The sequence below is a fragment of the Cryptomeria japonica genome, chromosome 6 (assembly GCF_030272615.1).
Source record: "Cryptomeria japonica chromosome 6, Sugi_1.0, whole genome shotgun sequence".
Taxonomy (NCBI): Eukaryota; Viridiplantae; Streptophyta; class Pinopsida; order Cupressales; family Cupressaceae; genus Cryptomeria; species Cryptomeria japonica.
Genome location: NC_081410.1, coordinates 578,019,968 through 578,164,146, shown reverse-complemented (window position 1 = coordinate 578,164,146; position 144,179 = coordinate 578,019,968). Strand labels below are relative to the sequence as shown.

The 144,179-nt window shown below is 35.3% G+C and overlaps 1 protein-coding gene across 1 annotated transcript; it reads right to left on the bottom strand.

Annotated features, from left to right (window-relative positions):
- Positions 1–9,123: 9,123 nt before the first annotated feature.
- On the bottom strand, positions 9,124–10,962 carry LOC131062941 (fasciclin-like arabinogalactan protein 16). The gene has a single exon (XM_057996685.2). It carries the CDS (start codon positions 10,766–10,768, stop codon positions 9,587–9,589), a length of 1,182 nt encoding a protein of 393 aa, XP_057852668.1. The 5' UTR covers positions 10,769–10,962; the 3' UTR covers positions 9,124–9,586.
- Positions 10,963–144,179: the final 133,217 nt, after the last annotated feature.

Sequence of the window (144,179 nt, the reverse complement as noted above, 5' to 3'; positions counted from 1 at the left end):
TCGTTCAACTTTTGGCAATGTTTTAAACCAGCTGCCCCAAAGTACACAAAATCAAACTTATGGTGAGTTATATTATTTGCATCAGCATAACCCATGCTTGTACCATAAGCACCCACAAATGTAGAATGCAAATCTTTATTCTCTTCATGACCAAAGGCTGTCATATCTTGAGGAAGATAAGTTACGTCACTGCTATTATGGACTTCAGAATTATGATCATATCGTGGTGACAAATCTTTGGATTCACTACACACCATTAAATTTTGACTTTCCTCATGGTCTTCCCAATTGAGAAGAGGAAGTAGTGTGACAAATGAATCCAAACTTACATTGTCCATTTCAACCTCATGTTCTTCATCAATTGCTGATTCAAAATCGGTCTTTGGGCAATCTGAAAACTCATCAAACCTCTCATGAATGTCTTGTGTATTGCTTGAAGTTACAAACTCTTCCTTCACATCTTCTACCAAAAATGACGGGACAACATTGTAACCAACCAAAGAGGCACCAATTGGATCTACATGTCTCTCAAAATCTTCAAATGGTTTCCTACCAATCTCACTGGTAAACATCATATCTACTCCTCTTCCTTTGCTTCTCTTTCTCTCAATTGACTCTTGTTTTGTTCTTGGTTGATGACGTGGACTTGAAAACATCAAGTCATCTTTAACTAGTACACCCATGAATTGTGTGAAGGAAAGGTGGTCACGTATCTTTTTAGGAAGAGAGCAATACTTATCATAGTTGTTCATAACTGTATCATTGAATGTCTTGGAAGGAGACCTTCTCCTTGTACTTGTTGAAGGAGTTGTACCCTTAGATTGTCTGGAACTCCTTGAAGGTGTTTGTTCAAATTCTTTCCCTACTTGTTTATTTCTAAACAACCTTGTCATGATGTCCAATTTGATTTTCAACCAAACTAAACTCAAATCTGAATTAGAACTCTTGATCTTCACCCAACAAGTTGGCAAGATCAAAGCTCTGATACCACTGAAAGATCCCTGATGGATCTCTTTTACCAATCTGCTGTAATTTTTATTTATTTAAATTGATTTTTCCTACTTATTAATATTTTCTTTCAAAAATAGACAGAAGTTGGAGAAGGGTTGAATTCTTTTTGTATTTTGATGATTTTTCAACAAGTAAATAATGAAGTACAAGTACATGAACAAAGTACTAAAAATGAAGTTCATATACAGCTAAAACAAATTTGATTCAAGGTAGATTTCTGAATATAAAATCAAATATTTGACCAGATGAAGATTTCCAATAATTTCAGGAAGATTACAATCAGGAATAATTCCAACCTGGATGCTGAAAGAGTAACATAACCAGGAATGAAGCTGTGGCAAGATTCTAGCCCTCCAAGTGCTGCACGTGGGAAGGAAAGTGGTTGCCAGGTACAGCCGTACGGCTGCCAAGTACACCCAACTGGTTAGAAACCCCAAACCCCACGTTGAACTCTGTCAGAATCGCTGAACCTCCAGAAAGAATGTCGTACAATCTCCAAGATGCTAATAGCTGCAAATAAATCCAAACCACTGTATTGGGGGCTACGTCCCAAACAGGCAAGGCATTGGGGTTGGCGTCCCTGATGCTGAAAAGCTCTTCCAGAGCCAAATCTCAAATCCAAGATGTAAAATATGTAAAAGATAATAAGAATTAGGTCTCAACTTCCTTATAACACCTTCCCACTTAGCTCGAACCCTAAAAGTGACTCAATGGGGCGTTTAGGGTTAAAATGTTATATTTCTCATTTTAAGTTGTCAAGTGCATAGAAAATGACCTTTTTTTCAAATATAAAGAAATCCGTTCACCGAAAGGATCTGAGTCAAAAGAGAAATATTTAGAAAAGTCCAAGACCTTTCCAATGAGCTATTACACCAAGGGATATGCATCCAGATGAGGCCCAAAACCCCTTATTACTCCAAAATGGCTATAAACATAGCCTTATTTAAATAATTAAATGCTAACTTAGGAAATATTTAAATATATTAAAAATATATCCCAAATAGCTGTAGAAGGCTCAAATGACTCCAAAAGCCTAAAACGGAACCTGCCACCTGTTTGTGACTGAAGTCGGAAATCATGGATCAAATGGCAGTCTCATCCCCAACATCTAGGGATGCTCCTAGAAACTAGGAAACACACCCAAATCTCCTGAAACTGAAACCATCTAAAAGGTCATGAATAACCTCACGACTAGCAACTGTCACGACCTCCTAAAATTTAGGGATACCCCCTAAAATCTAGGAACTGCTCCAAACTGGCTCCAAACTGTCTGTAAAGCCAAAATCCAACCACTATGTGCACTGAATGAGTCCCAATCAACCTCTACTAGCCTACGAGACTCTAATGATAGGCCAACTCCTCCATCTCTGATGTCCACTCTAGAAAGGGGACATGACAAAAATATAGGGGCTTGCACTTGCCGGAAGGCTTACAACCTAGAGCACATTGCTCAATCACAAAAGGAGCCTCACTGACTACATATAAATCCAGACTACAATCCAGAGAAATGATTGAACTGCAAAGATCTTCTATGCCTGAATACAGTTCCGGTTAAGCTCTGTCTGTTCCAATCTGAAACCCTAAACCCTTTACAATGATATCCTCACATACATGATCTCTCTGATATATTTCGCATTACTTAACATCCATATTTGCGTCCATACTGTTACATCACAAAATGATCTATCCAACTGACCTATATACCCTATACAATTTATCATGCCTTATGTTGGCTTACAAAGATATTTACAATATCAAAATACATTTCGGCTAGATAACATAAACACATGAATATCAAAATCAATTTCCGATGTCGGATCCAAAAGATGTCGGCCTCCAATACCGATAACCTTATTCTAAACCATGTCGGCCTGCATTGCCAGTAATCAAAGAAATCCTTCCATCCTGCGAGTGCTAGTGCTAGTGAAGTGTCTGCCGGTACACAACTGAACCAAAACATGAAGCCAAAACAAGATATCATGTTGCCATCAATGACAACATATTGAAACCAACCAATTGAGTGTCAATTGCCAACAACACTAATTCTAAAAAAATAAATGAATTGGAAATAGACAATCAATAAGAGACGGAGAACCCTACAAACTCCATATATAAGATATAAGAACTTGTGCCCTTGAATATTTGTACATGCTCTCAATTTTTTTTCAATACATGATCTCATATTATATGAAAGGTGGTGTCAAATCTTGTTGAATACAAAATTTCAATGCAATAAAAGATAACATAATTTTTTGTTAAATAGAAGACCCCAACAATATAAAAAATGAAACAAAGCTCCACTATAATAAAGAAATGAGACACCAAATCTTACTACACCCCACTATGCCCTAAACAATCCATTAGAATAAAAATGAAAGTGTGCCATAAACACAATCCTAAATTTTTATACTTCAAATACAAAATAAATTTTATGAATTTTGTTAAAAAACTAAGTGCATATAAAATGTCTATTTTTTGATGATATTGTTTGGATTCAACTCTGTAGTTTTTGAGCCAAACTTATTGACCCATGTTTCATGATAGTTGTTTAGAAGAACCCATTTCTTAGGAGAATGAATGATACACTTAACACTCATTGTGTTTGACCCATGTTTCATGAGTAGTTGTTCAAAAGAACATTTTTTAGGAGAATGAATGGTACACAACACTCATTGCATCTAGGTGATGTTCACAGAGGTGAAACATTGGGTATTCATGGAGGTCACACATTCAACCATGGAGTTCTTCCTAAGATTAAGCCTACAACTTGCTACTTTTTTCTATTTCCTCTAGGTTGGGACCCACCAAATCTCTTTATGGAAAATTTAGCATTCAAAAAGAAGTTTTAAAATCTTGAATTTATATAAAAATGGAAACGAAATTAGTAGCAATAGTAGAGACTAACGCTAGCTTTAAAATGTGGGGCTCTTCTAGTGAATCTATATATATGGATGTCTGATACATTTTCAAAAGGGAAAAAAATTTCTATTTTTTTGTTTGTTCATAAATTTTTATTAAATATCGAGAATTAGGTTTTTTAAAATACATAGACAAATAATTAAAATAAGTAAAGTAGGTTCGTAGATATTTTAAACATGGCACACTAATTCTAAAAAAATTAAACTTATTGAAAATAGAAAATCAACAAGAGACATAGAACCTTACAAGCTCCATAGATAAGATATAAGAACTTATTCCCTTGAAGATTGTTCATGCTCTTAAATTTTCTTCAATACATGATCACATATTGTATGAAAGGTGATGTCAAATCTTGTTGAATATAAAATTTCAATGTAATAAAAGATGTAACATAATTTTTTGTTAAATACAAGACCCCAACAACACAAAAAATGAAACAAAGCTCCACTATAATAAAGAAATGAGACATCAAATCTTACTAAGACCCCATTACAATAAAGTAAAACTATGCCCTAAACAATCCATTAGAATAAAAATGAAAGTGTGCCATAAAAAAAATCCTAAAAGTTTATACTTCAAATACAAAACAAATTTTCTAAATTGTTAAAAACCTAAATGCATATAAAATGTCTATTTTTTTATATTGTTTGGATTCAACTTTGTAGCTTTTGAGCCAAACTTATTGACCCATGTTTCATGAGTACTTCTAAAGAACCCGTCTCTTAGGAGAATGAATGGTACACTTACCACTCATTGCATCGAACACGGCTATACTCCACATAAAATGGCACACAAGTACGCGTTCGTGCGAAACCCAAAATTCACATACCATAACAAATTTTTGCTCAATTTTCCTCTGGTTAGATCCTCATAATCCGTCACAACAATCCTATAAAAATGCAAACAAATCAGTAGAAACATAGTGTATTATGTAGATTTGTGTTTTTGTGGGTCGGTTGCAGGTACACTTTGTGTGGAGAGTAGTTAGAAATCATTACATCTAGGTGATGCTCAAAGAGATGAAACCTTGGATCTTCACCGAAGTGTGTCATTTTGTGTAGGAATAGCCGGAGTGCATTACATCTAGGTGATGCTCGAAAAGATGAAACCTTGAGTCTTCCCCGAGATCACCCATTCTCTTACGACTCCAACTCAAAAACATTTAACCAAAAAAATTCTCCCAAGATTAAACCCAATTAACTTATACTTCTTTCTATTTCGTGAGGTTGGGACCCAGCAGATCTCTTTTAGGGAAAATTTTAAAATCTTGAATTGTATATAAAAATGGAAAAGTAGCAGTAGAGACCGACGCTAGCTTTAAAATGTGGGGCTCCTCCAATGAATCTACAGATATGGATGTCTCATGAATTTTCTAATATTGACAAGCTTAGCATAAGCCAAACAAAATTCACGGAAAAGCAAAAGCTCCATGTACGGCGACTGTTTCACGTGAACCTCCCGCCATGAAAAGCTTCGCGACGAACAGTCATGGATGCCCGTGATTGGCTCTGGATTATTTATATAACAGCTAAAATACACACACCGACTGTAATACACACCTCCAATGAGCTGGTTTCGTAAGTGACACACAGGTAGACAATTCTAACAAGACAAATCTTTCTGTCTTGTCTATGAGCTTTTCTTGTTTTATATTTGGGAAAGATTAATGTGTGCTTTTTTGTTTTTGGATTTTATATCAATTATAAGATCTATATTTTGATATAAGTACCCAAGTACGAAAGGTCTTTCCACTTGAGAGTTAAGGATTGGGGGTATTCAAAGATTCGAGGTATTTGCTCCATCAAAGTCATTTAGGACGTGATCTTCGCTCATCTGTTATGGTGTCGAAGATTGGGGGTATTCAAAGACTTGAGGTATTCGCTACGTCAAAGTCATTTAGTACTTCATGTTGCTCTGTCAAAGTCATTTAGTACTTCATGTTTCTCGCTCATTCATTATGGTGTCGAGGATTGGGGGTATTCAAAGACTCGAGGTATTCACTACGTCGAAGTCATCCATTACTTGATCCTCGCTCATCCATTATGATGTCGAGGAGGCCTTGTATTGAACAAAATTTTGAGCTGAGATGAGCTCATTCTAGAATCTAAACCATTCAACTTCACCAATGTAGTAAAGACTCTTTGACATAATTGTTAGTTTCAATAAAATCAAAGAATTTTTTCTTTTTAATGGAAGATTTTTCATCCACAAAGTTGTTTTAGCTAACCGATACAAGAGCACGAGCCTTAGGCTGAAATCTCTTCAATTAAGAGGCAGGACTAAGAGGTATCCATTCCCCCAAATTTACCGAATGCATGATCCCCACCTCATCCCTTATGATGTACTCAATGTTCATTAAGAACCTTTCAACTTCAAGGAAATTTTTTAATTTATATGTATAATAATAATATAATGTAATAACAATCAACATCAAAAAGATTATGTGTTGTCTCAATACAAAATATACTACGGTTGTAGCAACAGCTGTGGAAAATGCTTGGCAAACCAGGTTATCTGATAGTTTATTGGCTAACAATTCATGAAGTGGTTTGTTGTAAGGCACGATTAAGAGTTTTTTTTGCAGGTATCTGAGATTTCATTTCATTTCATTTAGTCTGAGTTTCTTGATAGCAGAGGAAAGGCATTTTCGAATGAAATGACAGAATGTTGATAGGAGCAGTCCCTCGTAGGCAGACCATTGCTTCAGTATGAGATTAGGAAGAGTAAATCTTCTGGGCTTGGAGGTGAATGATTAGTTCAGGATGACAGTTTGTATTGATCATGCTGTAATCTCAAAACACTGTTAAGATGTAATGATGTAATCATAATTGGTCTTTTTGTATCTGGACTTAATGTCCTGGGCAATGCCTGATGTTTTCTCCTCTCCGCTCTTTCCTACTGGCGCTCACACTGAACGAAGAATGTAATGTAATGTTATGAATTTTTAATCTAATAGAATTTTATGGCTTCGACCTTTTATCGATCAAAATAATAATAATAATAATAATAATATAATGTAATAATATGTTTCAATTGAAAATAATATATTTAATTTCTTTTAGATACTCTTCAAATATCTTTAAAAAATTAAATAAATTTGATTGTTAAGATTAAGAAGCCTATTAATAAAATTACATATAGTATAAAAATTTATCAAAAAAATATGTTTTAATATATTTATTAAAATTAAATAAGTTCTATTTATTTCATTAAATATACATTATAAAAAATATTTTTATAAATTTTGTAAACATTAATTATGTTGTGGAGAATTGTAATTTAAAATGGTAGTAAAGAATGAATTAGAGGTATAACTTAAAAATGTAGGAAACTCTAAAGTGTAATGATGACTAGTTCACAACTTTAATTTATTTTATTTTACTTTGGATTTAATCTATTTTATATTAGAGATATTAAATTAAGAGTTATATTAATTTGTTTTTTAATTTGATTATTTTATTAAAATTATTTATTTGTTAGGATCTTTATATTAAAAATAAATGTTTGCACTAACTAGTTTTTATTTCTACTTTTTATTTCAACCATTCTTTCACATTTGCTTTTGCTTTTTCCTAACATATGGACCTCTCTTAACATAATAATATCCACAAATGGAACTATTAAAAAATTAAATATAAGTATATAATATTTACTATTTGTAAAATCTAAACAAAACAAAAAGTTATATATAAGAATATAATAGTACTTATTTTGTTATGAGAAAGAATGGATAGGAGAGCTTAGCTTAAGACAATAAGTCTTAGCACAATCTTACCAACCTTTGTAAAAAAAAAAAAAGAATTACTAAAATGATGAATGGTGAATGGCAGCTTAACTAAAAGTAATATCAAAATTACATATAAATGCAAAATAAATAATTGAAAAGTATCACTAGTTTTATAGTAGGTATACATTTGAAGTCTAATACTTTGAATAGTAATCTAATAACACTTTGTTGTGAGAGAGGGCCTAATAGCTAACACCCAATATTAATATGTAGGTAAATAAAAAGCATACATTAGATTCAAATAGCAACAAAGCTTGTGATGTTACATTAGGACACTAAAAAAACACATGATTTAATATATAACTATTGGTCTAACATTTTTTGGCATATTATGATACCTAGACAAAAAGCATGTTGATAACATAAATTTGATGGTACCTAATAATAGTGAGACAAAAGATTTAAATTATCCACATTTAAAAATTTCACTATATAATTTTTTAGTGCGTAAATTAAAGTTGAAATGCACCACTATTGAACCCTTTTCCTTATCATTTTGAAAACAAAAATAAAAACAAATTTACTATCAAAATAATTATTTCAATAAAAATATAAATAATATAATATAATAAAATAATCTTAAATTATATAAATAATATAATGTAATAAAATAATCTTAAATTATAGTTAAAATTTATATACATATATACTAAATAAAATAAAATAACTCTTATTTTTTCATCTAAAACAAGAATTTATTTTAATGAACTTTAAATCCATTATTTGAATTTTCTTATTTTGATCTTTAAAAATAGTTTTAAATTTTTTATTTTTTATTAGTAATCTCTTATCTAAAAGATTATATATTTGACAAATTAATATAAGAAAAAAAATAATTAATTTATCTAAAATATTCATATTGCTCTTCAGATATCTATCAAATTTATCAACATAGTACTAATATTCTGATTAAATTAGTTCAATTGTGATGATTAACATTTGCATACAGAACTGAATTCAAAAAAATAAGAATATTAAGATGAAATGTAAAAATTAATAACATTAAACATAATATTAATTTAAATTTATTTTAAAAAATTATTAAAAACATTAATTAGTCCATATATTGGATAGCTAAATATAAAATCCCATTTTCATGTCTAATGCTTTTAACAAATTTAAAACATCGAAGAAAGAATAATTATTTCTGATGCAGCAACATAATCAATAAATCAAAAATCATGAAAATTTTATATATTATATAATTAAATTGTGTTAAATTTTTTTTTATAAATTTAATTGATAAAAATTATGGTATATTAGTACACCATCCACCAAAATAGTTCAATTATCCAGTTGTTCCATTGCAGAGAAGATTTTACAGGTAGCTATTTTTACTAATTTAAAAAACTATAATTTAGTGCTCTTGTGTTTATAAACAAGGGGATTGATGAAAAACAACAGGATTCCTGTTCAAATCTTCCTTTTGCCTGGTAAAATAACTGAAGAAAAATTCAGAACATTTGATCTTTAATCAGAGCCCTGCCGGAATGACTGTAAACTTCACAAGCTAAATCACAGGCAATGTGCAAGTCATTCAAGCGTCATAATCCGCCATTACAGACCTCAGATCTTCACATTAAATTGTACCTCTTCCACGCCAAAATATAATCAAATGCACAGAAAAAGAAAGGTCAAAAAGAAAAATCTACAAAGGCATATGCTTGTGTGTGAGAATTCTACAATTTACAGGAAATTTTCAATATCTAAGATAAAAAGCTCAAATGCAATCTTCATGTTGCTATGAGAAAGAAACTAAGTATTGATTCTGATTCCTATAACTTAGCAACTTTCTGAAACCGTATGATCTCTATTTCACTAAAAAGAAAAAGAAAAAATGCTGAATCCTGAATCCTGACTCTGTATCACTCATTCTCTGTTGTTTCCGGGCCGAGGCACAAGCAATTTGTCAATCCCCTGTACAGAAATGAAACCGTCGGCATAAATATCATTATCATACAAGCGAGCTTTATTCTTTCCTTCCCCAAATTCGACAACTCCATCGGATTCACGCGCGCTCAACTTCATCGGAACTCTGAGAGTCTCATAATAAATCTGGCCAAATCTCCGCGCAGAATGATAAAAACTGGTCTCTGTTTGGTACTCTGCAAGAATATGATAAAGCAGAGTCTGTTCAGGAGCTTTTAGCTGCTCCTCTGTAAGCTCTGCAAAGGCTTCATTACAGGGCGCCAAAATCGTCAGGCGGTACCCTTCCTTCACAAGCCTGGCCAGTTCAGAGGCCAGAGATGTCATATTCACCAGCAGGTCTGCCATTTCACTGTAATCTTTGTACTCAAACAGAGACCCTAGCAGTCCATTAATAATATAATTTTCTGCAGAGCCAGAGGAAGAAGAATAAGAGGGACTCGGAGCAGCAGCAGCAACCGCTAAAGGAGCCGCTTTAGGAATAAGCGGAGCAGATCCAAGAGCACTCATTCGGCGCCTGTCAATAGAACCAGGGGCTTTAGCAAAAGAATAGGATTCTTTATACAGACGCTTCTTCTTCCACTGTGCAAAAGCCTGCTGCACAATCTTTGGAAGCAGAAAGCCGTCGACGCCATGAACAACTCCATCAAATCGAACAATGGCGTCCGGTGCTGTGACTGTAATTAACCCTACCTTCAGGCTGTTGCCGAGCGTCCATAGCTGGAGAAAATCTGAAGAAAGGGTTTTAAAATTGGCCATGGAGAGCGGCCACGTGGCGGCCGTGAGCCTGCGTGGCAACACGTGGAACAGGAGCAACCTCTGCAGAAGCATAATGTTTCCCGGCTCGAGCAGAAATCTCCGAAAGCTTGCCTGAGCGGGGCCTTCGAAGCACGAATTTGGGGGCGCTAAAATGGTGACGTTACGGCGGCTCACCAGCTGCTCCAATTTCTGTAAAAGCGAGGCTTTTTCAATCAGCTCTACAAAATCTGTGTAAGGCGACTCCAGAAGCCCTTCCAGAACAGAGCTGGAGTTCAGCGCAGAGTTTAAATCATCCGCCTGCGAACATTTCAGTCCACTTATCACAACAACAAGTGATAGCAACAAACAATGTATGGCTGCCGCCATTGGTATCTCAGAAATGGCGGACTGGACAAATTGTTCAGCAGACCCGTGAGCAGTACTTGTGAGGGTCTGCAATTTGACGAATGGGATGGAAAAGAGAAAAACGAAAATGGCAGTGTTGAATCGAATTCAGTCGAATACGACGCTATCTGTGCCTGTTCTGGGGATTGTTTCAACATCTTTTAAGGACTCGTGAGCTTGGAGTTACTGCTGCACTTGACTGAGATACTACTGGGACTCCGATTAAATTAACCGCAGTTCAAGTATCTGGAGCAGTTAGGTACGATTTTCTCAATCTCATACTCATATTACTCTTCCTTTCTAGTTTTGAACTGAAGCATTTTAATATGGATAAAATGGCTCATTACATAATATAATAATAATAATAAATAGATTACATTTTTATTAATTATGAAATAAATTGAAATAATTAGAGTAAAAAAAAAAAGAACAAATCAATTGTAGCATAGGGGAAGCATACCAGTAGTCATTATAGCTAACTTTGCGCACCTACATATTCTAAATAATATATGAGATCATAACATTTTTTTTGGGTTGTCTTCATATGCAACTTAATTGTTTATAGCTATTATCCTTTTGGGAATCATTATGCGTGCAAGTGTCAAAAAGTGGTCATTTCAAAGTGTTCCCTGAGACCTACTTAAAGATGCCCCAATAATCGTGCTCTACAACCACCTCAAAAACGACCAATACTTATGCACAAATGCCCTAGGTACTAATAAAGTTGCACAACTCCTCCAATTAAAACCCCAAAATTCTAACTACCAAGGTAAAGTGAGTGGCTATTGGTACATGTGAAATTTATTAATGAGGTTTTAGTTATCATTTTTTGGTTTCATTAAAGTTAGTAATTGGGGGCTTGGGTAAGGAGTGAATTGTAATTGGAACATGAGCGGTAACTGGTGCTCTTCCTCTAGTGAGTAAAGTGTACATCTGAATAAGAAGTAGTGAATATCATTTTTTGAGAATTTGAAACTTGATTAATGATCTAATCCATGAATAGAAGTGTGAAGTTGTTTTTTGAGAATTTGAAACTTGATGGATGAGAAATCCACGAACAAAAGTCGGTTTTTGAGTCATTGTGAACAATATACCATCATCATCACAAATTGTATTCAACCAATCAAACTACAACCATTAAAAGTGGTCATTTCAAAGTGTCGTCCGATACCTACTTAAAGATGCCCCAAATGCACTACAATCACTTCAAAAATGTCCTCGGGGCCAATAAAGTTGCACAACTCCTCCAATTAAAGTCCAAAACTTCTAACTACTAGGGTAAAGTGGGCGGCTATTGGTACATGTGAAATTTGTTAATGGGGTTTTAGTTATCATTTTTTTGGTTTCTTTAAAGTTAGTAATTGGGGGGTTGGGTGAGCAAGGAGTGAACATGGTAATTGGAACATGGGTAGTAGTTGGTGCTCTTCTCCTATTGAGTAAGCATACATCTAAATCGGATGCAGTGAAGTTGTTTTTTGAGAATTTGAAACTTGATGGATGATGTAATCCACGAATAGAAGTCGACTAGGTGAAATCATTTTCTGAAAATTTAAAACTTGATGAATGATATATTCACGAATAAATATTAACAAGGTGAAATTGTTTTTTGAAAATTTAAAACTTGATCCTATTCAACTATTTAAACTACACCCCTAAACATTTTATTTTAATAATTTAACTACCTATATTATCATATTACATCTTAATTAATTTGAAACCAGTATAGGGACAAGGAATATTTCTAGCCTTTTGCTATAAAGGCTTTGCCCAAAAGCAAAGCAATGCAGACTCTCCTTTTAAGCAATCGACAGTCCCACAAACTTTTTGTTTTTTCTCTTTCCATTATCTTTGAGGTTTCAAAAATGTTGTAGCTGTCTCATTATTTGTCCCCATTATCACCCACATGACAAGGGGCATTATTCCACCCATTACTACCTACTGCGAAAGCTCTGATGAATACACACACCTCACCCTATCCTACACATAGCCATTAAAAGCTTGTGTCTATTGTGAAAACTGACTGTCTTATTTCTTGGATGAAGTAGTCTTTGGACTAAATGTAGAATTCTATGATTAATAGGTTTGGACACAAGTAATTTATTGTGGACAGCCTTTCAATGGAAAGAGCCATCAAACACTAATATTTGTTTAGGTGGAAAGAGCTTAAGCAGATAGGAATATTTTAGGCTTATGGGCAAATTTTAAAGCTCGTTTTCACGGGCGCTTATAAGTTGGACTTGTACGTACAAAACGACAGTAGAGATCCCCATGTCTATACCGAGATTGTCTGCCAGTCCAGTCATGAAAAAGCTTGGAAAACGGAACAAAAGATTCAACATTGAAAGGTGGACTCAAGTTGAGGAGTCACGGGTCATTAAAATTGCATTGTAAGGCCATATGCTTCAATATTATGCCACTGTTAAAAGTATTTTCTTGTGCAAGACTCCTCTGTAATCATTTGAATTTTTGTTGCTCGTCCTTGTCTTGATAGAGTCTGTCGCAAAATTATTAGGGTCCGTAGGACAGATTATTTTGGCGAATCTCTCAAAGAATTTTTCGATTTGGGTGGGATTAGACAAAATGATAGCATTCTAGGAAAGTTTCAGTTTCAGAATATTGTATTGCAAAGAAGCCAAAAGCTGGCCAGGAGACAGATTGAATCTCATGGCTGTTTCTTCATGTTAAATGATACCATGATTTCTTTATAGGCAAATTGAGAGATTTCCTCATATGGTCAATTAGAAATTCAAAGGAGTAGAGTATATATATTTGAGTGCACTATTTAAAATTTCAAAAATTGTTTTAAATAATAAATGTATCTAGCTAAATGTTTTGATAAATGATTCATCAACTTATAGAAATATCAATAAAGAATAGATAAATGTTATGGAATCAATTAATGTTATATCTATCAATTTTTAATTCACTTCTATGATTGCAAAATAGATCGTGTGATTTTGAATCTAAACTCTTACTCATGGATTTGATTTGGGCCCATGAATCTAATCTCTAAAGATTGTAAGAATGTTGCTTTAAGATTGCATTGATGGTGTTGCCAGGGGCTCTCATGCAAAAACTAGGTTTAGTATTTGTTGGTTTAAACATGGTAGGGATAATTTTCTCCCTTGTATGAAATCATGCAAGGATACTAATTTAACAACTAGATAAAAGATCAAGAATGACATTCTCAAATATGTAAGATGTCTAAATGATTATGCAATACGAATTCTCTTATAAATGCTCTTGATAATGAGTGTCATTATCAGCTTAGCTTATGTATCAAATAGGTGAGGGTCAATTTATGACACACTTAACATTTATATTTTCATATTCATGACTTAAATGTTTCTTAAGGTTAGCCTAATTAGGATGCATGGATGTGACTCTACCTAATTATTTTTATAAATAAAAAAATGATTTAAGCTCTCTCATATTATCACATTGCAAATTATATTTTTATTATAAAGGTTGTGGAAGTCGCCCCCCCTTCAAGTGACTTGGTTATATACCCAATACTATACTCTACTTTCCATCATATTATGTTTTGTTTTTGTGAATCTCCTTCAAAGATATCATAAAATCATTACAAGTGGTATCAAAGCTCTACTTTAGGAAAAAAAAGGATGAAATCCTATTTTTTAAGGTAAGTTGAATACACATTTTAGAAAGCTACAATCTAATTTGCGACCTTCTATAAAAATATTTGAATGAATTATTATGACTTTTTTCATAAATTCACTCTATTAGCTACAATGTTTCTTCTTTATAATCTTGTAAAGTACTAAAAAAATATAAGGGGCTAGTTCTTTAAATTTTTGGGTTTAAGGCTAACCTTAGTCTAAAATAATCTAATCAAATTTGAAATGTTGCGATTGGCCTCTAAAAAAGGGGCATACTAAGGGGGGATGTCCCAAAGGGGGACATATGGCAAAAATGTCCAAATGCTCTAAAATAATTTAGGGAAGCTCCATGATAGTTTGCAAACAATTTTTTAATGCATGCATATTAAGGTGACATCTACCTTGTAAATTCTATGATATGGTTCCAACATCCTTGGAAAATGACCTAAGGCACTTAGGATGTTTTGGGAAAATATTTTGTAATATTTAGTTTCATTATTGTTTGCAATACATTCATAAGGGGTGATGGGTTCCACTAGTGGCAGTAAAGGTGGGTTGTGAACATAATTATTTAATATTATTTTCCCCACATGTGGATACCTAGAATGAGATCATTAATGATTTAGGAAGTGGACAAATGAGCAATCTTTGGGCTTCTCCAACTAGGGGCTTGGAAGAGGCAACATGTGACTCTTGATATTTTGTCATTGATTACATTTAATGTAATGTTTCTCTTGCAATATTGGGTGCCCAAGTTGTAGGGAAAGCATTGAAGCCAAAATTGGTGTCCTTTCAACTTTGGTGGAGGTAATCCAATAGTTGTGGTCGTTTGGAATGAAGAGCCTTCTTTGGACGCCTTTATTACTGGTTTTAAAGCTCTTACCATTCTATAAATTCAATTCCTTGGATGTAGAATGTATAAAAAGAAGAACAGTTGAATGCAGGAACAAGGGTAGGTGGGAGGCATAAGGAGGTTGTCCATAGGTACACAAGTGTTTCCATGTTGGAGACAAATAGGAGAATGTAAGTGAATGTATTGTAATCACATTCATAATTATTGATATTACATACTTGGCCTCTCTTCTTAGTGGAGTTTGTTTTTGCAAGGGTTTCTCCACAAAAATCCCATGTTATGTGATTTTCTTATGTTGTTGATTTGTGTCTCATTGCTACTATCTTCTGGTGATGTTATTATTTATTTATTGTTGTTATATGTTCACAGAATATATGGTTATTAAGCATGATATGTAGGCTGACTTTTTGGCATAATTAAGAAGGGTCTAAGAATGATTTTTCCACATTAAGGCAACTTAATTTTCAGATTTCCATGTTGTAGTTGTCCAATCCTTTTATCCCATCCTTTGATTGGTTTATTGGATATCTAAATATTGATCTTCAGAATATTTGATATTTAACCTATTTATTTTCCACCAATTATGGTTTTTTCAACATGAATCCACAACACACTACTAACACAATAATAGTATTCAACTTATGGTAATGTAGCAAATGCTACAATCAATAACAAATGTGTAAACAAGAAAAACTTGTAGGAAAATAGGAGGAACAAAAATATTGGAAATAAATAAAGGGATATGTATGAGAACTTAGGAGCTAAAGGATGACAAGAAATGGTGATAATAAGAGATTACACAAATGGATAAGTAATAGGGATTTTTTATGGCTATGGAGATAGAAAATGGGTAGCATAATAGTATGGGGAGAGACAAAGAAAGGTGCAAGAGAGTTGGAACATGCTAAAATAAAGCTCCAAAGAATACTATAAAGAGGTTTCTAGCTCCAAGGTTTAACAAAATATACAAGAAAGCATTAGCATAGAGGATTCCTAAGATTAAAATCATTAAATAATGTAATTATTCTCTTATCCTTTAAATGAGAATATGAATGGGACAATCCAAAGAAACTAAACGTGGATTCCTAAAATTAAAATCATTAAATAATGTAATTATTATCTTATCCTTTAAACTAGACCTTCATCATCATATTCTTCTTCCTCTTGATCTGAATTCGATTCAATAGAATGAATGATAACTTGTGTAGGACTTGATGTCTGTGAAGTGGCAGGGGCATCACTCTCACCTTGATGATTTGGTTCTTCATCTCGCATTTCCTCTTCATGAGGAATTTATCCTTCTTCTTTTTTCTTTTTCTTTATCAACTTCTTCAATAGCTTTCTCAGGCTCTTCTGTTTGTGTCACTTGTGCAGCTGATGAAGATTCTCCTTTCTTCAACCCTTTGATAGTGAATTTGATTTTAGGTCCTTTTCCCTCGGATTGTGTCGAAGGGATTGATGGAGGTGCTTGCACATCTGCTTTGCTTTTGGTTCTCAATTCAATTGTTTTACCAACTGGACCATCACTGTTATCATCATCCCCAGAACTGGCAGGAAGCTGCTTCATTTTGATCTTCTTCTTCAATAACCATGCATTAGTATTGGCCAAAATAGGGGCAATTCTTTGAGTAATGGACTTATTTTCCCTTTTTGACCATTGGATGGGCGACAATGGAGAATCAACAATTTTATTTTCAAAATAGACTGGATCCACTATATCATTAGCATCCTCCATTGTCATCAGGATTTTTGCCAAATCAAAATTTTCAATTTTAACCAGGGTGAGACAACTTAAATCCATTCTCCTCACATCCTCATCATTTATAGAGTCTGCCCAAACATCTTGGAGCTGATATACATGGGTATAGCTCCTCTTAATTTTGTTCTTCATTCCACGAAAATAAAATTTATTATGAGCCTTGAACCTCCTCATGGTGTTCTATTGCATTTCTTCTTCCATATTTTTGGCCTTTGGGTTAGTCATTACTGAATATCGGCCAATCGCTTCTGGAAATTTTAGGCCAATCTTATGATCTTGTGACTGCTTCTCATGCACATGGATCAATTGTCGACATAATTCCATGAAACAATTTTATCCAAAGGATACCTTGGTAGCATGAATGGTCCACCTATATAACATCCTATACAGATGTATGTGAAAGTGGGAAATTGGAGAAATACACAACCAAAGAAAGAAACTTTGTTATAAGTCGCCTCTGAAAGTCTTATTTTCTCCAAATCTTTATCAAACATGCATTTCCAAACATCAAAGAAGGCATCATTGACCCTTCTGAAATGATTTTTCTGATTATTGATTGTGAGCTGATCATAATAATTCCAAACAAGTACTAACCTTCTATCACCCTTTGTAGACAAACCTGGATATTGCCTCATAGAGGCGGCTACACAAGGTGTTAGGTCATATAGAACTTCAATGTTGTTTTGACCTCTTTCAACTATGCACAAAGTGCATCACTAATCTACTCACCCCAATCTATTTTGGTATTTCCTTTCCCGATTATGCTCATGTAGTAGCACATCCAGTTCTGAAAGTAATGAGAATCTCTTAGACCTTTCACTCGTGCCAACATGGTGACCATATCATTGTATTATTCACTAAAGTCACTTATATAGATGTATCTGGGCCATCTTGAAGTGGTAGAACTTTTAGCTGAAGATAGGAAAACTGTATTGATCATTTTCTTACATTTTGTTTCATTCTTCTCGTAATACTCTTGAGCACTTTCTTTGGTTATGTCTTCTACCTCTTCCACTAGCGAACCTTTAAAGACATTGTTGAAGAAAACATTGTCTAATATCATGACGATATTCAGATTGACATCCTTCACTTACCTGGTTTGTGGATTAAAATGATTCACCACTGCAAGTACAAAATCTGGATCATGAGCTGCTACTGGGAAAGAAGCAAACTTGTGCAAATTTGATCTAATTATGCTTGACATATGTGAAGGAGCTTTCTCAACTTGATCAATAAACTCCTGCATGTCCACATGACCGATTTTTGTATCCCTTATCTCCTTAACATTAGAGTCAACTAATCCTTTTGGAAACATGTTAAAGTATTTATCATACTTGTACTTCATCTTTTTCACAGATGGCTTGCTTGGTGAGGACTCTAATTGACTTGCAGAAGGCTCTGACTTGCCTTGAGAAGGATTAGACATTTGCGAAGTACTGCATTCAATACTTCTCATTATTATTTTGAAGATCATCAGCATCAGAAGAGCAAACTTTATGAATTGGAACAAGAATCTGGAGCTAAACTAAACTTTGGAAAAAACTAAACAAAAACTTATAGGTCGGACTTTAAAGTCCGATCTACTAGTTAGAAACCAAAATTCGCACATCGGACTTTAAAGTCCGATGTGTAAGGAAAAGACATCATAGATTACATATCAGACTTTAAAGTCCAATGTGCAAGTGGGAAGAACAATCTTTGTAGGTCAGACTTTAAATTCTGACCTGCAAGTTAAACAAATATCATACGCAGGTCGGACTTTAAAGTCTGACTTGCGAGTTTGAAACTTGCAAGGTAATAATGCACATTGGACTTTAAATTCTCATGTGCTAGCAAAGGAAATTCCATAGATGACATGTCGAGTTTTAAAACCCGACCTCTCAGCTTGAAAAGACACAAAGGCTGACAAGTCGGGTTTTAAAACCTGACATGTCATCTAGGAAGAACATGATATGCTAACATGTTGGACTTTAAAGTCTGATATGTTAGCAGGAGAAGAGCATACACTGCTAACATGTCAAGATTTAAAGCCCGGTGTGTTAGCAAGGGAAAAACAAAAATATCTCTTGTATGTCGGATTTTAAAATCTAACATGTAAGTAGGGAAAAACGACATTCCCTCGCATGTCAGGGTTTGAAACCTGACATGTGAGGATAAAGGGAAAAACAAATCAAGATGATTAAGGCATTCGGATTCTAAAACTTGACATGCCCTAATCCAAAACAAAACACACAAACAAAACCCTAATTGCACAAGAAAAATAGAAACGCAAAAGGAAAAGAAAATGTAGAAAGAGCATATCTGAGAAAAAGATGTGACTCCTTGATGAGAAAATACGAAAATAATCACCAACACGAGCAAAAGATACAAAAGACGGGGAGAGCAGACAAGAGGGGAGCCAAGACGCAAAATAAAATGACTAAAATGAACTTAAAACCTCATTTAAAACCGAAAAACCCTAATTAAAGGTTGCATTAAATGCAACAGCCCGCCACTACAAAGTCCGACCTGCAACTTAAGACCCGTGCAAGTTGGACTTTAAATTTTGACCTGCAGGTTAAAACTCAAGAAGATTGCACATCAGACTTAAAGTTCGATGTGCAGTTAACCCCAAAGCATGACTCTCCTGCAGGTTGAACTTTAAAGTCTGACCTGCATACTTAAACTGCAAATCACTGCACATCGGACTTTAAAGTCTGATGTGCAGTTAAACCCAAAAAATCACCTTCCAGGTCGGACTTTAGGTAAAACTACAAAATCAACTAACTCAAAAAATGATAAAAACAAATGACAAAAAGCAAAAATCAACTAACCAACGAAGTCGATTAACCTTTCTCGGAGAACGTGAGGTACAAAACCGACCAGTTTCATAGGGTTGTCTCATAATTTTGGTCACGCTAAAATCGAGGACAACAAGCATCTTTCAATAAGATCAACTTCAATATTCCAGATGTTTTGTTCTTCACAGTAAAAAAATGACAACATAGCTCTATAAAGTGAAGTAACAATAACATAGCTTAGCCCAAAGTATGATGAGTAGAATATTTATAGCACATAAATACATTGCCATGCCCGATACATAGCCATGAAGCCACTATGAGTAGCATCAAACACAAAATGCAAGGGAAAAACACCATACAACGATATCATATCATTTACAGTATTTTTTCCAAAAAAATGCAAAAATCAATTTGTTTTGTGTAAAGGAAATGCACAATTGAAATGGCTTGCATTGGGGTCAAGAAATTTGCATATCATTTCCAGAATTCGAACCCTAGAAAGGTGGAAATCACCCACGGTGGCTCCCAGCATGCAGAAAATTATCAAACGTGCCCTTCACCTTGCTGTGAACGCCTTCTTTTTTCCAGAAATTTGCCCAAACTCTATCTAATGGCAGCAAGGTATGCATAGTGACAGAGGTTTCCATCAGATAAAAAATGTCGAATGAGGAGGAAATGAATCTTTTAAGGGTTTCTTTTCCCTAAAATATGTATCGAATGCCTAAGGCATTATTTGCTCTTTTTTTCATTTTCCTTTCCCCTCTCTAATTCCCCTTGTGAAAGTTCTAAGGGGTGATCAAATATTTTAAGTTACATCCCCTTTAATGCACTTAATATTTATTAAGTGATATATTAATTATCACTTAATAATTGATGAATGTAAAAAAATAAAATTATTAAGTGAAAATTAATATATCACTTAATAAATATTATATATGGAATTTAAGGCATGGGGTAAATGTAAAAATGAAATAGAAGTTTTTTTTTTTAAAGTGAAATTGTTTATCATTTTATTAAATATATTTCTTAAATAATTAGCATAAATTAAATGTAGAAAAAGTAATAATAAAACTATTTATTAAAGTGGTTTATAATCTATCACCTTATTAAATATTTTGTTATTATAATGTCTTGACTTAAATGTAAAAAGATGAAAATAATGTAAATATTTATTAAAGTGATATTTTATAAATCACTTTATGAGATATTTATTTTATTTGCGTTTTTTGAGAAGTCAAGGATATTTTTTACATTTAGGAGGCTTGTACATGGATATTTTAGGGGTCATAAATGCATAATTAAGAGCTTTAATGGTAAAGGTTTATGAGGCTTGACTTTTGGCTCAAGCCCATCCCCTTCTAGATATGTTTAGACCCCTAAGAAATAGGCTTTTTGAGTCCGTTCGACCAAAAAAGAGGAGGTGGAGTCCTCTTAACTGCCTTTGTAAAAATCTTATACATTGCAAGACTTCATTTTTTCAGGAGTTCTTACCTTTTCTACTTCTAGAGATTGTAATTTCTTGAGTTCTTTGGCAAAAGTAAAGAGTTTTGTAACCCGTTTTGGAGAGAAATACAGATTGGTGACACCTTTTTAGCAGTAATAATAGCTTGTGCCTTCTCAGTTTTCCTGTTACTATGTGTCTTTTGTGTTTTGTAGTTTTCTTGTGGTGGTGTTTCCCCTTTAAAAAATTGTATTTCATGTTGATGCCTTATGCACTGATACACATATTTTTGTAGGTCATAAGTTGTGTTTCAGTAATTATCAGTCTTAGCTTGTGAAAAAGGAGTTTTTCCTCTTAGGATTATGATTAACCAGCCTTTTCATGAATCTTTGATGTAGAGATTATGAGCTATTGGGTTGTGTAGGAGACTTTTATTATTAGTGTCATACCGTGTGTCATTTTGTTTGTTTGAGTTTTCAATATATCATCTGGTGCATCACATGTTAGATTGTAGTTTCAATTTATCTTTTCCTTCTTTTTTCTTAGTAAAATCATTAGAATAGTTAAGTTTAAGTGATAACGAGCTAAGAACCAACTTTCTCTAGAGGCTCACTCCAAATTTTAGGCAACCCACAGGCCTAGGATTGTTCTTATGTGTCACAAGCCTGCTGAGTTGATAGCTTAGAAAATAGGGGTGTAGGTTCAAGTGATAACAAGTCCATGAAGGAGAATAGACATCTAAACATGCACATGAAAGTATCTACAACTTAAAAGGGTATGTTGTAATTCCTCTCTTGAAGGACAAAGGCAAAACCCAAGCTAACAATTTTTATTTTTGAAAATATTACTTTGACATAAAATCTCCTAGAAGATAAAAGAGTAATAATCTTATTCTCAAGGTAGCATTACACAAGAGATTAACACCAAGATAAAGTACCAATCATGATTAGGCTCACTACCCAACCTCACTATTGCATAAATATGGAGGCACCAACGGAAGTTTGTCTCTATACCAGAGCTAGATCAACCTCAAGGAAGCATGAGAGGGCATAAATGGACACTCTAGAACTCTTGGGGTCATCCTAAGAAGGGTCCCTCACCCACACGATGTAAATCAAGAGGGTGAAATTTTCAAGGCATTTTCTATGCTACCAAAAACCATATTTTTGGAGGTCTTCAAGGTGAAATTTGGGGTCTAAACTACCCAATCAGAAGAAAAAATTTCAATGACCAGGCTAGGAGATATGACCTTTTAACGATATATTATAATTTAGTATCCAATTAGATAACATAAGATAACATGTCGAGGTTCGGGGGTTGAGGATATACCTTACCTTGTTCACAATTGAGGGAACTACATTCCCAAAATCTTGAAGCTCAACATGCAAAGGATTATTGGGGGTTAGGGGTTAGCATATCAAAGTCTGACTAGGAACCCCTGGAGGCCCAACACTCAAAGTCTAAAAATGTGTCAACATGCAAAGGATTATTGGGGGTCAGGGGTTAGCATATCAAAGTCTGACTAGGAACCCCTGGAGGCCCAACACTCAAAGTCTAAAAATGTGGGACCTTCAATGTCCAACACTTGAAGACACCCATTAGGAATCGGGGTTCGAGGGTCTGACCTACCAAGTTTGAAACCTAAAGCTTGGAAGCCCAATTCCCGATGCTTGAAAATTTTAGGGTTGTAGGCCTAAAAATTTTTGGGGTTGCAAACCCAAAATTCACTCTTTTGGGGATCGAGGGTTGGGGTTTCTCGAAAAAAATTATGCACACAGGAACCCTGAAGCACAAAGGCCCAATCCTTGAAAATGCGATAGACTACAAAACTAAAGGCAATGACAATGTTTCAAGGGTTGAGGTTGGGGATACACTATGTTCAAAATTTAGACTTATTGAGGCTCATCCTTGAACCTCAAAAGCTTGAAAACATTAAGGCAATTTTTAACTATGACAAGAAAATCTATTAGGGCTCGAGGGTTGGGGGCTGGGGTTGCAATAAGCCTTATTCTCATACTTAGCCATTTTTTGAGGCACAACTCCAACTTTGATGCTTAAAACACTTAGCCAATCTAACTTTTTGGATTCAGAAACAACAAGATAGCAAGTATAATCTAAAAATAGAATTGTTCTTATCTTAAGCCAAAGTAAAGATCCCTACATTCATTTTAACTAGAAAAGCGTGCACAAAGGGATGAAATTACACATGATACTTTGTGATCGATGCCAACATGGAAGCATGCCACTAAAACCAAATACAATATCAATTACATCAGTTTACATATTCCTTTTCAAGAGAGGTCCAATGGTCATAATTACGATTACATTGCATAGGACTTAAATGTCCTAATTTACATGTTCTCAAAATTGAATTGAAAGATAACATGAGAGTATACTAGAAGTTGGTTCTTGGTGCATCATCATGTCCATAGCCTCTGGCCCCCAATAGTGGTTCCACTCCACCTAACCATGTGGAACCTGTAGGTCCACCCCACTATGCTAGGAGATAGTCACATGGCCCATACACTCACAAAGATAAAAACAAGGGGAAAAGGATCACACTGACAAAAAACATGAAGAATACACATTAGCCAATGGAAAAAATAATAACATCACAATATAAGATACATATTTTGGGGTTATACTCACTACTCCATGACTAGATGCTAGAGAGATAGTTAGGGAGTGTCATCATAGAGCACAAGCTTAGCTACCACATGGATCTGAAGACCCTTTCATATGGATGAGGATGTTCAATCATAAAAGTTTCATAAATCCTAGTGTGGACTTGTCTTCCCAATCACATACTTAGCCTTTGCTAGCACTCAAGGCATGTGAAGGGCAACCATTATCTTGATTAGTTAATTACCCATGCAATTTATTAGTTATCACTTGATTAAGAAAATTCTACACATGATAACCATGCACATCCACTTTAGGTTGGGGTTGCATTGGAAGCCACTCCCATAACCCTCTCTAGTAGCTAAGTCTAAGGCTCGTCACAATCCCATATGGATGTGGAATATATTACACACAATGTTATTTTCTCTTTTCTTATACATATTTTCTCAATTTGGGCCACATCATGACAAATGGTCCCAATGGATTTTTTACACTTTTTACAAGATATAGAAATACCTCCACATAATAAATGAATACAAAATGAAACAATTATCTAATTTTCTAACAATTCCTAATTCTCAAAATAATTAGTCATTTTTCAGCTCTGCCACTAAAATGGCTCAAGAAATCATCAAATTTTGAAATTCATGAAAGAAAAATTTTAAGATTACCCTTTTGATCTAAATGCACCCTAGATCCATCGTTTAGCATAAAATAGGCATTTCCCAAACCCTAAGGCAAATTGGGCAGCATGAGGCCACTTTTGGCAAAATTAACGAATCTATTCAACTAAAATAAATAAAATACTTAATGTGTGGTTGCATGGAATATGTCTTCCCTAACCCCCTTAACATTCTTCAAAATTACAACAATAAGAAACAAACAAATTTGGAGAAGGGACATTTTTACCTAAATTGACTGGAGTCTGGATTTTTTGAATGTCAAGTTCTTCAAACACACACAATGACGTCACAAATGGTTGTAGCAATCCAAGCACCTCCAAATTCCTAAAATAATGCAACAAATCTCATGAAAATAATATTTTAGTTGTAGGTTATCTTCTTCTTCTCCAATTTTGCTAGATCCAAAATAACATAATGCCAAATGGACTCCTTTTTCCTCTATTTACCCAAACCTAATTTCAGTTTTGAAAATAAAGCAATTAAAAAGTTTCTTTTAATTTCCAATGCGAATAGACCACTTCTTTAAATTTTACAAAGCATTTAATTCACATTACCTATTTAAAAATCACAATTTTAATTTAAACATTCATTTGCATTAAAAAATTCATGAAATAAATTTCACTTTTAATTTTACTATAATATAATAGTTAACAAGGGACATCTAGATACACTTTACTAGTCTTGCACATAAGGGATGGGTATTTGGTGTACTACTAATTATGGTATCTAGGATTTAATACTAGAAACATACTAGGGAATCATACTCATATTGAGTATGATAGGTAAGCTAAAGTAGAATTTTGGCCAATGTGACATCTCATGTTAACCATTGTTAGGGAGGGTACGCTCAAACCTACGAAGCTAGGTGGAGTCAATACCCAGTACCTGCATCATTCAACAAACACCAAAATTTACCTATACGTGTATAATATATCAAAAGAGCATATATAATCATTCCCTAATAGGGGTCACATAATATCATGGTTAGTAACATATTGCCTCATCAAATCATCATAAATAATTAATAAATCATAATGTGAACACAACATCATCAATGTAAACATATATCACGTAAGAATCATGTCATAACATCATATATGTATTCATCATTGAATCTACATGTATAAGCCACTATAATGATAATCATGTACTATCCACATGATCAAAAGAATATAAATGTTCCAAGGATGCAACATATGGATGCTAATACAAAAGAATAACATTACACACCATCTAGTTATACCATATATAATATCTATAAGAGATCAAAATAATGATAGCAGAATACAAATGCGAGAGGCATCATATACGCAAACAAAGTGTACACACATGGAACAAGAATCATCGAGATTCAATGTTGTCATACAGAGACACTCAGTAGAAAAAGGATGTGTTGGAAAAATAAACGACACTACATAACCCCTCATGACACTTTATAATATAATGTGTGACAAAATAAGGCACAACAAAATGTGAAAAAAGTTCAAATAGTCCATAATGATGGAAATACATGTAGAATAACCCAAGTGAAGTCATCCAACGCAAACATAAAGTTTTCAAGAGCCAAAATGACCAAGTAATCATCCATAATGTGAAAACATGAAAAGTTAATAAAATATATGTGGGGAAAATCTAGAAAAAGTGCATGAATAAATGTGAAGAGCTCCAAGAGACCTTTCCAATGCCACAAGAATCACAAAAAATGGAGGAAAAGGAAAAATGATACCAACTTGGGAGCGAAAATATCACATAGCACTTCAATAGGATATAAAATGTACCAGTAGAAAAATCTCATAAAAAATACCAACACTATCAGACCGATCTCACAACCAACATTTTGATGATATTTTGTTTTTAAAAAATGGACACAGTGTGCAAAAGTAAGAGCAAAAAGAAAAATGGGCTAAATTTAGCCAACCAATAACCAACAAACACACCCCTTCTTATTCGATTTCCACATAACATTCTTATTGCATAAAAAAATCAACAATTACCTTGATTATTTATTAGGGCTATGAACGAAACCCATAAATTATTTTTTCAAAAAAATTGCAAAAAAGAAGTTATGATTGAATCTTGGTTTTTTCTTTGTTTGTGCTATTTTTAGCTTTTTTTGTTTTGTATTTCTCTTGCGAAATTTGACGAATATTAAAAAACTCAAAGTGACCTTGATAGTTTTTCATGTTCATGAACAAACCCCCCCCACCCCCCCTAAAAAAAAAAAACTCCAAGATGAGTTGATTTGGAGGTGCTAAAAAAACACCCACTTTCAGATCCAAAAAAACTAAAAAAGCTAGATCTAGTGATCCTATAACACTCTTGGAAAAATAAATCCTCAAATATTGAAAAGGGTTTGTTTAGTCCATGATTTGATACCATGTTGAAGTTTGCAACAAAAGCCTATCAAATCAAACAACAAATGAAGAACACCTTGCACAAACAAGAGGAAGAGGAAACAATTATTATATTCCTCAAAAGAAAAGACTACATAATGAAGCAAAAATGCATAGTGAAATTCTTTATACAAAGCAAGAGAAACCTTAATCTATAATCAAGAAACCTTAAAAAGCATAAAGAAAATAAATAAAACTCAACTAAGTGTCTTTAAATATATAATTCTCTATAAGGAAAAGTTCAAAGTAGGCATCTCTACATTTTCCCTATATTTTACCATGCATGTGAGCTTTAAAAAAAAAAAAATGTTAAAGTAAAATAAAATCTTCTTTTTATTTGTGCTTGATTAAATGGATTTTGAAACTAGTCTATTTTCATATACTTCTTGAACATTGCCTTCAAATCTATAAAAACACATAATGAAAATTATCAACATACATAATATATGTATATAAAAAATATCATTGAAGCAAAATCTAAGAGGTGTTCTTATTTAAACTTGATAGTAGAAAAGTTAGTGTTGTAAAATTACCACTAACATAAATTTCCAATAATGAAAAGTACCAATAGCATAAAGTACCATATAGATCCTAAGAATAATAGAGATTGGTTGCTATCAAAGGAATAGAAAAGAAAGTAATAATGTGGCATGGATAAACTACATTAGAAAAGACAAGACTAAGAAAAAAACCCAAGCACTAAAGGTATTAAAAAGAATAGTGAGAGAAATAAGAAACATGAGTTTGATAATGAACATTGGAGAGATGAGAGAATGTTAGAAGTAGAAGGATAAGATATATGTTCTCAAAAATAATATGGATAAGAAATGACCTCCCAAAAAATCTTGGTATTATTGAAATGAAGGAGAAGATTAGGTTGTGTGAAAAATGTATTAATAAAGATCAAATAGAGGTAGAAATAGGGAAAGAGGTCTATAGATACCATGGAGATAGAATGGTATTACAAATTAATAGAATCATTTGTCTTTTAAATGTGGAGGAAGATATTTGATATTTTTTTACTAAAATATTTTGGAATTTGAATAGATTAAGTATACCATTCTTGCAAGAATAGTGTTCCTTGAGTGAGGAAAGAGAATAAGAAGGTGTTTTTTCATTTGATTCATTTATCTCAAAATTATTATTGCATTCATAAGAAGTTGGGAGAGGTTTGATAATGGGTTGGGTAGCATGGGGTTTAGGTGGTTGACCAAAGTTGGGATAATCTATCAACAAAGGATGTATGTTGAAATCAACAATGATAATCTTATATTCTCTTGTTTATAATGTTGTGAAAATAAGAGTACCCAATCATCTCCATTAAGGGATAATAAAGAAGGTATATCCTTGGGTGCTATAAAGTTGATTACCAAAATTTCGGACCTGGAAAATGATCATTTTTGGAGGTTCAATTACCTAATCATACTTGAAGAGATATTTGTTAGAATCAATTATATAAATAGTATCACTATACATAAATTTTATGGATTTATCCAAGGGATTGAGCTTAATTGGTTAAAACATTGGGTTTTTATTATGGAGATCCAAGTTCAATTCCCCATAAGGACATATAATGTGGAATTCTAAGTTGTGACTCCTCCAATCTTTCATAATTGGAGAGATGTTTTTTAAATAAAAGTAGATCTATAAGTAGTGACTCTTGGTATTCTATAAGTGATTTCAACTGTGTTTTCTTGTAAAGAGCTTGTATTGGTCTCGTGTTGATGCTTTAATAAGCAAGATATTTGTAATCGATATGCAATTCAAAAAAAATTATGGAGTGATGAATTGTAGAAGGAATTTCTCTTATAGTGTAGATCCATGGATGCCCTAAAATAATTATCCTAACGTCACAAATATTAATTTATCTATTGTGACAAGTCCTAACATGATGGAAGAAGTAATTGTAGCTATAAATTTCCATCCTACATTATGAAATACTTTGATTGTAATGTCATACTCTTATAGATTATATGTTTTGGTTTTGATTTTATGCAAAACTAATGTAATTAACGTATTGAATCCTTCTCCAATATCAATTTGTTAGAACATAATGTTATTAGGGATCATATCCTTATAACATTTATATATAATATTCTAATATAAGGTTCTAAAACCTTGTATATTATATGCTTTATAAGCATATCCCATTAGAAATAATTATAATCTAATAATTATTAGATTATTAATTATTTATGAACAGGGGTTATTGAAAAGGTGTGACTAGTGAAGTCACCCTTCCTCTTATATTTAAAGAGGTTCTCTGTCATTTGAGAGGGTGAGAATTGTGAGAATTGTGTGATTTGTATTGAGTTGTATCACTATGAAAGAAGAGGTATTATTGGCCATTTGGAAGTATTGGAGGAGTATCCCCAAGTTTTAGTCTATTTATGATAGACTACATTTGTAAGTATTTTAATAAAATGAAGATTTATGGGGGTTTTTTTACCTGAAAGGGTTTTCCCCATGTATATCTTGTGTAATGCGTTAATTTATTGTGTATGATTCTTAATGCATTTATTTAATATCTTGTTTATAATGATTAGTATCCTAAGATCCTAATTTCTAACACAATTAAATTATGTTACCTGTGTTTTTTATCCATTTCCAATCATTATATGTAAGGGTAATTTCTCATCAATAATTGAAGGGTTTGGAAGGCCATAAGGCCATTAGATTCAAATGTAACTATGCCTTTATTTATTTGGATGGATTCTATCATTGTAAAAACCAAAAGGATTTCATAAAGAAAGTGATGGTAACATTTCTAGAGCCTTCCATAGGATATTCCTCTACGTAAATGTATGCATTAGGCCCCACAAGGATTTATTAGCTTGAGTATCTTGAAATTGGTTAATAAATTTAGAGTCTTAAGGAATCTTGTGGATAACTAGGGAGGAATAGGTAGGTGAATAATAGTGGTTCATAGTATTAGTTAAGGTGTTGGGTCCTTTTATCTTAAAGCCAATAGGTTTGTCTGACAAAATAAATAACATGACTATGATCAATGGATGAAAAAAAAAGAGGCAATAAATCATCAAACAAACCATCCAAGGTCAAAGGTTTGAAAGATAGAGAAGTAAAATAAATGACACTGAGGTTAGGAGGAATTTTTTTAGAACAAGTGGTTTAGATTCATGGAAAGTAGGTAAAAGTAAATGTCTGATAGGAGGATATTGTGTGGACCCATGTTCACTAGTAAGATCAATAGTGTATCATTAGGGTTGTATACTATACATTGGATAACTTAAAACATGTGGTAAGAACAATAATGGTGTGTGGGATGAGAATTTGTATAGAGATAGAAGGGGGATTCAAGAATGATTACTTGGGAGAACATAAAGAAGCACATGTAGGGAAGGGCCACTAAAGAGAGACAAAATATTATGGTTGCATAAATACACTCCATGGCTAGGAATGAAGAAGCCTATAAAGGAAATTGGAAAGGCAAGTGATGATGTATAATAAGCACGATTTGAAAGGAAACACTACAGTTATTCATTGAACAAACTTTGTTTAATTGTATTTAATGACTTGTCATCATAACTGTATTCATATAATGTAAAGATAAAGAAATTTTAACTTGTTAAATCACATAATATTCTCCACTATATTTTTTGGTTTAGATTCATTTGAAATATTTATGTTAGAAACATTACTCAATCATCATTGGGTGTGGGAGTTATATACATAAACTCAAGTATTAAATCATTGGAAAGAAGAGAAAATTATGAAGACATATCAAAGATATGAGCATATAGGTTTTCCTTGTTAGATATATATTGGAAAGAAGAGAAAATAATCAATGAAAAAATATCATCATTATCAAGAGAATAATCATCAAAAAATAATGCATTAGTTTTTTTAGTATAATAAACATCATTAGAAGTAACACCATCCATGTGAGAATTGATAAGATCAACATATTTAATAATTGCAACAAGAAAATGCAGAAAATGTATCTCACACAACACAAGAGATGTTTGTGTGAAAAGACCCTTTAATATCGAATATTTGTAGAAATAGAATAAACACTCGAGCTAGGGTGACATCGTAAAATACTCCTTATGAAAAAAATTCACTCCATAGTATATATCAAAGAGATCCACAAACACAACACTATATTCAACACACATCCTCAAAAAAATATTCACCTCCTATATATGGACCTCCTCCTAGTAATATAATGGAGTACCATAATCCCAATGAAGGCCTACTCATTCACCTAATATAATTAATTACACAACTTCTACACATGACCCAATATAACTAAAGTAAGTAATGTATGCCACATTTCAATATATTCATCCATTTAAATAAATTATAATATTAATATCCTTGGGTACATAACATGTCATCCCTCTTTGACATGTTTTATCCCTAAAATATGATAAGCCAAATAGTATGATTTTATTAATTCATTACAAATATGATGCCATGACCAATCATCCAACCATATATAGTTGATCTTCATAGTGGTTCTAAATTGATGACATCTAGAGTCCATCATTGATCAATATTTTTCGTGCACCCATGTGACTTCATTCCTTATCTTGGTAAGTCCTCCCTTTTTACCATAAATAACCATTACTTATTTGATGTCATTGACTTTTACAGTTTCTCCTTTGATTCCATGAAGATGCATAGTTTCTTCTTGATGATATATTATCATACACCCATGATGGTTTTTGTGGTGATTCTTACATTTCACAATGATTTATATGTCTATAAATTGTACTATTTTTATCATGAGAAGCTTCTCTCATCTTCACCATTTTGGATATTATTTTCATTAGGTCATGAGGATAATTTCTTATCTCTTTTTTTTCATTACATCTTGATTATTGTGTTTGTCTTATGATTCATCAATGCAATCTTCTATGGATTCTTGGACTTGATCTTCACTGACTCTCCTTTGGACATCATTGTGTGTTATATCCTATAGTGTAAATTCTTTCCTTAGATACCAAATATTCATGAATTCTTTTTCAACATGGTCAATTTTTATTGTTCCTGAAGATTCTAGGTAATATCAATATCCAAAGCATAAAATTTTGAATAAAAAACATATTTATCTTGATAAAGAGCTTTATCTTTAAAAATTGAATAACTTTATCCCCTATTTGACTATTATTATTATTATTTTTTTGTTTGAACCTATAGCTTCTTTGATAGTTAAATGTTGATGAAGTTATTCTTGCTAAGTTAGATTTTATAGAAACAATGTCCTTTGAATTTTCAATAGAACCATGAAATATAAGGATTTAATCTTCCATCTTTTAAAATAAAATGCATGTAATTGTATCCTTTGTCTTCTCTTCATCATCCGCTTATCCTTATTCATCGTCTTCTTTTTCTTTTTCTTCTATTGTTTCTTTTGGTTCCCATCTATCTTATAAAACTTCTTCCTATTCATCCAAAGAATAAAATTCTTATACTATGATGCAAACCATTTTTTAACCATACCTTGTAAGTGCATATAAAAGTATAAATATATAATCCACATTCTCTAAATTGACCACCAACTCTTTTAAATTGAAGCCTCCATTCTAATGCATCTCCTATCCTATCAAAATTATGGTCCCACATTGAAACCGTGTAATATCCCACCACTAATAAAATTGAGAAATATACAAAGATTAAATAATTTTTTAATAAACCCTTTTTCTCAAATTTGAAAATGTTGCACACAAATTTATGGAAACTTAAATTTGATTTATAAAATCTGACCTAAATATAGAATATTATCGTATAGTAGAAAATCATCATCACCACCAACAACAAATAGATTAAATCAAACCCACAAAATATTCCATAAAATTTGTCAATGCATTGCTCACTATGGGCACCCAAAAATTGCAATTTGTATGCCCAATGAAATATATTCTCTCAATTTTACAATCAAACCCCTCAAAATAAAATATACTTTGATATAAGATATTTCAACATAAAAAAAAATAGCAAAAATAATTTGAAACTATCTCTTCAAACTCTTCACAACAACATTGTAGAACTCACACTCTTGCAACACTAAAAGTTTCCAAACTATATGATTAAACCCACAACTTATATATCTGATATAAAATTATATAATGATAAATAACAACATCCAAAATGCTTTTCTACAAAACACTCAAACAATAAAGCAACCCAAATCTACAACCAAACTTCACAATACTTCACTTGCAAATTGAAACAAACAAGCATACACTAAATAATTGAACTATATTTATTTGATACAATTCTTGAGTGAATTTTTTGTTAAATAAAAAGGATTTCATCTTCTAATCCCAACCTCTAATAGATTTTTCCAAAGAAGATTTTGTATGAACAAAAGTGTTCAAACATTTTTTGCTATATTTTTTTGTATCATAAAAAATGGTTGTCTGAAAGTGGATTTTTTAGCAAACAAGAAAAACATGGAGACTCAAACCTCGGCTCACAAATTTAAATGCCATTCTTTAAGGAAAAATATAAACAATAAATAACATTAATTATCACCTCTCCCACTTCCATGGCCATTGGCTAAAAATTATCTTGCAAAATAAGGATTTTAACTAAAGACAAAAATAAATATTAAGTATATTATTTCCCCAATGTGTTCCTATTACCTTTTTACTTACTATTTTTAGTAAGTGCTATTGTGGGGAAAAGGGACATGACTAGTCCTCCCTTTCAAAAAAATATTTTCCTCAAGCTATTGCAAACATAATTTTCATGCATCCTCATGTCCAAATGATTAAACATGTTAAATTGCATATTAATCTACGATCTTGTACCTATGAGATGTTGCACCTTTTGTTGAGGAATACTATGTAAAATTGAAGAATTAAATTATTTTGTACAATGTCATTAACTTTTCTTGATTCAAATGTGATGCAATGGTCAATTTTAGGCTTAGGTTGTTCAATAAGGTTCAAAACATTGTTGTTGGTTTTTATACACATCATCAAGAGTATAGGTTAGTTGCTTAGGTTCAACAACATCAGTAGAATGGGAAGGCAAAGAATTGGTAAATATTTGAAAGTTTTGATTAGGAGGTGTGACATATTTATTTCATTTATCATTCACCACCTCCACGATTATAGTTTTGGAATCAATGAGATTGCATGTTTCAATTTATAACACTTCTTAGTATCATGGGTGGCTTGACGATGGTAATGGAATAAGGCTTTAGGATCAAAGGAAGTTAGCAAAGGATTAGAAGTATCTATGGGTTGATGGGAGGAAGATTCATCACATTACAATAATTAATCTAAGCATAATACTATGCAATGATTCTAAAAGCGAAGTAAAATTATGACATATTAAAATTGATGATAAAGGGGCCACACCTGATGTTGCAGATGCTACTTGTGTATCAATATGATTGGAAGAATTATTATTGATCTTGATGAAATAATTGTTTTATTTTTGAAACTTTAGAAAGGACTCATGAGCTTCTTCATTATTATCAACTAGAGCCATCAATGAAGAAGATTCCAATTAACTCACTTGAAGCTAATAATTATAAAGCATTGTGCATAAATGTATGAAAGAAGCATAATAAAAAAACAAAATCTTATCTCTAATATCATTTTGCAATTTATTAATGAAAATTCTTTGAACATCACCATCACACACATGTTAAGCAATTTGTGAATGAAATGTTTATATCTACAATGAAATCAATCACTTTTTCTTTATCTCTAATAAAGGAGCATCCCCGGTCGATGAGAAATCTTGCATCTATTGGTCCCTATAGGTGACCAAGAGGGGGGGTGAATCAGTTACCTACTAGTTATATAGAATTAAAAACCTTTTACTCAAGTCTGCACTAACTTAATATTCATCAATACAAACATTTATTGCATGAGAATATGCATGCATGAAAAGATACACAATAACACCAATAATTATCTCATGGAAACCCAAATGGGAGAAAACTGCGATGTGAGTTGATGTTCACAAAATTTGTACTCTTTTGGAGCATGCCCTGTAAGGAGCCATCCTTGTTAGGAGATTAAAAAGACACTGTTAGGTGCCACCCTATTAAGGGATTTTCTTTAAGGCCTGTTAGAGCCTTTACTCTATTAGAGGTAGCCTTAATAAAGGACTTAGGATCATTAATTAAGATGTCACCCGATTAAGGGATTTTACAAAAGGACCTATTAAAGTCCACCCAGCTAAGGGATTTTGAGTTGCAATTGTTAGAAAGCAACAAGAAGTTGATCTGTTGGGATAAATACTAATAGCTTGATCATATCACAATGAATCTCATACTCTGTCTATACCGGTTGTGTTTACTCTGCACTACACTAGTTCTCTGCTTATACCCTCGGCTCTGCACTCTGTTGGTTCTCTGCTCACACCCTCGGCTTTGCACTCTTCCATTCTACTTCACACACACTTTGCTTTGCTAAATCACTTAGCATTTCTTCACTCTTCACTCTGCACATTGGATTGTCTCTCATAGGATTTGCACTTTGCAATTTTTATGATCAAAATGTTTTGAATGAAATCAAAAAACTTTATACTCCCTTTGTCGTCACCTTCACCTATGTTTCCTTAATCAATGCAATCACATATCTCGGTAGATTTTGAATTCAAATATTCCTGGTCTTTCTCTGTGTTTCCTGCAGCAATTCCACCAACTACTCATCCAAATCTGCCACTCCATCCCCCCAAAATAGCGACTTCTGGGTCGAGTTCAGTCTTTTAAATGCGAACCAAAAAATCCGCAAGAAATCATGGCTTAACTGCATGATGACTGAGGTTGACTTCACTAACCTTTAATTTGGTGTTATCACAAACTCACCAAATCACCTTTTGCCATCACAACTTTGTAACCGATCACCGCTCTGATATTTAAGGTGACCACTTGTCTTCCTTCTGCTTCACTAGCCTATTGATATACCACTGCGCTCTTCACTACCGGTCCTTCTGCTTCGTCAGCCTACAGGTATACCACTGCGCTCTTCACTACCGGTTCATCTTTTGCTACCGGTTTGCAGTATTCCCATCAAGCCTCTTTTCTTTTTGCCAATGAGGTTCTGGTTTGCATAGGACCTCAAACCTTCTTGCCTAAGTCACCTTATGTGACTACATCATCATCGGAATAGCTAACTTGAAGATCTGACCTTAACACTAATCTTCTTGAATGATAGACTGATTAGTTTATTCTATCTTCCCTTGAACCGATTAAACCTTGATCATCTGTCTCAGATGTTGATTCCATGTTGTTTGCAAGCCATCACCTTTGCTACTGAGATACACTACTCCATTAGTCAGTGTTAGTCATCAATGACAAATCTCAGCTAATATACCAGTTTTGTCAATGCCAACAATCTCCCCCTTTGGCATTGATGAAAACACTTCAAATTATATCTTATCAGTTGCTCTTGCATGTACTTTCTTTATTTCTTTCTTTATTTTTGTATCGGTCATTACTTCTGCTCTGAGTAATGAGTATCTCCCCCTAACACTGGTAATACTATGTTTCCAACAAACCACTCTAAGCACTTCTAGAAACCCCCTGCTTGAACAACTTCTCCTCAACACTACTACACACATTCTGCCCACTACTCAACAATACTCAACACTATAATAATCTCCCCCTTTGACAATAATGCCAAAGATGTATTTCAATACACTGACAAGGCTGCTCCCCCTAACCAGAGTAGTCCATACTTATCAATCTAGTCTTAGAATTTTTTCATATAGAAAGCATACCAGATTGATGTAGAGCCCTTCTTTGCTTACTTTAATGCAGGTAGGGGTATCACCCCTAACTTACCTTTGAGATATTCAAAGGTGTCTTTCGGTAGTGGCTTGGTAAAGATATCAGCCACCTGTTCTTTTGTTGGAGTATACTCCAATCTTACTTCCTTGTCTTGAACCTCTTCCCTGGGGTAGTGGTATTTGATAGCTATATGCTTTGTCTTAGAGTGAATTACTGGGTTTTTTGATATGTTGATGGCACTTGTATTGTCACAGTGTATCCCCATAGGTTCAGTCACCTTTTCTTGGATACTTTCCAATAATTATTTGATGCATACTACTTGTGTAAAGTTGATTGCAGTAGCCACATACTTTGCCTCAGCTATGGATTGAAAGATGCAATTATGTTTCTTGCTTGTCCATGACACAATCATGTATCTAAGAAAGAATGCACCTCCACTAATTCTCTTTCTGTCATCAATATTCCTTGCCCAATCTACATCGATGAAGGCACTTAAGTTGAAATCTCCCTTATGTGGATACCAGAGACCATACTCATCAGTCTCCTTAAGGTATCTAAATATTCTCTTAACCACCACCATATGAGTCTCTTTTGGATTTGCATCAAATCTAGCAACCAAGCCAACTACTTGTGCTATATCCGGTCTATTGTGCACTGCATACTGCAACTTACCAATCATGGATCGGTAAAGTGTCTCATTCACTTCATTAGCCTCATCATCTTTGGAGAGCTTGCAACCTGTAACCATTGGAGTTCCAACAGGTTTGGAATCTTCCATTCCAAAATTCTTCAATTTTTCCCTTATGTACTTGGTTTGGCTAATGAATATGTTATTCTTTAGTTGAGATACTTGAAAACCAATGAAGAATTTTATTTCACCGATCATGGACATTTCAAACTCTTGCTTCATTTCTTCTGTAAAACCTCTACTCATCTCATCATCTCCTCTAAAGATGATGTCATCTACAAAAATTTCTACAATCAGATGGTTTCCTTCTTCTTCGGTCTTCAAATACAAGTTACTGTATATGGTGAAAATGGATAACAATAATAACGATATTGAAAGGCTAAATGAATTCAACCACAAAACCCTAGCCTAACAACAACAAAGATCCACCATAACATATGAAGATTACCTAAGACAATGCAAATCAAATGAAATCACAAAGATTATACCATCACATGTCCAATAGGGTTTGGATCTCCATTCTTCCTATCTCCATTTATCTTGCTTGATATATTTGCTCTCAGATTTTATGTGCACAAGAGCTCAACAAAGAACGAAATGTGGTTGCAAGTAGGATCACCTATGTTCAAAAGCGTAGTGTAGTCAAGTAGTCAATGGGGGGTTTGATAATGAAGGAAGCATCTCCTTATATAGAAGACACTATATGAAATGGAGGGATAAGATTGAGAGGTGTAAAAGGAGGTCGGCTATGATTAGAGGGTAGGTAAAAGAAATAATAAAATAATGAAAGGGGTAGGTAGTGTATGAATTAAGAGATGAATGACATGTGTCATGGGTAGAAAAGGTTAATGAATTAATTAAATAAATAGAGATTTATTTAATTAATAGAAGAAGTGGGATAATTAAATAAATAAGATATTTATTTAATTCAGGAAAAGGATAATTTAAATAAATAAATGTATTTACTTAAATGAGAAATAAAGCTAGAAGAGGATAAATGAATTACTTAAATAAATAAAGATTTATTTAATTAATAAAAGAATTAAGCTTAGATAATTAAATAAATAAAATATTTATTTAATTAGACTGGACAATTTTGGGTGTCTACATTTTGCCCCTCTTTGAGACAATTTGGCCTGTCGCGTTGTTTTAAAGAAGATAATATAAACTAATACAAAGTTGCCCCAAGATGGGAATGATATGCCCCCTTGAGAGATTGGATGAAAAAATGTCTGAAAAGATCGCAGACAATCTCTCGATAAGAAAAACGGGATAGAATGGACTGACCGGATAAAGTGATAGAGTCACGAGATAATGAAGACTAACTCGGGAAACAAGGGCTAGGGTAGTCTATAAGATAGACCACGAGGGAAATACATCCTCATTGTCGTCTACACCTCCAAGAGATTAGAGTGCAGAGAGAGAGAAAAGAGCAGCAGTAGTCAGCAGTGATGGCTTTGGTTCATAGATTCGACCGCGTTCGCCGATTCCAGAGGCCAGCAGAGGCAGGAGAGCCAGTAAGTACCACAAAACCTCCTTGTACTTTGATGCATTTATTGTTGTCATTAATGCATGCTAGGTAATGTAATAAATGCACGTTTATGTCAAGAAAACGTGTTTGTGTCCAAAAATGTGAATTTATGTCTTCTAGGTCAAATCGACAGTTCTGTGATGAACATACGCTATCGATTGGATAAGTTGTTGAGAGGATGCACTCAAGCAGGTCCTCTAGGGAAAACTAGGATAGCAAATAGGGCTAGGATTGACAATTCTGTGATAGAACATACATTGCCAATTAGGAAACTACTCAAGAGGATTCACTCAAGAATAGGCCTTAGGATAAGATAGATCAAGGCACTTTGTGATGAACAGTGAGTACCAAGATATAGTACTTTGTGATGAACATGAGTACTAAAATATGAGAAGCACTTTGTGATGAACAGTGAGTGCAAATGTGAGCAGCACTTTGTGATGAACAGGGAGTGCCAAACACGTAGTACTTTGTGATGAACAGGGAGTACCAATAGGATAGAAGCAACACTTTGTGATGAACAGTGAGTGTCACTAGGACTGAGATGATTGATTTGTGTGACTGCAGGAGTATTTGCCTATGCTGGAGTCACGGGAGAGATTCTCATCAACTCAGAGGTTGCGACCTGAGTTGATAGCCGAGGACTGAGCTGCGATTGAGGCTATGGGATTGAGACATATTTTGTATGTGCCTGAGTTTCGGGCGAACATGGGATTGCTGACTGCACTGGCGGAGAGGTGGCACTCTGCAACTTGCACTTTTCATTTGCCGATGGGGGAGATGACAGTCACCCTGGAGGATGTATACAGGATTCTGCGGATACCGATCGATGGGGAGCTGATTCTGTACGATTGAGATAGAGATAGGGAGGCCCTGAGATGAGTGTTTCAGGATCCAAGACTAGAGATGAGGGCTGGACACGTGGCATGGGACACGATGACACAAACAGGATTAGCACTACCAGTAGTATTGGCAGGAGTGATCAGTGGGTTCCTCTGTCTGGATAGGGCGACACGAGGATTGGCTGCGAGATCGGGGAGGAGGAGGAGAGGAGGAGGATGAGACAACTAGGCTCAAGAGATAGAGGGGACAGGAGAGATGATCATGGGGTGGGTCCTTCCAGGGCTCAGACTCGGTCGAGGCCAGCCGGCTCTAAGGGAGGGAGTTCATCGTAGCTGTAGAGGGCTCCCTATGTATCAACTTTGTACCATTTTGTATGATGATGTAGACACCTTTGGGTGATTGTAGCCATATGATTTTGACATCATTGTATCATGACACTTATGATTATATATATGAGATGATTCATCTTTGTGACAACAATATGCATGCGTACCTATGTGATGTATGTTTTTATGTGATGCTTATGATATGGATGCAAATATGTATATGATGCAATGCAATATTTTTTTTTGTTCTTTTATGTTTTATATGTGTATGCATGATGCAAATGTGAATGTATTTAATGCAGATGAATATGATAATGCAAATGTAAATTGTGCTAACAGGTGGTGTGTGTAGGATGTGATGCAGTTGTGATATCTATATGTATGTATGAAATGCTTATATGTGGTAATGCAGGTGCAACTACATGAAATGCAAATGTTTTTGGTGTGTCATTATACTCAGTCATGTGATAGCAGGCTACACAGACTCGAGAAGGATGATGGAAGTCAATCAAGAAAGGGGGATGAAAGATAGAAGATATGAAAGTGAAAGAGCTTCTTGTGCTTTATCATCATTGAGCTTTATTATGGCAAAATAGGTTATGACAATCAAGGCATATGTTCGACCCAGAAAGTCATTGTACCCGTTTGCATGGAGATAAGACAGTTGCAAACAAGGAATGCCCCAGTTCACACTAGACTCTCAGTGTCCTCATATCCATGGACAAGTCATAGCATTAATAAAAGACAATCCACAGACAACAAATACAAATAGGTGACGATACCCCATCCTCGCCTTTCTAGTCAAAGACATCCTGGAGATAGAATCTCTAGTCAAAGACATCCTGGAAAAGCTAAAAGACATGTCACCAAAAGATAAAATCAAAAGAAAACCAAGACTCGACACCAACATCCACTGTAGTCCTCAAATTTAGTGTCTCTTGTCACTTGTATAAGTCTTATTTGATTGTGGTCACAATGTTTACTTTCACAGAAAGGATAGATAGCACTGAACCATATGTTGTCTGAGTCTGTTGAAAGATTTGATTTGTTGAAGCCCATTGTTACTGTTGTGTCTCATCTGAAACTAACTGAATCCATGAAACTGATACTTTATTGTAGAGAAGATGAAACTTTATTGCGGATCTATGATGCAAATGTTGCTTTATTGCGGATTGTGCGTGGATAGACTGAAGGAAGCTGGAAGAAACTATACTCCTCAAAACATGTGATGTTCTCAGTTCCACACCCATCACTAGACGTAGGATTTGCCTTAGCCACAGATAGGATTTGATTTATTATGGATGGAAAGGGAGGTGAAAAGGGAGGTTTATTATGAATGGCTAACCAATCTTGGGTAGATCAATAACAAGCCATGATGGGAATGGGTAAGTTTATTATGAATGAATAGGTTGTGAGTGTGTGCAAAGTGAGGATGAAAGTGAATCCTGAAGGAGGGAGGAGCAATGTCTCTACGCATGGCACTGGTGACCCAGTTTTCACCATGGTACTTGCCCAGGGCGCCACCAAAGTGGTTTTCACCGTTGGACAAAATGTTTTTCTCTTCACTTTTTTGATTTTTTCAATGTTTTTTTTTTTTTGTCACAAGGTGCCTGTTTGTCAAGTTTTCACCAAGTAACGATTTTTTTGTTTTATAATTTTTTTTGTATTTTTGAAATTTTTGAATTAGGATACTCTGAAGAGCTATGTGTAAAACCTACGAAGGTGCATGCTGTTGATAGGATCCTCCAAAGGTTCACCTTCTGTAGTTGAGAGCTGATATGCCCCAGATCCATATGTTGTTGTAATGATGTAAAGACCAAGCCAATTTGGTTCGAACTTGCCCTTCTTCTCTCTGTCTTGTTGATTTTTAGGATTTTCTCTGAGAACTAAGTCACCTACCTCAAATGTGCAAGGCTTGACTTTATGATTGTAGCTACATTGTTCCTTGACTGAATGATGTATAGCTCAAGTGATTGTCTTCCTTGATGAAGGAACTGAGATAGAATTACTAGTGTGTGGACTACGTAGGCCCATATGCGTGTCACCTAAAGAAGTTTGGGCATCCTTGATAACAAAGTCCCTCAAGGAAGCTCCATTAAAGGTCCATGATATATCACCAAAAGGGGATGGATGTGTGGAACAAGTGGATGAGTTATGAAGGCTTATGATTGTGAAAAGAAGTGAAAGTAGGATAGCATGATGGAGACTTAGGATCAACAAGTATGCTTTTTGACTTGAAATTTTAGAACTTTTGCCCCCAGTTATTTTGATATTAGGGGAGATCATCTCTTGCTCTTTTTGCTTCATAGGATTTTTATCCTTGACTTTGATCTTTGTAGAGTCCAATAACTTTTGATTTTGATATGGACTAAAGGACTTTTCTTTATTTTTGACTTTTAGATTTTTCTTTTCAAAGTTTGATTTTTGATCCCCAATGAGTAAGGGCTTTTTTATTTCTTGTTGATCCAAGTCTGGGAGAGGTCTGGAAATGGAATGAGTGGATGATATGGTAAAGCTATGTGAGTTCTCAAGAGGTTTGGCGATATGCTCAATAGATTCTTCACAGGAACCACTCTTAGGACTATTGATATCAAGAGATGCTTGCACCACTAGAGGAGATTTGCATTCAGACTTAGTAGCCACAACACTAAGTGGTTCACACCCAATTCCTTGGTCTTGCATATTGCTTGTAGATTGTTCCTATCGACAAAATGTGTTAGGAGATAGTGGGAGTTGATCAACATGAAATATATACTCACCACATCCTAGGTCTTTAATCTTGAACTTTTCTTTTAGCTCTGCTTGTTTTGATGTAGAAGCTTTAAAGGATTCTGGATCCACATATGCTGAAGAAGGAATAGCTTGTCGATTGACTGGGATTGTTATTTTTGATCTAGGTCGTAGATTGTTGCAATATATGAATGGATTTGGGTCTGCTTTGACAGTCACTTCAACTCCATTGTGTGGAAACTTGATGCATCGATGATATGTAGATGGTACTGCGCTCATCTCATGAATCCAAGGATGTCCCAAAAGTATGTTGTATGTAAGATCTAAATCAAGGACTTGAAAAACCACATCCTTTGTAACTAGCCCAACTTTGAGAGGTAAGGTGACTGTACCCTTGGATGAACGCTCTTCATCATCATATGCTTTGATAGTAATTTTGTTTGTAGAATTCACAGCTTTGTCGGAATATCCCAATTGTTTAATAGTGCTCAATGCACAAATGTTTAGACCTGCTCCTCCATCTATCAGGACTTGTTTGATTCTATGTTTGTGTATGAAGGCTTCAATGTGTAATGGTGCATTATGTGGCTGACTTACGGAGGCGTCATCAGCTTCTGTGAATGTAAGGGAGTGTGGAATGGAAAGGTATCCCACCATGAATTGAAACTGGTCCCTGTTCAGATCATTAGGAAGAACAGTTTCTCTCAAGATTTTGTCAAGAATGGATTTATGTGCGGGGGATATGCGTAAGAGTTCAAGTATGGAGATGAGCACGGGTGTCTTCCCTAACTATTCTACAAGGTCATACTCAGGTTTGGTTGATGAGGAAGCGGTGTTTTTAGCTAGAGCACCTTGCAAAGTGAATTTACCTCGGTGGGTTGTAACATGACATTCAGAGGTAGGTTTGGAAGAAGATCCAACACCTTTCAGAATGATCTTGGGTCTCTGGGTAGAATTCTCAGGGGTTTTGTCCTTGATGATAATGGTAGAGACATAATTGTCTATCGAGATGTGATTGATGGTTGAATCATAGTTATAAGATGCTCTGGTATAGTTGGTTTGGTCATCTGTGGCTGCAAATTTTCCCTTGTCATGCTTTGGGAATGGTTCCTTAAACATTCATGTTCTTGATTGGATGAGTGTCCTTCAATCTCAATGTCACCTCTATCAATGAGATCTTGTATGATGTTCTTCAGTCGATGACAATTTCCTGTCTTATGACCCTTGCTCTTATGAAATTCACAATATTCATCATCATTCCACCAATTTGGTTTAACCTTTGGTTCATATGGAGGAAAATCTGGAATTGTGATTACGTTGTTTGCCACTAGCTTCTTGAAAACCGACTCAAGTGGTTCTCCCAATGGGGTGTACTTCCTTCGTGATCTAGAAGTTGTTTGAGTATTCACTTGATTGTTTGTAGAGCTTGATCTTGAAAAAATGATTTTTGGTCGTATTGTATTGGCATCAACAACACCATCATTGACTGTGTTCTTGTTTTTATTCCAAAATCTTGGCTTGTCTTTTCCTTTAAAGTCATCTTTGTTTTCCTTGAATATCTTAATGACTCCTTGTTCAATTAGGACCTTTTTTGTCGCTAAGCCTTTTTCAATGACGTCCTTGAAGGTGGACAAACAAGCTTTCCTTAGATCATAGCCAATGTCTTTGTTAACATTCTGGGTGAACATTTCTACCATTTGTTTTTGTGGAATTTCACAAGAGCATCTGCTGGCTAGATTCCTCCATCTTTGTAAAAATGATGCAAAAGACTCTCCCTCTTTTTGCTTGGTGTTGCACAAAGTAGTGACTGATATGTCTGTCTCTATATTGTAGGAGAAATGCTGAATAAATGCCTTTGCTAAGTCACCCCATGACTTAATTCCAGGTGGAAGTTGGGAGAACCATGCTATAGCTTGATCGCCTAGGCTCTATGGGAATAATCTAATCAAATATGTCTCTTTTGCTGCTATCTCAATGCAAGCTGTGAAAAATTGTCTTATGTGTGCCTTAGGATCCCCTTTTCCTCTATACTTATCAAATTTAGGCGTCACAAAGTGTGTAGGAAAAGGAGGCATTGGAATTCTCTTGTCAAATGGATAAGGACATATGTCTCTCATTGTGTATGTTGGCTTCAGTGTATTTATGTCCTCCATTTTCTTTTGCAAGTCCTTGATTTGTTGCTCCAAATTGCTCTTAGGTGGAGATTGACTTGTTGGACCATACCCCATGCTTGAGGCACCAATTGGAGGAGAAGCATGTTGCATATATGGATGATATTGATCATACACATGTTCATATGGAGGAGGTCTATAGTGATGCTGCATATATGGACCACTTGGTATAGATTCATGTTGAGGAACGAAATATCTATTTTGTCCATGTATACCATACTCTATAGGCATGTCATGTTCTAATGTGTTGCCCCCAAATTTGACATGGGGTTTCCTTGTGTCCAAATTTTGAGCATGCCTTTGAATATCCAATTGCTTTGGTGGTTGATCCTTAGCATTGATATGTGATTGAGCATATTTCTCTGCATAAGACTTCTATAATGGTCTGCGAAGGTGAGTATCATATGCTTGACCATGTGTATGTGGGACCTCTAGTTTTTGAAACAAAGATGATGGTGATTCGGGCACAAGATGTGGTCTTCTATTGCCTCCACTATTAGGCCTCCTTTGATCCATGTTGGAGTGAGGTTGTTGCAAAGGTCGATTTTCCATTATTTGAGACATGTCAAAATCATGAGGTATCTTGGCTCCACTTTGTGCCATCATTTGTAAGAAGTATTGTCTATCCCTCCTCATTATTTCCTCAACCAATCGATTGAAACAGGGATCCATAATGGATTCTTCCACATCTGCTAAATGTACTGAAAAGTTGTCCATATCATCATTGTGTGTATCATTGTTGTTTGTAGTGTCCATGTTCTCAACATTTGGAATGTTTCTATAGGAATCCATGTCAGGTAATGTAGTATGATCATAATTGAAAAAGATATCATTGTCATACTCATAAGAACTCATGTTTGCAGACTCTTGAGCCTCTTTAGTTTCTCTCCTAGATTTTTGAAGACGGATTTCAACCATGAACTAGGTATTGAACGAGATGTGTGAGACTAGATGAAAATGGAAAAAGTATGGAAGACCAAGAGTTGGATGGAATGTAAATGAATCTGAGGTGTACTTGCAATGTCCAAAGTGTAAGACCAAGTATGTATGTAGTAGAGTACGTGTGACTTCCAAAGAGAGGATAGTTTCTCTTGATGAGGTAAGTTGACCTTGACTCTAAGTAAGACCAAATGAGACCCAAAGGTGATAGACCTTGATGAGGGACCACTTAGCAAAATGTTGTTGTATGTAGTGTGTTGACAAAGTATGATGAGGACAAGCAAGTGACCTTTTGACTCAAGTTTAGACAAATGCAAATTTAATGCAAGATGTAAAGCAATGATGGACTTTGTGAGACCCAAAGACAACTTGAATGCTAGATGAAAACCTGGAGAAACAACCTAGGAAGCTCAAGAATTCTGAAACTGATTGCTCTTGTTTGCTGGACTGTAAAATTTTTCCAATTTGTGAAGTTGTTGGTTGTGACCAAATCTGAATTTTTGACTATTTTTTCGTGACAAGATGACATAATGTTGATGAGGACTCAATGTTTGCAAGTGTTTAGACTCAAAATGGCTCCAAGAAAAGTGTGTTTGATGTAAAAATGTTTTGCATACACTTGAAGACACAAAAGACACAATGTTTTGTTGTTTGGTCTTGAATGTTTTGAATGTTTAAAATAAGTCAAGCACAATTCTTATGGCTGGCCAAGACAATAGTTGTTGATCCCACATGAGGTTTTACCCCCGAGGCTACGCTATTCAGAGTGGATACTTAGATGCTTGACCTCACTAGCTCCACCCTCGGCACTCACTTCTCAGGTCAGCCAAGAATCAGTCCCCATGAAAACTCTCTGTGGCAAACTTTGTATCTCTACTAAGAACCGTATGTGTGTGGGCCGCTACCAGAGGTCCGACCTCCTGCCTCAACAACTAGAAGGATTTTGGCTTCTAAAACAAAAAGGTGCTAGTAAGGACATCCGCTCATGTGGCCATACATGCGGCACTTTTAGTTCTATAAATACAAAAGGCTCCCAGTCGGTAGGGGTTACGCCCTACAACTGATCAAATAAATTTGATCAAACGGGTTTATGGGGAGACATAGTGTCGGTATGAACTAATCAGCACATGTTATCCATAGTTTTCACCATGAATATAGTTGTTTATAGTAGTTCGGATGAGGTGGGTTTTCCTCGCTACCACTTGGGTCATTCTCTTTTCACTAGTAGTCCTAATGACCACATGGGAAGATAGGCCCTCTAAAGATTAAACAAAAAGAACCTATTGCTCAAGACACAAAAGACAATGATTCAATTTTAGTGCACCAATTGAAGTGTTTGCTAGTCTATGAAAACAAGGCACACAATAAAAATCCAAAAAACCTTTCCAAGGACCTGCAACAAATATTTATTAGTAGTTTGAATTGTTTGAAATAATCACCCCTTCCTGCAAGCACACCAGTTAGGTAAATTTTAGATCCAAAAGACTTTGTGAAATAGGGGCCTTCAACAATGCATTTTGTTGACCAATTCAAAGATATGATTCATCATAAAAAAATCCCACCTGTAAAATTTCAAGAGATTTCCAGAAATGTAAGAAAATCCAAAAAATTTGCTAATTTGCTCCATAAATTAAATTTTTATGAAAAATCATAAAAAAATTCATATAAAATGCAAAATCAATCCAAAAAATCTAAAATTTTTATTGGAGAGTCTCGATGGTCTTCCAAACCTGCATAAAAAAATTTCTGCAACAAATCTAAGCAGTTTGTGAGATATGAGTAAAATAATGCAAAACCCTAATTTTCAAAGATCTAATTTTTAAGGAATGATTTTGAATCAAATTTAAAATCACAAATAATAGATCTGATGTATAATTCTGAGAGATTTCCAAAAATGTAAGAAAATCCAAAAAATTCTCTCATTTGCTCTCAAAATTAATTTTTTATGAAAAATCATAAAAAATTCATAGAAAATGAAAATGTGCTCCAAAAATTCCTAATTTTGGATTGAGAGCTCCTGATACTTTCTTCAACCTACAAAAAACATTTGGTGCAAAATTTCCAATCCTTTTGTGATATATGATCAAATCTCTGCAAGATCTTGATTTTGTGTCCAAAACCCTAGCTGCACAAGATTATTCTCCAAATTGTTTTACAAAAGAACAATATAGGGTTAGAAAAATCTGCAAAAAACATAGATCTAACAAAAATGCATGTCCCATGGGGCATGCCAAAATATATATGGTGAAAATGGATAACAATAATAACGATATTGAAAGGCTAAATGTATTCAACCACAAAACCCTAGCCTAACAACAACAAAGATCCACCATAACATATGAAGATTACCTAAGATAATGCAAATCAAATGAAATCACAAAGATTATACCATCACATGTCCAATAGGGTTTGGATCTCCATTCTTCCTATCTCCATTGATCTTGCTTGATATATTTGCTCTTAGATTTTATGTGCACAAGAGCTCAACAAAGAACGGAATGTGGTTGCAAGTAGGATCGCCTATGTTCAAAAGCGTAGTGTAGTCAAGTAGTCAATGGGGGGGTTTGATAAAGAAGGAAGAATCTCCTTATATAGAAGACACTATATGAAATGGAGGGATAAGATTGAGAGGCGTAAAAGGAGGTTGGCTATGATTAGAGGGTAGGTAAAAGAAATAACAAAATAATGAAAGGGGTAGGTAGTGTATGAATTAAGAGATGAATGACATATGTCATGGGTAGAAAAGGTTAATGAATTAATTAAATAAATAAATATTTATTTATTTAATAGAAGAAGTGGGATAATTAAATAAATAAGATATTTATTTAATTTAGGAAAAGAATAATTTAAATAAATAAATGTATTTATTTTAATGAGAAATAAGGCTAGAAGAGGATAAATGAATTAATTAAATAAATAAAGATTTATTTAATTAATAGAAGAATTAAGCTTAGATAATTAAAAAAATAAATATTTATTTAATTAGACTAGACAATTTTGGGTGTCTACAGTTACTATTGTCACTGGTTCTCATGAACCCTATGCCTAACAGATATGAGTGCATCCTCTCATACCAAGCTCTTGGTGCTTGTTTTATTCCATATAGAGCCTTCTTCAGTTTGCATACCATATCTCTTCCATGTTTTGATACAAACCCTTCTGGTTTCTCTATGCACACTTCTTCCTCTAGAACACCATTCAATAATGTCGATTTGACATCCATTTGATAAACTTTGAACTTCTTGTAAGCAGCATAAGCAAGCAAAATTATGACCCCTTCCAATCTGGCCACCGGTGTAAAGGTCTCTCCATAATCCAAACCTTCTTCATGTGCATACCCTTTGCAGACTAATCTTTCTTTGTTTCTTACTACTTGACCAGTTTCATCCATTTTGTTTCTAAACACCCATTTGGTGCCTATCACATTTTTGTTCTCCGATCTGGGCACAAGAGTCCAAGTTTCATTTTTTTCAGTCTGCTCCAATTTTTCCTCCATGGCTTTAATCCAGTCTTCATCTTTTAGAGCTTCCTTTGTTGTTTTGGGCTCAATTTTGGAGAGAAAACAAGTATTCTCTCTTTCTCTTCTTCTAGTCAAAACTCAAGCATCTTTGTCACCAATGATATTGTCAGCAGAGTGATTGTTTTTGACATACCTTGGTAGTACCAGTTCGTTTCTTGGAGCTTCTTCTACTGGTTGTGCAGGTTCTACTTCATATGCTTCCTCATTTGCCACTACAACATGATTCTCTTCAGCAAGTTCAACCGATATAATGTACTCGAATCTTTTATAATCCTCTGGTTCACTCTTGCTATCCTATTCATTTTTCGTAGAGAACTCATCTACTCTGACTTAGCACCCTCCACAATCTTATCGATTCTTTTGTTCAAACACCGATATGCTTTACTCTTTGTAGTGTAATATAATAGGGTTCCTTCATCACTCTTGGGATCGTACTTTCCAGAGTACTCATCCCTCCTAATATAGCACTTGCTTCCAAATACTTTGAAATAGCTCACATTGGGTGAGTATCCACACCATAATTCATAGGGAGTTTTATTTGTCCCTTTCTTCACTTGTATCCGGTTCAAGGTATACACAACAGTTCTTACTGCTTCTCTCTAGAAGATATGTGGAATATCCTTTTGTATAATTAGAGTCCTTTTACAATCAATCAGAGTTTTGTTTCTTCTTTCAACAACCCCATTCTGTTGAGGTGTTTTGGGAGAAGACATTTGTCTCATAATCCCTTGTTCTTCACAATAATTTATGAACTCTTGAGAGGTGAACTCTCCTCCTCTGTCTGATCTCAAACATTTCAGACTCTTACCGGTTCCTCTCTCCACTTGGGCCTTGAGGACGTTAAACATGTGAAAGGCTTCAAATTTTTCTTTCAAGAATACAACTCACATCATTCTTGAGTAATCATCTACAAACAACATGAAGTATTCGACCCCATAGAAACTCTTAGATCTCATAGGGCCACACAAATCTGTATGCACTAAGTCTAGCACATTCTCAGATGAATAAGGTTTGTTGTTGAAGCTAGATCCGGTCAATTTTCCTAGTTGACATTCTTTACACATAACATTCTCAGGTTTCATAATGTCAGACATACCTTTGACAGACTTCATTTTACTAACCTTTGCTATACTATCAAAATTTACATGACACAATCTTTTGTGCCACATGCAACTATCTTCTACCTTTTCCACTAGGCAACTTCCTATAGTAGAGTCTAGGAAGAATAGATTTCCTCTATTTTGTTTACCGATAGCAATTAGACTTCCTCATTCGTCATTTATTTTGCATATTCTTTCATTGAATTCTAATCGGTAACCCTTATTGTTAAGTTGTGCAACACTTAACAAACTATATTTTATCCCTTCTACCCAATAAACATATTCACAATTTATTTTATCATTTAGGGCTATAGATCCCTTACCTTTTACTACATAAGGAGCATCATTGTCAAATCTCGCCATTCCTCCATTATAGTCCTCCATGCTGAGCAATTTGTTTCTATTACCGGTCATATGGTGAGTGCAACCACTATCAATTACCCAGTCTCCACATCGGTTTGAACTAGAGATCAATTCCATATCACTTTCCTTTGTGTTATCTTCCTTTACCACTACAAATGCAATGCCATCTCCATCAAATCCTTTTGATTCTTCATCGGTAACTCCTTCTTCTGCAAGATAGCACTCCTTCTTTCTCTTGTCTTTGTAGCTTCTAAAATTATCCTTCCTATCATTGTCAAGACATCTGGATGCAATATGACCTATTCTATTGCAAGATAAACACTTCAAGTGGAGTTTACCTTTGTACTTTCCTTTTCCTCTTGGCAGCCTTCTAGCTAATAGAGCTTCAATCTCATCTTGTTCCTATTCTTCAGATAATAGGTTGTCAAATTCATGAGAATGACCGGTTCTTGTAGTAGAAGTGTTTCTGGTTTATTTTATTCTCCTTGTTGGTGCAAGTATCATGGAATTTTTGAAGGTAGCATCAATCTTTGGTACACTGTTATCATAGTTGCTCAGTTCAAAGGCATACAACTTACCGATTAGTGAGTCAAGTGAAACACTAACTGTTCCCAAGGATTTGAGTTCTTGAATTGCAAAAACCCTTATGGCATATTGTGGTAGCAAGGTTCTCAATATTTTACTAACCACATCATCTTCTTCAAGCTTTGCTCCAGTAATTCTGATGGAATTTACTACATCCTTTATTCTTTTGCTATATTGTTCTATATTTTCTCCTTCTTGCATCCTCATCTCATCAAATTTGCCTCTTAACCTGTCCACCTTAGCCTTTTAAACATGAGGATCTCCTCCATAAATAGTCTTCATCTTATTCCACATCTCATAGGCTATTTTTAGATCTTGAACCTCAATATACTCATTATCAAATAGAGTGCTAGCAATCATATCCATAGTTGCAGTGTTGTCTCGCCTTTCTTTGATCTGATCTGCAGTGAGAACCCATGTAGGTTCATTGTACTCTATGATTACATGATTCTAGTATTCATCTCCTAGGGTTCTTAGGTAGATCTTCATTCTACCACACCATAAGGTGTAATTCTCCTTAGAGAACTTAGGACCCTCCTTTCGTATCATCTTGGATCTTTCCTTAAGTTGTTAAGCTCTTCTGAATCTAAGGACAAAAGATCTGATACCAATTGTTGGTCCCTACTAGTGACTGAGAGGGGGGGAGGGGTGAATAATTAACCTACCGGTTATACAAAATTAAAAACCTTTTAATCAAGTCTGCGCTGACTTAATATTCATCAATACAAATAGTTATTGTAGGAGAACAGGCATGCATGAAAAGATACACAATAACACCAAGAATTATCTCATGGAAACTCAAATGGGATAAAACCATAGTGTGAGTTGATGCTCACAAAAATTTTACTCTTCTAGAGCACGCCCTGTAAGGATCCATCCCTGTTAGGAGATTACAAAGACACTGTTAGGTGCCACCCAGTTAAGGGATTTTCTTTAAGGCCTATTAGAGTCTTTACTCTGTTAGAGGTAGCCTTATTAAAGGACTTAGGATCATTAATTAAGATGTCACCCAGTTAAGGGATTTTACAAAGGGACCTATTAAAGTCCACCCGGTTAAGGGATTTTGAGTTGTGATGGTTAGAAATCAATAGGAAGTTGATCTGTTGAGATAGCTACTAATAGCTTGATCAGATCACAATGAATCGCATACTTTGTCTGCAATAGTTGTGTCTGCTCTGCACTACACCAGTTCTCTACTCATACCCTCAGCTCTACACTCTGTAAGTTCTCTGGTCACACCCTCGGCTCTACACTCTGCCATTCTACTTCACACACACTCTGCTTTGCTAAATCACTTAGCATTTCCTCACTCTTCAATCTGCACGTTGGATCGCCTCTCACAGGATTTGCACTTTGCAATTTTTATGATCAAAATGTTTTGACTGAACTCAAAACACTTTATACTCCCTCTATCATCACCTTCACGTGTTTCCTTAATCAATGCAATCATAGATCTCAATAGATTTCAAATTCAAATCTTCTCGCTCTTTCTCTGTGCACCCTGCAATAATTCCACCAACTACTCATCCAAATCTGCCACTGCATCCCCCAAAAAATAGTGACTTCTGGGTAGAGTTCAATCTTTTAAATGTGAACCAAAAAATCCAAAAGAAATCATGTCTTAATAGCATGATGACTAAGGTTGACTTCACTAACCTTTAGTTTTGCGTTATCACAAACTCACCAACTCACCTTTTTCCATCGCAACTTTGTAACCGATCACCACTCCAAGATTTAAGGTGACTAGTTGTCTTCCTTTTGCTTCATCAGACTACCGATATACCACTGTGCTCTTCACTACTAGTCTTTATGCTTTGTCAGCTTACCAGTATACCACTGTGCTCTTCACTATCGGTTCATCCTTTGCTACCAGTTTGTAGTATTCCCATCAAGCCTCTTTTCCTGTTTGCCAATAAGGTTCTGCTTTGCGTAGGACCTCAAACCTTCTTTCCTAAGTAGCCTTTTGTGATTACATCATCATCAGAATAGAAAACTTGAAGATTTGACCTTAACACCGATCTTCTTGAATGTCAGACCGGTTGGTTTATTTTGTCTTCCCTTAAGTTGATTGAACCTTGATCATCAGTCTTAGATGATGCTTCCATGTTATTTGCAAGCCATCACCTTTGCTACTGAGATACACCACTCCACTGATCAATGTTAGTCATCAATGACAAATCTCAGCTAATATACTGGTTCACTGGATTAACTGGTTTTGTCAATGCCAACAACATCAACCAAAAATATTTCCTTTCAGTTTTGTTCTTGTTTAGTTCATTGTGCATTTTTTGTGTTCTTATTGGTTGGTACCAGTAGTTTCTTTCTTTTTTATAGAAGATCTTATTTTCGGTTTCTAGGTGGTTTCATGTGCTTAATTTTATATTTCCAGTTCATTTGGGTTCCTTTCCGGTCAGTTATCACTTCCGGATGACTAATTCTGGGTTCTGAGATAGTTTGTGTACTTACCAATTGATTTTCCTTCATTATCGGCATGATTCTTGGTGTGTGGATCTATTTTAGGTCTTGTCCAATGTTCTTTGGCATGTGGCCAACCTTCCTGCTGAACCACACTTCATGGTTGTTATTTTCCAAAAAGATTTCTTTAATTCTTAGGGCCAACCTAATTACACATTTCATTTTTCAGCATTGGTAAATGTAATCTTATGAGGCCAACCTGGATATGTTCTGGTGGGTATAAATATGTTATTATGTAATCATTTGTAGGGGCAGAGGAAGTAGAATTGAGAATAAGGATTGAGATTCACATTTTGTGACCCGGTTGATTTCTAGAGTCCCGGATTGGATTGTATTTGGTTGATAGCTTGCATGTAACCGGTTAACTACCAGATGTTCTTTGATGATTATATGATGATAACCAGATGGGTTCCAGAAGATCTAAGGCAATAATATGACCTATTTATGCAATCTTGTTATGTTTTCTTGCTGCTTTCGTTGTGTTACTCTTGCTGCATAAGATAGTTGATTCTCTTTTAGGGTTTTACCGGTTATGGTTTCATTAAGTGGTATCAGATCTGGTTATGGACTGGTTGGTGGAAGAATTGTTTGCGAACATTGAGGCATTCCTTTGGGTGGATAGATTGCCAATTGGAGGCAGGTTGCACGTGTGTTCAATAGATTGTCAAGGGGAGGCAATTGAAACCGGTAGTCAGATTGTTGAGTTGAGGCAGTTCACCAGAGTAAAAGAGGAGATGCTGCCTAGAAGGACAAACCCTCGGAGGGTAGAGCAGATGATGGAATACTTCAAGAATGAAGTGAGGAATGAAATCTGAAATGCTTTGGCTAGTTTGCAAAGAAACCCTGAATTTGAGGATGAATATGAAGAATTTGGTGAAGAGCTTGAAGAAGCTAAATGACCGGAAGATGAAAGAGACAAAAAATTCCTGAGAGTCGTGCTGCAAGAGAGTAAATTTCATAAAGTTTAAGTTTCCAACTTTTCTGGAACACTGAACTCAGAGGATCTAATCGATTGGATCAGAGAGTTGGAGGATTACTTCGAGTTTTAGGATGTCAAGGATCCGTAGAGAGTTTGGTTGACACAAACTAAGTTGAAAGGGAATGTTGCCTTATGGTAGAAAGAATTGCAGAAAGATGGAGTAGATAATGGTGAATTGAAGATCACTCGGTGGAGATAGATGGTTGCAAGATTGAAGGCCAAGCTCATATGGGCAGACTATGAACTGGAATTGTTCAAGAAGTTGTAGAACCTAAAATAGAGAAACATGACTGTGAAGGACTATACTGAGGAATTCTACAAGGTGGTGATTAGATCTAGACATAGAGAGATGGACAAAGAAAAGGTGGCGAGGTACATAAATGGACTTTCTTTTAACATTTAGGATGAGATGAGTATGTTGGGGGTTTCCACAGTTGAAGAAGCTTACCAGTATGCTTTGAAGGATGAGGAGAAGATGAGAAGAAGATAATGGAATAGATGGAAGGATAAATTCAAAGGACAGATGAGTGACAGTATGAAGAAACCATTTGAGGAAGATGAATCAAAACCTAAGTGGAGTAAAGAACTGGAGCAGAAAACAAAGAGGAAAGGCACTAGTAGTATTGGTAGAGAATTTCTTGGCAAATGTTTCAAGTGTGGAGAAACTAGACATAGATTCTATGAATGTAAGTAGGGAATGGCAAGAAGTTGTGTGGCTAATAAGGAACCGAAAGGTGAAGGTACCAGATCTGACTGTGCAGTGGTGTAAGGAGAATCCCTTATTTTCAGAAGAAAGGATACCCAATCTACTTAGAGGAAGAGTCTTTTTTGACTGTGTGTAAATCATGTGGTAAGTGTTGCAAGGTTATTGTAGATAGTGGAAGTATTGACAATTTGGTATTTGAGGAGATGGTTGTGAAGCTTGGATCAAAGAGGCTTGAGCATCCTTGTCCTTATGAGGTAAGTTGGTTGCAAGATGATCAAAAGATAGAGATAAAGGAGCGGTGTTTGGTGAATTTCAACATTAGGCCTTTTAGAGATGAAGTTTTGTGTGATGTTGTATCTATGAGTGTTTGTCATATATTTTTGGGAAAAGATTAGCAGTTTGATAGAGAAACTATTTATTACTATAGAAGAAACCTAGTCACTATTGAGAAGGATGGGCAGAAGTTCACATTGATTTCTTTGAAGGAGAAAGAGAAGGAGGTGAAGAATCTGAGTCTTGGGAAAAGTTGCAGTACCAAGAAAGTGGTGACAGAGGTTATACCGAAAGGTGACTTAAAGAAAGATCTGATAGAACCGGTTGCAGAGGTTGTACCAAAGGGTAAAATGAGTTTGCATTAGGATTTGACAAATGAACCCGATGGACAGATAGAATCGGATGATAGAGAGCTTATGGTGACAAACCAAATGAAGTCTTGTGGCAGAACCAAGTCAGAGTTGTAGAAGAAAGATAGCAGTAAATAGAGACAATGTGAAGATCTGAAGCAAAGGAAGAGAAACAAAGAGAGTCAAGGGTTAGAGAAGCCGTTTGAGGTATCGAAGGAGATAAAGCAGAGGTTGGAAGATAAGGAAGATGTTTGGATCAAAAATGGGCATGGGGTCTTTATTCTGAATCCTTTTAGATGTTCATGAGTTGCCTCTCATGGAACATCTTTTTCTACCTAGGTTGTTTGATGCAAGACCATCCCTAGTCGATGAGCAATCTTGCATCAACCACAAATATTTCCTTTCATTTTTGTTCTTGTTTAGTTCATTGTGCAGTTTTTTGTGTTCTTATCGGTTGGTACTGGCAGTTGCTTGTTTTTACGTGGCAGATCTTATTTTCAGTTTCTAGGTGGGTTCATGTACTTAATTTCATATTTCCAATTCATTTGGGTTCTTTTATGGTCATTTATCACTTTAAGTTGACTATTTCTGGGTTCCGAGATAGTTCTTGTGATTACCGATTGGTTTTCCTTCATTACCAGTGTGATTCTTGGCATGTGGATCTATTTCAGGTCTTGTTTGATGTTCTTTGGCATGTGGCCAACCTTCCTGCTGAACCGCACTTCGTGGTTGTGATTTTCTAGAAATATTTATTTAATTCTTAGGGCCAACCTAATTACACGTTTCATTTTCCAGCATTGGTAAATTTAATCTTATGAGGCCGACCCGGATATGTTTCGGTGGGTATTAATATGTTATTATGTAATCATTTGTAGGGGAAGAGGAAGTAGAATAGAGAATAAGGATTGGGATTCACATTTTGTGACCCGGTTGATTCCTAGAGTCTTGGATTGGATTGTATATGGCTAATAGCCTACATGTAACCGGTTAACTACCGAATGTTAATTGATTATTATATGATGTTAAACCGAATGGTTTCTAAAATATCTAAGGCAATAATATGATTTGTTTATGCAGTATTGTTATGTTTTCTTTCTGCTTTCGTTGTGTTACGCTTACTGCATAAGTCGATTGATTCTCTTTGAGGGTTTTACCACTTATGGCTGCATTAAACTCTTTGCTTTCAATGCATCGAATTAGTTGAAGTAATTTGATGGTGTAGGAGCACCTAGTCACTCTTATGTTTCATGAAGGTTTTATTGTAATGGTTTCTTTAAAATTTTGTTGTGGAAGGATAAGAAGGTCCTAAGGACTAATTGGAATACATACAATTTCATTTGCAAGGTCATACAATTCATTTTGTAAGGATTTTAAGCCAATAATCATTTGTAGACCAACATGGGCTAAATGTGGTCAATCATGGTCAAAGTACTCCAAGTGGATGGAATTGATGTAATAAGTCCTTTTAAGTCTATTTTAACATGTTTAGGGTTAATATTGGGTTGGAATGGATCATTGAATCTAAGAATGAGTCATGCCTTGTGATCTTGCACTCAGAGTTTGTTTGTTGAGTTGAGTCATTCAATCCACCCTTGGGTCCTCTACATTAAAGTGGAATCAACACTTAGGGAGTAGATCTCTTGGAGGAGATAGATTGAAGTTTGCATTGAAGAAAGATGGAAGTTGAAAGGACAACATGACAAAAGAGAAGGAGATGTTGCAAAGGAAGGTAATTTTCAAAACCAGATGCAAGTGTAATGGCAAGGTATGTATTATAATGGTAGATTCTGGTAGTTTAGATAATATGGTATCACAAGAGATGGTTGACAAATTGGATTTGGAAAGGTTACCTCGTGAGAATCCTTATTGTGTTTCTTGGTTGAATGGTGAACATTCTCTTTTGGTTAAGGAGCAAGCTTTTGTTGAGTTTCACATTGGTGGCTATAGAGATAGGCTTCTATGTGACGTAGTACCTATGAGGGAATTCCATTTGTTGTTAAGGATACCATGGAAATATGAGAGGTATGATATGTATGATGGAAGACAAAACACATATCGGATTGAGAAGGACGGGGTTTCTTTTACATTGACTCCATTGATGGAAACTGAAAAAAGACAAAGTGAAGTAGCAAGGGTGCTTATGTGTGGTAAGAAAGAATTTTTACAAGTAGAGGATGAAGGGGAGATAGAGTTTGAATCCACTTTAAGGCTTGAAGATGCCAAGACAACAGTGTTGCAGAATGATGAAATGGTAGATGAGAAAGAGGATAAAGAAAGTAAGAGTGAGTTACCTATGGGAAGGCAAGATGGTTTTGTGAAGCAAGTTGAGATCATGGTGGGGGAAGTGTTGTGTCCCTTAGTAAGAAAATATGTGATAGAGAAAGGCCAAGAGAAGGCCCAAGATAGATTATTTAAGAAGACTCCAAGTGAGTCGAAGAAATATAATGAAAGTATGGATGGGAAAATGCTATGTCCTCTAGAGAAAAAAGAGGTTGGTATTGAACCTGTAGAAAGGAATTGTAGGGATCAATTTAATGATAAGATTGTTGATTAAAGAATTCAAATAACTCCATCAGATGGTGTCATGTGACAAGAGGCACCAAGGATATTTGAGAAGCAAACCCAAGATTTCATGAATAGTATTGATACTAATCCTATTGTTTTTGTCAATGAAGTTGTTATTGTTGGTATTTTGGTATGGTTTTGTCATTGATGTCAACACCTACTAAAGCACTAGCACTTTGGAGATCCAACAACATTCACCGGCAAGCAAGTAACTATTGCACAGTTAGTGGTATATGGTTCACCGACAGGATATAATGTTCACTGGCAGGATATAATGATCACCGACACTTGGAATGATATGGAAGACACTTAGTAATGTCGAAGACATCGTGTGGACACTTTGTTTTGAAGAATTAATCATTGGTATATTCATATTCACATATTTTCTTTTACCGACAAATAGGTCCAGGGTTACCTAGAGGGTTACACCGGCATGTTTATCTTTTCCAAATCAGCATGGCATGCTATGAAGGTGATTAATTATTGTTGTAAATGCATTAAGCCGACATGTTCAATCGGTTATTGCATCGGATATTATATTGTTTGTAAAATGTTTTTATTGTAATATCTTGTAGAGCCGACCTACTAAAATTGGTCTTAGGTTATGGTATAAATGTAAGATCTTATTTGTAAGATCGAATGCGAAATGAAAGAAAAAGGATTGTGAGAAGGTATATGTGAGATTAAGCAGAGGTATACACGAAGACATCATTTGAAGGTGAAGCTAGATTTTTGTAGAAGCATATCAACATTACACCGGTACTGAATCCAGCATATGAAGATGCTATTTTGTGCAGTACATTCTTATTGGATTTAACCATCCAATTTAGTCAATGTGACTCCCATTTTGTGATTGAGCAGTGAGCTCTAGGCTATTGGCCTTTTTGCATGTGCAGACCCCATTTATGTACACTTACTATCTGCAGTAGTATCATCTGATTGTGGGTAAGGTTTCCCATCGTGGTTTTTCCCCTTACAGGGTTTCCACGTACAAATATTGGTGTTATTTGTTGTAAATGACTTTATGTTTATGTTTCATGCATTAATCTTTACCGGTATAGCAATTTACTGTTAACACTGTCTACCGACATACTTAACTGGTTTACTGTTATTAAGCATTAAGTTGGTTAAGTGTTTTTTATTTGAATTTATTAGACAATTGATTCCCCCTCCCCCCTCTCAATTGTCTCCGGGACCTAACAATTGGTATCAAAGCCTAGTCCTTTTTTGTAGAAGTTTAACAACTTGAGGAGATCCAATGACTACTAATTATTTCAGGAAGGATAGTCCTAAACTTGATGGAACCAACTATGGGATATGGAAGATCAGGATGGAGACACATCTAAATTGCATTGGTAAAGACATCTGAGAAGTTACAAAGAATGGTTATACTGCTATTGTAGCTGGTCAAACTGCTTCGACTACCTTAGCTAAAGATGAGAAGAATGATTGCAAAGCAAGAGAAGCACTTCTGAGCGCTTTATCAGATCAACAAATTATGGGATTATCAGATAGGTCTACTGCTAAAGATATTTGGGATCATTTGGAACACTAAATGAAGGAGATTCCACAGTCAAGATTGCAAAACTTGAAAGCTTCCGAGTCAAGTATGAACATCTAAAAAATGGAAGAAGATGAAAGGATTTCTTCTTTTATGGAAAGAGTAAATGAAATTGTTTTGGGTATTAAATGTTGTGGAGGAACCTTGATTGAGGATGAAATTGTTTCAAAAATTTTAAGAGGATTGCCACCGACATATAAAATGAAGGTTACTGCTATTAATGAGTTGAGAACAATGCCTAATACATCAGTAACTAGGGATACATTGATTGGAAAACTTTCAGCTTTTGAAATTGAGGAATTTGGTCCTGTTACTACTATAAAGACAAATTTGGCCTTTAGAGCATCAGCATCATCTGCTCCATCATTTGACAAATCAGATTGGAAATCCTTTTATGCAAGAGAACTTGAAGAAACTAGGAAGGAGAATAAAGAACTTGAAGAACTTGAAGCACTATTTGCAAGGAAAATGCCCAAAGGTCCAATTGGAACTAAGTATGAAGGTAAAGCACCCTTTAAATGTTTTGACTGCAATAAGATTGGTCACATGGCTTTGAGATGCCCTAATAGACATGCTAGACTAAGAGAAGAAGCTAGAAGAACATACAAACCTAATCCTGAATATCAGAGATACAGATTTAAGAAGAACAAAGACAAATCTTGTTACATTGCTGATGAAGGTGTGACTGATGATTCTGATGAGGATCCAACAGACAATGGATGGGTTTTTGTTTCTATAACAGAAGATCAACTGACACCTACTGCTCAACCAATAGAACAAGCCCTAGCAGCTAAAGTTGAAGTAAAGGATGAATGGATCATTGACTCAGGATGCTCACATCATATGAGAGGAGACAAAGGTAAATTCTTGAACTTTCAAGAATACAATGGAGGTTTAGTAAGATTTGGAGATGATAAAGACTGTTCAATCAAAGGTAAGGGTACAATATCTCTTGATGGTAAGCATAACACTAACAATGTCTACTATGTTGAAGGATTAAAGCATAATCTTTTAAGTGTTGGTCAATTGGTTGAGAAAGGATTTCAATTACAATTTAAGAATGGAAAATGCAAAATCATGAATAGAACTGGTTTAGAAATTGCAACTGGTAATCTGACTAGAGGTAATATCTTTCATTTGAATAACAGTGAAAAGGCATGCTTGATTGAACATATAGATGAAAGTTGGTTATGGCATAAGAGACTATGTCATGTAAACTTTGATTGCATGGTGAAGATCAGTACTTCTAAGGCAGTTAGAGATCTACCTAAAATTGTGAAACCTCTTAATACAATTTGTAAGGAATGTCAATTTGGAAAACAAATTAGAGCTAGTTTCAAAAGTATTCCAGAAAAATCCAATAATGCTCTTGATTTGATTCACACTGATTTATGTGGTCTCTCTAGAACTAAAAGCTTACAAGGTGATAGATATTTCATGCTAATTATTGATGATTATTCTAGAATGTGTTGGGTTACTTTTCTCAGAGAAAAATCAGAAGCACTTGGAAAGTTCAAACTGTTCAAAGCAATGGTTGAAAATGAAACTGGTAAGAAAATCAAATGTTTAAGATTAGATCAAGGAGGAGAATTCACATCTAAGGACTTTAATACATTCTGTGAAGTAAATGGAATCAGAAGACAACTATCAGCACCTCGAACACCACAACAGAATGGATTTGTTGAAAGGAAAAATAGAACTATCTTGGATGCAGCAAGAAGTATGTTATCTAAAGCAAATTTACCACATGTGTATTGGAGAGAAGCAGTCAGCACAACCATCTATATATTCAATAAAGTTAACATCAAAGGTGAAACTGGTAAGACCCCTCATGAAATATGGTCTGGTAATACTCCTACTCTTAAGTATTTCAGAATTTTTGGAAGTAAATGTTATATTAGAAGAGATGAGTATATTGGCAAATTTGATCCTAGAAGTGATGAAGGAATATTTCTTGGTTATTCATCTAAGAGCAAGGTATATAGATGTTTTAACAAGAGATTGCAGAAAATTGTTGAGAGTACAAATGTAAAGATTGATGAACAATTCAGAGGAACTTCAAGGTATATAGACTCTGAACCGGCAATAGAAGTTGTGACAAATGAACCTACACTAAATCCACGGGTACAGAATGAAGATCCAGTTACCCCAGCACCATCAGAGGATTCCACAGTAATTGAAGAACAACAACAAACTAAGACACCCCGGTATGTAAGATTGAATCATTCTGAAGATCAGATAATTGGAAACAAATTTAAAGGAGTTATGACAAGAGGAAGATTGGCAAATGAAAAGGTATGTCTTATTTCTCAAATTGAACCATCATCTGTTAATGAGGCATGTGAAGATAAATTTTGGATTAAAGCTATATGGAAGAAGAATTAGGACAAATTGAGAAAAATTATACTTGGACATTAGTTCCCTGGCCTAAAGATAAAAATGTAATTGGAACCAAATGGGTATTTAGAAACAAACTTAATGAAGATGGTAAGGTTGTCAAAAATAAAGCAAGACTACTGTGTAAGGGATATTCTCAAAAAGAAGGAGTTCATTACAATGAAACCTTTGCACCGGTAGCTAGAATTGAGGCAGTCAGATTATTCTTGTCCTTTGCAGCTCACAAGGGCTACAAAGTTTATCAAATGGATATTAAATGTGCATTCTTGAATGGAGATCTTGAAGAGGAAGTCTATATTGAACAACCTGATGGATTTTCTTTGACAGATGACAATGATATGGTTTGCAGGTTAAGAAAAGCTCTGTATGGATTGAAACAAGCCCTAAGAGCTTGGTATGCAAGGTTGGATAAGTATCTTTTAAAGATTGGTTTTACTAAAGGAAATGCAGACAACAATTTATATTACAAAATAACTAATGATGACATCTTGATTATAGAAGTATTCATTGATGATATAATCTTTGGAGGTGAAGATGGATTATGTAAAGAATTTTCTATTAAAATGCAACAAGAATTTGAAATGTCTATGATTGGAGAAATAAAATTATTTTTAGGATTGCAGATTTCACAGACTGACAAAGGTATATTTTTGAGTCAATCCAAGTACCTGAAAGAGTTACTAAAGAAATTTGGGATGGAGAACTCTAAACCAGTAAGCACACCTATGACTACAAATGACAAATTTTCTCAAAGGGATGAATCTACATCTGTTAATCCAACTAGATACAAATCTATGATAGGAGGTTTACTGTATTTGACACAAACCAGGTCTGATATTATGAATGCAGTATGTATTGTTTCAAGATTTCAAAGTAATCCTAAGGAAAATCATGAATCAACAGTAAAAAGGATTTTCCAGTACTTACAAGGCATTGCAAATCTTGGATTATGGTATCCTAGAGATGAAAATTTTGATCTATATGCATACACAGATGCAAATTGGGCAGGAGATGTGGATGATAGGAAAAGAACCACTGGAGGAGAATTCTTTCTTGGAAAGAGATTAGTTTCTTGGTTGAGTAAGAAATAGAGTTGTACATCTTTATCAACAACAGAATTAGAATATGTTGCAGCAGCAACTAACTGTACACAGGTACTATGGCTTAAGCAAATGTTGAAAGACATAAAGGTAAAATGCAAGGAACCTATTACTATATATTGTGATAACACTGCATCAATTGATATATCTAAGAATATGGTATTACACTCTAAAACAAAACATGTTTCTATCAAACTGAATTTTCTAAGGGAAAAAGTTGAAGAAAAGGAGATAAAACTAGTTTATGTGAATACTAAAGAACAACTTGTAGATATTTTCACAAAACCTTTGCCTAAGGAGACTTTTGAATATCTCAGAGATCAACTTGGAGTCATACCACCACCGGTAGAGACTTAGACAGTTGATGATCGTCATCAACCGACAGAATTAAAAGACAAATCTTTTACTTCGGTCTTTGATGAGGAAGCTACTTTTCAGGGGGAGTAGTTGGTATATTGAATTGATTGGTATTTTGTATATGAACTTGGTTTTATTATAACTTTGGCATTTGATGTCAAAGGGGGAGAGATATCTATGGAAAAACACATTATCTTTTAAGGAGATATTGGTATTGAAAACCTTTTGATAACACATGTTTCTCCCAGAGGGAGAGATTGTTGTTTAGGAGAGATTGTTGGTTTTTGGTATTTGGCATTTCTGTTTTGGCACTTTGATGGTTTTTCCATCTTGTGTTGTCATCAATGCCAAAGGAGGAGATTGTTGGTATTTTGGTATGGTTTTGTCATTGATGTCAACACCTACTGAAACACTAGCACTTTGGAGATCCAGCAGCATTCACTGGCAAGCAAGTAACTATTGCATAGTTACTGGTATATGGTTTGCCGGCAGGATATAATGTTCACCAACAGGATATAATGATCACCGGCACTTGGAATGATATGGAAGACACTTGGTAATGTCGAAGACATCGTGTGGACACTTTTTTTTGAAGAATTAATCATTGGTATATTCATATTCACATATTTGCTTTTACCGACAAATAGGTCCAGGGTTACCTAGGGTTACACCAGCAGGTTTATCTTTTCCAGATCAGGATGGCACGCTATGAAGATGATTAATTATTGTTGTAAATGCATTAAGCCGACATGTTCAATCGGTTATTGCATCGGATATTATATTGTTTGTAAAATGTTTTTATTGTAATATCTTGTAGAGTTGACCTACTAAAATTGGTCTTAGGTTATGGTATAAATGTAAGATCTTATTTGTAAGATCGAATGCGAAATGAAAGAAAAAGGATTGTGAGAAGGTATATGTGAGATTAAGCAGAGGTATACATGAAGACATCATTTGAAGGTGAAGCTAGGCTTTTGTAGAAGCATGTCATCATTACACTGGTACTGAATCCAACATATGAAGATGCTATTTTGTGCAGTACATTCTTATTGGATTTAACCATCCAATTGTAGTCAGTGTGACTCCCATTTTGTGATTGAGCAGTGAGCTCTAGGTTGTTGGCCTTTCTACATGTGCAGACCCCATTTATGTACACTTACTATCTGCAGTAGTATCATCTGATTGTGGGTAAGGTTTCCCACCGTGGTTTTTCCCCTTACAGGGTTTCCACGTACAAATATTGGTGTTATGTGTTGTGGATGACTTTATGTTTATGTTTCATGCATTAATATTTACCGGTATAGCAATTTACTGTTAACACTGTCTACTGACATACTTAACTGGTTTACCGGTATTAAGCATTAAGTTGCTTAAGTGTTTTTTATTTGAATTTATTAGACAACTGATTCACCCCCCCCCTCTCAGTTGTCTCTGGGACCTAACAGTTATTGTGTTTGTCTCAGTTTAGGTATCAAGAATATCATATTAGAAAGGGCAGTAATTACCCTTTAACAGGTCCAAATACCTCAACAAGATAATGAGCTGACCAAGAGTGAAGATGAGGCATAATGTTGGTACAAGACCAAGAGCTGGTGCATGCTTTCAATACCTAGTTTATTGGAAAGGTACACCAGATGAGAGAAAAATTTGGAGATCAGAGAAGGGAAATATCAAACATGATCTGTTTGCAGGTCCTCACTCAAGGGACTTGAGTTTTAGTTCCATGGGGAGTATGGTGCAGGAGCACCTAGTCACTCTTATGCCTCATGAAGGCTTTACTGTAATGGTTTCTTTAAATTTGTCTTGTGGAAGCATAAAAATGTCCTAAGGACCAATTGGAATACATACAATTTCATTTGCAAGGTCATACAATTCAATTTGTAAGGCTTTTAAGCCAATCATCATATGTAGACCAACATGGGCCAAATGTGGTCAATCATGGTCAAAGTACTCCAAGTGGATGGAATTGATGTAATAAGTCCTTTTAAGTCTATTTTAACATGTGTAGGGTTAATATTGGGTTGCCTAGTGAATGGATCATTGAATCAAAGAATGAGTCATGCCTTGTGATCTTGCACTCTGAGTTTGTTTGTTCAACTATAATTTTTTTGGTGTTAGTACAAGACCTATATATACAATTACACTGACTAAGAGCCGCATCAATCTTTGTTAGTTTCTATGTCATCTTCACCTTGTCTGATATGATCATATTGTCACAAGTGACCTTCCTAGCTGCATTGGATCTCTCTATTAACTACCGGTTTGATATCTATTGAAGATTTTGAAACTCGTTTCCAATGTGTTCAGTCAAACTCTTAAGCTTACGAGAGGGGCTAGCTACCGGACTAGTGTATCCTAGAACTAGTTGCTACAAAACTAGAATGGCCTGCTCAATGACTTTCTTGTCTTATTTTATTTCCTTCCTTAAATTATGAGCTGCAACATACATCAATTCAAAACTACTCAGTTGCTCAATGTTCCTCTGTCCAAAATCAACTTGACTGGATGAGCCAAGTGCAAACAATGAATTACTAGACTCTCCAACCTGCTGACTGGCACCAGTGGCCCAACCACTTGGTGTAGTAACCTACTCAGCCTTAAGCTCTTATTTATGTACATTTGTCATTGGAGGTTCAGTATCCTCAAACTGTTTATTTTTGTATCTACATTAATAACCTCTACATCTGGAATGTTTTGTTATGGTGTATCCTGCTTATCATGCATAGCTTTAGTGTAATCTACCGGTTTTGCTACATTATGTATAGGTGATACTGCCAGAGGAATATCCTTTGTTATTTTCTATTCCAAAATCGGTGAAGCCAATTTTAATATACCTTTCCATTTACCATCAACTAAGATATCTTGAATACCAGACTTAGGAGGGAATATTAGTGGAGTAAAGAAATCAGGTTTATCTATAAAGAATTTTACCAATGCCTAATGGGTCTCCTTAACTACTTCATTTACTGTACCTACCATTAGACTCACATGTCGGTGTCTGCTTTGGAAAATTATTTTATTTGGATATTCCAGACACTGTTGCAACTCCTCATCAGTTATTGCACCACAAACAATCAATAACTCCTACATCTTTATATTTTTATCCTCTTCAACTATAGACAATCTCCTAGCATCTAGCTTATTGTACAATCTCTTGGTATTTGATTTTCAATCTCAAGTAATGTCTTCTTATATATATCTAAGTATAACAAAAATGCTTCCTCAATCTCCATTTGATCATTATCATCAATATGTACATAGTAATGTTGGATATTACTCAAAATTCCATCTTTAGTTATTTGATCTATCAATTCAGCAACTAAGAGAGGAGGAATGACTTCAATACTCTTACCGAATTTGAGAGCCATATCTATATCTGATTTCTTCTTGTCAGGAGTAGAAATAGACTGTTTAACCGGTTTCCTCTTCTCTGTAGGTTTCATCTCCTTCAAAATTTTCTTTGGGGCTGCCAGAGGAGTGACCTTCAATTTCTATTTCTTTCCTTCCTCAGGATTCTTCTTGGTATCCTGATGTAAGTCTTGGGAATCCTTTAGGGCACAACATTAGTATTAGAATTGGATTTGACGGGGGCAATATAAGTTTTTGGTTTCTTCCTCTTCAATACACCCTTGCCATTTGTTTTTGTGGGTAGAGTCTAAACTGCTGTCGGAGCTGACGCTTCTGCTAGTCCAATGATCTGTTTGATTTCAAAGGACATCCTCTCTACAACTTCACCAACCTTCTTGATTTTTCCTTTTCTCTTCTTGCTAAAACCTATCTAAACTTTGGATTCCTTTTGCTTTGTTGTCCTAAAGGTTTTCTCAGCTTCATCAACCAAGGCATCAATAAGAGTCTTGGTATATAAGTCCAAGATCTCAACATCAACCTCATAACCCATCTCAGTGATCCATATCTTTCGTGGTTGCACTACCTCCATCAATGTTTCATCCTTCTTCACCATAAAGGAGATTTCTGTAGAGTACTTATCAACAATATTGTTAGGCACTCTCTCTCTTCTTCATTGTCTTCTAAAAATATTTGAGATAACCCCATAAAATGGAGTCTCTCTCCTCATCCTATCCCAAGCCTCTTATAACATCTTTTATTTGTTTCCCTACTGGCATATCAAATGCCCATTGTGTTTTACTAGATCTTGGTAAGTCATTCAAAAAGAAAAGTATCAAGCAAACAATAAGGTTGCCATACCGGAAAACACCTTCTTCTTACCCTTAATCTTCCCTAGGTTTGAAATAAGTTCTTCGCACATCCATTGACATATTTCATACCTATCATTTTCTTTGACCATCTTATGAGCACAGTAAATGCATGAACTGGAAACAAAGTTGAATTGGTTTGATTGGGTTACCTTGTAACCGATGATCATGCTTGCAAATTGAACAACTTTGTCTCTGATAGTGCTTATCCTCATTGACCAATTATCAAAAGTTGCACCAGTTAACTTATCCACCTCATTGTTAGATATTTTCTTCTTTCTGAGAGTTTGACCAGTTTGGGGTGAACTGGTGATTGCACAAATAGCCTTCTTGGTGATTTTGTAAGGCCAGTCTAGCCACATGAATTCCCCGTGGATACGGCTCGACACATACCAGATCATTTCATCTTCAAATTCCAGCATCTCCAAAATGTCATTGAAACCCTGATCCTTCAAAATTTGGCATTCTGGTTTCATCGATCCCTTCCTATCTAGAAGATTTGTTATGTACATTGTTTTGATTTCAGCAGAACCTAAATCCTCCAGAGTGTAGTGGATATATGTATGAACATCTTCAATATACAAAACTCCATCAGGAACCCTAGAAAACACACTGACTGAATCATCGACCTTCACAATCTAAGGGCATTTCTTGAAAATTGGGTGTGGACAATCCTTGATGCCAACAACAACAGGGGTATGCAAACCTACCAGAGCGGGATCTGATCCAGAAGCCATTGCAAACAAAAGATAGCTCAGAAACTAATAAAATACCTCACAACCTTCACCAATGAAATCTCTTAAAAATCCGCTCTAAATGCACTGAAATCTGCTTGAAAATGCTCTTGATCACCTTGAATCACCTTGAACTCGCTCTGCTTCACTCCGAACGTTGTGTGATTAGAAATGAACTAGCATTTCCCTCTTATTCTGTGAAAACCCTAATTTCATATTGACATAAATGTGTGTTGTCTTATCATACCAGATTCAAAATCCATAAGGTCACTACCAAAAAACCTTTAGACCGACTTCTCCAAGATCTAAAACAAGCTTTCCGGCCATTACCAAGGGTAATGCAAGATCTATCTTTAATTTTCCTCCCCCTAGGGCTAATGCATTAGTTACCAGATGAGTTTCTTGTCAGTATAAGAACATTCTTCTCTGTCGGTTGAGTAATCGGGTTGTTTGTATCTGTTGGTTGATCTTTAGATTTCCTAACCTATTTTCTCTCATGCTCCTTTTAGATATCATAGCCTTTTGTCTTCCCTTCTCATCATTTTCTACCGAATTGTTCTTGCTTCTATAGAATTTAGCAATATGTCATATTTTGTTGCATGCGTAGAAAATGATTATTTTTCTGAATTGCTTTACTGTATCCTTGATCATTCCTTGACCTCCATTGATTGGCTATATGTCCAAACTTTCTACATGCATGACATTTCACATTCATTCTATAATCTTTTATCTTATGACCATATTTCTTACAATTTAAACATTGACCCGGAACTATATTATTGTCCTGATTTTCTCTATTTCTGCAATGTCCATATGACCAAAATTATTACAAACAAAACATCTACCATTGAATTTATGTGCATTGAGTTGCCTTACCAGTGATTTATAGTTTCGGTTGATAGGTGGGTTCTCCTTCTGATTGGTTTCTTCAACTTCATTTGCAATATCAGAGCTTTCTCCATGCTCAAATCCAAGACCTATAGTGTCTCCTTTGCGCCTTTGACCCTTCAATAGCTCATCAAACTTTGCATAACTATCCTTAAACTTGTCTTTGTATTCATTTGCAGCATCCAGATCTCCCCTTAGGACTATTATCAATCTTTCCAACTCTTGCTCATTATTTTGGGTTTGCACCAGCTCAGTTCTCAACATATCATTCTCATGTGCTAGCCTAATGCATTCCTTAGATCTATCTTTCAGAGATTTGCCAATATTTTTTGCATTCTTCTTTCGGTCTTCAATATCCTTGTACATCCTTATGGTTAGGGCTTGCATTTCATTCTTCATGATAGTAATCTCCTGACTCAACTTCTAACATTGTTCTTTAAGGGCATTCTTTTCTTCATCATCCTGATTTTGTAAAAGTTCATTTCTTCTAGCTTGAGTAGATGATAGCCTCTCTTGTAGGATAAGAATGAATTCATTTTCAAAGTTAAACTTATCTTGCAACTTCAAGTTCTTCATCCTTTCAACATCATAATCTTCAAGTGCTACTTCAAGTTGTTTCTCCAAACTCATCTCCATGGATTTTGGATCTTCCTTAATCTCTTCGACTTACTCCAAGGCATGAAGCTCTAATACCAATTGTTATAATCCAAGAACACTAAGAAGGGTGGGAGGGGGGGGGGTGAATCAGTGTTCTACCGATGAATTTAATTTTAATCTTATTAACAAAGTAATCCAATAATCGGTAACCATAAAAGAATATAATAGTAAGTAGAAATGATGCCACCACAAGAACATACACCATAACACAAAGATTTATATGTGGAAAACCTTAAAGAGGAAAAACCACGGTGGGATTGGTAACCCACAATATCTATCCACTAGGCAAATGAATAAATATTGTAGTAGGGGCTTGCACATGCAGGAAGGCCAACAACATAGAGCACATTGCTCATCACAAAGGAGCCTCACTGACTACAAACACCAAATATTGGTTTACAAACAAAATTTTGAACTCGGAGAATGCATCTGCTATGTTGGATGAGTTCTGGTTCAAGCACTATTTGTACCAATTTTCACTTTGTCCTCCTTTACTGGTAACTTACTTCGCATCCCAAACATATAAACCAATAACCAAGATCGACTACAAAATATTATATTTGCATTTAGTCGATCAACATTTCTCGCACAATATCACACCACTATTTATTCCTTCTCTCTGTATGTATATGCAAAACAACCTAATTGGACTGACTTAAATACCCTTCCCAAACACAAACATGGATGCCTTATGTTGGCTTACAATGATATTACAATTTATTTACATGTCAGCCTACACAAAAAAAAATACATTAAAATTTGTGACCAATCCTGCTGATGGTTGCCATGTAGACCTACCGGATCAATCTCCTATGTCAGCCTCATATACTGGTTCCTAATTTGTTGGTTTCCCTTGTTTGTCAGATGACTTGAATGTCGGTTGTCAAATCATGAATACCAGTGAGTACCGATTAAGTGTCCATCCCAAAATGATGTGTGTTTCCATCAATGACAATACAACTAAACCAAATGAGTGCCAATTGCCAACATGGATTTATAATAAGCAGTCTACTATTGCATTATCACCTATAGAGGTTGAGTACTGTGCAATGGTGTTATCTAGTCGGGAGGTTTTATGGATTCGACAGTTTATGACTATGTTAGTCCCAACTAGTGCTAAGAGGGGAGGGTGAATCAACACTTAATAAAAATTTCACAATTTAAATTTTATCTTAAATATTCATTCATCTAAGATCCAACAATATACTTAATCACTGAAGTAAAATATGCAAGCATGAAAAGTTGACTGTGTTGGCATTTTTGTGGTTTATACTATGATTGTCATTGATGGACACACACTTGTATGGAGATCCCCTTTATATGTATGAGTTTATGCTCAACCGGTATTTGTTCCAACCGGTATGTTGTATACTAGTCTCTAGACTAGTGGCAATTTTGCAGAATGTGTTTCCCAATCTAAAGCGGCATGTCAACCCCAAGCGGTTCGCAGATCACAAGTGGTACGAGGGAGAAAAGTGGCACAACACATTCTTACCAGTCTTCATTTTTGTCAAACCGGCAACCGGTATTTTGTATGAACCGGTAAATACTTTGTGATGAGTTACCAACCGACATTTTGTGATGAGTTACCAATCCACCGATTGTTTGACAGTGCCGACCCATTGACGGTGATTCCTATGTTGTGTTACTAAGTATGTCTAGGTTCATTGAACCTAGGAAATCGTAAAGAAATCCTATTGGATGGACATGAAATCAGATTCTTTTAAAAGGACATCATGTCTAGGGTTTTAGGTGGTTGCTGAAAGGGTTAATATTGAGCTAGGGTTTAAGGTGGAAGTGGAGAACAATCTTATCTGAGAAGATCAAGTTGTAACTGTTAGAGAGCGAGAGAGAAGACTAAAGTAATGCTGGAATGCATTAGCTATGAGCAATACTGGATCTAACCAAGCAGTTTGTGCTATTAGATAGATCAAACACTTGTTGATTACTCACATCTTTGACAAGTCTATATCCCTTAACCAGGTAGGCCTCAAAGCCTTTGTAAAATCCTCTAACAAGGTGGTTCACACATGTGAATCTAAAATCCTCTAACAAGGTAGTCTTTAATCGGACTTATCTCCTAACAAAGATTGAGATTCTTAACAGGATCTGTTCTGGTGAAGAACATTGTAAGACCTTAACCGGTCTGACCTTAACTAGTCTGGTTTGTATTCTGCAGATAGTGACTTGTGAGTTCCATCTCACCGTGGTTTTTTCCCAATTGGGTTTCCACGTCAAATATCCTGTGTTATGGTTGTATTGCTTTTGTGGGTGAATGCTTTATTCACATTTTGGTTTGCATGTGTGGCAACCGGTTTGACTGTCAGACTGCTTTACCGATTTATCTTTAGACTGTGTAAGTGTTTTAGTGCAAAGATTTTTGGTATACTAATTCACCCCCCCTCTTAGTATTCATCAATTGGTATCAAAGCCAACCCTTCTATAAGTTTAACCACTTGGAAAGAGATATGGGGGAATACACCTTGAGGGAACTTACTCAATGGCTCACTAAGTCTGAGCAAGCCTATGATGATCTTATGGTCAAATACAAGGCATCTCAAGCAAAAAGAAGAGAACATGCAGAGAGACTGATGGAACTATCTGAAAGTAGTTCTGAAGATGAAGCTAACATGGAGGCCATGATTGCTGAAGTGAATAAGCTAAATGATTCAAACTCCAATCAGAGAAAGGAATTGGAGGGACTAACTATTCGGTTTAGTCAAGAGCTTGAGAACCAGAGAAAAGCTGAAGATCAGATAAAGGAGAGAGATCATGAGATCTCCAAGTTGAAACAAGAGATTAGTGCACCGACTGCTCACCTTCATGAGAGTAGAATGGAAAAGGAAGACATGCAAGGAGAACTGAACATAGCCATCACTGAAAATGCAAGTCTAATGGAGACAAATATTGCTATTTCAAAAGAACTCTTTGAGTCAAAGGAAATACTTGCTAAGTTTGGCAAAAGTACTGTCAAGCTAGAGAAAAAGCTTGAGTCATCTAGATCGACAAAGAATACCAATGGCCTTGGTTTTTCTGGACATGAGGAAGGAGAATCCTCAGGAACAAATGTTGAAGCATCAAAGAAGTAACCGACACTCAAAGGAAAAGGTAAGCAAAAATTCAAACCTATTTGCTTTAACTGTCTTAAAGAAGGACACACTGCCAATGTATGTAGGAGCAAAGCCTACAATAATTTTCCCTATTTTATCAACAATGTACCTAGATTCAATAAGTTCAATGGTCATTGTTATGCATGCAACAAGTCTGGGCATAGAGCATTTGAATGCAGGTCTGTAGTGGATAACACTGGAAGATATCCTCAGAGGACCCAAGGAACTGGTCCTGAATCTTTTATGAACCGGAACCACAATCGGTTTAATGACTTCAATCATCAGTCAAGAAGCGGTGGTCATCAAGCGGCAACTAGATGGAGAGAAAGTTGTATGATCTGTCATGGTCATGGTCACACTACTGCAACATGCAGAAGAAAGAATGGAAATATGTACAATGGACCTTGGAGAGCACCTGGACTTGTTTGCTATCACTGCAACAAACCGGGTCACATTGCAAGATTCTGTAGAAGCAGAAAAAGTATATCTGATGATATACCAGTCACTCAGGAAGGAGAAATAGATGTTGAAAAAGTTCAAGGAGACATGAAGAAAACATGGAAACAAAAACCAATATTGTTAGAGGAGGAACCGGTTTCTACACCTAGTGTGGAAATATCGGAACTGGCAAACTAAGCCTCAAAGGCTTAGGGGGAGCAAACGGCGAAATGCTTTTGAACCCCCGGTTGACACTGGTAAAAGACCTTAACTAGTATGTGATACCTATTGCTTGGCAGAAGACCAGAAATGGTGAAAAGGAAAATTAGGGTTTACGCCCTAATAGAGGAGCATTAATGACGGTAGGTGAGAGACATGTATAAATGCAATTTTTCAAATCATTTCTCACTATCTGTTTTCGAGCGAAGAAAAGTTTTCAAGTGCAAAGCGAAGAAAAGGTGATTTGAGCTTAGATTTCAAGAAATTGGATAACCTTGAAAGAGATTCAAATTTAGTTTGCAAGCGGTAGTGGAGAACTCAAAGCGGTGATTTGGCATCCGACAGAGAGTGAAGTGAAGCAGAATCTGGAAGCCCTAAATTCGCATTTGAAAGGTATTTTTCGTGTTCTTGAAATACTCTACAATGGCTTCCGCATCTCATACCAGTTCGAGTACATCCATAGAGTCAGAAAGTTTTATTCAAAGGAAGGCCAAATATAATGCTTTATCACAAGTTCCAGCTGGAGTCATTGTCGAAGAAGGAATTTCAGATTATATTGATTGCAAAATAGAAGACCTAGGGTCTTTAGCTATTCACACTCAGTTAGGTCTATTTTGTGGCAAGGACAAAAAGATCAAACTAGAGTTCAGTATCTTAGAGAAGAAGAAACTCCATAATGCGGTATATTTTCTGGAAGACTTCATGGAGGATCACATCAGGATCATCTTGAGCAAAGTCCATGGTGACAAGATGTACCTGGAGAGGATGCATGATATCACACCTGAGACAATTCATGAAGTCACTGGTTTCTGCAACATAAGGGAAGTGCCAGCCCTGAGAACGGTAAGCAAAACAGAAATGGCCAAGCTCATTGGTTCGACAAGTGATTCACGAGGTATGACAGTCAATCCTATCAAGGATGATCTGGTGAAATATGCATGCATGGTGATTGGATACAAAACATTCTCGGCCAACAGGATTAATTATGTATCTGCTGCAGCGGTAAATGCCGCTTACTGGATGATTAAAGAGGATAAATCATTTGACATATGCACCGGTATGCAGAGGCAACTCCTGTTAAATCTTAAGGCAATTAAAAAGGACAATTCACTGAGGTTTAAGTTTGGACAACTACTGGTAGGGTTGTTTTTCTATTTCCAAGGCTACTTTCTGGGTGTAGGAGATGTCCAGTGGTCCCCTGACCAACCGGTAACCAAGCAGATAAAGGAAAGTGTGCAAGCCATTGGAACCGGCTACCCTGAGGTACTGAACAAATACTTTGATGAGTTTAGAAGAAAGATGAGTCAAAGGGTAAGAATCTCAGATGACATAGTAAAGAAATACAAAGATGACATCTGTTTCACTATTCAGGTGGACAAATGTCTAATGGAGGCTGCTGAGCCTAGAATGGAGGAAGTGGAGCCTATGGGCTATGAGGTCATGTTTGACATGCTGGAAGGGTATGCTTCAACCCTTATTGCCTCGCCTCTTGATCCAAAGGCTAAGAGGACCAGAACCTACTTGGAGAGGATCACACCGGTTGAAGAACCATCGGTGAAGAAGGGAAAAGAACTAGCAACTAAGAAAGCTAAGGTAGTGCCTACAGCATCAACACTAGCTACCACTGTGACTCCAAGAGTGACCAAGCGGTCACCAGCAAAGAAGAAACCAGAGGTAACACCAGCAAAAGTCTTCAAAAGGAAGAGGAAGACTAAAGTAAATGAACCGGACTTTGAAGAAACCGAGTTTGATGAACAGCCAAAGAAGGCTAGATAGACCAAGAAGATGAAGAAGAATGAACCGGCAACATCCACATCGGTAAATATAGATATCTCCTCTTACAAAACTTTGACACATTGTCAAAGAATAGTAAAGAATATTAGGAGAAAGTTACTTCATGATTTAATAGATTATTATGATGAATTCAATAGTGAGGAAAAAGATGAAGTACTACAGGAAATCATTCTTTATTTATGTAAAAATGATTGGTCACCATCAAAGATTAAATCTCAGACACCGGATTCATTATTTAAAGCATTGGATAAAAAATGGTGCATTTCCATTGAAAAGGAACAAGAGATTAGGGAGAAGGTTTTTGCACAGTACTTCCCCAAACTCTCAAATTCAGAATTGTTTGATGTATTAGATCAAAATAAAGGTCTCTTCTTCACAAGGAGAAGAAGACTCTGGTTGTTGGAAGGGAGAGTTGATGATGTAGAAAAAGATACACATTAGCACATGGCCCATGCTATTAGTTTTCACAAAGAACAAATGGCCAACCTCCAAGTAGAAAAGGAACTGGTTATTTCCAAACCGGATGAGGTTTTTGATGAGGAAGGAAACCTGGTGGAAGAACCAATTGACACCATAGATGTCGATGCCCTGGATGTAGAAGATGTCACTCAAGACATACCTTCTGAGGGTACTGAACAGGGGCAACGGGCCGATCAGGGTGGTGAACAAGCTATGGACACACAACAAGCGGCAAAAGATCAGGAAGAGAAAAAGAAGAAGGATGAAGACGAGAAACAAAAGAAAGAGGAAGAGAAGAGGAAAGAGGAAGAGAAGAGAAAAGAGGAAGAGAAGAGAAAAGAGGAAGAGGAGAAAAGAAAAGATGAAGAAAAGAAGAAGCAAGAAGAAGAAAGGAAGAAGAAAGAAGAAGAGGACCAGGAAGAAAAGAAGAAGAAAGAGGAAGAGAAGAAGAAAGAGGAAGAGGAAGAGAAGAAGAAAAAGGAAGAGGAAGAGAAGAAGAAGAGGGAAGAAGAAGAAAAGGAAGAGCAGAAGAGGAGAGCAGAGGAAAAGAAAAAGGCAAAGGAAGACAAGGAAGAAGAGAAGAGAAGAGAAGAAGAAAAGAAGAAAGCTGAAGAAGCCAAGGAACGAGAAGTGGCAAAAAGCTCTCAGGTGGAGACTCCAAAGGCAACTGGAAGTCAACCCTCACCGGTTGATCTCTCTAGTCCTATCGATCTCCAATCTACAAGTGAGTCGGAGCTTATGTAGAGCATCAAGGTTGCTCAAGAGTGCCTTGAGATCATTCGCAGGAAAAAGGAACAGGACATCATCCAGGTAGCTGTAGATACACTTACCGGTCTAATACCCGGCACTAATCTTCCTAACACTAATTCATCACTAGCACAACTCAAACTTCTGTGTACTGTAATGGATGATCAGGTGTAGATTCTAGAAGAAGCAACAGAGGCCAATGTAAAGAAAGAGCACCAAAAGGCTCTTAATGTTGCTCTAGTGAAGATATTGAATGAGCTTAGGACTGAACTGCTAAAGGATCAAAAGGACATAAGGAGTGCCTTGGATGAGGGAAACTTGCTACTCAGCAAAATCTATCAACCTCATCTATTCTGTGATGATGTGCTAGCCAAGAAGCAACAGCTTCAAATGGACTTATAGTCCTACTTGAGCATATTCAAGACTCCTTACGACTCCTTTGCAGCATATGGGCAAATTGTTCACCGGTTCTAGATCCAGTCAGCCAAGATAGAGCAAGAGATCAGCACAAGGTCTAGGAATTTGCAGGAGCTTCAACTAGTATTACTTCCACGACTGCAAATTCTCTAGAAATGTTATCTGAACCTGGATGCCCTGATAGTCACACAAGAACTGAGCACAATAGATGCCATGGAGGAACAGGTATCATAGATGCAAACAGAGAAGGAAGTGGCAACCTCCCTACTTGAGTCCTGGTCCCTTTCCATGAAACAATTTTTGCAGGACTATAAAGCGGTTTTTGATAAGTATTATTCATTATTGTCATAAACTCTTTTACATATATATGGAAACAGGTTTTTCAGTGGTACCTTGCCATTGTTGGCAAAGGGGGAGAAGTATATCTAGTTTTTGGTTTTAAATTTTGAAATTTTGATATATCAGGGGAGAAGTATATTAGGGGGAGAAGCAACTGTTTTGAAATTTTGATATATGTTGTGATGATTATGCTCTGAATGCAAAATTGCTATACACTTTGTTGATTAAGGGATAGTGTATATGCTTAGGGGGAGCAATTTTGTTAATGGCAAGTCTTTTGTTGTAAAACACTTAGATGTCAAAATTTTATTTTCCTAAGTGTTTCCATCAATGCCAAAGGGCGAGATTGTTGGCATTTTTGTGGTTTATGCCATGATTGTCATTGATGGACACACACTTGTATTGAGATCCCCTTTATATGTATGAGCTTATGCTCAACCGGTATTTGTTCCAACCGGTATGTTTTATACTAGTCTCTAGACTAGTGGCGATTTTGCAGAATGTGTTTCCCGGTCTGAAGCGGCATGCTGACCCCAAGCGGTTCCCAGATCACAAGTGGTACGAGGGAGCAAAGCGGCACAACACATTCTTACTAGTCTTCATTTTTGTCAAACTGGCAACCGGTATTTTGTATGAACCAGTAAATACTCTATGATGAGTTACCAACCGGCATTTTGTGATGAGTTACCAATCCACCGATTATTTGACGGTGCCAACACATTGACGGTGATTCTTGTGTTGTGCTACTAAGTATGTCTAGGTTCATTGAACCTAGGAAATTGTAAAGAAATCCTATTGGACTGACATGAAATCAGATTCCTTTAAAAGGACATCATGTCTAGGGTTTTAGGTGGTTGCTAAAAGGGTTAATGTTGAGCTAGGGTTTAAGGTGGAAGTGGAGAACGATCTTATCTGAGAAGATCAAGTTGTAACTATTAAAGAGAGAGAGAGAGAAGATTGAAGTAATGCTGGAATGCATTAGCTATGAGCAATACTAGATCTAACCAAGAAGTTTGTGCTATTAGATAGATCAAACACTTGTTGATTACTCACATCTTTGACAAGTCTGTAGCCCTTAACCGGGTAGGCCTCAAAGCCTTTGTAAAATCCTCTAACAAGGTGGTTCACACATGTGAATCTAAAATCCTCTAACAAGGTAGTCTTTAATTGGACTTATCTCCTAACAGAGATTGAGGTTCTTAACAAGATCTGTTCTGGGGAAGAACATTGTAAGACCTTAACCAGTCTGACCTTAACCAGTCTGGTTTCTATTCTGCAGATAGTGACTTGTGAGTTCCATCTCACCGTGGTTTTTTCCCAGTTGGGTTTCCACGTCAAATATCCTGTGTTATGGTTTTATTGCTTTTGTGGGTGAATGCTTTATTCACATTTTGGTTTGCATGTGTGGTAACCGGTTTGACTGTCAGACTGCTTTACCGGTTTATCTTTAGACTGTGTAAGTGTTTTAGTGCAAAGATTTTTGGTATACTAATTCACCCCCCCCTCTTAGTATTCATCAAACTATGACACCAAGGAGTTATCTCATGGAAACCCAATAGGGAGAAAACTACAATGTGAGTAGGAACTCATAAAATTTGCACTCTTCTAGAGCATACCCGCTTAAGAGACATCCATGTTAGGAGATTACAAAGACATTGTTAGGTTCCACCTGGTTAAGGGATTTTGATCAAGGTTTGTTAGTGCCTTTACCCTGTTAAAGGTAGCCTAGTTAGAGGACTTAGAACATCAGTTGAGATGTTACTTGGTTAAGGGATTTTACAATAGGGACTTGTTAAAGTCTACCTAGTTAAGTGATTTATGTTGCAATTGTTAGAAAGCAACAGATGGGTGATCTGCTGAATTAGCTACTGATAGCTTGATCAGATCTCAATATGCATTCCACTCAATACACATTGGTTGTGTCTTCTCTACACAACACCATTTTCCTTCTTACACCTTCAACTTTTCACTCAGTCGGTCACCTATCCCTCAACACTGCACTCTGTTGATCCTCTGACCTTTGGCTCTGCACTATGTCGGTCCTCTGACCTTCGGCTTTGCACTCAGTCATTTCACTATCCTTCAGCTCTGCACTTAGCTGGTTCTCTTTCTGTCAACTCTACACTTAGTCGATCTACCTCACACACACACTCAACTGTGCTAACACCTCTTAGCACTTCCTCTCACTCTACTCTTCACCTTGGATCGCCTTTCAACAATATTTCCTTATTTCAAATTTCACAATCAAAACTTTCTGAAAGATCTCAAGAACTCTTTATACATTTTCTATCGACACCTTCAGGCATATCCTTAATCAAATAAATCAAGGATTCTGGAAGATTCCAATTTTAAAATCTCCCACTCTTTCTTTGCATGCCTTACAGTGATTCCACCAAGTGTTCAATCAACTTTGGCACTGCATCTCCCAAAGATAGAAACTTCTGAGTCATGTTCAGCTAGATAAATGTGAACCAAAGAATCCGCATGTAATCATGCTTGACTGCATGATATCTGAAAGTTAACCTTACAAAACAAATGTTTTGGCATAGACACAAGCTTACCAACTCATCCTTTGCCACTACAACTGAATAACCGATCACTACTCCAATATGGTGATCACATGTCTTCCTTCTATCATACCGGTGTATCGGTATGCAACTGTACTTCTTATATTACTGGTTTATCTTTTGATTGTTAGTTTGTTATGCTAGCACCAAGTCTCTTCCCCTATTTACCAATGAGTTGCTAGTTGGTTAGAGCAAACAATTTTTCTTTCCTGAGTCACCTTTTGTGACTTCACCATCACCAAAGTGATTGATCTTCCTAAATGATAGATCAGTTGACTTACTTTATCTTTCCTTGAGCTGAAGTACCCTTTGATCATTCATTATTGCTTACTAAAAAGCAACACGACTTCACCAATTAGTGTTGGACATTAATGAAAAACCTTAACACATATATCGGTTTTCTAGATTGACTAGTTTTGTCAATGCCAACAATCCAACAATCTCCCCCTTTGACATTGATGGCAAATACTTCAAACTTTGGCTAATTAGATGCATGTTTCTTCATCTCTATAATAGTTCAGTCATTTTTCCCTAAGTGAAGAATATCTCCCCCTATCACTGATATCTACCAATGTTCAAACACTCTTAACATATTCTACAAATACTCAAACACACTTAACATATCTCCCCCTTTGACAACAATGCCAAAGAGTCCATTCTAAACACTTACAAGACTGCTCCCCCTAACTGGAGTAGCCCACACTTATCAATCTTTTTGTTTTCATTTGAACAAAATTGAAATTATACCAGATTGATGTAGAACCCTGTTTGCTTACTTTACTGAATGGAGGGGCATAACCCCCAACTTACCTCTTAGATAGTCAAAGGTGTCCTTCTGTAGTGGCTCGGTGAACATATCAACCACCTACTCTTTTGTTGGTATGTACTCCAATATCACTTCCTTTTCTTGAACTTGTTCCCTTAGATAGTGATATTTGATGGCTATATGCTTCATTTTGGAGTGCATCACTGGGTTCTTAGATATGTCAATGGCACTGGTGTTGTCACAAAGAATCACTACCGGTCCAACCACCTTTTCTTGAATTCCTTCTATTAGTTTCTTGATCCAAACTATCTATGTATAGTTAATTGCAATAGCTACATACTCAGCCTCAGTTGTAGATTGAGATATGCAGTTTTGTTCCTTACTTGTCCAAGATACAATCCTTTCTCCAAGAAAGAATACTCTTCCACTGGTGCTCTTCTTGTCATCGATGTTTCCAGCCCAATTTGAATCAGTGAAGACACTTAAACTAAAGTCTCCTTTGTGTGGATAACGGAGACCATACTCATGAATCGCCTTTAGGTATCTGAATATTCTTTTGACTACCATCATGTGAGTTTCTTTCAGATTTGCAGAAAATCTAACAACCAAGCCAACAACTTGTGCTATGTCTGGTCTGCTATGTACTGCATACTATAAATTATCAATCATGGACCGGTAAAGTGTCTCATTCACTTCTTCAACCTCATCATGTTTAGATATCTTGGAACCTGTAACCATTGGAGTTCCAATAGGTTATCAATATTCCATTTCGAAAGTCTTAAGAATTTATCTTATGTACTTAGTCTGATTGATTAAGATGCCATTCTTTAATTGAGAGACTTGTAGGCCAATAAAAAACTCAATCTCACCAATCATGGACATCTCAAATTCTTGTTGCATTTGTCCTGTAAAGCTTCTACTCATCTCATCATCTCCCCCAAAGATGATGTCATCTATAAAGATCTCAACAATTAGGTGTTTTCCTTCAGCTCCACTCATCAAATACAGGTTACTATTATCATTGGTTCTTTTGAACCCAACGCTTAGCAAATATGAGTGTAACCTCTCATACCAAGCTCTCAGTGCTTGTTTCAGCCCATACAGAGCCTTCTGCAACCTACATACCTTATTCCTCCCATCTTCAGATGCAAACCCTTCTGGTTGCTCTATGTATACTTCTTCCTCTAGCAACCCATTTAAGAATGCCGATTTGACATCCATTTGGTATACTTTAAACCTTTTATAGGCAGCATAGGCCAGCATAATTCTGACCCCTTGCAGTCTGGCTACTGGTGCGAAGGTTTCTCCATAGTGCAAACCTTCTTCTTGAGCATAGCCCTTACAAACTAATCTTGCCTTGTTTCTTATTACCTTACTAGTTTCATCCGTCTTATTTCTGAACACCCACTTGGTGCTTATTACATTTTTATTTTCCGACCTAGGTACTAGAGTCCATGTATCATTTTTCTCTATTTGCTCCAGTTGTTCTTCCATGGCTTTGACCCAGTCATCATCTTTCAAAGCCTCCTTTGGTGTTTTGGTCTCAAAGATGGAGAGCATACACTCATTCTTTCTTGCTCTTCTTCTGGTTAGAACTCATGCATCCTTGTCACCGATGATATATTCTTCAAAGTGATTATTTCTAACATATTTAGCCAATGTCGGTTCACTGAGCTTCTTCTACCAGTTGTGCAAGTTCTATTTCATAGGATTCTTCATTAGTCGCTTCAACAAGATCTTCTTTAGTAGGTTCCACTGGTACATTGTACTCGAACCCTTTATAGTCCTCCAATTCACTCTTACTGTCTTGTTCATTTTTCTCAGAGTACTCATCTACTCTGACATTTGCACTTTCCACAATCTTACCAGTCCTTTTGTTTAGACACCAGTATGCCTTGCTCTTTGTTGAGTAACCTAAGAAGGTTTCCTCATCACTCTTGGGATCAAATTTTCCAGTGTACTCATCCCTTTTGATGTAGGACCTACTTCCAAATACTTTGAAATAGCAAAAATTAGGTGAGTAACCACTCCATAATTCACAGGGATTTTTGTTTGTCCCCTTCTTTACCTATATCTGGTTCAGAGTGTATACAACAATACTTATTGCTTCTCTCCAAAAGGTATGTGGGATATCCTTTTGTATCATTAGAGTTCTGGCATAATCAATGAGAGTTCTATATCTTCTTTCAACAACTCCATTCTACTGAGGAGTTTTGGGTGCAGATGTTTGTCTCATGATTCCCTTTTCCTCACAGTAGTTCATGAAATCTTGAGAGGTGAACTCTCCTCCTCTGTATGATCTTAGGCACTTCAGATTCTTATCGGTTTCTCTTTCTACTTGAGCCTTAAACACTTTAAACATGTGAAAAGCCTTCTGATTTTTATTTTAAGAATACAACCCACATCATTCTTGAGAAGTCATCCACAAATAACATAAAATAATGGTCTCAATAGAAACTCTTGGTTCTCATGGGACCAGATAGGTCTATGTGAACTAAGTCCAGCACACTTTCAGATGAGAATTTTTTACTGCTGAAGCTGGACCTGATCAACTTCCCTAGTTAACACTCTTTGCACATAGCATTTTCAGGTTTTACTATGTCAGACATACCTCTTATAGATTTTGACTTACTGACTTTAGTTATGCTATCAAAATTAACATGACACAATCTTTTGTGCCATAACCAGCGGTCTTCTACCTTAGCCACTAAATAATTACCTATGGTGGTGTCTAGATGAAAAAAATTGCCTCTTGACTGCTTACTAGTGGAAATTAAATTTCTAGATTTGTCATTTATTTTACATATCCCTTTATTCAACTCTAATTGGTATCCTTTATTGCTAAGCTATGCAACACTTAACAAGCTATACTTTAATCCCCCTACCCAAAAGACATCATCATAATTTGTCTTATCATTCAAGGCTATAGAACCCTTACCTCTTATTGCACATGGGGCATCATTTTCGAACCTCACTGTTCCTCCATTGCAATCCTCCATGTCGAGGAGTTTGCTTCTGTCACCAGTCATCTGATGAGTGCAGCCACTATCGATCACCCATTCTCCACACCGGTTTATGCTAGAAATCAATGCCATATCTCCTTCCTCTCTATTGTCCTCTTTGAATACAATAAAAGCAATGCCATCTTCATCAGATCTCTATAATTCTTCATCAGTGAATCCTTCTTCTGCAAGATAACATTCCTTCTTGCTATTGTCCCTGTAACTTCTGAAATTGTCCTTATTGTCTCTATCATTGTCAATGCATCTTGAAGCAATATGACCTATCTTATTATAGGAGAAGCACTTTAAGGGTAATTTACCTTTACCTCTTGGAAATCTTCTTGCCAGTAGAGCTTCAATTTCGTCTTGCTCCTGTTCCTCAGAGAGCAGATTATCACTCTCATGGGAATGACGGATTCTAGTAGTAGAGCTACTACCGATTTCTTTTCTTCTCATTGTGGGTGCATGCATCATGGATGCTTTGAAAGAAGCATCAATCTTTGGTATGTTGTTGTCATAATTGCTTAATTCAAAAGCGATCAACTTACCATTTAGTGAGTCAAGAGTTACACTGACTGTTCCCAAGGATCTAAGTTCCTGGATAACAGAAACACTTATGGCATATTGTGGTAGTAGAGTTATTAGGATTTTCCTCACCACATCCTCCTCCTTGATTTTTCCTCATGCACTTTTAATGGAGTTTACTACATCCTTTATCCTCTTACTATACTGCTCTATGTTTTCACTTTCCTGCATTCTCATCTCGTCATATTTTCCTCTCACGCTATCTACTTTGGCCTTTTGAACATGGGGATCTCCCCCATAGACTGTCTTCAGCTTATTCCATATCTGAAAAGTTGTTTTCAAATCTTGTACTTCAGAAAATTCATTATCTGAAAGAGTGCTAACAATCAGATCCCATAGTAGTAGTAGTATCTTGCCTTTCCTTTATCTGGTCCGGAGTAAGAGTTACTGAAGGTTTATTGTATTCTATGATCACATGGTTCTAGTAGTGTTCACCTAGGGATCTTAGATATATTTTCATTCTTCCACACCATAAGGTGTAGTTCTCCTTTGAGAACTTAGGGCCCTTCTTACGCATCATCTTGGATCTCTCCCTATGTCGGTTAAGCTTATTCTGATTCTAGGGACTTGTATGTTCTGATACCAATTGTTAGTCCCAACCGGTGTTGAGAGGGAAGGGGTGAATCAACACTTAATCAAAATTTCACAATTTAACTTTTATCTTAAATCTTCATTCATCTAAGATCCAACAATATACTTAATCATTGTAGTAAAATATGCAAGCATGAAAACTTGACAATGACACCAAGGAGTTATCTCGTGGAAACCCAATAGGGAGAAAACCATGGTGTGAGTAGGAACTCACAAAATTTGCACTCTTCTAGAGTACGCCCGGTTAAGAGCCATCCCTATTAGGAGATTACAAAGACACTATTAGGTGCCACCCGATTAAGGGATTTTGATCAAGGCCAGTTAGTTCCTTTACCCTGTTAAAGGTAGCTTGGTTAGAGGACTTAGAACATAAGTTAAGATGTTACCCAGTTAAGGGATTTTATAATAGGGACCTGTTAAAGTCCACCTAGTTAAGGGATTTATGTTGCAGTTGTTAGAACGCAACATTTGGATGATTTGTTGAATTAACTACTAATAGCTTGATTAGATCTCAATATGCATTCCACTCAATACACGTCGGTTGTGTCTTCTCTGCACAACACTGGTTTCCTTCTTACACCTTCAGCTATTCACTCAATCGGTCACCTATCTCTTGACACTTCACTCTGTCGGTCCTCTTACCTTTGGCTCTGCACTCTGTCGATCCTATGTCCCTCGACTTTGCACTCAACTGGTTATCTGTCCTTCGGCTCTACACTCAGTCAGTTCTCTGTCTGTCGACTCTGCACTTAGTTGATCTACCTCACACACACACTCAGCTGTGCTAACACCTCTTAGAACTTCCTCTCACTCTGCTCTTCACCTTGGATCACCTTCAACAAGATTTACTTGTTTCAAATCTCACGATCAAAACTTTCTGAAAGAACTCAAGAACTCTTTATACATTTTCTGTCGACACCTTTAGGTATATCCTCAATCAAATCAATCAAGAATTCTGGAAGATTCCAATTTCAAAATCTCCCACTCTTTCTCTGTGCGCCTTACATCAATTCCGCCAAGTGTTCAACCAACTCTGCCACCGCATCTCCCAAAGATAGAAACTTCTGAGTCATGTTTAGCCAAATAAATGTGAACCAAAGAATCTCACATGTAATCATGCTTAACTGCATGATAACTGAAAGTTAACCTTACCAAAAAATGTTTTGGTATAGACACAAGCTTACCAACTCATCCTTTGCCACCACAATGGAATAACTGATCACTGCTTCAAGATTTATGGTGATCACATGTCTTCCTTCTATCATATCGGTGTATCGGCATGCAACTGCACTTCTTATATTACCAGTTTATTGTGCTAGCACCAAGTCTCTTCCCCTGTTTACTAGTGAGTTACCGGTTGGTTAGAGAAAACAAGTTTTCTTGCCTGAGTCACCTTTTATGACTTCACCATCACCAAAGCGAACAATCTTCCTGAATGATAGATCAGTTGACTTACTTTATCTTTCCTTGAGCTGAAGTACCCTTTGATCATTCATTATTGCTTACTGAAAAGAAACACCACTTTACCTATACCACTTCACCAGTTAGTGTTGGACATCAATGACAAACCTTAGCACATATACCGGTTTTTAGATTGACCGGTTTTGTCAATGCCAACAGTCTAGCAGACTGAGTTTGGGTTCCCTCCTGATAGTCTCAATATTCTTTGGTGTGACAATTAGAGTGCCATTCACTTTTCCCGTAACCTAGTGAAGCATCAGAGGACTAAACAGATTGAGCTTCACATGCACTTCATCAGATAGTTGATTCAGGATGGCTTTCTCTTTTTAGAGTACATACCTATAGAGGAGCAGGTTGCTGACATCTTCACTAAACCTTTAGCATCTTCGCGCTACCTTTAGTTGTTCTCTATGCTTGGGGTGAAGGAAGTTTTCCTTGGGGGGTCTCATTGAGGCCTTCCTCCCTTCATGTTTTTTTAGCATGCCTTTTCATCTCTTTTTTGGAGTAGATTTTTTCCCACGTGGTTTTCTCTATTTCTCCAGTTTATAGAGATTTGGTTGTGAATGGGTACGTCATTAGGCTTTGTTGTCAGGACCCTAATTTGCTTTCATCATTTAGTTGCATTTTATTTCATGCATTTAGTTTGCAGCTTCTCCCTAAGCTCATCTCAAGGGGTGTTTTAGAGTAACAGGTTAATTTTACTTAATTAGTTTAATTAAGTCACCTTTTATTCCTTCTTAAGATTCTCTTAGTTATGCATTGTATGTATTTAATATTTATTCTAATTATTAAATACATTATCATTTAGGGTTGCACAATCTCCTTTTATAAGGATTGTAATGTATTTCTTTATTATTCCCTCTTTGAATGATGATTTATTTTTTCAAAGACATTGTTGTTTTTTTGTCTCCATTCTTCTCTTGTGACAGGTTTTATTACATACAGGTGATCTTGGTTTGTGAGAAGTTGGATTTCTCAACTTCTTCATGGTATCAAAGCCATTGTTGGTTTTTTGTCACCATTCTTCTCTTGTGACATGTTTTCTTGCATATAGGTGATCTTGGGTTGTGAGAAGTTGTATTTCTCAACTTCTTCACATGTATTGTGGGACAAGAGTACAAACAATATTATTTGAAAGTGGGCAAGCAATATCACATGTAGGAACATTGAATTTGGATTAGGTTAAAGAAGTCAATTATTGTTGCAAAGATGAAACACTTTCAGCTAAATTGTTTATAGTGGCTTTGGTGGATGAGTTGGAATTGGACATATATCAGATTGTGATGGAGGTGTAGCATTGTGATAGGTAGGTGGAGCTTGAGAATAGGAAGGTGAAAGATTATGATATGTGGGAATAGGAGATGGTTAGGAAACAAATGGAAGGCTTGTGGAAGAAGTTATGCAGGAGTATTGATGGATAGGATTCCTCCATAACTAACATGTGTAGCATTAGAATTTTGTGTAGAGGTAGCCATGATGGAAGATGTATATGTAGACACATTAGGAAAAGATGTAGAAATGGAATTATCAACTGGATTTGTAGGATTCGATAAATGAAGCACTTCAGAACAACCTTCTAGTGGCATAATATTAGTATCTATAATATGAGAAATGCCATGCAACACATTCACACCATGTAGATCACTTTGAATCAATCTCCTCAAACCATAAATCAAGGGGACTACCTCTCCACCCAAGTGTTCTTGACTCAAAAATTGTTGAAACCTTTCCAATTTCTTATCAAGCTCCCCAAGTGCTCAATAGTCACTTGGGTTAAGGAGTTATCCTCAACATGAGAACCATGAGGGGAATGAATCTCCACAATGTTAGGTATGTCTTGTGTAGGATAAACAATTCACCCAAGTTCCTATGGAATAGGTTATTCAACTTAGGCTCATTGACATTAGTTTTTAAACTTTGGGAAGCCATAATTCTATAAATTATTTTCACAAGGATGGTGGATTCAGGGAAAAGGGTCATGAAAATCATACACAAAGAGGAACAAGGCTAATGAAATATATTTGTACTCATAATGCCTCTTATACAATTGATAATGAAAGTAAAAGAAATGATTAAACAATGCGATTTCTCAATGATCAATTAACCACTTAATTAAACACGATGTGATATAGAAATGAGTAAATTCTTATAAATCTGAAAATGATATGCAATAAAAATCGGACTTGAGTGTATGAATAGGAAATTATGTGATGCTCAAGTTGAACTCATCAATATATTTAGATATTTTTTTTGTGAATTTAAACTCTAAATTTATGTAATTTAAGTGAATAAACAATATATTTAAGAAATGATTGCAAATACAAGTCAATGAAATACATACAAATCAGATCTAAAATTAAAAATCAAAATTTAATGCATAAGACATCAGGCTCATCAAAACGTAATTATTGGAAATAGGGTTCGCAAGTTTATGCATGCAAACTAGGAATTAAACCTATTTCCAACAATCACATTTGGAAGGAGAATGAACTCTATAGGCTCAACCTCAAACTTATTAGGAATGGGTTGAGCACAAGGTGAATTTGGTACTCCTTGATTGAGTTGAAAATGAGCCATGGGAATTATGTGAATTGAATGCATGAACTACGATAAATGATACAAAATTGACAATGTTTAGCACGAATAGAAAATTTTAGATTAGATATTCAATTATAAAGTATAGATCTAGAAATGACAAGCAAAGAGGAACCTGTGCTTGAAATCTAAGTTAAAAAATGTGGGAATGATAGAAACTGACCTTGACCCAAAAGTATCAATACTACAAATGACAAAAAAAGATTTAGGATTAGGATGTCGCTTTGAGTATCTCCCTAAAATTTTGTTGGAAAAATGTCAAACACTGTTGGTAACTGACCTTGACCCTTATTTTTTTCCTCTACAAAATCGGGTTCTTTGCATCTCAGTCTTCTGTGTTCAGATCTATATTTGTTGTATCTAGATCTTATCACCTCCAAACACAAGAGAGATAAATGTTGTTAGGTTGCTAGGAGTTTTCCTATGTCAAACCCCAGGTTTGGAATTAACCCTATGATGAATTTAAATAAAATGAAAAGTTTTCCTTGAAAGGGCAAAGGCTAAATCTAAAATTGAGATGTTGAATCGAAATGTTATACCTTCATGAATCTCCTTTGTCTTGAAAGCTTCATGGAAAGATAAATGTTTTCATGTATGAATTCATGGATGTATTTATAAAAACTTGATCGTAGATACCATCTTAAATGCTTAAAATTTGAATACTTGATCGATCCTTCAATACCTTGATGATGCTTGATTGCTTGCTCACTTGAATTTGAAAAATTGAACTATTAACTTGTGGTGAGATAATTGAGAGATATTTCAAATGAGGGGGTAAGAATTAATTTTATACCTCAGCCCACGAAACATGTTTGAAATTATGAAGAAGGCCAACATAAGAAATATATTCCCGCCCACAATGTTTTGACCATTGCAGGGTCCAAAATTGGACCCTATTGGTCTGGACAAGGGTGCTAGGTGTCCTAGAATAGGAGGTCAAGAGAACTAGACACCCTTGACCAATCCATCAGGGATAAATAAAGGGGCTAGAGAGTAGAGAAGAGAATGAAGATTGCAAATTTGAAGTTTGTGTAAGCAAAATCAAAGCATAGAAGGCATAAATGTCAGATTTCAAGGACCAAGTGAGTATGAAATAGTATAGGGATACAATTTACAATTCTACAACTACATAATAAAGGTTCATGTACACTTCGTATCATATCCCATTGATCATCATTTGATTATACTAAATAGATCTTAATATTAAGCATGTTCATTTCTTTCATACTCTCTTGTGGAAGATTTGTTGTGTTTTCGTAGGTGGTCTTGGGTGTTGATCTAGTCTTTAGATCCTACGCTCCTCCAATAACTTTGCAACAAGAGGATTGACCATAATAGTATGATATGTTGAAAAATTAATGATATATTCACTTTTATAGAAAGGTTTAAGAATACTAATTATTCACTCTATTGGGAATCTTTCTTGGATTCAATACCACTTAAAACAATTTAGATGTGTTATTTGAGGATCTCTATTCCCCATATTAAATATTTTACAAGTGAAACCCTTCCATATCTTGTATCTTACCCCCTACTAGTCTCTTTATGCTTTGCAAGATATCTTTCATAGAGAAGAGATAAGAGCTTAATTGTTTCGTTGATTAAAGGGGGTATCTTTATCGTGAACTCACTCATAGAGTAACTTTGCATATTTTAACCATTGGGTATCTATGATATTAATTTCTATATTAAAAAAATATTTTTCTATTATTCCCTTCAAAATATTTTGGGGGTGTCTTCCAAGAGAAATCAATTCTTCTTCAATATAAATTTTTCATTATTTTCTTATTTTCTTTGTGCATCCCAATTTCTCTTTGATGTCTTGCACTCTTCATCATAGCATGGGTTTTTCTACAAAGTCTTATATTTCCTCTCTTAGGCCTTGATTTTTACATGCATTTAATTCTTAAATCAAAGGAATCAACATACTTCTATTTACTAGGCCACTTGTGATATAAGATGTACTACTCTCTACTTCATAAAAGTGTTGTTCAAGGGGTACTTTACATATTTCCTAAATATCATGAGTGCTAAGGATTTTAGCTTGAAGAAGTGCCCTCTTTTGATTATGGTGGAATTATTCTCATTTTTAGTTGTTTAAGTGTAATTCAAGATTTACAAGTACTAGATTATGATCTAATTTTAATTCTTCAAACTATCCCTATCATTTGACTCATTATGAATTTATTGTATATCTTTTCTTACATGTCTTCAAGCCTCTTTGTGAAAAGTAGCAAGAAAATAACCTAATTGTCAACTCATTTTGTATTAATTTCAACCATAAGTATTTCTTATTTTTGTCTCCTTTCTCTAGTTTCTCCCATTATTTCTTTCTCTCTTCTTGTTGTACTAAGATTAACTCTTCATATAGGTATAGCTCTACGAAATTTTATATTCCTTAGTATAATGTTCATGTCTTTTATGATTTTCATGTAACTCTTACATCTATGTCCCTTCCTACTATCATTTTTCCAATCATGTTTTCTTGATGGTTATAACTTGAATCCATTGCAATTGGTCTTCAAGGAAGTCTCTTGCTAATTTGTTGGTGTCTCATATCTCACTAGAGTCCTACATTCCTTTAATAATGATATTTGCAACCCTACAATGCTTGTCATTTTATCTTACTTGCATCTTGACATGTTTCTCTATAAGCTCTCTTTATTTGTATGATAGTCCTTTTTCTACTTGTTCCCAAGGCTTGGCCCCTTCAATATGGTTTCTTAACTAAATTTATTTTACCTCCATGTTTACAATTGTGTATTGGATCTCATTTATTTGTAATGTATATATTCATTTTTGGTTTTATCTTCCCTTACTATTTTTAGTTGGTCTAGATCCTGCTTTTTCATGATTACATCTTGGTGTACCCTTTTTCCATGATGTTTTGCAAGTTGTTTACTACTTATTCAATATTTTATTCTCTTACTTGTTTGTAGTTGGATTCAATGATTTATTTCATCTTCTTGTCCTTTTATTTATAGGCTTCAAGACTCATTTTCATTATCATTTGCTCATTCACATATTGTTATGGCAACCACATTAGTAGCATTGACATGGGGCTTTATACTTCTTTGTTTTTTCTATTCTCTCCATTCCTTTTTAATTTTTTTCTATGTTTCATCCTACCTTTTCTTGATATAATATTTACTCATATATCATTTGTCATTATTTTGGTCTACTAAAGATAGCCCAAGCATCTTGTATGTAGAGTCACTTTCTTGGTGTATATGATGGTTCAGTGAGGGATTTATTTTATAGCCTACTTTGGCTTTGCTTTATTTTGAAGCAATGCACTCACTTTTTCCTCTCCTTTATCATGTCATTCTGCTAATTTCCCTACCTAATTTGTTTATTTTTTAGTACTACTTATCGAGGCATTGTGAATTGTTCCTGGTAAATAACTATGAATTGTTCACTCCTTCTTTACTTTATCTTTTTTGGTCTACCTATGCCTTAGAATCCCTTTATATTAGTTTGCATTCACATATAACAACCTTTCTTGGTGCCTAATAAACTAACTTGTGGGTGGCCAAGCATGTGCAAACATGCTAGTTATTGTCCTTGTGCAAGGATTAAGATTGGACAGTAGGTTGACATTAGTGCCCTTTGGACGGCGTAAAGTGTAAACATGTGGGATAAATAGACCCACTTGAGATGCTCTTCTCGTCATTGATCCTTGTATTTGTTTCCCCACTTGAGACAATTTTATTGTTTCAATGTTGATGACTATAGAGTTATTTGGCATCGCGATTTTTTAATGTTAATTTATCTTTAAAGTATCACTTTCATCAATGACATGTCTCTTTTCACTTAGTTCTATATTATCTAAATTCACTTCTTAATACTCTCACCATTTCTCAAATTTGTCTTGACATAGTTGATCTTAACTTGAAATGCATATGACATTTTTTAAAAAATAATTGACAAACATATTTGTGTTATAGACCAAAAATGTAAGACTCGATCTATACCCTAAGACCCACGTGACTCGTGTCAATATCAAATCCACTTGAAACCATTACCCTATTTACTCATAAACTCTCAATACTCCATTCTATCTTTTGATCTTGGTTACTAAAATCTCCACTCTTCCTCTCAAAACCCTCTCCCTATATCTAGACAAGGTATAGACATCTAACATTTGGAACCCTCATCATTATTTCCCCCACCACTCTAGGAATGATTTAGGCACCCTTATTTTGTCCAACCAATCACTGGTGGTTATGAAGCATTCATGATGCATCCCCTCTAGGTGTAACTGAATGGTAGAGATGGCGGTTGGTCACATGATAACAGTCACCATGCCCTTGGTGCTCATTAATTATGAGCAACCCATGCTTAACTTTAAGGTTCCTTCTTGGAATGAAACGTCTTTAGTAAAAGAAAAAGCACATGGCCCCATCAATAATGACCCAAGCCAATAATTTGAGTAGTTTTATTTAGATAAGCTTATTGAGCTGTCATTTAAGAATCCATACAAGATCCGTGAATGACATATAATCATGGGAATTGTCCTTCAAATTTTGTATGGTTCGTATGTTTCCTAGTAAAAATAAAAACTTATAACTCACCCAACCCCATTCAATATGGACTGCTGATCATTTTCAATCATTTCTCTTAGCGGGTAGCACATGACACGATCATTACATTTTATATTTTTATGAGAAAATTACTTATCACATGATGTTACCGCATGCAATTCAAGAGAAGATTGCTCTCCATGTGAGACCCAATACCAAAATATATTTTTAATAAAAAAAATTATTTGAAATAAAATTTAAGATATTAAATTTTACAAAATTCTATTTAAAAATATTAATATGCAATATATGTATTTAAAGTATCTCAAAGATTTCAATTTTGAGGTGATTCTATTGAATTTATGATATGGGTTAGACATATATTTGGTGATTGAAATCTTTTAGTGTCTTTTAGATGGATGGGAGTAAGATATATATGGAAGTTTATATATTTATAGTTGAAAATAATGTATATTTTATATTTAATTGATTGTCAAATTTATGTTAAGGGTTTTTTAATCTATTTAATCCATTGCAATTTTGTGCTATCATTTAGTTATACCTGTCAATGTAATTGTCATTTATTACATTTTTTTAAAATAATTATGTAAAGAAGGGTTGTAACTTTATTTATTCAACAAGCACTACAAATTTAATGTGTGGGCTTCAAACACAAACTCAAGATTCAAATCCAAGTTTGTATGCATTAGTTTATATTCAAGAACCAAGTGGTCAAAGAAATATTATAACTTATTGAATACAAACATGTTGTTAATAGAATAGAGTCATCATGTAGGCATTCACTTGCCTAAATCCTTGATGAACCTCACACACTCACCTAGAGTTTAATAATCTTGTATGCACCATTACACCATAGTGTTTATTGGTCATCCCTATGCACAAATTACTAAGGAGGCACTCTCTTAATGTCTTGGTGCAATGCAATGTTAACTTTATAAATTTTAAGGGATTGTTTGTGACTATTTACTTTCTAACAAAGACCTTCATCAAATTATTTCTCAAATAAATTGTCATAAATCTACCAACTTTTCTTGTGAGTTTCATCAAACCATTCAGTATATTATGAGCCTTAATATTAATAAATTGTACTTGGAATCTATGTGCAATAATTATTTGATATCATTTATTAAGTAGGAGAATATTAAATTCAACCCCAAAAATGTTGGTTTTGAGCTCATCATTAATTGGCAAGTTCCACTCACTTGAATATGTGCTAAGAGATCATTTCTAAAGCCTTAGTTCTTCACATCAATTATTAATTATCATTGGTTGTGAGACCTAAACAAACATATTCACAATCAATTAATCTCGAATAGTATCATTTTGTCTAGGATATGAGAATCTATAAAATAGATGAAAACTCAAAAACTAGTGAAGGAAATAGATACTATAAATCTATAAATACAAATGATTTATGATTCAAAATAATAGTACAAATTTATCTCTAAGACAACAATGTAAATGCTCAAGAAGTAAAACAAAACTATGAATTGGTAGAAGTATGAAGCTAAATGAATGATGAAAGTATATCAAAACAAGCTATAAGAGTGAGTATATATAAGCTAAATGAAGGAGAGGTGGTGGAAAATGTGACCAATGGGAGAAAAATACCACAAAACTCTAAATAGGAAAATGTAACTTCCATGGAAGATGTTGACAACTCACACTACACTAACACTAATAACCACTCTATTAGTCAAAGTAAGCTTAAATAAAAGTGTAGGAAAAACATATGTTGAGAAACAAAAACCTACACTAACACCCCTCCCTTGAGCATGGCTTCTAAAGGTGGGTTAAAATATGGATCCCAACAAATTATTTCTTATGTGATGCCCATATACATAAAATTCCCACCAAAGAGAAGAATGCTGCCAAAAAATACCCTCAAAATAGAGATAGAAGGAAAGATTGAGAAGCCCTAGAAGATTAAGCTTCATGCAACCCTAGTAAATCTTTTAGATGAAGGTATAATTTTCCTTCCATGAAGGGTCTGGATAAAATATTAGCAACCTACTCAAAATCCAAGAAGTAGCAACAATCAATGACCTATCCATGAATAAGATTGAAGATTGTGGACATCAATGAAAACATTCATAGCCCTTTCAAAGTTGGCCTTGGTGGAAGATAGAGAAATAGTAGACTAATTATTTCTTGACCAACAAACAAGAGTAGTACCAAAAGAGAAGTTGTAACCTAAAGTGGAATTGTGATCCTAAAAATATATTTTCTAATATAATTCTATGGATTTCACTGAGTCAATATCAATGTCTAAAATATAGTGGATCCTAAAACTATAAGTACACTAAATATAATGGAGAATCCATCTTGTTTCCTTTTACTACTACTCATGTGGATCCTATATAAACTAAGAGAACCGACCCATAGCATATGAAATATCAGGCCTCATGTGAGTCAAATGAATAAGGCTCCCAATAATCTTTCAAATAAAAGTAACAACAATAAAAGTCATATAACATTGAGCCTCAAGTTTTTTTCCAAAAAGGAAGTGAAAGTGGGCTTGCAAATAGCCATGTGAAATGTGAGAGGAAATCTAGAGCATACCTGGACTATGTAATGGTGATCCAAAACATAAATTGAGATATCTCAGTCCTAAGAAAGTAATGCAACAAGTCAAATTTGGTGATCAAAATTTAATCATGAAAGATGGTTTTCACTACTACAACAAATGAAGAATAAGGATAGTTCATCAACATATAGAACAAAAAAAGAGGACTAAATCATCTTGTTGAAAAATATAAATATTTAGATCTAAATATCAATAGGAGAACCCAACTAGGAGAAGGAAGGGATCCATCTTGGCATATTGATATCAACATCCTTTTTTGAGGTCATAGATAGAATTTCTACATATGTAAAACAAAGAAGAATCCTTAAGAAGTCTCAATGGCTACTTCATGAATATCTAAACCTAAAGGTCTTCTTGAGAAAACCACTCCTTATATCCATCAAATGAACCTCCCATTCAAGTGTTACAACAATAGAAAGTGCAATTCCAATGGAATTAATATTTGCAACAAGTGGAAGGGTCTCAAAATAATCAACACTAAGAACCTAGGAAAAACCCATTGCAGCTAACTATACATTAATAGCATCCACTAACCCATTTATTGTGAATTTGTTTTATAGGTACACGTACATTGAACAATTTTCAGGTCCCATTATTAAAACAATAATGAGAGATGTCAAATAGATACCAAATTTTGAAGAAAACAAATTGAGAATGTTTTTGGTAGTTTTGATTGTCAATTCACTAGTGTGCTCCTACACCAAGTTCCCCATACCAAATTTACTTCTCATTATTAATCATGGTTAAAGGTGTCCCCAATGGGATCTCCTTTCAAAGTGTAAGACCCAACCTTGTGCATGACTAATACAATGCATTGGTGTGTTCATTATTGCTAGTTAGGCAAATCAATTACGTAAGTGTTCAACCATGGTTTAGTGTGGTGGATATCATTCCTCACATGGGCTAATCTATTGTTTTTTCCTCTCTCTTTAAAAATCATGTAGAAAACATGTTTTCTACTATCAAGAAAAATTCCATTGTTAAAGGTATCCCCAGTGGGATCTCATTTCAAAAGTGTAAGACCTAACCTTGTGCATGACTAATACAACGCATTGGTGTGTTCATTATTGCTACTTAGGCAAATCAATTAATGAGGTTTTTAAGCTTGGTTTAGTGTGGCAGATATCATTCCTCACATGGGTTACTCTATTACTTTTTCCTCTCTCTTTAAACTTCATGTAGAAAACATGTTTGCTACTATCAAGAATATTTCCATATGCATTTTATAATTTGTATATTTAGGATACTATTAGCTCTTGTACTCTAATATATAAATCATATTCAATGATGTTATCAAATTCCTATGACCATATCATAGACCTTGTAACTCTCTCTGAAGTTACCTTGAATATTTGATGTGATTTATTATACATTATCAATTTTGGATTGCTAATTATCTGACCTAATTAAGGATTGGATGTGATCTTTGGTGATTGAAAATTAATTACAAGTGACATCATATAATGAGTGAATTTAATTGAACGGGAACCTAACATTAGACTAATGAATTTATTAATGTGTTTTATGTCTCTTGGTGAGGATACTACTTGTAAGTGGACTAAGAACTTGAACGAGTTTTCAAAGTATCTCAAAAGGTTGATAGTCAATCATATACAAATATGGATGAAGACAATTCTAATTGACTAAAGGTGAAACTTAGGTGAGTATGAGTGAATTACATACATTTAATATCTATTTGAATGGTAATCATCAATATTAGGAAATTATTTTAAAATGAATGGCATGGAATAGATAAATCATGTATTCATTTTTATGAATTCACTCTTCTTAGAGGTAAATTCAAATATGTCAATTAACATTATTTAAATTATCAAATTGATCTCAATGAAATTAACTAATAATGTGATTGTTTATTGTTGAACACACCACAGTACTAAGAGGGGGGGGTGAATTAGTTCGGACCTTAAAAAAAACTATTTATAATCATTTAAACTTCAAATCACAATTAACTTATCTCTACAATTATGACACATGAAACCATAAAGCACAATACACACAAGAACATCGGATTTATGTGGAAAACATAAGAAGGGAAAAATCATGGTGAGAATCACACTCACAATATGAATAATTGATTATAATGTTTTAGGATTAAGGCCAAGGTAGCTCACTACACCTAATTGGACTTACAGGACTAAGGTGCACAGCCTTAGGGAAAGATACAAGGGACTTGCATTACTAAGATGCACAATCTCAAGGAAAGATACAAAGGACTTGCATTACTGAAAAGAACTTCTCCAAGGCAAGATACATAGACTACACAAGCCGCCAAAAGGACTCAATGTCTTCTGGTAGGTATAGGGAACTGATGAATTGAAATGAAAAAGATCTCCTAATCATGAAATTTTCCTTGAACCATTGTGCCAAGCAAACAATATCGTGTAAAACATAACTCACTTCATTCATTGTTTGAAAATATTGTCACACTAAAGATATGATCATCAAAGCTCATCACAAACTGAAATTTGCACTTCTGTTTCTTCACATACACTTGCATATCATTCACATCCAATTCAAAAAAATCCACACTTGAATTCACACATCCACACTTTCATTTATACTAGTTTTTTCATTGAAACCCTCAAATAAGTCGGCCATGAACAAAATATACATGAACTACATAAAGTCAGTGTAATGCCCCGCCAATAAATCCTAAAGGATTCAACTAAAACTCTCGAAAAGAGTGCAAATAATTTTTTTTTAAACATTAAATAACTTAAAGATGCATTAAATTAAATATTGAAATAACATTTTCACAAGAGGAAGACTTAACTTAAACACCTAAAGGGTTTCCAATGAATATTACTCAATTAATCCAATAAACAATAAGGTTTATTAATCCAATTAACAATGAGAATCATTAAACCTACTCATGATAAAATGATTACCACAAGGACATAGAAATTAAATTCCATAAGATATTTAACTAGCATGATTGAATATATACATCTGACATTAGCTACATTACATCATTAAGCTACATCCATCATAATCCATATTATTGCATCTAATTGATAACTTCATACATGCAATAAGATTAATATCATCTAAATTACATTGTACATTTTAACCATAATGCCATTCATACATTTGAAATAAAAAGGAACCAAATGAACACATACACCATACAACACCAAAATTGACATCGAAGTTCACCCCTAATGGGCTACATCTCTAGGTCTGCTTCAAATGCAAGATCCTTCTAATAAATAATAGGTGAAAAATACATAAGGTTCAAATCAATTACATCCTACCATCAAGGCATACAAAAACAAATGATACATATGACCACATAGGGTCCAAGAGATACATGAATGATCCAAGAAGAAGAAAGAGGATCCATTTGAAATATGATATGGAGTAAATACAAGAGAACAATTAGAGCACCAGCGAAACTAAATCCTTGCATTCCATCATAAGTGTCACATGATCTAACATGAATATCAGGTACACACAAAAAGCATAAACAACCAGATATGACTCCCACAATAGTGCTCCAAGAAAAAGCAACACAAACTACACACTAGTGAACATAAGGGAAGAGTGTCATCGCATAGCTTGGTATGGTTACCCTGGCAAACCTCCATAGGTCTCGACCCCCATCCACTGGGTTACCTTGGTAACCTCTCCTGAACCTCCGGCCCCATCCAAGTCTCATGTGGACCAAACACATCCTTTCATGAAGACAAGGTTGTTGGTTTGCCATTCCAGGCCTTCTCACTGCATCCTGAGTCTGTACTAGCACTCAACCATGAGCAATGCACAATTATCTTATTTAGTGTTTCCATCTACCAAACCCCCTAATAAATTATTAAGTTATCACTTTCTTAGACAAACTTTTGATGGGTTATCCTGCTTACCACTTTGGGCGCAGCCCCCACTTGAAAGCCACTCTCCCATATAACACTTAACCACAAATCATATGAACTCCCAAAACTAAGGTATACACAAGAAATAGTATACGGAGTTCAAGACAATAGAAAATCACTTGGCCAAACAAGCCCTTGCCCACAGTTGACTAACTGATGATTCTATGACTAGAGACATGACCAAATACGAAAAAAACCACATGAAACAGCTAAAACATATATCCAAGGACGTGCAATTTTTGAAAGCAATTGCAAATACAGTAAATGAAATCACGCATTATCGCTACTTATCGCTACTTAAAATGACGTTATTTTTCCATTTCGTTTAACATACAATTTGGCCACAATTTTCTAATCAATCTAAATTTTCAAAATACTACATTTGAAAAATCACCATTTCTTAATAAATTAAACTCCACAATTACAATTATATAATTTTGCCTATTTTCCAATACATATAAAAAAATAATATAAATTAATCAATATTTCTCTAAGATGAAAATATCATTAAATTTCCAACTATATATATTCATCTCCACATTTCCCCAAATAATATATCATTTAATTCTCAAATTTCCCAAATAAAATATTGCTTAGTTTCCAAAAAAATTCAAATAATATATTATTTAATTTCTGAATTTTCAAATTATATATATATATATATATTTAATAATTTAAAAACTTTTTAAATAAAATAAAATTTAAATTTATTTTTTTTAAATTAAAAAGCCACCCACGTGGGCCTCTCTAGGCTGTTGTGGGGACCATGTCGTGGTCTCCACACAACCTTGGCTATGTGGAGGCCACGACATGGCCTCACAACCATGGCCTCTCCCCATGGCTTGGGGAAGCCACAACTCCCCAACCATGGGTTGAGGGCCATGGTTCCACCAATAACCCCCCCCCTTTTAATATACATTTTTTTAAAATATATTTTTTTTAAAAAGAAACAGTCCCCCTTCTATATACTTACAGATTCGTTAGGAAATTTCTGAGAAATTTAACTTTTCCAAAATACTTTCTAATAATTTTTTTTTTTTGAAACAATAAACTTCAACACAAATAAACTCAGAAAATGACAGTGAAATTGAAAGAGAATGCAAATTTCAATTTTGAAATTAACCAGTCACAGAAAACTAAAATTGGGAAAAAAAATTCACCAGCATAACCCCATACAAGGGTGAATTCAACAATTTCCAAACATTCCCAACTCCAATTTTGCCATTCATAAACTAATTTCTCAGTTTAAAAACAAAATTTGAAAGAATCCATATGAAGATTTTGACAAAAACCCATTGTGAACCACACCCAATTTCAATTTCGAAACCAATTTTGAACAAACAAGAAATTGATTTGGGAATTGGAAATGAAATCAAGGAGGATCTAAATTCAAAATTTAATTACAACTCTTCCTTAATCCACAAATTCAAATGATTTTTTTCAAACAAACACACACACAGATTTCTTCCAAATCAAATAAATTTCTTTTAAAACAAGGGAGTTAAACAAGAAACCAACCTTAATAAGCAAACCAAGATGAAATCTGAGAAGAGACCAACCTGCAATCTAGAAGATTTCTTCAACAAAGATGCCCAAATTTCCTCCAAAACTTTCCCCAAAATTTTTCCATCCCAAAAATAATTTCCCCCCAATTTCATGAAAAATATAGGTTAAAAGGAATTTTTTGACCTAAAAATCCATTTTAGGTTGCAATTATTTTTTACCAATTAAATCATTTCCACAAAGTTAATATTCAAAAATGCTTTTCTCTTCCTTATTCAATTTTGTCAAATAATTTAAAACTTAAAAATTCTATTTCAAAAGTTAATGAGGGTAAGAGATTTTATTATTTTACTTTTTCAATTCTATTTAACCTTTTTACAAAAATGCATATACATAGCTAATTTTCACAATTTCTATTAAAATTGCATATACTTATTTATTTCACCATTTGAAAAATAACCATTTATCAAACTTGCTAGTAATATGAATTAACAATTCGATTTATTGATTGATCACACAAAAGGGGTCCTATTTAAATTAATCCCTTTTATTTATAAATGTGTAATAAATATATTTAACTAATTAATCACTTAAGATTTAATAGTTAATTTCACATATGCATAACACGCAACTCAAGAAAACTAGATAAACTCATGACCCGCATACCAGACATAGGTAACTTACGGACGACTGGCGATGCTCACTATTGAGCTTGGGTAGGGGTAAAATGTAGGGTCTTACGACCATCTCATCCACTTCCATCGGACCAATAAAGCACGCTCAGACCTGTGAAGCCAGGTGGAGATGATACCCGGTACCTTCACGGTACTAGTACCTGCAATCTCCTGCAACAACGAACCACATGTGCACATATATACAACCACAGTAGACACACCGGTGAAGGAGAATCGTGACGTTCCCTGTCTCACCAAAATGAGTGAAGGAAAATCATCTCCTCTCACCCCATACACTCACAAACATGAAACATGCACATAACGCAACTCACGTATACAATAAATGTGTTAGTCCAGGGTCAGTAACACATAAATCAAATTAACATCTAATCGTACATAAGAATTAATGCATAATCAACATTCAACGATACACACATCAAGCATAAAACCTGAATATAACATCGCAACATGGTATATCAACCAACCAAGTAAGCCACTAAAAAGTCAACCAAGGTTAAACTGGGTTTAAAAGAGTCAGATCAAGGGAGGGGTACTATAGTCAGCCACCAAAAGCAACTATACACAGTGGTATCCACTCTAGGAGATAAAGGGGACTTAAATACGTAACAACACATCTTTCTAAGTCAATTCCAACAAACCACACATGTTAGCACATCCTCCAAATTCAACATCCAACGTAACTTGTAGAAAATCAATAAATCTCGTTAAACAATAGGCCCAAAAGAATGCTTTCAAGGCAAATAAACACAATGCAAATCTACACATGCTACGATAAGACCCATATCAACCTTCTAACTCAACCTTTAATGCATATCTAGACCAAAAGAGTATGATCCAAATAATATAAACTAACTGAGGTCAACTAGATACCAACACAACTGAACATGTCAAACCACAAACCACCATAACTTCACTTACTAATCAAACCAACACTTGAGATCTAAACAATAACATTGCACAAACCATATGAATATATCCTCCAATCCAAAACATGCCAAAAAACATAGTAGAGCAGTGCATAGTGTTCCTTGAACTAGTCCTAACAAACAACGTCACTATCAACAAACTACAACAATTAATCTTCACAATTTTAGCAACTGAGGACTTGACAACGTGATAATGCAACATCCATAGAAAGTAGACATTATGTCTATAACTACAATTCATAATATTCAAAAACCAAAGGAATGCAGAGCATTCTTCAATAAGGGCTTTAAATACTCTATCCTGCACATTACAACTTTTACTATTATAATCTTTCGGAAATACCAACTCAAGTTTCCAACAATCTCCCCCCTTTGTCATTGATGGCAACACTTGTACCACCAACCAATGATAAACTCTTTCTACTAAACTCTCTCCCCCTTTGACATCAAGGAAAAATAACACAACACTACAAACAATGATAGGTAAATCTCTCTTTCTCACTTCTAAGTAAAATTCTAATTACTGCAACACTCCTTTGATAGGGATATCTTTCTTTTGCAACCACAAAACCATAGCCCTCACTATTCCCCCTGAGAGAATCCACGACATCAATCTAGGAGACAAAAGATAAACTTTGAATCTCCCCTGGAAAGATACTCCACTTATATGCATCTAGTTTGAAGGAGGGGTGATAACCCATGATTTTTGTCGAAGATACTCAAAAGTATCCTTTGTGGATACCTTGGTAAAGATGTATGCAATCCGATCCTGTGTAGGCACATATTCCAATCCAACTTCCTTCTCTACAACCTTATCTCTTAAGAAATGATACTAGATAAAAATGTGTTGTCCTTGAATGCATTGTCGAATTCTTTGAAATAATAATTGCATTTATATTGTCACACATAATAGGAATTGCCTCATCATACATCACCTTGATATCTTTGAGAGTTTTCTTCATCCACATGACTTGAGTGGAGAAAGATGTTGTTGCAATATATTATGCTTCTATTGTAGATAATGACATTGAATCCAACTTTTTTCTCAACCAAGAGACTAATTGGTCTCACAAGAAAAATACACCACCACTTATACTTCTTCTATCATCAACACATCCATCTAAATCAACATCTATGTAGGCTCTCAAAGAAAAATCATCATTCTTCTTATAACACAAACCAAAATCCAAATTTGATTTCAAATATATGAATTTCCTTCTACTACTTGGTCATCAGATTGCTTTGGATTAGCTTGATATCTTGCAACCAAACAAACATCATGCATAATATCTGATCTTGAAGCAATCAAATACAACAATCCTCCAATCATAGACACATTTTTTTATCAACTTCTAGAGATCCATCATCTTCACTTAACTTGCAACCAAAAACCATAAGAGTTCCAACTAGTTTACAATTCTCCATACCCAACTTCTTTAATATCTCATTAATATACCTAGTCTAAGAAATGAAAATACCATTTTTTGACTATCACTTGAAGACAAAAGAAAAATTATAACTCACCAATCATTGAAATCTCATATTCTTTCTACATTTATTCTGCAAATCTCTTAGAAACACCATCATCTCCTCCAAAAAATGATATCATCAACATACACAACAACTATTAACTATTTATCACTTCTAACTTTAAAATAAAGATTACTATCCGTTGTACCTTTCTTCAAATTCTACGACAACAAATACTTATCTAACCTTGTGTACCAAGATATATGACCTTGCTTGAATCCATAAAGTGCCTTCTTGAGCTTGCAAACCATATATGTATCTTCTGAAAACTTAAACCCACTTGGTTTTTCAATGTACACTTCTTCAAGTTCTACATTCAAGAATTTTGACTTGAAATCCATCTAATATACCTTAAAGTTCTTGTAAACAACAAATGCAAGAAACATCCTTATAGATTCCATCCTAGCTAACGAAGCAAAAGTTTCCTCAAAATCTATACCTTCAACTTGTGAATAGCCTTTACAAGCCAATCTTTCTTTATTTCTTGTGATTTCTCCATCTTCATTAAGCTTATTTTGGAGCACCCAATTTGAACGTATGGCATTCTTGTCCACCATTCTGGGTACCAATTTTCGTGCCTAATTTTTTTGATATTTGATTCAAATCCTCTTCCATTGCTTTCATCCAAACTTCATCTTTGCTAGCTTATGCAAAAAAATTTGGCTCCACCTAAGATAGAAAATATAAATTTTATTGTTCACTAGTCTCAGCAAGTCTTCTTCTTGTCTAAACTCCTTTCTCTTTGTCTCCAATGTGTTAGAATCAATGATAGTCCCAAAGACACTGAGAGGGGGGGGGGGGGGGGGGTGGTGAATCAATGTTTAACCGGTTAGCAGAATACTTTTACTTATTTAAAACTTTGCATCCCAAAATAGTGTACCGATAAATAAGAATTAATACAGCAAATAAGAATAACAGAGACAACATAGAAAACACACCATGACACAAGATATTTAACGAGGAAACTCAATGTGGGAAAAACCTTGGTGGGATTTGTGACCCACAATATTTACTCACTGGCCAATGAATAAATACTACTTACAATGAGGGGCCTGCACATGCAGGGAGGCCAACAACCTAGAGCTCACTGCTCAATAAAGAGTCACACTAACTACAAAATGGATTATCAAAATCCAATACAATGTACTATTTCAAAACAACATCTCTCATGCCAGGTTTAGTACCGGTTTAAGCTCAGTCAATAACCAAAACCTTTGCTGTCAACTATATCACCTTGTACAAAATTGCCTTATGCTTCTTATCCATCTACTTACAAAATGACCTATAAGATCTCATACATATATGAGTCTTTTACAATATACCATGTTGGATTTTACAAAAGATAATTACATTACAAAACAATAAACAAAATTTTATTCCATGTTGGCCTGAGTGTCAGTATGCATTGTTGTCGATGTCGGTGAAATGTCTGCCAATGTACGTAGAAGTCTATTGTCGATGTCGTTATCTGCCGGTTGGTTGCCAGATGATTGCCATTTGGTTGCCATCAATGACAACATCAACTATTATCATAAGAGTGTAGAATGCCAACAATCTCCCCCTTTGGCATTGATGGCAACACTCATGAGAAAAATCTAAAAAACTGTTCCCAAAAAAGGAAGTCCAAAAAGTTTCCAAAATGATGTGCTCCCCTGAGCAAGTGATCTCCTTAGTATAAGCATTTTTCTCTCAACTACTCCCCCTTTGACATCAATGACAAAGGTTTTCAAAAATGATCAACACAAGTGTAAATATTTCACCTCAAAGTCTGTAACCAGTTGGTTACAATCTGAAAAATATCCGCCAAAACTAAATTTAGACTTTGCATAAACCTTTTGCTATCATTCAAAGTTGCCTTAGTCTATTGGATCGTGCTAGTTAGATAATGCATGTGTTCCTTCGGTGATCGCTCTCCTTGAACTAATGCTTAGAGATTTCAATTCTCTGAGTGATAAGACTGTCCAACTTAGGACCAAGTTTATTTTTAAGTTCCCGGGAATTTGACCTTATCCTTGCCTTCTCTTTCTCAAGTTTCTCTATCTTCTCCTCAAAAACTGATATATGTCTAGATGAACCAATTATATTATTTGCTATATCATCAATTTCTTTCTCTGTTTTTCTAATCTCCTCATCTATGTCCTCTATCAAAAGGTGAGGTTTGCATGTTTCCCTATATAACTCCTTGTACTCCAAAATTGTAGAGTTAAGTACTGGTAATAATGTGTTCAAGTGTCCTGTACACTTCTTTATAGTGTCTTCAAAGAATATTTTTTTCTCTTTTTCAACTCTCTCCTTAATTGTGTCCTCATTCACTTTATCAATAGTTATTACATTATCAACAATAAATTTGGACAATGTGTCCAATTTACCTAAAGAATCCTTAATATGATCTATGTTATAATTTGGTGCAACCAACTTAAGAATAGGTAATGTGTTGTCAATTGCCTTGTATGCCAATGCATTGCAATCCGTTATCTTCTTGATTGAATCCAAAAGTACCTCTGTAACATTGGTAGGTCTGAATTCACCTGTAGATGTGCTCGATGTCTGACCAATCATCTTTATTACCTCTTTTCTTCCATCAAATGTATCCATTTTGCTTGCATTTTCCTCCGGTGGATCAGTCTGTGTTTGCATTTCAACCTTTAAAGATTTCTCAGACTATTTCAATGTTTCTGTGATTGTCAGTTTCTCTATCTGCGTGTGTACCTCTGCCTTTGTTTGTTTCTTTGTTGGTTTCTCTGTCTCCATTGGCCCTGTGCAAGTACATTTATCTTCAGTAGGTTTTTCAGTCTGTGTCGGTTGCTCTATTTGTGATGATGTCTCAGTTTCAACAGTTTGTACCAGTTTCTCTGCCATGTTGCTATTGTCAACATTGTCTGCCTTAGCTTAAGAGTTATCCTTATCTACAACAATTTTTACCTCTTGAGTATCTACATCCATTCTAAAAAGTATCTTTAATTCAGGATTAGTATCATCATGTCTTATTCCTTCAATGTCAATAACTGGTGGATCTTCTAAGTGTACCAGTGCAGTATCCAAAGGTGGCGGTGGAAGATTATCAGTAATCTAAATGTTTGGAACTCCACCAATTTTTCCTTTACCCTTTTCCTTTTGATTAACCTTAAATGTCTTCTTAGGTCTATTCATTTCATGTTGTTTTTCTTTTTCCACAAAGAATATATCCCAATTGTCTATTGTTTCTTTTGCAATTTCCTTCACTCTTCCAGCCATCAGGCTTACCTGCCAGTGTCCACTAGCAAATATTGATCAGTTAGCCTCATAAATAAGTTCATCTATTTCTTCTTTGGAGTTAACCGGGTGAACTGCTAAGAGTGCCTCAACTTTTAGTTTCTTGTCTAATTCCATCACTGATAGCCTTTTTGCTTCTAGTCTCATGTAGAGATTGTTGGCAAATGCACACTCCAATGAGATATTGTAGGTGATTGAAGGTTTTGTCATTGATGGCAACCTTGCAATCCTATGACACCGGCAAGACAATTTACTGGCACCAGCAACGATAGACTCTACACCGACACATAGAACACCGGCAGTGAAAGGAAGTATACCAGCACCCAAGCCGACAAGAATTTTGTTTATAATATATTTTGTAATTAATTGTAAAATCATTATAAGCCGACTTGGAAAGTTGTAAAATGACTCATATATGTATGAGACCATTATAAAACATTTTGTAAGAAAGTAGATAGGCGAAATAAGGCAGACCTATTATTCGAATTATAGGTTAAGGGTTTGTGTATAAAGCAGAGCTTAAACCAGTACTAGATCTGGCATAGTAGATGCTATTTTGAAGTAGTACAAGACATTGGATTTCCATAATCCATTTTGTAAGTCAGTGAGGCTTCCCATTTTGTAATTGAGCAGTAAGAGGGTTTATGTATAAAGCAGAGCTTAAACCGGTACTAGATCTGGCATAGTAGATGCTATTTTGAAGCAGTACAAGACATTGGATTTGCATAATCCATTTTGTAAGTCAGTGAGACTTCCCATTTTGTAATCGAGCAGTGAGCTCTAGGCACTTGGCCTTCCTGCATGTGCAGGCCCCTATTGCAGCAGTAATATTCTCTTATTGGCCAGTAAGTGAATATTGTGGGTCAGAAATCCCACCGAAGTTTTTCCCACACCGGGTTTCCTCGTTAAACTATTGTGTTATGGTGTGCTTTTCATGTGGTTGATGTTATCTTTGTTTATTGCATTACTTTTTGTTTACTAGTATACAGTACTGATATGCTTTACATGTTTTAAGTCAAGAAAATTATCAAACTAGGTAGATACTGATTCACCCCCCCTCTCAGTATCTTTGGGAATCCTAACAATTGGTATCGAATCCTGGTCCTCTATTTTCAGAAGCCTAACAACTTGAGGAAGATCTTGACACCGGTAGAGAGGGAAAACTTGATGAAGCAATTAGAAGCAGCTCTCTCAAACTATGATATAGAAAATTTGAAAAAATATCAAACTTGAAGATGATCTAAAAGCTACACGGGATATTATCCAAGCACTTCAAGAAAATCTCACCATTGCAAGGAACAAGAGAAGAGAACTCTGTGAAAAGATGCAAAATGAGAATGATGAAAAGGAAACTCTTAGTGATCTGATGAATAAGCTGAAACAAGAAAACATGACAACAAAGAATGAAATGCAGGATATGACTATGAGACTTTGTAAAGAAATTGAAGATAGAAAGAAGAATGAAGAAGACTTGACTAGAAGGCTGAATGATGTTGCAAATGAAAACACAAGACTTAGTTATGAAAATGATATGTTGAAGACAGATCTGATGTATGCACAAAATAACTCAAATGAACTCATGAGACAGAAAGGTATCTTGGAAAGAGAACTGGATACTGCAAATCAGCACAAAGAAAAATTCAAGAAAAGCTCAGAAGAACTTGGTGACTTGTTGAAGAATCAGAAACCTAATGGTGACACTAATGGCCTTGGCTTTGAAGTTGGTGAAAGCTCTAGTACTACAAACACACATGATCATAGAAAACCGGTAAGACAACCTACTGCTTATAAATTTTATGGCAAATGCTTTAACTATAACAAATATGGTCATAGAGTAAATTAGTGTAGATCTAGAAATTATCAGAGCACTAATACACCCGTCGGTCAATGTTCCAAATGCAACAAAGTTGGTCATAATTCAGAAAATTGCTGAATGAATGTAAGATGTTATGTTTGTGGAAGATTTGGACACTTATCTAATCAGTATAGAACACAAACCGGCATAGGATATGGGAAAGCTATTCAAAAAAATAATGTGACTTGTTATGCCTATAACAAGATTGGACATATTGCAAAATTCTGCAGAAGTAAGGCATCACCGACAAGTAATAATGGTGCTAGTTTGAAAAATAAAGAAAAGGTTGAAGAGGTAAAGAAAGAATTATCAAAACAATGGATCAAAAAGTCAGATCTAAATGTTAATAAGAATTCTCCTCCACTGGCAGAACAGAGTAACACTCCACCGATAGGAGACTCTTCATCTAACTAAAGAAAATTCCTTTGAGGGTTTAGCAACCAAATATGAAACATGATATTATTCCCTCGGTTGATGGTAAGAAGTTGATATTACTTCTATACCGGCAGATAAGTTAAGTCATTACTTAACTGGCAAGAATTAAATGTGGTAGTTGGCGAAATTAACATTATAAAACAAGTGTTTTGGCTCCATTTTCATTTCACTGAGCATTCAAATCTTCGAGAGCGCGAAAATTCTCGAGCGAAGGCATTCCAAGCAAAGAAGTGAAGCAATTCATCAAGCAATCATTCCTTAAGGTAGATAATGGTATTTATAACCATGGCTTCTTCATCTGTTTCTGAATTCATTGCAAACCCTACTGTTGTCGAAGTTATTAAATGCCCTAGACCCGTATTCCAATTAGTTTCTGAAATTGCCAAGAAAGATGATAATATTGGTGCATTTTCTCAAATCCCTAAAGGAGTAGTTTTTGTTGAAGACCCTAGAATGTATATACATTGTCATATAGAGGAATTAGGTGATGAGGAAAATAAGAATATGTATAAATCTGTAATTTGTGATAGTAGTAGAAACCCTAGGTTTCACTGAAATTCTTAGTATCCCAGATTTTCCCAAGGATGTTATAAGGATAGTACTAAGCAGGGTACATGGTGCATTCTTCTGGTTGGACTCGGTTCACAAAATCACAAAAGAAGCAGTAAAGGCTGTGACTGGGTTACCTTCCACCAGTAACAGATCTGATAAAACAAAGAAGGTCTCAAATGACCTAGTGATTAACCTAACTGGTGCAACATCTGATAAGAGATCCTTAAGGGTAAATGATGTAACGGATATCAATGTTAGATTCATCAGTATGATCTTAGGCTACAAAACCACACATGCAAATAGGTTAAACTCAGTCTCTAGCTTATGCATAAAGAGTGCCTATGACATGGCTAATGATAATGCAAAAATAGATGTGTGCGAATGGCTTAAAGATGAACTAATTGACAATTTAGGAAAGATAAAGAAAGACAAAAAGGGAACATTCAGATTTGGAAACCTACTTGTCTGTCTAATGCTATACATAACCAAACAAGTACCCGGTATCGGTAACAGAAATCTTGGTTTTGATATACCGGTAGGCAAACAGTTGTCAGATTTACTAAACAACATGGGAGAGAACAAAGAAAAGAACATAAATGAGTATTTTCAGACACTGAAGGCCCAGATGAAAACCGGAGTCAGATTGTCACAAGAAATTGTGAATAAGTATAAGGATGAAATCTATTTTGATATAAAGAAGGATGAAATTTGGATGGAGGCAATTATCCCAAGAACCATCTGGGTTACTAAAATGGGGTATGAAACTGATGACCACATAATAGAAACATATGCAAAAGCCCTCCTAGAAGTACCTAAGGAACCCAAAGAAGAGGTATTTGGCAGTGCTAAGACTATTGAAAAACAAATTCAATCAAAGAAAAATGTTAAAAAGGTTGAAGCAACAGTTAGAAAAGGATCCAGGCAAGCAAAAGCTATTAAGGAAGATGTACTTAAACAAACTGGTATTACTAAAGATGAGTTAGAAGCACTTCAACTGGAAATTCACCTTTCACCAGTTGGAACTTCTTCAAAAAGTGACATACCAACTGCATTCAAAAGAGTTGTGAGAAAAAGGAAATCTTCACCGGTATCTTCACCTTCTCCTAGAAGAATGAGACAAAAACAACAGGCAGTAAGGCCCCCAGCAAAGAAATTAACTCCGAAGAAGAAAAAGGTGACTCCTAAGAAGAAGTCTATAGCTCCTATTGATAAATTACTAGATGAAATTACTAAGGATGGTAAATTGAAAAATATCAGCAAAATGTATAACACATTATCAGATGATGACAAATATAAAGTAGAGAACAGTGTAATATTGTACTTAGATATTTTTAAGAAATTTTTTATGCAAGTTGTTGATGAAATACCGACAGATCTCTACAACAGACTTGAAGCTAGGAGAGTAGATATTATTGAACTTGATAAGAAAATAAAAATTGAAAAATTACTTGTTGTACATCCTGTCAACTCACCTAATGAGATAGATAAATTGATCTCAGAGGCTAACCAGTCAGTATTTTCAACTGCCCACTGACAGTTAGCACTAATGGAAGGGAGAGTGAATGAGGTAACAGAAGAAACAACTAATGCATGGGACATATTCCTTGTAGAGAAGGAAAAGTAGGAAGAGTATCGAAGCCCTAAACCCATCTTGGTATATCAAAAGGATAAGGGAAAAGGTAAGGTTGGTGGACCACCCAGCATAAAAAATAACAGATAACTTATCCCCACCGCTTCTAAATACTCCACCGGTAGTTACCACTAACAATCAACCGGCTAGTGAGAGTATGGACATACCACATGAGGACACAAATATTGATTCTGAGGTGTTATATACAATGAACATTGACACTCAGAAAGTAAATATTATGGTAGATAAGGATTCAATAGGGAAAACAGATGTGGCAAATGAGCCACCGGCAACAGATAGCACAGAAGGTAAACTGCCAGGTGACAACACTGAGAAATAGGTAGAGCAAAAAGCTCCCCCATAGCAATAGGTTCATGCAGAGACAGTGCCACCGGCAACAGCTGAGCAATCCAACCTTTGTTTAAAGAAATGCAAACACAAACTAACCTACCAGAGCTCACCACAAGTAAAGAAATTGCTCCCACCGGTGGAATATAGATTGTTGGTTCTTCCATTGCAGAAATCATACCAACAAATGTGACAGAAGTTCTTTTGGATTCTATCAAGAAGATAACAGAGTGTAGTTCACAAGCATACAAAGCAATTGATGACACAATTCCAATTTTGAAAATGATAGCACCCAAGTGTAATATAGATAATAAAGATTCTTTGAATCAACTTGACACATTGTCTAAGTATATTACTGACAACACTGTGACAGTTGAACAAATAAATGAGGAAGCATTGAAGGAGAAACTAGAGAAGGAAAAACACAAATTATTTGAAGAGGAAATAAAGAAGTGCATGAGGCAATTTGACACTCTTTTACCAACACTATGTTGTACACTAAAAGAATTTAAAACTTTGTATAGAGATACATGCAAAACAAACATCTTGATATTAGATATAGACAAGAAGGTCAGCAAGGTACATGAAGAAATAAATCAACTAGCTGATAATTTCATTAATTCATCTGAACCATTATCAGTTTTTGAGCAAAAAATAACAGGTTTTGAGGAGGAACTTTTGAAGTTGGAAAGATAAAACGAAAGAATAAAAGGAAAGGCAAAAGATCTAAAATGGAGACTTATTCCAAAATTGGACTACCTCACCTCCTTAAGAAAAGAGATATCTGAGGCTTTAATTCAAGGACAAAAAACACTAGCACAACAAATACAACACCTCACTGGTACAATTTAGAGGACAGAGGCCGCATTAAAAGATAGCAAACGATTCACTGAGAGCCTGAATCTGGTATTGGCGGACCTTTTTCAGATTGTAATCAACTGGTTACAAGGATGATGCTGGAAACCACACTCAGTTGACACTTTGACAACCTTTTTCATTGATGCCAAAGGGGGAGTAGCGGTAATGAGAAAAATAATCAGCAAATGGATCATCAGCTCGGGGGGAGCACATATTTTTTTGGTACACAATTTTGGTAAGACAATTCTGGCAGATTCTTTTTTATGACACTTTTTGGATTTTTCTCATGAGTGTTGCCATCAATGCCGAAGGGGGAGATTGTTGGCAAATGCACACTCCAATGAGATATTGTAGGTGATTGAAGTTTTTTTCATTGATGGCAACCTTGCAATCCTATGACACCGGCAAGACAATTTACCGGCACCAGCAATGACAAACTCTACACCGGCACATAGAACACTGACAATGAAAGGAAGTGTACTAACACCCAGGTCGACAGGAATTTTGTTTATAATATGTTTTGTAATTAATTGTTAAATCATTATAAGCTGACTTGGCAAGTTGTAAAATGACTCATACATATATGAGTCATTTTACAACATTTTGTAAGAAAGTAGATAGGCGAAATAAGGCAGACCTATTATGCGAATTATAGGTTAAGGGTTTATGTATATAGCAGAGCTTAAAATGGTACTGGAAATGGCATAGTAGATGCTATTTTGAAGCAGTACAAGACATTGGATTTGCATAATCCATTTTGTAAGTCAGTGAGACTTCCCATTTTGTAATTGAGCAGTGAGCTCTAGGCACTTGGCCTTCCTACATGTGCAGGCCCCTATTGTAGCAATAATATTCTCTTATTGGCTAGTAAGTGAATATTGTGGGTCACAAATCCCATAGAGGTTTTTCCCACACCAGGTTTCCTCGTTAAACTACTCTGTTATGGTGTGCTTTTCATGTGGTTGATGTTATCTCTGTTTATTGCATTACTTTTTGTTTACCGGTATACAGTACTAATATGCTTTACATGTTTTAAGTCAAGAAAATTATCAAACCGGGTAGATACTGATTCACCCCCCCCCCCCCCCCCCTTTCAGTATCTTTGGGAATCCTAACAGAGATCATTGGGTAGCTCCTCAACAACTTCAATCAAAACTTTCTTATAAATGTTTAAATGAAGAATAATGCTTTCTTCAATAGTGTTTCTGTCAGTATCAATTGAAGAAGTATACCATTTGCTCACATTAGACAAATTACCTTCCTCAATTATCTCATTCAGTAAGTCTTTCAATGTGGGGTTTTCTGATGTCTTTTTCTTCTTAGGTGTGAGTTTCTTCTTTGGTTCCCTAACCGCCTGTTGTTTTTTCCTTAATGTCCTTGTTTTCTTAGGTGAAGGAGAGGGTACCGGTGAGGGTTTTCTCTTCCTTTCTACTCTTTTGAACTCAGTTGCCTTACTATTGTTACTGTCTCAAGATGTGTTAACCGGTGAAATATATGCCTCCGGTTGAAGTCGTTCAAGCTCACTAGCCAATATGCCACTAAGGTTCATGAAATTTTCTTTGATTTCCTTTGCTTTCTTGGATGAATCCCTAATGTATTTTTATCTTCTCTTAGTCCTTTTCTGCATAGACACTTTACTCTCTATGGTTTCTGCATTTCCAAAGAATTCTTCAGATGGTTCTCTTGGTGCATCAAGCAATGCTTTTGCATATGTTTCCTGAACATGTAGATCAACCTCATAACCCATTTCAGTAATCCAAATAGTTCTAGGGCTTACTGCTTCCATCTAGGTTTCATCTCTTTTAATGATAAAACAGATTTCCTTGTCATATTTCTCAACTATACTTTGAGGAATCCTTTCCCTAGCTCTCATCTTAGATTGGAAAGTTTTAAAGTAATCTGTTATGATGTTATCTCTATCAGTTCCCATGCTGGTAAAAGATTCATGTAGTTATTTTCCTACCGGTATATCATAACCAAAGTCTTTGGGTCTTGTACCAGGGATCACTTTGGTGAAATATATCATCAAACATACCAGAAGGTTTCCAAAGCAGAAAGTACCTTTCTTGTCTGCCTTAATATTTTTTAGGTTGTCAATAAGCTCATCTTTCAACTATTCACACACATCTATCTTAGCATTGTTGTTTATCATTTCATGTGCATGGTAAATAAAAAGACTGGAAACATAATTGAGTCTGTTAACAGGTGTGGCTTTGTATCCAAGAACCATACTTACATATCTCACATTAATGTCTTTAATGTCATTTACTCTAAGTGATCTATTGTTAGATGTTGCTCCAGTTAGGCTTGTCACCATTTTGTTGGGAATCTTCTTTGTCTTATCAGGTCTACTATCAGTTGAGGGTAAACCAATAACTACCCTAATTTCTTGTCAGGTTATCTTACAAATAGAATCCAACCATAAGAATTCTCCATGTGCTCTACTCAATACAATCCTTACCACTTCCTCTAGAAATTGAGGGATATTCAGTATCTCCACAAAACCTAAAGTTTCCACAATCTTGTGTTCAGGTTTAACAATTCCATGTTCATCACAAATGACCTTATTAAACATTTTCATTAACTCCTCAGGTCCTAGATCTTCTATATTGCAATGTATGTAAATCCTAGGATCTTCTGCAAATGCTACTCCCTTAGGTATTTTTGAAAAAGCTCCTACAGAGTCGTCTTGCTTCGCAATCTCGGGAATTATTTTGAAAATGGGCCTAGGGCGTTTCACATTCTCCACAATGGTAGGGTTCGGAATAAATTCAGGAACAGAAGATGAAGTAGACATTATGAAAAATACTTCTTAGCTAGATGTTTGTTGAATGCTTGAAAAACACTTCTCAGATTCGCCTTGAATGCCTTTGATTGATTTCACGCTCATGGAAAGTTTGAATGCTCGGTGAGTTTGAAATGAGGGTTTCCCAGTGCTTTATAGCCAAAAAGTTCTTTAAAACATCATTAAATACTCGCCAGCTAAGTGAAAACTTAACACACCTACCAGTAAAGAAGAAATGTATCTTCTCACCATCAACCAAAGGTAGAATGCATGATCTTCAATTCATTGCCATACCCCCAAGGGATTATTCCTTAATTAGATGAAGAATTTCTTGTCGGTGGAGGATTACTCTATTCTACTGGTGAAGATATAGGTTCATCAGTTCTCTGATCTCTTTTCTTAATACATTGTTTAGAAAATTCTTTCTTTACTTCTTCTACCTTCTCTTTTCCCTTCAAGCTAGATCGCATATTGTTTTCCGGTGCATTCTTGCTTCTATAGAATTTTACAATATGTCCAATCTTGTTACAAGCATAACAAGTCACATTATTCCTTTGAATAGCCTTTCCATATCCTTGACCGGTTTGTGATCTGCATTGATTAGATAGGTGCCCAAATCTTCCACAAACATAACATTTCACATTCATTCTGCAATTTTCTAAATCATGATCAACTTTGCTGTATTTGGAACATTGACCGGTGGGTGAGTTTGTATTCTGATGTTTTCTAAATCTACATTGATTTTCTCTATGACCATATTTGTTGCAATTGAAACATTTTCCATTAAATTTATAAGCATTAGGTTGTCTTACCGGTTTGTTCTGATCTTGATTGTTTGCAGTACCAAAACTTTCTCCAACTTCGAATCCAAGTCCATTAGTATCTCTATTAGGTTTCTGACTTTTCAGCATGTCATCAAGCTCCTCTGAACTTTTCTTGAATTTGTCTTTGTGTTTATTTGTAGTAGCCAACTCATTTTCCAGAATTCCAACTTGTCTCATAAGCTCAGTTTTATCATGTTGCATGTGAATTAGATCTGTCTTCAACATGTCATTTTCATGACTGTCTTAGATTTTCATTTCCAGCATCATTAAGTCTCCTAGTCAAGTCTTCTTCATTATTCTTCCTATCTTCAATATGTTTACATAGCCTCATAGCCATATCTTGCATTTCATTCTTCATATTACTGTTTTCTTGTCTCAACTTGTTTGCAATATTTCTAAGAGTTTCTTTTTCATCATCATCTATATACATCTTCTCATGAAGTTCTTTTCTTTTATTTTGTGCTATAGAAAAGTTCTCCTGAAGTCCTTTAATGAATTCCTGTGTAGTCCTTAGATCATCTTCAAGTTTGATATTCTTCAATTTCACTGCATCAAAATCTTCAAGAGATCCTTCCAACTGTTTTCTTAAGTTCTCCATCTGTACCGGTGTTAGAGTCTTCCTCAAGTTGTTAGGCTTTTGAAAATAGAGGACCAAGCTCTAATACCAATTGTTAGAATCAATGGCAGTCCCAAAGACACTGAGAGGGGGGGTGAATTAGTGTCTAACCAGGTAGTAGAATATTTATACTTATTTAAAACTTTGCATCCCAAAATAGTGTACCGATAAATAAGAATTAATGCAGCAAATAAGAATAACAGAGACAACATAGAAAACACACCATAACACAAGATATTTAATGAGGAAACCCGGTGTGGGAAAACCTCAGTGGGATTTGTGACCCACAATATTTACTCATTGGCCAGTGAATCAATACTACTTACAATGATGGGCCTGCACATGCAGGGAGGCCAACAGCCTAGAGCTCACTTCTCAATATAAAGTCACACTGACTACAAAATGGATTATCAAAATCCAATACAATGTACTGCTTCAAAACAACATCTCTCATGGCAAGTTTAGTACCGGTTTAAGTTCAGTCAATTACCAAAACCTTCACTGTCAACTATATCACCTTATACAAAATTGCCTTATGCTTCTTATCCATCTACTTACAAAATGACCTATAAGATCTCATACATATATGAGTCTTTTACAATATACCATGTCAGCTTTTACAAAAGATAATTACATTACAAAATAATAAACAAAAGTTTATTCCATGTCGGCCTGAGTGTCGGTTTGGATTGTTGTCGATGTCGGTGAAGTGTCTGCTGGTGTATGTAGAAGTCTATTGCCGGTGCTAGTATCTGCCAGTTGGTTTCCAGATGATTGCCAGTTGGTTTCCATCAATGACAACATCAACTATTCTCATAAGAGTGTAGAATGCCAACACAATGATGTGATCTTATGAATGGTTCTTTTGCACATACTTCACAGGTGTCTTAGGTTCATGTTTAGGTTTCTTCTCTTTTGAATTTGTCTCTACTTTGTCTTATGGAACATCCTTCTCTTCCATAGCAATAGAGGAATCCTCTACCTCACCTTGGGTTCAGGTACAACATGATTCTATTCTTCACTCACTCTAACATTCATGCTTTCCACAATCTTCTTTAGCCTCTTGTTATAACATCAATATGCTTTGCTCTTTGTAATGTATACCAAGAATATTCCTTGACCTAATCTCACATCAAATTTTCCCAACTCTTCTTCATCTCTTTTGATGTAGCACTTGCTTCCAAAGATTCTGAAATATTTGACTATTCATGATCATCCATGACATAGTTCATAAGGTATATTTGTGTGATTCACTCTTACTTGTACTATGTTAAGAATATGTACAACAATATGCACAACTTGTTTCCTATACACATTATGTAGTTTAGCATCTTTCAAAATAGTTCTTGACATCTCAACAATTGTCCTATTCTTCCTCTCAACAACATTTTTCTACTAAGGAGTTTGTTACAAATGTGAAGTTGATCGATGGTTCAGTATGGTTGTCATTGATGTCAATGTACTAACTCTGTATTTCAGTGTTTGGTTTTTCTCCGGATTCTCTAACTTATTGCAAATATATTCATAATGTGTTGGCATATTATTGGATGTTGATTTGAGATGCTACTCTCATATTTTGGTGGTCCATAAATTATTCTCTAGAAATCTATGCAATAATGATAATGATTGCCTAGTAGAGTTTGCAGAGCTTTGCATTGCTTTTCTTTTTCAATTCTCCTATTGCATTTTTGGACTTATGCTATTCATGCATGTATCTTTGTTATTTTGATTCAACACATGTTGATATGCTCCGGAAATGAGTTTTTGGCTATGTTATTTCTTGGTTCAGTTGATCCTGAATACTCTATCTTTTGGTCCAATGATTGTGGTGCTTGGATAACGTGTTGTTGCATTGTGATGTGGTCCACTTATCATTCCTTTCCACTACAATAATTCTTAGCAAAGATCTATTTTGAATTGTGTTTTATTATCTCTTTGGCCAACTTGGGAAATTCTATTTTGGAGATCAGTATATATAAAGAATGATTGTAATGAAATATATATAGAAGGATGCGTAGAAGGAAGTTAATTGTTAAAGGAAGATCTATCTTATTGATGTGGAGTGGTTGATCAGTATGGTTGTATGCTGATGTTGCTTGGTAACTGTGGCAGTAAGCCTTAAGGTTTCTTTCGAGATTGTAGTTATGTGATAGTTGTGCCCTTGTGGTAGATTCTTTCTTTCTTTCTTCCTCCAGGCAGTGAGCCCCTCTTCTTTTTTTGATAGTTTTAGCTGAGTAGTGAGCCAACCTATAGTGAGCATTCTGGCAATGAACCATCTTTGTAAAATTTACCTTAATTGGTGTCACCATAACAAGTGTTTTCATATTGAGAACTAACATTCTCTGTGGTTTTTCTCTCCTTGGGTTTTCCACATTATATCTGTTGTTTCGTGTGTGTGTTCTTGTATGTTCATATCTATTTATGGTTAATTAATCTGAGTTTAATTAATGTCAAATATGTTACTATGGAAAAGGAATATAATTTTAATATACGACTGATTCACTCACCCCTTCTTAGTTTTCTGGAATATTCAACAATTTGTATCAAAGCTTTGGTTCTTATAAAGTGAGTCTAACCACTCGAGGAGATCTGATGGCACATAAATTGACTATTCGTACCTTTGAAGGATCTGACTATAGTTTCTAGAGAGTTAATATGTGAGGTTATTTGATCTCTCTAAGTTACAAAACCTAGAAATTTGTGGAGACCAATTATTCACTATCGACAAATGAACCTACTACACCGGATGAGATTGAAGCCTATGAAGAAAATGAGCAAGCGAAGTATGCTATCTTAAGTGCTTTATCTAAAACTTAATCGATGAAGTTTGTTGCTTAAGATACTGCTTATGAGGTTTGGGAAGATTGAAAAGTATCTATGAAGGAAATGAAAGAGTCAAGCTATCTAAGATGCAAACTGCTAAAAGGCACATATGAAAACTTGAGAATGGAAGAAGGTGAAGGTGTAACAAGATATTTGTAGAAGGTTTATTGTGCTATAAATAAGATCAAAGATCTTGGTGGTGTTTTGGATGAGAAGGATGTCATACAGAAGATCATCAGGACTTTACCCGAGAGTTACTGTGACAAGATTTCAGCTATTGAGGAAATCTATGATCCATTAAAATTCACTAGAGAATAGTTGTTTGTCACTTTGACTGCATTACAGATAACGAAGTTTGGCAAAGATAAAAAAAAATCAGAAACAACCTTTAAAGTATCAAAAGTTACAGATGGAGATCTAGATGATGAGGAGAGTCTGGATAAGATGGAAGCAAACTTTGTGAGAAAGTTGAAGAGAGAAATTGGCAAATATAAAGGTATGTTACCCCTTAAATGTTGAAAATGTGGAAAGATTGGTCATTATGCATCTAGATGTCTAGAAAGAGCATCAAAGTAGAAGTTTAAGAAAAACAAAGGAAAATTCAATAAGAAATCCTACTATGTTAGAGATGATGTCGGTATTTCATATGATGAGTCAAATTATGAGGATGATGATTGTTTATTCTTAGTAGAAGAAGATGGACATAAACCTAATGATTCTCGGATTGTTGAGACTATTTCTTTAGCATTGCATGTTAGGAGAGATAGAAATGAATGGTTAATTGATAGTGGATGTTCAAATCCTATGACTCGTGATAAAAGTAAGTTTGTAAAGCTTGAAAAATATGATGGTGGTTTTGTTAGATTTGGAGATGATCAAACTGCTCAAATTGTTGGAATTGGTTCTATTACCTTTGATGGAAAGCATAATACTAATAATTGTTACTATGTGAAAGGATTACATCTTTATCTCCGTAGTGTTTGAAATATGTGTGAAAATGGTTACAATGTTGTCTTTAAGGATGGTGTCTATGAGATCCAAAAGAGAGTTGGAAATTTTATTACTACGAGGAAAAAGACAGGTGGAAATATGTATCAATTGGAAGTTGCTACAGGACACTGCTTATTATCATAGATCAATGAGAGTTAGCAATGGCATTGGAGGATGTGTCATATCAATTTTGAGAATTTGGTGAAGATTAGTATGAAAAAAGTTGTGAGAGATTTTCCAAGATTGACTAAACCGAATAACAATATTTGCAAAGAATGTTAAGTGGGAAATCAGACTAAAGGAACATTCAGAGGAAAGGAAATTTTGTCTATCGGATTGTTGGATCTGATACATATAGACATGTGCGGTCCAACCAGAATAAGGAGTTTGCAAGGTGGTAAGTATTTCATGATATTAATTGATGATCATTCTAGAATTACTTGGGTTGCATTTCTAAGAGAGAAGTCAAAAGCATTAGAATTATTCAAGATATTTAAAGCTAGAGTTGAGGATGAAGTAGATAAAATAATTAAGTAATTGAAATATGATAAAGGAAGAGAATTTTTTTTTATGAATTTGATACTTTCTATGAGAAATATGGAATTAGAAAACATTTATCAGCTCCTAGGACACCTCAACAGAATGGCATAGTTGAAAGAATGAACAAGACTATTCAAGAGGCAACAAGAAATATGATCAAAGAAGAAAATTGATTGGAAATTTACTAGAGAGAAGTTATACATACAACTTGTATAACCTTAACAGAGTTCTATTGAGGAAGAAGTTTGGGAAGACATCATATGAGTTATGGTATGGAAGGATCCCATTTGTGAAGCATTTTAAAGTTTTTGGAAGTAGATGATATATCCAAAGAGATGAAGGAAATCTTGGAAAGTTTGATAGCAGAGTAGATGAAGGTATATTTCTTGGTTACTCTACGAAGAGAAAAGATTATTTTATAACAAAAGGTTGAATAAAATTGTTGAAAGTGCAAATGTGAAGATTTAAGAGAATGTTTCAAAAGAAACAAGAAGTTAAGTAGGGTATGAATCTGATGAAGAAGAAGAAAAGAACATGGATGAAGACAAACCGAAATAAACTCGGGTTACTTTGGTAACTGTATCAAAAACCCTGAGGTTTGTGCAGAAAAATCATTCTAAGAATCAAATTATAGGAGACAGAAATAGAGGAGTTATTACAAGAAGCAAATTTGTTGAAGAACAAGTTCTTTTGTGTTTACTTTCTGAGTCTAAACCCAAAACAGTTGAAGAAGCCTACAAAGATCAGACTTGGATGAAAGCAATGAAAGAAGAGCTAGATTAAATTGAGAAAAATCAAACTTGAGAACTAGTACCTAGACCTGCTAATAAGAATGTTATTGGAACAAAGTGGGTAATCTGGAATAAGCTGGATGAAGATGGTCAGGTTATAATAAACAAAGAAATATTGGTAGGCAAAGGTTACACACAAGTTGAAGGCAATGATTTTGAATAGACATACATTCTTGTTGCTATAATGGAGGCTATTAGGATGTTTTTGGCTTTTGCAGCATATAAGGATTTCAAAGTCTATCAAATGGATGTGAAGTCAACATTTTTGAATGCAGAGTTGAAAGAAGTCTACATTGAACAACCATAAGGATTTAAGTTATCAGATGATCTAGATGTTGTTTTTAGATTGAAGAAGGCATTGTATGGATTGAAACAAGCTCCTAGAGATTGGTATGGAAGGTTAGATATGTATCTATTGAATCAAGGTTTTCAGAAAGGGTATGATAACAACAATCTTTACTTCAAAGTTAAATCAAGTAAGATCTTAATCCTTGTTGTATATGTGGATGATTTAATTTTGGAGGCAATTATGACATGTGCAAGAAGTTTTCTAGTGAAATGCAAAAGGAATTTGAAATGTCTATGATCGGTGAGTTAAATTTCTTTAATGGATTGCAAGTGAATCAAAATAGTAAAGGCATTTTCATTTCTCACTCAAAGTATGTTAGAGAGTTGTTGAAGAAGTTTGGATTGGAAAATTCCAAACTAGCATGTACTCCTATGACTACTAGATGCAAGTTTACTAATGATGATAAATTTTCTAAGACTTATGCAAGCAAGTATAGAACTATGATTGGAGGATTGCTATATATGACTGATAAAAGATTGGATATAATGTATGTTTTAAGTCTTGTTGCTAGATTTCAAGAAGAACCGAAAGAGTCACATGTTGTTGCAGTAAAGAGGATATTTACATACTTGAAAGGAACATAAGATTTTGGACTGTGGTATCCTAGAGGATCAAACTTTACTCTGAAATCTTATACCAATGCATATTAGGTAGGAAGTGTTGATGACAAGAAGAGTACAAGTAGTGGAGCATTTTGCCTTGGCTCCTGATTAGTTGTATGGTTAAGTAAGAAGTAGAATTCTATATCTTTATCAACTACAAAAGCTAAGTACATTGCAACTACTTCATGTTGCACTCAGGTACTTTGGATGAAATAGACATTGAACAATATTGGCATATTATTTAATGAACCTATCTCAATCATGTGTGATAATACAAGTGCAACCAATATTTCTAAGAACCCGGTATTGCATTCCAAAACAAAGCATATTTCTATTCAGTATCACTTCTTGAGAGAAAAATTATTAAATAGTGAAGTAAAACTTGAAAATGTACCTACCAATCAGCAAGTTACAGATATCTTTACGAAGCCATTGTGAAAAGATATCTTTGAGTATCTCCAATAGATGTTAGTTTTAATAAAGTGCATTTGGTAGTGCATTAGTCTAGGATATTTCATGCATATTTCAATCTAGGCTAATGTTTGGGGCTTCCTCTTAGGGGGAGCAGTGTGATTTTTGAGTTGAATTGTGGTTCACCTTTGTCTTTTATGTCAAAGGGGGAGAGTTTTTCGAGAGTTATTGGAGAAATTTTTTTTCATTGATAAATGTTGTCATCAATGATAAAGGGGGAGATTGTTGCGAATGTGAAGTTGATTGATGGTTCAGTATGGTTGTCATTGATGTCAATATACTGACTCTGTATTTCAATGTTTTGTTTTTCTTTGGATTCTCTGACTTATTACAAATATATTCATGATGTGTTGGAATATTGTTTAATGTTGCTTTGAGATGCTACTCTCATGTTTTGGTGGTTCGAAAGTTGTGCTCTGGAAGTCTATGCAGTTATGATAATGATTGTCTAGCAGAGTTAGCAGAGCTCTGCATTTTTGGTTATCTTGTTGTGATTTTGGACTTATGCTAGTCATACATGTATCTTTGTTATTTTGACTCGGCACGTGTTGATATGCTCCAGAATTCAATATTTGGCTATGCTCTTCCTTGGTCTGATTGGCCCCAAATACTCTATCTTTTGGTCTAGTGATTGCGGAGTTTGGATAATGTGTTGTTGTATTGTGATGTGGTTCACTTCTTATTTGTTTCCACTGCGGGAATTCTTAGTGAAGACCTCTTTTGAATTGTACTTTATTATCTCGTTGGCCAACTTGGGAAATTCTATTTTGGAGATTGGTATATATAAAGAATGATTGTAATGAAATATATATAGAAGGATATGTAGAAGGAAGTTAATTATAAAAGGAAGATCTATCTTTGTTGATGCGAAGTTGTTGATCAATGTGGTTGTATGTTGATGTCATTTGGTACTGGTGGCAATGAGCCTAAGGTTTCTTTCAAAATTGTAGTTGTGTGGAAGTTGTACCCTTATGATGGATTCTTTCTTTATTCCTTTGGGCAGTGAGCCCTCCTTTTTCTATCAGTTTTAGCTAGGTAGCGAGCCCACCTGCAATGAGCATTCTTGCAATGAGCCATCTTTGTAAAAAAAACCCTAACTAATGTCACCCTAATAGGTGTTTTCATATTGAGAACTAACATTCTCCGTGATTTTTCCCTCCTTGGGTTTTCCACGTCATAACTGGTGTTTCATATATGTGTTCTTTTATGTTCATATCTATTGATGGTTAAGTAATCCAAGTTTAATTAGTACCATATCAGTTTCTATGGAAAAGGAATATAATTTTAATATACAACTTATTCATCCCCCCTCTCACTTGTCCATAATATGCAATAGAGTCTTAGGTGTAAATAGTTGCCTTCTAATACCATGTTATTCACAAAATCTATCAAATTCATTTGATGTAAAATCTCCTCCTCTATTAGACCTCAAACACTTGATTTTAGCATCTATATTTCTCTCAGCCATATATTTGAATGCCTTAAATCTATCTAATGATTTAGACACTTCTTTTTAAAAACCCATGTGATTCTAGAATAATTATCAGTGAGAAATATAAAAAAGCTTTCACAATTTTGTCATCTTGTCCTTGTAGGTCCACATAGATCTATATGAATCAACTCCAAAGGCTTTGTAGTAGAGTACTCCTTGTTCTTGAATTTGTTCCTTGTTTGTTTTCTCATCTGACATTCCTTGCACACTGTATTAGCAGGTTTGATAATTTTTGGTAAATATAACACAACATGAGTAGACATGATCTTCATTGTGTTGTCAAAATTAATGATGCAAAGATGGGGGTAACATCAATCAACATACAATATATACTTAAATAAATTCAAAGTGCATTCCAACTACACCACTTGGATACATTGCTTCTTTGGTCCATCTCACATGTCATATACAATTCAGAAAGGACATACAATATTGGCCTAATCATGGTCTCTCACTATGGATTTTGATGGCATAAAAGTCATCATTACATCAAACAATTCAACAATGTATTATTTTGTTAAACCCTCGTGACAATATTTCCTATGAAAAGACACACAAAAATATCCATATCTTTCCCAAATAATCAAATAATCCAAATTCATTTGTAGGAGCCTTGTGAATAAATGTAAAGAGAACTCTCACCAATTTTGAGCCCTTTGGGATGATTCAATACAAAGCTATAGTTTTCTTAATGCTTGTTGGAAACCCTAGTTTTATCATAGACCTGCTCTCACCAAAAATGTCATAACTCTTTCAAAACTTAATGAAATTGGATCAGATAAAAAGGAAATGAAAATAGACTCATTTATCCATATTTAAAAAAAAAAATTGTGCTGTTATTATATCGTACCAATCCATACCATACGTTTCTTTCAGACTGTTACAGAAAAATCAGCCATTCAAGACAACCTGTACCAAAAATGGCATAACTTTTACAAATCCACATTAAAATTGATGAGACCAATTTAAAATGGAATTAACTTCACATAAATAGCTTCTAAAACTATTTTCAGATAATTAAATTAAATATACAATTCATACAAGCCAAGAGAACATTCTGCAACATGAGAAAATTTCAGAAATATTGCACAAAAATAAGGGTTGCTTATTTGTATTTCATATCCAATCTTAAAAAACCATGGAATGAGATTTGGAGGCCATATTTATTTCTTTTACAACCAAAAATCATCAGTTAAAACTAACTTTCAAATTACTTGAGCCTTCACCTTCCACATACAACCAAAAATGCAAAGTTGCATGACAATATTTGACAAACATGACAACTTTTACAATATTTGCCATATAGCTCACAAATGACCTTCTAAGACTCAAAATCAATATAAATAAGTTAAAAATGGTCTAAAATACCTTATTATATTATAAAAATGCAATACTAAATCATAATTTACAAAATTTCCTCATGGAGGCATAAAGTCCATTAGGTGCTCCTGCACCAATTAACATGTCCCAATATTTTCTTCCATAACCAACATTTACTACTCTATGAAAGCCAAAAACTACTTCCTCTATTTTCCTTCACATCATATACATTGTGATTTGTTCTTATGCCTTCTACAAGTAATCTTCTGGAACCTCCTTTTTATATCGCACATCTAGACATGAAATATGATCTTGTAGCATTTAATACACATTTGACTCACACTCAAAATATTGTCTAAAGCCTTTAGCAAAGTACACAGCATGTATCTTATACTTACCATCAATGGATATGGATCCTTTACCACAAATAGGTGCATCGTCCTCACTAGAAAATTTCATTGATCCACCATCATATTTTTTGAATTCTATGAACTTTTCTCACATGTCATTTGGTTTGAGCATCTAGAATCAATTATCCAAGCTTGGGGTTCCACTTTTGCATGCATTTTAGTCTTCACAATCAATGATATTTCATTGTATTTTCATCATGCGAATTACCAAACTTTTCATCATTATTTTCTCTTATGGTTGAAAACAATGATTCTTCATTTAAGTCATCACCATATTCATCTTCAAATGAGTAGGTCTCCATTGAACAAAAACTCTTCTTAGATGTATCTTTGTCATATATTCTCTTGTCTCTTTTTTGATTATCTTTTCTCTTGTTATCATCATCAAATCTCTTACAATTGTCTTTCTTGTAAGTACATAAAGAAGCCTAGTGACCAATTCTTCCACAATTGAAACATTTAAAGGGAAATTTACCTTTGTATTTCTTGGATCCTTTCTTTAGTCTTCTCACAATGTTTTCTTCAATATCATCCATGTCATTGCTTGTTTCAAGCTCATCTTCAATATTCTTGTTAACTTTGAATGTTGCTTCCTTCTACTCATTGCATAGCTCCTCAAGTTCTAAAATCTCAAAGAGAAAGAGCGATCCATAAAGATGATCCAACGGATATGTATCCATGTTATGAATTTCTTCAATAGAATACAACTTAGATTTGTAAAATCCATCCTCATTACTTTTCTCACAACTTTATTTTATTTAAATTCTCCACCAATGCCTTTGATTGCATTTACTATCTCATTCACTCAGTGTAGGTAACCTTCAATGTTCTCATCTTCAGACATCCTCAGTGTCTCACATCTATACTTTAGATTATGTATCTTGACTTGCTTGGTCTTCTCATCTCCTTCATAGATGTTGCTCAAATGATCCCAAATTTCTTTGTAGTTTTGCATCCATTGGCCTTTAAAAAATTTGAGTCACTCAAACTATAGACAATTATATTACTTTCCTTGGCATTATTTTCATGATTCTTTAACTCATATTGAGTAGTAGGACCATCATTCAAAGCAATATAACTAGACAAGTGATAATGTCTCATATTCCAAGTGACAAAGAATTTAGATGATATTCCATCCATGACTTCCAAGAAGAATAATTTTTGACATCAAACTTTGGTGCTTTGAAATTGATCTCTTGGGCCATCTCGGACCTTCCTAAAGTGGGTAAGGTTACCTTAGAGTAACCTTTCTTTGATACCAACTATTGTAACTTATTTATAATCCTTTAAACTTCAAATCATAATTAACTTATGTCTACAATTATGAAACATAAAACCATAAAGTAGAATAGAAACAAGAACACCAAATTTATACAGAAAACCCAAGAAGGGAAAAAACCACGGTGAAAATCAAACTCACAATATGAATAACTAATTATAATGTTTTAGGCTCAATGCCAAGGTAGCTCATTGCACTTGATTGGACTTGCAGGAGTAAGGTACACAACCTTAGGGAAAGATACAAGGGACTTGCATTACTAAGATGCATAATCTCAGTGCAAGATACAAAGGAATTGCATTACTAAAGTGCATTGCTCTAGGGCAAGATACAAAGACTACACAAGCTTCCAAAAGGACTCACTATCTTTCGACGGGTGTAGCGAAACGGTGAATTGAAATGAACAAGATCCCATAATCATGAAACTATCCTTGAACCACTATGTCAGGCAAACAATATCATGACAAACATATCTCACTTCAATCATTGTCTCAAAACACTGTAACACTGAAGATATTATGATCAAAACTCATCACAAACTAAAATTCTCACTTTTTCTTCTTCACATACACTTGTATATCATTCACATCCAATTCACAACAATCCACACTTCCACTTATACTAGTTTATTCATTGAAACCCTCAACTAGGTCGACCGTAGACAATATATACATGAATTACATAAAGTCGACCACCCCAAGGAACTATACATAATGTGGTCCACTCCAAGAGATAAAGGAGCTAATACATCACAACACATCTTTCTAAGTTGATTCCAACAAAACGCACATGCTAGCACATCCTCCAAAGTTAGCATCCAACATAACATGTAGAAAATCAATAAAGTTCATTAAACAATCAACCCAAAAACAAACTTTCAAGGAAAATTACTCAATATGGATCTACACACGCTATGGTAAGACCCATATCAACCTTCTAAATCAACCTCCAATGCATATCTAGGGTTTTTTTATTATCCGAGAAACTGAGAGGGTGGGGTGAATTAGTTGACAATAAAAAAAAAAATTAACCTTAATACAAAAATCTAGAGTAATTAACAAAATTATCAAAAAGTGAAAACGCATGCAAGAAACAAATTAGACACAAAAAACACCAGAATTTACATGGAAAACCCAAAAAAGGGAAAAAAAACATGGAGAATGCTAATTCTTAATATATAAACACTAGTTAAGGTGATTTTTACAAAGGGTGGCTCACTTCCAAGGTGCTCACCGTAGGTGGGCTCACTGTCGAGGTGCTCACTACCGATGAAGAAAGAAAATATAGAGAATCCACCACAAAACCACATTCTACACTATTGGAACTGCTTTCGGTAACAATCTGCAACACTATACTCACACAACAACTGAATTCCTTCAATCTCGCATGTCTTCAACACAAAAAGCCATGTTTCAACTCATTGAATCATATTCCTATAAATACTATCTCTAAAAATCATAATTCTCAATGTCAGCTGAGATAGAGATCTAAAATAGGTCCCCACTAAACATTCTGGTGGTGGGAAGGAATGAGAAGTGGACCATATCACATTGTTCCACATCAAACATATCAACACGCTACATACATCACCAAAGCCAGACCAAAAATACATCGGCATGTTATACAACCTCAATATCTGGTCCAAGCCTTCGAGCTCTGGACCAATCCAGACCCAAAGATAATTTTGAGAAACATCTTCTGAGATACCAAACTCATCTGATGAAACTGGGAAACCTCCAAGCGCACAAGAAACCTTAATCAAACACTTCATCTCATCATATCACATTTTGACCTAATCCAGACCAAAGGATTTGACATCAATGACAACATAGTGTAATGCTAACAATCTGGTCCAATAGAGTATGATCCAAATAAGATAAACTAAATGAGTCGGCCAGAGACCAACACAATTGAACATGTTGAACCACAAAACAACATAGCTTCACTTATCAATCAAACCAACAATTGATACTTGAACTATAACATTGCATGAACCATATTAACATGCCCTTCAAGATGAAACATATGAAACAACATAGGAGAGAAATCCAAAGCATTCCTTGAACTAGTCCTAATAGATAGTCTCGTTATCAGCAAACTGCATCAACCAATATTCACCATTTGAGCAACTGAGGGCCCAGCAACATGATAGTTCAACATCCACATAACGTAGACATAATGTCTAGAACTGCAAGCCATAATCTTCAAAAACTAGAGGAATGCAAAGAATTCTTCCATAAGGACTTTAAACTATCATATTACAATTTTCACTGCTATTACAGTCTAGAAACACCTCATACTCAACATCACCACTAGGCAACATAAGAAAATCCGAACACTCATTTCCAAACCATATACTACATCCACACAATTGAACAACCCCAAATTCCTCTTCACTTCTTCTCATTTAACACACATTATGACATTAATGACAACACTAGATAAGTTTGACATCAATGACAACACAACTCAAGTTTCCAATATTTATTATGATTTAATTGTACATATATATTGAGCATATTATTATATTAATTAACTTCCAAGAAATTAGTGCCAATATGGGAAAAGGGAGAGTCATCGAAACCCTATTATGATACTTTGTTCATTCAAGTCTTGAGTTGTTCATTCAAGCTTATTTTTATTTTATTATTTCAATAGATTTTAAAATCATAAGTTAAAATGTTTAAATTGAATAAGGGATAAGACTTCCCTTGATTTTATTAAATTATGATGCATATTTTGTTTGGGTTAAAAAGTGTTTTAAAGTGTGTATTTTTGTTTATTTTAGTGATTGTAATGACCTTAGGCATTTACCCAAGGATTAGTCACATTTTAGAGCTCATAAATTAACCTATGGCTGAATTTTGAACCCTTTTTATTCTCTATGATGAAATTTGAGGATTTCTTGGTGGAATGGGTGATGTGTCAACAACCCATTTCATCATCCAAAGTTTTGATAAGATTTGGTTGGGTTTTTGGTAACATCTCATGATAGATAGAAATGGCTAAGGAGATTAAATGTGAAGGTGACAAGTTCCACCTTCATATTAAAGGATTGGGAATTTTAGTTTCTATTTATGTCTTTATGTAGATCTAGAAGGGGTTCGAACTTGACTTCTAATTGTTTTCATTTTTGTTGGAATGGAAGAGGAGAGAAATTTTACGGGCTTAACAAGAGAAGATAGGATGAATGGTAAGAGGATTGGAAATCAAGATGATTTTTCTATGGAGAAGGAAGGAGGCTCATCCCAACAATTCATGTACAGAGATAAGTTCTCGTAATTCCATTTTTATCAATGTATTGTTGTGTCCATACCTTTAATTCAAGTTATCCTTATTGAAAATAGCTTGTAAAAACGGTTCTAAAATATAGTGGTTTCATTCTATTTTGATAGTTTGTGTTTGATGATAAATTTATTCTTGGATTATTAGAGAATTTTGGGACATTCAGAGGTTTCCATGTTTATATGGTATTCTCATTTCATTGTTGAATAAGGGTTATTTTAGCTAGTGTATGTTTGTCTTTTAAATGATTCTCCCTACTTTGGGGATGATTAAAGCCTTGTAATGGCTAGATGATGTTGTAGTGGATGGGTGGGAGAATGTATCCTTCCATTAGCATATCCTAATTTGGTTCTTCTTGTCTACATTTGTGGAAAATATTAACAAATGTTCATCTCATTAGAGCTACTCTTCTTGAAGATAAATTGCTTGTAAAGATGGTATTTTAAATATATATATATATATATATATATATATATATAATAAAAGAAGCAATACAATGGTGTTGACCCTATACAAAGGTGTTACCTCAATTTGGAAAAATTGGGGTAACCCTACAAATTTTTAACCCATTTGTAGCTTATATGCTCTATGCATTCTTTTTGAGGTAATTTGTGTCACTTCCCATGCATGATTTTCCACCTTAGAACCTTCATTTGAAGTATTTTGAGTGTTTTGTGCATCTTGTAAATTCTAGGTGTTCAAGTGCAATTCGGTTTTATAAACCTGGATTACACCATTTAGTCTTCCTAGTGCAAATAGGGTCTGTAAACCCAAATTGCACCTCCTTGCATTTTCTGAGCACCTTTTGGTGTTGTCCGGGTTGGTAGACCCAAAGTACACCATGTAATTGGTGTTGTTCGGGCCTCTAAACCCAAACAACACCATATCTCCCTTGCCAACCTTGTGTGGACGATGCGTGGAGGGGTCGTAGGCCACCATAAACTGAAAACCCTACTTGGTGCATGGCGTGTCTGCGACCCCACCCTGCACTTCACCAACCTTACATGCCATGTACTAAGTGTATGGCGGGTTTGTGAACCCGTCTTACACCATCTTTTGTTGCCATTGTGTATGGAGGTTTTACAAACCCACCTTACACCATGATTTGAGTTCTACCCTTTTCAAGTATATGGCGAGTTTATAAACCCACCATACACTTTGATCATTTCACTTAGGTGTAGATCGGACCTATAGGTCTGACTTTCACTTGGTTTTGATATGCACTCAATTAGGTGTCATTTGGACTTATAGGTCTAATTTACACCAATCATATGTTTCTCCCCAAGGTGCAGTTTGGGTCTATAGGTCCGAACTACACCTAGCCTTTTTCTCAAGTGTAATTTGGTTCTACGAACCCGAAATACACCTTTGAGCCACACTTTATCTTAAGTGTAATTTGGGAATACAAACCCAAATTACACCAAATGCACACATGTAAATTGGGGTTGTAGACCCAATTTAAACTTGTTCTACCATGATACAATGGGGGTTTTGGAAACCCTAATGGCACCAAATTCAGCGCATATGTGATCCTACTCAATCTAAACAATCAAGATGGTTGGTGATTGTTCATCACAAATGTGGATGATTTCCCTATGCTAAAGTGTCACCCTTGTACAAATGTTAGAATTGTCTCCAAGGAAAAGACAATGAAGTTCAAGAAGCAAGACTCTTATCTTCTCTCCCTCTCATTGTCAGTGGTGTCATATATTGCAAACACCAAAATAATCTGAAATACAGGCTACCTGACAACAATATCAAGATTTTCTGAATAAGGATGATCATAATAGAGATGTGTATCTGGACACTTAGTCATTTTCTATGCATCTCTAGTGTAGTGGAATTTTGTAATATCAATTCAATACCTCAAGTATCATTCTATGTGTGCACTAGTACTCTTGTACTGCATGTGTCCTAAGTCAGATAGGACTCTACCTTTAACTAAGTCACAAATTAGTTGTAACTTTCCTAGTTTGATGTTGCACCTCTCCTCTATATATATGAGGATTCTCATTGTAATAAGGATCTTTTTCATCTTTTTATGGATCTTTTTGGATCTTTTGATCTTTGGATCTATCTTTTGAACAATGTAACAAAGCTCTACCAATTTGGGAAGCACTCTAAAACTTTGTTTTAGATGCAAATCAAATTACAATCAATAAAAGAGAAAAGTTTCTTTCAATCTTTATGTTGGAACAAGTTGTAATGTGATGACATTATTTAGAATTGATTGTGAGTAGTGTGGTGTTAGTTGAAAGAGATTTAAATCCAATCTTGTAGTATTTGAGCTTCTTATTGTGTTTATAAATAATGATATATTGTCAAACGTGATCTTGTAGTCTTTGATCTACTTATCATGTTTGACGCTAATCTTTCATGCTCAAGAAAAGTGATAGTTTGCGGTCTTTGTGTCATTTTTATCTTTTGTAGCGTCATAAAATTGTGACCCTTGCAATTTTTTACCACATTTGGGTCTTCACATTGGTGAACAAATCCCTAAGCCTGATTGAAGACCTGAGACATGCACATACCTCCTCAAACATGCATTTCCTTGCACCCCGCACTTCTCTCCTGCACTTCTTGTCCTGAATTAGGGCAAGATAGGGGCATGGCATCCCTATCCCCCCTAGGATAGGGGTGTGGTGCCTAGGACAAGGGCGTGGCACTCTTGTCCCTACCTTATTTTGGGTCCCCTCCACTTAAACACTACATTGGACTTGTCAATCATGAGGGAGAAAAGGTTTTCCTATGTTGGCCTAAGACAGAAAATCAGTTACAAACCCTAATTGGCAAGTATATAAGGAGCAGTTCCCCTCATATTTGCATAAGTTCAATCAAGTCATGAAGCTTGAAAATTTCAATAGGTTCAACAAGACAAATCAATCATTCAATAATTCAAGCATTCTTTTCAAGTATTGAGCATCTCAAGTCTCCTTTCAAGGCTAGGTGTTGCATTCAAGTCAAGGATTGAACCATTGAAAAGGAGATCCCTACCAACATTCAAAGAATTCAACTTCACATATCCTTTCAAACAACTCTATCTACACTTTAATTGCATCGTCTCTTGAGGTTAATTCTACTCCATACATTTCCTTTCATTTACTTGCAAGTACTTTTCATCATTTGGTTAATTCCAAACTGGGGTTTGACCTGAAGGCAAACCACCAATCCAAACAACATTTCCTCTTTTTTGTGTGTAGGTTGTAGGTGTGCATCTATAATTATAGATTTGGACTTCATTTTCAGAAGTGGAAAAACCCTTTTCGGCACGTGGATTTTCCAGAGGACCAAGTACACTTTCAACCTGGTCCCAACAAATTTCACTCAAATTTATAGGGGAGCTTCATCTTGACATTTTATTGCTAATTATAGGTGTACAGATTCATCCCACATCTCTATCTCAAGTTAAAATCATTTCTTTGTCATCTTTACACTTAGTCTCAAATTGCTTAATTCAACATGTCCATTCTAAAAGAGGGGCACTTTGTCAATTCATTCAACATTCAATCTCTTTCCATTGAGGTTGGCTCTAGTGAATTCACCACCCTCTTTTAATGTAATGTGCATGAGAGGTTGAAGAGAATCCTTTGTGAAACTTTGGCTCCCTTCTTGTGGAGGGTAAAGCTTTCCACTTGATCTCCTCATCACCCTTTTCACCACATTACATTTTGGTGAACCCGACGTCTTACATGCTTTACATTCAAAATTGTTGCATATTTTTCATTTACAAGTTTAATTTTCTTGCAAAACTTTGTAGTTAAATCATTCAAAACCCTAGTTGTTAAAATTATAATTGAGCTTGTGTTTTGCAAAAATTGCAATCTATTGTTTTAGATTTGAAAATTGCATTGCTTGTCAAATTCCATTTCTTCATTGTCTTGTTCAATTTGCAAATCAAATTTACAAAATTAAGTGGTTAATTGTCAAAACCCTAATTTTTAAAAATCAACTTGAACTTGTGCAAAAATTGGAGTTACATTTAATTTTCAGATTTAGGACTATTTTTAGATTTGTCCTCTTGCCTAAAATTCAAATTTTCAATTTCCCTCCTTTTTTCCAAAATTCCAAATTTTAAAATTCAGTGGTTAGGTCTTAAAACCCTAATTTTCAAATTTACTTGAATTTTGTGCAAATTTCAATTAATTTCAGTTTTCTAAATATTATTCAAGGTGGCCCTATCCATTAGGTTTGACCTTTTTCAAATTTGCAATTCAGTTTCTTATCTTTTTCAAAACCCTAATAGAGCCCTATTTTGACATTCAAACCTTAATTTCATCTATCTAAAGTTTTTAAAATAATCAATTTTGGGGGATTATCTTTAAAATCATCGTAGCTTTCATCCCTGAAAATTTCCAAAAAAGTTGGGCGGACCAGGTGCACTTTCAACCTGGTCCTTGACTTTTTTCCCGAAATTTCGGGAGACTATTATGAAAGTATTTAATTGCTTAAATCAAGAAAACTGGCTGATTTTGTTGAATTTTGATCCCTCTAAAATAAAAAATACTTCCCAATCTCAACATAACAACTTTCAAGAAAATATTTAAAATTAAGTGGTTAATTATAATCTGCCCTAATTTTAAAATACTAATTTTGTTAATTTTAATTTTAAAATTTCAATTTCTTTTCATTCACCATAAAATTATTTTGGAAATTGTGTCATTTATTCTTTCAACAAAGTTCAAATTGTATAATCAACAATTTTGCATTATTCCTGATATTCCCATCATTCTTGAAGATGAAGTTCTTCCCTTGATGGATAGAACTAATCTTCCTCCTAAAGAAGATTCCCAACCTATTCCTATGGATGAAACCATGCCTTCTCCTAAGAAGAACAATAATATTCTTTATAAGGTTATACCTGTACCTCCTCCTCATGATGAACTTGGTCTCCTTCCTACACCAAACATTCCTCCTTTATATGGTGCAATTCCGCCTCCTTTCTCTTATAGAGAGAAGAGACTTGTCTCTCCTCTTGATCAACTTAAGAGACTTCAACCTTGTTGAACACAAGATTTCACTGAGAGGGGGGTGAATCAGTGGTTTCCAAACTTTAAGCTTTTAATCCTAAGTGTTTGTATACTAGTTAGCATGTCTAACATAAAGCAAACATATCGGTGAGATAGGGGAGAATAACACAAATGTAGCCACACACAAAAGGAACATCATATAACACTGTATGTACGAGGAAAACCCAACATAGGAAAAACTTCGGTGAGAAATGTTTTTGGAGTATACTACTCCAATCCAACCTCATAGTAAAACAATGGTTACAACATTTAGGGCATCGACTCAAGGAGCACCACCCCTGATTTAGGGCACCAACCCAAGGAGCACTAGCATCTGCACTGAGCTCCAACTCAATGATTATAATGTCATATAACAATACAGAAGTAATACCCTTGTTACAAATGAGCTTTGTAACTCTCACACATGTCTCTCCACCGGTTCACCTCTATTCAGTTCTTTGTTGGTTATCTACTCACCTTCTCTCTGGTGCAACCTTATCGGTTCAGCCTCTGCTTCTTCTCTGTCAGTACTCTTCTCTCTGTTCACTATCAGTAATCAGCTGTCCTATTATTCCACTTGCCAGTTTGAACCTTGCTCTGATCTTCTTTGTCTCTTCTCTGCAGGTTCACTATTCTCTAATTCCTTTGCCTTTTCTCTCCTTTTCATAGTACAACTAACCTTTTATTGGTTCAACCACCACTGATTCACACCACTATTAGGCCCAATGACAGTCTTTCGGTTGCCTAAACCTTGTCGGTTTCACTCTTCTTGTTGGTTCTCTCTCAAGCACTCAGTCACCTTGATGTTAAATAAACTCTCTGGCTGGTTGGCTCTCTACTACTCTTTCACTCTCTATCCTTCAACATCCGACCTACAACATCAATCAATCTTGGTCTTTAGTCAACATATTTATATGTGTGTTTTCTCACCACGACTGACATTCAAACCTCTAGCATGCTAGGGTTCCTTCATCGACCTCTAGGTAAACCAAATCTAATAATATCTCCTTCCAAACATTGACCACCTGCAAAGGTTCACTCAACTCTGCCAATCACGTTGCTTCCAAAACACATTTGTTATATTTAGCAAACATAGCCTCTTATTCATTCTACACTTGTCAATCATCATGAAGCAATCACATGGTTATCTTCACCTACCCTAATCAGTACCTAGACACACTACATCGATCATGATGCCAATAATCAAATCTATGTCCTCTAATCAGTTTTTAGCCACATCCTTCTTCTCTCGACCCGTGATATCCGCTACCAACATTAATGTCGACCAGTCACCACCTACCTCACTAACAATACATGGTCCATTGGTTTGACACTTAGACTCCACGTGGCATCTCTGTCGGCATGCACCTCAGTTCATTATATCGGTTAGACTTGATTATCGACCCACACAACTGGGTTCATCTACCAGTTCTCTAACCCTGTTGGTTCTACCCTAACCGATCAACCTTTAAGCCTACACTTGGTGGCTCTACTGCTGGAACACCTTTGCTAGTCACCAAAAAAATCAATCCACCATATGCTTATCTTCATCGGGTAGGAGCACATCACTTAGCCTCTTTGCTCTCTTACCGATTCACATACTTACCGGTAGGCACCTTGATGACACCATGTCATCAACCTTCAACTATTTCCATCTGAGGAAACTGCCTTCCGATTGCATTCTCGATCTGCAGCTACTCAACCTTTCCTTCTTCATCAGCTCGGACATCATCTCAGCCAGTTTGTCAAAATGACAAACCCATCACTTCTTTACTCTTCCTTTTCTATCCCAGTGGCTCAAGTTGCCAACTCTAGCTGATCTGATGCATATCTCTGATTTCATGCACTTGAGGCATCTTTTTATTTCACTGGTTTATCCGGTGTGAGCCTTCAATTACCTGCCTTCTAGTTTTTTGTCTTATCTCAGAAGGTTATGATACATTCCATGCATATTGGGAGATAAGCTCCACTTATGAGTGGGAGTGGATCCTTGTCATTCAATTTGGAACATATGATCCAGTTGGGCACACGCGTTGTCATTCATATCATCGATCTTGTGATATCATCTTCATCCGATGGGAGTCCTACTGATTAACATCCAACTACATACCGGCTTTGCACTTTTGCATTAGCTCACCCTACATTCTAACTGGTCACATGCTTGCTGGTTGGCAACCATACACTACCAACATATCACTTACCAATTGTTATACCATACCGGTCTCTAGTCCTTATGTCTTCAACACAAGTCAACACTAACTTGTGTATCGGTGACTCCAATGATCACAATGTAGGTTGACATCAATGACAGCTATACACTTCAATCTCCCATACCGGTTGCCATGCTATACTGGTTGACATCAATGACAACACAATGCCAACAATCTCCCCCTTTTGTATTGATGTCAACACTTGTAGTATCCAACATACTATAGATTCTCTCTCCCCCTTTGACAATAATGGCAAAGGGCACTAACAGAGTTTCTCTCCCTTTTTTCTATCGGTTGCTTCTCCCTTATTAGACCATTTACCCTACATCCTCTCAAACAACAACACTTGAGATGGAGGGCTCAAAAAACAACTGACACCAATTGCTCCGCTACCAAATGTATATACAAACTGGATACCAATAGTATATACAAGTTTGATACCAATTGTACAAGAAATGTGTCAGTAAATTTCACTTACCTACCAATTAGACTGCATCATCTCCACTTTGCTATATAGAAAGTTATTCTGACCCCAATTTGTTGATACCAAGTGTCGAGGTTGAAACTGATATCAATTTGATATCACTTGTATGTTCTTTGATACCAAATCTATGTTCTCCCCCTATGCAGGTAATTCTCCATCTTTGCAGGCAAATATTCCAGTGGTCCAATTGTGATTTCAATAGTACAAATTGAATAAACATTGAAGTACCTCAGAAACACCCAAACCGATGAGCACATCCCAGAGTCTCAATCATACCAGTATAGCCATAGACACTTGTTCTCCCCCTGTGTCCAGCATGTCTGATACAAATAAAAAAATATGGTCATGAACTCCACTTGAGCTATAGATCTCAGGTCATCTTTGCTTGTCAGGTTCTAAACCGGATATCCAATCTGCACCTTGTACCGGTTGACTTGTGCATATGTGATCAACTGCTAATCTTCCACCTCCATAACATCCATCGCAACATATGACATGATCTTGTATGAACATAATTCCATACCACATCACTATCATACCAAAATATCAAACTGGTTAGCCCAAAAAGATGCATGTATATTAGATCTACTACCGGGCCAACACATGTCATTCAGGTCTTTTCCAATATCACCTGAGACATAATCACCTTAATCCATTCTACCGGAGTTATTGCAATGATCCTGGAACTCATTGACTTACATAACCTGCAATACAGGTCAATATCCATACTGGTAATATATTGTACATACCAGTTTCCTATACTGGACCATCATCTCCACTGAAGCACCTTCCACTAACTCCTGTCTTCTTGTGTCAAATGACTTTGATTCCAATGACACATGCGGCAGTAATCCATTTCTTATTTGTAGATGTGTAGCCTGGGCAACAACTACACACAATGCCATCTCATCTTCTTCCTTTATACCGATAGCAACTTGTCCTTCCATTTGTCCTTTTCACTAAGGGGGTGAATAATATGGTCAATGAGTAACTCCCCCTAAGGTCCTACATCTCCTTTAAGCCTTGGGATATATCAACTATGCATTGAATGCATAGTGTCGGTCCATGGCTATGTTCTCTTCCTTCTTCCTCCATACCTGCTTGATCTCCCTTTTCTTCTCATTTGCAGTCTTGGGAGCAGGTCTTGCCTTCTTCTACTGATTGGTCCTTGCTCTACCGAATTCTGTAGCATGACCGAAAGCATTGCTATAGAAGCAGATTGTGTTCATACCAAACACATGATTGCAGGACCTTCTATAAAACTGATTTGACCATCTTCTTTTGGTCATGTCATTGTAACCAGCTACTGGTGTTAGTTTATTCTTTGATCCTCCAGGGGCATTTCTTCTTTGGTTCTGTATGGGTCTTTGACTCACATATGCTCTATACCCATTTTCATATTGAGTATAGTTGTTATACCGACTACCATATGACTGCAAGTTCTTCTTTCTACAATCATGACTTCTATGGCCGGAACCATTACATCTTTGATAGACTAAATTGTTATTTCTAGGATAAACATTTCATCTATTCTGAAACCTCATTTTTCATTCATCTACCCTATGGCCATAATCTTTGCATGTGTAAAGTGGAAAATCGAACCCTAGGTGTTTCCCCCACTCCAAGGAGAAAGGAGGTTACTAGGATTGACGGTTTTCACTTAGGAGGGACTTTACATTCAAAAGAGGGGTTGAAACTCACAAGATCCAATCCCACACAATGCAAGACTGGATTCTAAATGAGTTTCAAGGGTTGAGACATCAAGGATACCCTCTTTTGTAAAGAATGTAGGTAGAAATATTGAACTAGGAGTACATGTAAAGTAAGAAAGATTCGCTTATAAATGGAGATAGGGATACGGGATGAAGCTGCGGACCTGAAATTAGCAGTAAAATGTCAAGATGATGCTGTTCTACAAATTTGAGCAAAAGTTGACGCGACGATGGTGCCCGGAGTGCACACGGTCCTCCGAAAAATCTGTGAAACGAAGGGGGATCTGTTTGTCTCTGCACAAGGATTCTAGATCTTCAATTACAGTCGCGTACCTGCAACCTACACACAGAAAAGAGAGGATGATTGGGGGGTTAGGGATTAGGGGTTTGCCTTCAGGTCAAACCCCCGTTTTGGAATTAACCAAGAAATGAGAATGTTGTAAATGTAAATGTTTGTAATGTAAACAAGTACTGATACCTTGTTGTAAGAATGTTTGTATTCTTACATGCGAAGGTGTAATGATGTTATATGTTGTATGTTGTAGGTGATTTCCTCTTCAATGGTTGAATCCTTGTCTTGAATGCAACACCTAGCCTTGAATGGAGACCTAGAATGCTCAATTGCTTGAAGGAATGCTTGAATGCTTGAATGTTTGAATGTTTGAATGTTTGCCTATCGCTTCCACCTCTTGCACACATATGTTTTTCCTCCCCTTTTCTGGGAGGGGAAATGTAGTTTATATAATTGTCAATTAGGGTTAGCAGACTGATTTTTCTGACCTTAGGCCGACCTAGAAGCATTATTTTCCGAATTGCAAACTTAAAGACCCGATGCCCAACAAGAGACCAGACCCAAAATAGGGCCAGGGACTAGGGCGCTGGGCACCATGGTCCCACCTCCCGGGACAGCAGGTTGCAAGGAAGGATCAAGCCAAGGTGCAAAAAGATGTAGTTTTTGGTGTCGTAAATAGATTTCGGGGTCTCCATTCAGGTTTAACGTTGCACCGCCATCGTGAAGACCCAAATGCAGTCGAAATTGCAAGTGTCACAATTTTAGGATGCTACATTTAGCCCCCACTTTAGCGGGAGTATAAGCGTACGCCCATACTTCCGGTAAAGTACAAGGAAACAACATTGAAAGACTTTCAGCACGTCAAGGAGGCAAGATACACTAATCCCCCAATGGACTAAGGATCTTACGACTTCGATTGACAAAGTAAAAGGGAAGATCACGAGGGAGAACCATGACTGTCAGTAGTAAGGTTCCCTCACTATGAGTCATGCAAGAAAAATACCAAAAATTTTCAAGGCAAAGCTAAGTTCGCCAAGAAATTTTTGAGAATCTTGAAGAGATATGGACGGAGTGTATGCCCCCCTACGTTAAAGTGATCACACACCCCTCATCGGGGGTGATTGCTTTAAGGTAGTGATACACATAAGAAATGAGAAGGGAAAGGAGCACGTTATCACAAAGATTTAGCCCCCAAGTGTGAGATAAACCCAAGGATAATAGACACCAAAACACAAAGCACGAGGTGACTTCGCTTTCCTTGGGGTCAGTATGCTGTATGATAATTCATGTATATCATATGTATGTATGCATAATTGTTCATCATTCCCCAATCAAGGAAGGTCACCTAGAAGAAGGGAGCACATGTGTCTTTTGAGTCAACATGAGAGAGACCAAAAGAGATCTCAATGCTTTGCATCATCCTCAAGTAGACAACACTAAGGAAAATGAATAGAAGAATGAGAATGACACATAGAAGAAGTAACAAAAGAGAT

Excerpts from the sequence above, each read along its gene's own strand:
- LOC131062941 (XM_057996685.2), bottom strand. The coding sequence starts at position 10,768 with ATGGCGGCAGCCATACATTGTTTGTTGCTATCACTTGTTGTTGTGATA.